At 40.1% G+C, this 138,998-nt stretch overlaps 2 protein-coding genes and 1 pseudogene across 9 annotated transcripts in view; 2 read left to right on the top strand and 1 right to left on the bottom strand.

The window, feature by feature from the left end:
- The first annotated feature begins 23,372 nt into the window (after window positions 1-23,372).
- On the top strand, window positions 23,373-104,458 carry TBC1D23 (TBC1 domain family member 23). Of its 5 annotated transcripts, none has more exons than XM_080654110.1 (19): window positions 23,373-23,595; window positions 62,266-62,377; window positions 64,189-64,294; window positions 65,663-65,867; window positions 70,466-70,589; window positions 74,539-74,663; window positions 74,751-74,797; window positions 76,055-76,158; window positions 77,781-77,903; window positions 79,274-79,366; window positions 81,533-81,703; window positions 83,877-83,919; window positions 85,387-85,496; window positions 91,030-91,169; window positions 92,726-92,770; window positions 96,534-96,622; window positions 99,384-99,519; window positions 101,814-102,008; window positions 102,797-104,458. In XM_080654110.1, exons 1-19 carry the CDS (start codon window positions 23,543-23,545, stop codon window positions 102,876-102,878), a joined length of 2,103 nt encoding a protein of 700 aa, XP_080510236.1. In that variant the 5' UTR covers window positions 23,373-23,542; the 3' UTR covers window positions 102,879-104,458. The 5 variants fall into 5 exon arrangements, 3 of the variants coding, with proteins under 3 accessions (XP_080510236.1, XP_080510237.1, XP_080510238.1); XM_080654112.1 differs by having other exon boundaries at window positions 23,514-23,595; window positions 70,466-70,603; XR_013959833.1 differs by lacking the exon at window positions 99,384-99,519 and having other exon boundaries at window positions 23,439-23,595; window positions 102,797-104,444.
- LOC308240854 (cytosolic iron-sulfur assembly component 2A-like) lies at window positions 42,699-43,095 on the bottom strand (annotated as a pseudogene). The gene has a single exon. The product of its transcript is annotated as a cytosolic iron-sulfur assembly component 2A-like (transcript).
- A 29,503-nt stretch (window positions 104,459-133,961) lies between the features above and the next one.
- Window positions 133,962-138,998, top strand: part of NIT2 (nitrilase family member 2) — a 24,341-nt gene continuing 19,304 nt past the window's right edge. For all 3 annotated transcript variants that reach the window (XR_013959889.1, XM_080655442.1, XM_080655443.1), the window contains exon 1: window positions 133,962-134,047. Coding sequence is in view for 2 of the 3 variants with exons in the window: in XM_080655442.1 (XP_080511568.1) it covers window positions 134,020-134,047 (28 nt within the window). In the remaining variant the exon portion in view is untranslated. The remainder of the gene's footprint in view (window positions 134,048-138,998) is intronic.

The raw sequence follows: 138,998 nt of genomic DNA, 5'->3' as shown, positions 1-138,998 counted from the left end.
ATGAATAGTCTCCACATCAGTGAGGAGTTGTAGTAACTAGAGTTTATTGGGTTCACTAAATCAGCCCCATTATTTAACCACTCAAAAAAGTTCTTCAGCCACAGACATCTTATGTCACTACATCACCAAATGGAACTCTAAGATGCTCTGAAGATAACTTGTTAGCACAAGGAATGCATTCTCCTGGGAACACACTGGAGCCTCCACATGGCCCTTAAGAAGACACTGACCTCTTTGAAACTAGGACTGAAAGATCAGGGGGCTGGGGGCGACTTCCAGTTGCACAGATTCTTCTGAACTCTGGTTCTCAAGAAAGATTAAATGAAGGACTCATCAAAAGACCCAAAATAGAATTTGTCACATACCGATCCTATGAGATAATGCATGATCTTGCAAAGGCATTAAGAAGAAGGAAGACAGATAATCTGGGCCTCTTTTAATGTGATTTATTGGCTTCTAGAGACTCAAAGACTGGAAAAATTCTCTTATGAGAATATTAAAATATATAGATTTAAACTGAAAATAATAGTTAAATCCTAGGATCAGGACTAGCACCAACATAAGGAAGAAGGAATTTCCAGCCTCCCAGCCTCCTTCCAGCCAACGCAGATGCCATCAGTCTCCCAGCCAGGGTAGAGACAGAGTCTATATTTCAAGATTTTCATCTTTGACCTTTCTGTCTAAAACATGAAGTAGCATTGTCAGGGGGTTTAGACAGCCTCTAGCTTCATGCAATCTTCTTTGGTTCACACCAGTGAGTTTCCCATACAGACTGAGGTCAATTCTTGACCTCTGGAGTCCTCCATATGTTATCCTCAAGGCAGCTGCCTTCTTCCTTATAAATTAGCTGTGCATTTTCTGGGATCAACCACATCCTTGGAAAACTGACTGCAGCTCATCCAAGAAACTTGGCTTCCACTCTGTGCTCTCCAGAGACAGCTGTGTGAAAGTTTCAGGAGCAATAACTCAGGAAGAAGGTCCACTGTGGTCAGGAGAGCCCCAAATTTGGATAAGATTTCACTTGAATATTCATTGGCTTGAGCAATTTGGCAAAGGAGGCAAGGACTGCTAATTCCATGGGGTCACGTATGCTCCCTGGAAAGATGAACTGACTCATGGAAAGGATCTTAGGATAAACCTAATGTCCTGGGGCCACTTTTATAAGAGTACATCCTCGAACACTCATTTCCCTTGTGCGTCTCTTGAATACTGTTATTTTCAAAGATTTCTCTGTCAGCTTTCCAAGTCACATCTTCTAGAAGAGCTGGTATATTGTTTGAAAAGTCTAGGGCCCTCAGTTCCAATGAAGTGGAGAAATACAGAGGATGAAATGAACAAAGTGTCTACTGGGCACAGCCTGAAGCCAATAGCACTCTGGGGACCAAGAGAATTAAGAGACATCAGCCCAATGGAGATGTTTAAACAGACTGGAGTTAGATGATATTAGCGATTACATACACAGATGGCAAATAATCCATGAAAAGAAGCTCAGCATCATATGTCATTAGGGAGTTGTAAGTTAAAACAACAATGAGATTCCACTGCCTACCTTTTAGAATAGCTAAAATCCAAACATTGGCAACACCAAATGCTGACAGTAAAAAATTTGGCAGGGAAGGAGGGATGAATAGGTAAAGCAGAGGAGATTTTTAGGGCATCTATGGGAACTTTCTGCTCAATTTTTCTGTAAATCTAAAACTTCTCTAAAAAATAATGCCTATTAATTTTCTTTTTTTTTTTTTAAGAGCTGCTGCTGAGGGCTGGTAATGGCTGTCTGAATAAAGACAGACCAGGCAGAAATTTACATCCTCTCGGCCATGTAGAGTGTTTGTGTGGTTGTTAAAGGGGAACCAAATGAAGTTTCTCAAAATGAGGTCCACGTGCCCAGCCAGTGTTGCTCAGTGGTTGAGCGTTGACCTATGAACCAGGAGGTCCCAGTTCGATTCCCAGTCTGGACACCTGACTGGGTTGTGGGTTCAATCCCCAGTAGGGGGCATGCAGGAGGCAGCTGATCAACGATTCTCATCATTGATGTTTGTCTCTCCCTCTCCCTTCCTCTCTGAAATCAATACAAATATATATATTTTTAAATGAGATCCAAGAACCACCTCCATCAAAACAACTGGGTTAACTGTCAAGTGCAGACTCCTGGCCCTAAGACAGATGAGTGAATCAAAGGCTTGTGTAGGGGGACTGGAAATCTGCATTTAGAACACTCCAATGACACTTGGACCAGTCTACTAAATTGTTGGTGTTCTATTTTATTTCTGCACATATGGAGAAATAGAGAAAATGTCCACCAAATTGTTATCAAATATATGTGACAAGCCCATGGAAAGGAAGGCTGGAGATGGCAAGCATGGGATGGACACACACACAGGTGAGGCTGATGAACAAGGGGCTTGATGCAGCTTCTGGGCCTGTGTCAATCAAATGACCCAGTGGGAGATAAGTCATGAGCTTTGAGTAGAAGCATCACTGGTGATTTCCAGAAGAAATGTGAAAGCATGCCCCCCCAAAATACCCAAAATAAAAACAAAAACCCAGAACAAAGAAACAAGAATATGAAAAGTGAGCATTTTCCCTCAGATGTGTTACATTCATATACAGGGTGTCCCAAAAAACATATACACACTTTCAATAGCTCATAGCTCAATTTTGAAAATGAAATGTATGTTAATAAACACTGCCTTTTATAATTATTCAAAGTGCACCCTGTGTTTGCCAGATTGTGGTTTTCTTTCTACTTAAATAAATTACTATAATTACAGCATGAGACTGAAGTAACAAAGTAAATGAAAATGCCAGAGAAGGGAGAATAAAATATCTTTATCATTTGTCCAGCATCCACTTTTACAGCAAACTAAAATCCTTTTATGTTTACATAATGCTTTGTTTGTTATTGCTATTTTAGCACTTACTGGTACAGCCAGATGTGTACTCATCTGGCTCCATCACTAGGCTGTGAACACTTTAAAGGCTCTTATTTACCTCTGGGTTCTCAATGTCAGGCACATAGAAGGCATTTTGTAAATATAGATTTTGTTAATTAACTAATTAAAACAGCACCTCCAGGTGGAGGCATACTTTCCATTGGAAGTTGGGTTATATAAATGAGAGTAACATCAAAACTCCATTGTTTGCACAAGTAAAGGGGAAGACTGAGGCAGTAAGCACGGTTAGCAGTCAGCACTTGCAAAAAGTAGGGAGGAAGATGACAATGGAGTATTCGAGTTCCCAGTGCCTGAGAATTTTTGTCAGATCACAGACTAGACCTACAGTTGCTTGGTCTGCCAGTTACCACCGCCTGTTAAGTATAGGCTTTCCCCTTCTCTTTCCAACATTTATTATAAAACAAACAAGCACTCTGGTAGAACTACTCAAAGTCAGATGGAGAGAAGTGAGGTATAAAAGGTTTGCATGAATTTTATTCTTAGTGTTTTCAGTTAGTAACTTTGCATAGAAAATCACATTTGCATTTCAAGTGAGTGTATTTTGTGTGTGTTAAATTTTCCTGGCCTGTGGAATACAGTTGAGTGCCTCCAGGTTTTACAAATGGGGAGGAATTAGCCTCTGTTGGCTATAGAACATAATTAGCACTTCTGAGAAACACTCAAGGAAAATTAGGAAAAATTAATTCATTTTGGTGCCTGGGCTTGCTTTCATTTGGACTAACAAAGGCTGCCCAGAGGCAGTAACGGTGGAGGAGAAGCTGTGAAGTGAAGTGGCATACGGAGTGTTAACTTTGAGTCCCTTTACATTAACTTTGGAACAAGACAAATAAACGAGTACAATAAAATCGGGAAACATCTCGCATTTGAAGGAGTGTTATGGTTTATGAAATGATTTTATGTATATTAAATCTCAACAGAGAAAATACTCAGGAGTAAGCACTGTAAACACACCTTTTTTTCCTTGTGTACTCATACATACACACCTACTATTTTGTCTTTTGTTACTACCACCTAACATTTTGTTGAACACACTCCCCCATGTTTCTGCATAATTGCTGTTTTTAAGGCCACATAGCATTCCTTTCTGTGGATGTAGTAATCTGGGCTCTTAATTGTAAGTGATGCTTACCCAACTTAAACTAGCTTAAGAAAATAGAGGCTTACTGGCTTGTGTGAGGGAGTGAGCATGGGTGGGAAAGATGCTAGGTATGACTGGATGCAGGGTTCAAAGGATGTTTTCAGGAATGTGCCAGCTAAGCCTCTGTCCTCTCTTCATCTTTTGCCTCTGCTTGTGTATTGACCTTACTTGGTTTTACTGCAGGAAGGCTTTCTCCATGTGGCTCACAATGCTAGGATTATATTTTTCCAGTCCTTCCCCATTGAAGCAAGATGAAGTCTTCCTAACTAATTCTACAGGAAAGATCCTAAGATAGGACGTTTATTAGCTCACCCCTAAACAACCACTGTGGGGCTTGGAGATGGGACAATCTGATTGGTCACCCTGGGTCTTGAGCCTACCCTTATGGTTAAGAAACATGCTAGGCAGGCAGAAATAGTACCTTTCACAGGCACTAAATCCTGGACTTTGAGATTGTTTCAGTATTTTGGTTGTGATTGATAACCTTAAGAACATTTTCAAGGATGTTATGCCTATAGGATTTTTTCTTTATGAAAAATTCTTTGGAGTGGAATTCCTGAATCCAAGAGCATCATACAGACATTCCTATGATTCTTGCTATATGTTGCCTTATTGTTTTACAAAAGAATTGTGCTGAAAATGTAGCTTATAAAAAATGAGATCACCCCCAGCCAGTGTGGCTCAGTGGTTGAGCGTTGACCCACGAACCAGGAGGTTACAGTTCAATTCCTGGTCAGGGCACATGCCTGGGTTTGGGGCTCAATCAACAATAGAAGTCATGAAGGAGACAGCCAATCAATGATTCCCTATCATAATTGATATTTCTATCCCTCTCCCTTTCTCTGAAATCAATAAAAACGTATTTTTTAAAACTTGAGATCCAATTAAAGTTTTAAAGCTGATTTATTAATTCAACAAATATATGCTTAGCTATGTGCCAGACATTATATCTATCCAGCATGTTACCAGTTAGTGAGTCAGCAGTGTCTAAGTCCAAACCCATGTGAGTGCTCTGCCTACGTCATAAGTAAGAAGAGTACATGTCAAGAGACATTAAGTTCTGTTTAGAAGTCATTGAGGATCCTTGTGAGTAAGCAAATGGTCTGGAAGTGGAGCTACCAATTATCACCTTTCCTAGCCATTTTCAGTCACCCAAATGACTCCTTTTCATTCAAAAACATTATTCAAATTAACTGCAGCAACACAAACCAAATTGTAATTTGAGGCATCATCCACATTTGTACTGATTTCAGAGAGGTAGGGAGAGGGAGAAACAAACATCAATAAGTTTCCTTATTTCCCTGAGCTCGGCTTTGCTCATCCCTGAAAAAGAATATCTGCCAAGTTCTCTCCTCGGGGCCACCAAGGGGATCAAAGGTGGAGAACGAAGGGACAAGGACACGAGGTGCTTTAAGAGTGATGACAGTGGCTTGGGAGAGCCAATGAGGTGAGTGTGATAGGAAATTTAAAAACTGACAAAATAAATTTGTTAAACTGTAAAGCATGATGTGAATGAAAGCTATTATGATCGGGAGAAGTGCTGCAATAGCAGCTCTTTTTTTTCCTCATAAAAATGTGACACAAGGTTATACTAGTATCTGTGGAATATAAAGCTAGGTTTTGAAATTCTGTCACCACTTTGCACAAAAACATAAGGAAAAAACATTTCTGAAAATGCTTCTTCCTTTAATTTCTTAGAAGCTCTTTGTTAGGTTATGACCATCTTATTGTGGATGGGATGGTGCCTTAATAAAAACAAATGGATGAATTCATGTAGTTGCTAACTTCCCTCTGGATTTGAGTTACATTAATGGGCAAGAATTTATCATGTAAGGCATGAATAACAGGCATGTGAATTGTGTTCAGGTTTTCCCACTGACTACACTCTTTCAGGGTCAGAGCCATAGATTTTATTTCCCCATGACTGAAGCAACCTTAGAGATCATTTAGTTCAATTCCCTCATTTTGCATTGCTTTAGCAGAAACTGTTAATATATGCATCCATTTGGTTAATATTCTCTATTTCAAAAAGATGTTTGTTTAATTCTCCTTGGCAACATTGTGGCTATTTTTAAAAGGTACATAAATAGGGGAACCGTTATAATTATTATGAAGCAATCCAAATTGTTCAGAAAAACATTTTCATGATGTAATCACAAGATTTAAAAATAGTTGGCATATACACTGAAATGTTCATAAAATGCTTTATAAATGAAGGCCTCATTAATCTCTAAACTGTGTTCACTATTGTTAGGTTCCATTGTAAGTGTTCAATTTTCAACATATGGTTCAAAGATTTGCATACTTTTAGGACCCACAAGCTGTCTAAAAGCTTCTTTCTGGTGCTCACCACATCATTTACACTATCAAGTAGTTTCAGTTTATTATAAGCCAGATTCTAGCAGAAAGGAAGATTAATTAAGAGTTTAATTATCATTTTCTGCTAAATGGCATTTGTTTAACTAGTGCTTTATAGTTTTGTCACCAATGTTAACATATGCTAATATTGGCTAATGTTATTCTGGTGGTAAGAAATTGAAGGCTATGGAATTCAAATGACTCCCAAATGATATCCAAACACAGTACTGTTCATTTATTAAAAAGTCATGGATGACCTCAAATCAAGGTCAAGAAACAATTATAATCAGAGGTTTGAAGAGGAAACAGAAAATTCAAGAACTAGCTAATTATCCTTCCTGTGATATTAGGTACATTCTTTAGAAGTAAATAAAGCAAGTGATGATTATAATTTCACCATTCTGATCAAAGTATGGAATGGAGGGTCATTTTCTTCTAGTTCAGACTTGATCATTACATTGTGAGATCTTGGGCAGCTGACATACAGACAGAGCCACGTGACCTAGCACGTGTACAGGCTTTGAAGTTGAATAGACTTGGGTTTGGGTCTTGTAATCGACCCTTCATTTGTCAGTTCTGTCGTTTACCTGCTCCCTCATCATCTGTGTGTCAGGCATTGCCTGGGAAGTGAAGCCACAAGGCTACAGAAATGAATCAGACGTGATATTTGCCCTAAAAGAATATATTTAGTGACAAGAGATAGGCAACTAATAAACCTATAAAATAGGATTAGTAAAACCTACAAAATAAGCGTGCTATGAAGACTCAGTGAGAGGATATATATAATATTATTATAAAAGTATATAAAATATGATATATAACATATAAAATACTTGACACTAGCCTACAATAGGCATATAACAAATTTAGTTCTTTTTCATTCAATATTTTTTTCAGTGCTAAGTTCATGGCAGTGTTCTGGGTATTGAATACAAGTCAGAGTAGTACAAGTCATAGCCCAGCCCTCAAGGGTTACCATATAAAAGTTGGAGGGAGAAAAGCAGAGGTGAGTTTCAAGTACATAGATGTCTCCAGCACAGGCAATGTGGGGTAAATGCCAATGGCCTCCCACAACCGAGATGCAGTGTAAGTGGACTAGGGAGACAATAAGAAGGGGATGAAAGGATGGCAAGCAAAGCCCCTTGATGAAGCTGGCTGTCCTGGAGTGCAGTTTTAACATGGATTTCTCCAATAAGGCTCATCACTCAAGTTTCTGAGGGAAGTAGACTGCGGGGTGACTCGGAGTTAGAAATCAGGCTTTCAGCACGGGAGTCAAAGGAGCCAGAGGAGCCAGAGAGGCAACATTAAAATGCCAGGCTCACGAGACCACGCTGGCAAACCTTGCTGGAAAGGCCAGGGAGAGCAGAAGGGTGCCTGTGAAGGTAGGAGAGTGAGAGAAGGAGAGGGGGTCATGGAGGGTGGGAGGGAGGGGAAGGGGACAGTGTCCCGGGTCAGAAGTTTGTGGTCTGAGAAAAGGAACCAAAAATCTTGAGGTACATTCTATACGCTCCAGCGGCAGCTCCAGGCAGAGTATAGGGGCCAGTTGTCGCAGACACAACCTGTGCCAGTCAGGGCCCCTTTTAAAGAAAGGACTTGCTAGCCTGTAAACATAGTTTCCTATACAATGTTTTAAACTTTGAGATGATTAAAAAGGAGAGGAATATGAAATCAGAAGTACCTAATGAGTGAAAGTGGCTGGTAAAATACAACAGGCATCCACAGACTCAAAAGCTCTTTTTGATAAAAGAGGCCCCAGCAGTCTTCCTGAAACCACATTATTCCCCAGCTGGTACCTGGCATGTCCTGGGTCTCTTAAGGGACACAGGAGGCCTGGCGGCCAACGCACTCCAACTGCTCCCCATTGGAGTTACATGAGTGCCACCTAGTGTCACTTGTTAAAGCTGAAGGGGGCCTGGAGAGACCTCACTGAGGAAAAAGGTCCTGAGAGCAGGGGTGACTTAGGCAGGGCCACCCAACCGTCTGATCCATGGCTGAGCCAGAACTAGAAATCCAGTGTCCTCACTCACAGTCTCCTCGCCTGGGGCAGGAGTCCTGGCAGCTCCTATGTGCCAGAGAATGAAGCCCAAACCTTCCAGGGCCTCGAGCTCCCTGTGCATTAACTCCTAAAATAACACTTGCTTGTTCTGCAAGTATCTGAGACACATGAGAATGGAGAACAGAACCTGAAAGTTAGTCTAGAGGCCATGCCATAGGCACCGAGTCTGCTCCAGTCCTCCAGGACCAGCTGCCCTCATCTCGCTGTGCAAGTGATCACACTGTTTCCGACAAGCAGGTGTGTGGTCCAGGTGACCGGCAGTAAGTCAGGGGGGTACCTCAGCTTTCTGCCTTCGGCCTCTCCCTCTTGAATGAAGCTGGTCTGCACCATCCTAGAGACCAGTGTCACTAGGACCTTTCAGGCTTTGGTTTCCAGAAGCTGTTGTTCTCCAGTTCTCCAAGTAGAGTTTCTGTTCCCGTGTTAATTTAGGCCAGTGGTTCGCAATGCTGCCTGAATGTTAGCATCGCCCAAGGAACTTTTAGAACCCCTGTGTTTGGGTCTGACCCTAGACCAGTGGAGTCAGCATCTGGTGGGGGGGTGGGGGTGGGAAGGGGAAGGGAGGGGAGTTCCCACATCATTTTTTTTTTAAGCTCTCTGAGTTATTCCAATGCTCAGAGGATTGAAAATCACAGTGATGGGCTGGGCTTACACTGAATAAAAGTAGAAGAGGTGAAAATAGGAAAGGTAGGTAAATAAAGTCATTCTCACCAGGGTCTGGAATAAAACTTGGTGTATACTAAAGTGCTCAATAAATAATTGGAAAAAGAACTTGTCCAATGGGAAATGGTAAGATGATTACCGAAGGAGTTCATAGTCTACTAATGACTTCGGAGTCTCTTAATGCCCTGCATAGGGAACATCTATGAAGAACCACAAATAAACCTAAAGGTAAGAGAAGCAGGTAGACGAGAAAATATAGATCAAAAAGAAATGTTTCAAAACATGAATACCATTAAGGTGTACATCACTCTCTGCTTTCCTTCTCCTTTCCCACTTTTAATTTCTTGCTTCCCCCATTCCAATCGCATGTAGTGCATCTAAAGACTGATGATAATCATCCTGCCGTATCCCGACAGGCTGCCCTACCACTTCCCTGAGGAAGTGGCAGTTGAACAAAGGTGTGGAGTAAGAGTAGGGAGACTATGTGCTGGGGTCTATGTGTGCTGGGGGCTCGGGGGCTTTTCAAGGCAGAGACAGCACGTGCAAAGGCCACGTGTTGAGACTTAGTCAAGGAACACAGAGAAGGCCAGTGTGAGGGGGAGAGGGAAGTGATGGGAGAGGGGACCACAATGTTCAGGAGGCCCAGACCAAGCAGGGCTGTGTCCTCTGGTTTCCACGTACATCCACATCACGTGACTGTTTCACACACTGAGATCATTGCCTGTTTTTCTGCCCTGCTTTGACCTGTGCTTACAAACTCATTTTTAATATCAGTTACTAAATGACTTCCTTAGGAAAATCTGCAAGTGTTTTTTCCTAAAATCCCAGATTTTTATCCCTATTATGCCAGCTAGGCAAAGCTGAAAATTTTTTAAGTAAAAAAACCTCTTGCCTGGCATGGCTCAGTTTTTGAGTCTCCATCTACGAACCAGGTCACAGTTCGATTCCAATCAGGGCATAGGCCCCAGTTGCAGGCTCAATCCCTAGTAGGGGGCATGCAGGAGGCAGCCAATCAATGATCCTCTCTCATCATTGATGCTTCTATCCTATCTCCCTTCTTCTCTGAAATCAATAATAATATATTAAATAAATAAATAATTTTCAGCTTTACTGAGCTGTAAATGACAAATAAAAGTAGAAGATATGGAAAATGTACATGGTGATGATGACTTGATAGAAATTGTGAAAGGATTCCTCCCATCTAGTTACTTAACATATCCTACAACTTGCTTATTTTACTTAAGTATATGATAGACATCTTTTGTGTCAGTCAGTATACATAGCTTTACCTCATTCTATTTTAGCAGGGACATGGTATTTCATTTTAACAATGTACCATTCAATGATGGACAATTAGGTTGACTCCATATATATTTTTTTACCTTTACAAGCCAAACAATATCAGTGAACATCCTTGTGTACACTCTTGCTCAGTTGTGCAAATCTACACTAATAAAAGAGAAATATGCAAATTGACTGTACCTCCATTACGCCTACAAGACACGCCCACCAGCCAATCAGGAGCGAGTATGCAAATTAACCCAACCAAGATGGCTGCGGCCATGGAGCAAGCAGGAGGCTTGGGTTTCCCCAGCAATGGAGGAAGCCAAGCTTCCTGGCCAGCCCAGGCCTCCGCTCAAGGCTACAATGTTTCAATTATAGAAGATAAATAAATCCCAACAAAAATGGCTGTGGCCACGGAGCGAGCAAGAGGCTTGGGTTTCCCTGGCGATGGAGGAAGCCAAGTTCCTGGCCTGCCCTGGCCTCCACTCAAGGCTACAAAGTTTCAATTATAGAAGATAAATAAATCCCACATACCAGGGCCTCTGCTTGGGTCACCAGGGAGCGTGGCCAGCCTGCAAACCACCACAGGCCCCTCGCCCAGGTCACCCCACGCCCCAAGGGAACCACCATCCTGATCCGGGACACCCTTCAGGGCAAACCAGCCAGACCCCACCCATGCACCAGGCCTTTATCCTATCTAATATAAGAGTAATATGCAAATTGACCATCACTCCAACACACAAGATGGCTGCCCCATGTGGACACAAGATGGCCACGACAGGATGGCCAGCAGGGGAGGGCAGTTGGGAGGGACCAGGTCTGCAAGAGCGGGCAGTTGTGGGTGATCAGACCAGCAGGGGAGGGCAGTTGGGAGGGACCAGGCCTGCAAGGGAGGGCAGTTGTGGGTGATCAAGTTTGCAGGGGAGGGCAGTTGGGGTGACCAGGCCAGCAGAGGAGGGAAGTTGGGGGTGACCGGGCCTGCAGGGAAGTGCAGTTGGGGGGGACCCAGGCATGCAGGGGAGGGCAGTTGGGGGTGATTAACCCTGTAGGGGAGGGCAATTAGGGGTAACCAGGCCGGCAGAGGAGGGAAGTTGGGGACAACCGGGCCTGCAGGGAAGGGCAGTTGGGGGGGACCCAGGCCTGCAGGGGAGAGCAGTTGGGGGTGACCAGTATTTGCAGTAATAATGTTATATGTATATACCGGGATCAGGCCTAAACAGGCAGTTGGACATCCCTCTCACAATCCAGGACTGCTGGCTCCCAACCATTGACTTGCCTGCCTGCCTGATTGCCCCTAGCTGCTTCTGCCTGCCAGCCTGATCACCCCCTAATCACTCCCCTGCCAACCTGGTAGATGCCTACTGCTCCGTTGCCGGCCCGATTGCCCCTAACTGCCCTCACCTGCAGGCCTGGTCCCCCCCAACTGCCCTCTCCTGCAGGCCTTGTCTCTCCCAACTGCTCTACTCTGCTGGCCCAGTCACCCCTAACTGCCCTCCCCTGCTGGCCTGACCACCCACAACATCCCTGCCTGCCAGCCATCTTGTGGGGCCATCTTGTGTCCACATGGGGGCAGCCATCTTGTGTGTTGGAGTGATGGTCAATTTGCATATTACTCTTTTATTAGATAGGATATTATCCATTCATTCATTTATTCATACAGCTATGTACCAAGTACTATGCCAGGCACTGGAAATGTAAAGACATATTAAGCTGGTCCCAAGGTTCCATGTCTAGTGAAGAAAATAAATATATAAACACATAATTAAAATAAAGTGTGACAAAATCAATAATTGTGGTATATTTAAGGGGAAGTGGTTGCAAAAGACAGAAATGAATAATTCTGCTTGAGAAAGGGAGTTACAGAGAAAATGCTGCTCAACCCATATGGCTAGGTGTAACCAGTTGACGGAAGTTAGCAGAATGTAACAAAACAGAGGAAATGAGCTTTAACAAAGGCATAAAGTCACAGAGCCTGTAAATGCAGAATGGCTGAAGTATACTGTATGTGAAAAGGGAAGAAGGGAAAGTACTTGAGATTATGAGAATATGATAAGGAATTTGAACGTTCCTTATAATGGATGGTGAGCAATTGAAAGATTTTAGGTCGATGTCCATTTTATAAATAGGCAGCAAGAGGCACAAACTCAAAAACCTGGAAGGACCAGGCAAATTGGGAGCTGTCTAAAGTGATGGGGAGTAGTGGAGGAGAAAAACTGAAAAGTATATAAAGACATTTAGGTTTTTAAAAAAAGACATTTAGATGATTAAAATCTACAACAAGCCCTAGCTGCTTTGGCTCAGTGGATAGAGCGTCAGCCTGCAGACTGGAGGGTCCTGGGTTCGATTCCAGTCGAGGGCACATCCTCAGGTTGCAGGCTCAATGCCCAGTAGGGGCATGCAGGAGGCAGCCGATCAATGATTCTCTCTCATCATTGATGTTTTTTTCTCTATCTCCCTCTCCCTTCCTCTCTGAAATCAATAAAAAATATATATATATTAAAAACTACAACAAAATTAATGTTGCTAAGAAAATAAATCCAGCCTGAGAGCTGCCAGTTTGAACCCCTGGTGTAGAGGGTTGGGGGACAGAGTGGAAGGAGGTGGCGACTAATTAAGGAACCCCTCCATGTAAAACAGGGGAGGGGAATGTCCAGGCGGGCCTTATAAGGCCCTCAAAATGATTTGGTCTGGCCCTGCCAAGACATTAGGGGTGAGTTAATTAAATGTTTGACCAAATATAGGAGGCTAATTTTTAAGTTGATAATTTTGTATGGACAAAATAAATATGTTATAAATATCCAAATGGCCTTTGGCAGAAAAAAAGGTTCCCCACCCCTGATGTAAAACATAATGAGCAAAAGTAAAAGAAAAGAGCAGGGGTAGAGAAGGACCAGACCTGGAAAACATTCAGGGAGGAAAGATCCATAGGCCCCGATGACCTGTGGGAAGGAAGAAGGAAAGAAGCTAGAATAATTCCCATGTGCCTGGCTTAGATGACTGGGTATCTGACTAAACTATTCACCTCTGTGGCAATGGTAGAGACTAGGAAGTAGACAGACATAATGAGTTTGGTTTTAGAATATTCGGTTAGGAGTATTTGTCAGTCATCCAGTGTAAGCTCCCAGTATGGCTAGATTTATAGATGCAAACTACAAGAGAAAGGCTAGGGTTGGAAAGACAGATATAGGAGTTGTTAGGTTATAGGTGGGAATTAACAACAGAGAAGTGGTTGACACTGTCCAGGGAAAAAAATGTGAACAGAATCATAAGAAGAAATTCTTTACCTAAAAATTGTAATGCTTTTGTATCTGTGGTCAATTTCATATTCATTATATCCTAAGAATTTTATTTAATTTTGTATTCTTCTTACATGAATTTAAAGTGTAGAAATGACAGTGATAATCTGTATAACTTAGCATGAGTATTAGAGAAACCAGCCTGTAAATAACATATATAGGAATTGTAACACATAATTTATTTTTTATACATATTGCTAAAAGTATATATCATCCAAAGTGTATATCATTCCATCCAATTACCTTAAATGAATCCTTGCTATTTTATGTGGCAAGACATATGCCTAAAAGGATAGATAAAAGTGTATGAGGTGATTGGAGACAGATAGTACATAAAGAATAGCACAGCCATTGTCTAAGGATACTGTTTACAGATTGTGTGTATGTGTGTGTGTGTGCATGTGCATGCGCATGTGTGCATGTGTGTGTACTCACAAAAGGCAAGAAGCTTTAAAAACTAAAGCTAGCAGACTGGTGAAGCCACTGTGGAGAACAGTATGGAGTTTCCTCAAAAAATTAAAAATGGAACTCCCATTTGACCCAGTAATCCCACTTCTAGGAATGTATTCCAAGAAAACAGAAACACCAATCAGAAAGGATATATGCACCCTCCTATGTTCATAGGAGCACAATTTACAATAGCTAAGATTTGGAAACAGCCTAAGTGCCCATCAGCAGATGAGTGGATTAAAAACAATAGTACATCTACACAATGGAATACTACGCTGCTGTAAAAAAGAAAGAACTCTTACCATTCGCAACTGCGTGGATGGACCTGGAGAGCATTATGCTAAGTGAAATAAGCCAGTCGGAGAAAGATAAATATTACATGATCTCACTCATTTGTGGAATACAATGAACAACATAAACTGATGAACAAAAACAGATCCAGAGACAGAGAAGCTTCGATCAAATGCTCAAACCTCAGAGGGAAAGTGGGGGGGGGGCGTGTATAAGAGATCAAACAAAGGACTTTTATGCATGCATATGTGCATAAACAATTGACACAGACAGTGAGGGCATGAGCTGGGGGGTGGGAGTGACCGGGGAAAGGTCAAGGGCGGGGGGCGGGGGAAGGAGATATGTAATATTTTAAACAATAAAGAATTTTAAAAAAGGAACTAAATCTAGTTCCAGCTAATATATTGTTTACTACCTCTATTTCCAACCAGCAGTGAGTCAAACCTAATAAGAGTCTTTTGTCTGGAACATTAGGGAACAAGTTTGGAATGAGGAAAGGGTGCATCAGGCTCCCACATTAAAGCACAAACATCCTAAACCAAGAATGAGTCCATCCCTATCCAAATGCTTCCTCTGGGTCCATATACATAATCTTTAAAAGGCAACTTCAATTAGCAAAGACAAACACCAGGAGGATAATGGGGAAACATTATAGCTTCCAGCTCCTTTTTATCATTGTTTGCTCAACACTTTAAATGGATTAAAAGCAGATGTTGAAACTGCTGCCAACTTTTCATTTGTCATCAGTGAATGGGAATTTGGTTTTGTTCATCATTAAATGTAAGGCTCCAGTAGCTTAAAGAGTCTTAGAATATAGGTCCTGAAAAAATTTTAAAGTAACAAATAACAAGTAACTTTGGTTAATTGGGAAAACACTTGTCCTTGTAAGATAACAACAAAAGTTCTTGATAAAGTTTAGAATTCTGAAACTCTCACAAGATATCTGAAGGAAAAAAAAATCAATATTTTGTTATTCCACAAGAACTTTTGGGCACCATCTATACTCTCAGCCCTGTGTTTGGCATAGTGGAGATTATAAAAAGAAGTTAAAAATGGGAGAAACCAAGATGGCAGCATAGGTAAACACCTGAACTTGCTGCCTCACACAACCACTTAAAAACTACAACTAGCCGAAACCGGTTTGGCTCAGTGGACAGAGCATCGGCCTGCGGACTGAAGGGTCCGGGGTTCGATTCCGGTCAAGGGCATGTACCTTGGTTGCGGGCACATCCCCAGTGGGAGATGTGCAGGAGGCAGCTGATCGATGTTTCTCTCTCATCGATGTTTCTGACTCTCTATCCCTCTCCCTTCCACTCTGTGAAATATCAATAAAATATATTTTAAGAAAAAAAAAAAAAAAACTACAACTAAATGACAAAACGGAAATCATCCAGAACCACAGGAAGGCTGGCTGAATGGAAATTCTACAAATAGAAGGAAAGAGAAAAGCATACTGAGACTCAGAGGAGGTGCAGAAGTAAAGTGCAGAGGTACAGAGGCACGCATGCAGAAAGGCTGGCAACTGAGGATGCGGTTGTCTTTTTCAATCAAGAGGGAGACACAAGCTCCTGATTGCTCTGAACTCCAGTTCTGGGCGAGACTCTGGGGACCCAGACTCATACGGGAGGGGTGGGGGGTGGGGACTGGACTGTCTGGCATTGGGCCAGAACACAAGGGTGGCTTTTTCTCACAGGTGCTTGCAGTGATTACCACGGGACACTGATACCCGGGGGCCTCTTAGGGCAGGGCTGAAGGTCAGCCATTACTGTTGGCTCTGCCCTGTTGATTCCCTGAGACCCCCACCCCACCCAATTTACAACCCCACCCCAGCTGTGCGCAGAGGCTTTTGCATATGAATGGCCTGGCCCTTTGCAATCTAAAATTACCTAGCAAACTGCAGCTGGGTCAGAGAGACCCAGAAGTTCCAAGGCTCCACAGCAGCTTGCATTGCTTCACAGCTGGGCTTCATCTGGGCACCTCCAAACCCCAAACAAAGAAGAGGAATCTGCAGATCTCTCCGTAGCTCCTGCTGGGTGGCCTCAGGCAGAGCTAAATTTGCACCCCTTGGAGATCCAAGAGCCAGTGTACCCGGTGGTCAGAGAGGGGCCATCCAGATTACAACTCCTCAGATCCATAAGGGACACACTCAGGGGGCAGACTCAGTGAGCACCAAAGTCCCAATGAAGCAAGTCCTGCCCCATAAGGGTGTCTCCAGCACAGAAGTTCTCCCATCGTAGACACAACTGATCCTCACAGCCAATTGGCCTGGAGGTCAATTCCTCCCAGGGATACCAACAACAATCAAAGCTTAACTACAATAAGACTGTGAACACAGCCCACAAAGGGGTGCACCAAGAGTGTCCACCTCAGGTAATTGGGGAGGCTGAGCCACTGGGCCCTATAGGACACCTAGCACACAATGCCACTCTATCAACACAGGGAAGCAGCCAAAATGCGGAGACAAAGAAACAGGTCACAAATGACAGAAATGGAGGAAAGCAAACAACTGGATATAGAGTTCAAAACCATGATTATAAGGTTTTCCAAGAATTTTCTAGAAACTGCCAGTAAATTTACTGAGTCACTTGAGGATATGAAAAAGGACCAACTAGAAATTAAGCATACACTGACTGAAATAAAGAATAATATACAGAGATTCAACAGCAGACTAGAGGATCGCAAGAATCAAGTCGAAGATATGAAATATGAAGAAGCAAAAAAACACCCAACCAGAAAAGCAAAAAGAAAAAAAGAATCGAAAAATATGAAGATACTGTAAGGAGTCTCTGGGACAACTTTAAGCATACCAACATCTGAATTATGGAGGTGCCAGAAGAAGAGAGAGAGCAAGATACTGAAAACCTATTTGAAGAAATAATGACCGAAAACTTCCCCCACCTGGTGAAAGAAATAGACTTACAAGTCCAGGAAGTGCACAGAACCCCAAACAAAAGGAATCCAAAGAGGACCACACCAAGACACATCATAATTAAAATGCCAAGAGCAAAAGACAAAGAGAGAATCTTAAAAGCAGCAATAGAAAAACAGTTAGTCACCTACAAGGAGCACCCATACTAATGTCAGCTGATTTCTCAACAGAAACTCTGCAGGCCAGACAGGAGTGGAAAGAAAGATTCAAAGTGATGAACAGCAAGAACCTACAGCCAAGATTACTCTACCCAGCAAAGCTATCATTCAGAATTGAAGGTCAGATAAAGAGCTTCACAGATAAGAAAAAGCTAACGGAGTTCATCACCGCCAAACCAGTATTATATGAAATGCTGAAGGGTATTCTGTAAGAAGAGGAAGAAGAAGAAAAAGGTAAAGATAAAAATTATGAACAACAAATACATATCTATCAACAAGTGAATCTAAAAATCAAGTGAATAAAAAAAGCTGATGAACAGAATAAACTGGTGAATATAATAGAATCAGGGGCATAGAAAGGGAGTGGACTGACAATTCTCATGGGGAAGGGGGTGTGGGAAGAGACTGGACAAAAATCGTACACCTATGGATGAGGACAGTAGGGGAGGGAGGGTAAGGGAAGAGGGTGGGGTGGGATCCGGGCGGAGGGGAGCTATGGGGGGGAAAAAGAGGAACAACTGTAATAATCTGAACAATAAAGACTTATAAAAAAAAGAAGAAATTAAAAATGGTTGCTGTTCTCGTAGTTAAAGAATGCAAGATGATGTATTACTTAGTGCCCAAACGACAGTCTTTCACAAGTTCAAAGGAGGTAAAACTTGAGCAGAGCTGGAATGATATGAGCAGGGAATCTCAGGGGCAAGTTTGACTGGTCAAAGAAGAATGTGCAGGATCTACTATCACCTTGAGAGGCAGCCAGCCCCTAAGGTGGTCCTCGGTGATTCTTGCCTTTATATCATTCCCTCCCATGTTGAATAGAGCTGACTTTTGTAACCAATAGGCTATTGTAGAAATGATGGAGTGTGACTTTTAGAAGTAGGTTCTACAAAATACTGTGGCTTCAATCTTGGTCTCCCTTGAACTCTAGGACAGTGATTTTTCAACCTTTTTTCATCCCATGGCACACATAAACTACTTACTAAAACTCTATGACACACCAAAAAATATGTATTTTTGCTGATGTGAAAAAATAGGTATAATTTTGATTAATTTACAAAAAATAATAATAGTAATTACCTACGATTTTTGCTCCAAAGTGACTTTTAAAAAGTCAGATGCCTATACTTGTATGTAAGGATTTCTGGTACCAAGAGTTAACCAATTAGATGCAACCTTGTTATGCAATGTGACCAATAAACTACTAATCTAGTATATGACCTATATATTTATGGTTCAGGACAGCAGATAGCTATCATTGTGATGGCTGTTGTAATTTTTTTAATTTGGCACTATAAGGGCAAAGAGGTCAGTGTCCCTGACAAAGTAGTCAGATATTGCTTGCTTTAAAAATTCTCGAGGCACATCGGTTGAAAATGGCTGCTCGAGGGGAAGCCAACTGCCATGTTAGGAGGACATTCAAGCAGCGCGTTGAAAGGCTCATTTGGAGAGGACAGTAGGCTCCTACCCACAGCCAACACCAACCTCTCAGGCATGTGAGTGAGCCACCAAGGGAGTGGATCCTCCAGCCCCAGAGAAGCCTTCGGATGATTGCACGACGGCAACCCTAGCCAATATTTTGACTGTAACCTCAAGGGACTCTGAGCCAGAACATCCAGCACACAGAAATTGTGAGATAATAAATGTTTATTGTTTTCAGACACTATGCCTTGGGGTAATTTTTAATGTAGCAACATATTAATACATTTTATTATGTCTTCATCTTCACCTAAGAATGCATAAAACTCAAGAAAAGATTGTTTGAATATGAGTAAAAGATAAAGAATTGTGATCCTTTTCTCTCTACTTTTCAAAGAAAGGCTATACTAATATTATTTAAAAAGTGAAATAAACACTACTACACTAACATAGCAATTGACCACACAGATGAGTTTGCAGGTTGACCACACGGATGAATGCACAGATCCATATGGTCACTACTGTTAGCATCACCTTATACAGCATGAGGCCTATGAAAAAAGAGATTCCAATTCCCTCTGCTCCAGAGGCATATAAAGAAATAAAAAAGCAGAAAGAGAGAGCTCCCAGTATTATTGATGAAATCTTCTTACATTAGGAGAAAAGAGTATGTAAGAAAATACAGAAAATGACATCATAATAAAATCTTCTCTAGCTCTTGAAAAGGGTTCTATTTTAAGCAGAAATCTACTATGAGAATTAAGCAAATTTTACTTATAATTCCAAGCTTATATTTTTTTGAAGCAGATAATAATCTAGGTAAATGGTAGGACTTTGAGTTTTGTTTTTATTTTTGTTGTTAATCTTCACCTGAGAATATTTTTCCATTGATTTTTAGAGAGAGTGGAGGGGAGAGGAAGAGACATAGAGAGAGAAACATCTATGCGAGAGAGAGAGAGACATCGATTGGTTGCCTCCTGCACACCCACCCTGACCAGCGTTGGGCATTGTGCCTGCAACTGAGGTATGTGCCCTTGACTGGAATTGAACACAGGACCCTTCAGTCCTCGGGCTGACTCTCTATCCACTGAGCCAAATTGGCAAGAGTGATTATATATATTCATATATATATCACAAAAATACTCAGAAAGTTACACCTATAAATTTTTGCCAAATTGGCAAGAGTGATTATATATATATATATATATATATATATATATATATATATCACAAAAATACTCAGAAAGTTACACCTATAAATTTTTGCAGCCAACTAGAAAATGTTCTGTAGGCATAGTGTGGTCCTTGTCATCTCCGGAAGTGAGGTGTGTTGGGAAAAATGTGGACAAACCTGACCCAGAGCAAGAGGAAGAACTTAGGATCAGAAAGCTCACCAACCAGGGGTTCTACACTAACTCAGTAGCCTGGAGATCAACAACCCAGTGTGGTGTTTGTCCCTCCAGAAGACAAGGCAAGGTGAGGGGAAAGTCTAGGTGCCTCTGATTTGGAGCAAGAGAAAGAGGAGAAAGGGCTTATGGGCAGAAGCCTCACCTACCACTGAGATCTGCAGTAACTCAACAGCCCGGATATCAATAAGCTAAACCCAAGCAAACGTGATAGAGTGAACCAGTGGAACCTGTTCAAAAAAGAGGAACCAAAGACATACCAAGTTCAAGGACTTGACCTAACAACCAGATTCCTAGAATTACCACTGGAGGAAGATAATGTCATTTTGGTGACTATCATTACCTCAGAGTGAATACTCAATAGAACATAGAACAGGGTAATGAGTAAAGAACAGATGCCATAAAAATTTCAGATAGTATTACTAAACACTTTCAACTGAAACCTTGTCCCCAAAGGATTATATATCAATATCTTATTGACTCTATCTAGTATGGACTACAGAATTTGTGGCTGACCTAGTGCAAAATGAAAAATTAGTAAGAATTTCAAGATGATAATCACAGAGCACTAAACCATGTGCAGGGCCCTTGTAAGCACGGGTTGCATGCCCATGAAGTTGACTCTGATCCTTTCTACAGAATGAAGAACTGCTTGATATATTCTTAATGGAATAATATATTTACCACACAGTGTGTAAAGCAGTCACTGATTTAATTATACTCAAAATGAATTGCATTTGAGGATTAGAATCACCTTAACCAATGAACACTGCCTGTTATGTCACCAACTTAATAGTTTTTAAAACCAACTTAGCCCTAGCCTGTTTGGCTCAGTGGATAGAGCATCATCATAGGCCTGTGAACTGAAGGGTTCCAGGTTCGATTCCGGGTCAGGGCACATGCTCAGGTTGTGGGCTTGACCCCCAGTAGGGGGCATGCAGGAAGCTGCCAGTCAATGATTCCCTCTCATCATTGAGGTTTCTATCTCTCTCTCTCCTTCTCCCTTCCTGTCTGAAATCAATTAAAAAAACAACAACATTATAATAATAACAATAATAAAAAAATAAAACCAACTTAGAAAACATTCTGAAAACCCACTGACAACAATGGAAGGGACCCAGTGGAGGTCCTGAATATTAGGATGGTAATTTGACCTAGATTCATGCCTTTTATTATTTTATTCTTTCTGATAGCTGGGATCTAAACCATCAGTAAAAGAAATTTCCCCATAGAAGAAGTGAACATCATGTAGATCCTGGATTTGAAAGTGGGTCCAATAACATGTAGCTCTGTATTATCCCCCTTAGGGAATAGAGTGAACATGTTTTTTATTGTAAATAAAATAGCTGTACTATGACTTGTGCTTATTTTAATCAAATAGTTTTTTAAATTATGAAATAGTTTAGAGACCAAAGTACAACTCTCTAAAGAACACTGAACAACCATGTAGCCACTTATGAGCTCTTAAGAAACAAAATATTAAAAATATAATGGAAGCCCTGGACAATTTGGCTCAGTGGATAGAGTGATGACCTGCGGACTGAAGGGTCCCGAGTTTGATTCCGGTCAAGGGCACATGTCCAGGTTGTAGGCTCGATTCCCAGTGGGAGGCATGCAGGAGGCGGCCGATAGATGATTCCTTCTCATTATTGATGTTTCTATTTCTATCTCTCTCTCCCTCTCCCTTCCTCTCTGAAATCAATCAATATATATATATGTATATAAAATGGAAGCAATTTCCTCCCCTTCCCCAAATATAACTACATTATATTATGCAGAACTTTCTGCTAACTCTGCCCAAACCCCTACACTAAGAGACTTGGCCAAACTCTAGCATAGGTTCTAGCAACATAAGGCAGTGTCCCTAGGATGACCCCAGCTCCTCATTGAACCCCAGCTCCCCATTAAAATGCCTGACTGAGAAAGTTCAAGCAGCCAGGAGAATTTACTGTTCCTTCTAGCCAACACCTGATGATAGGCTGCTGACCTCTCTTTCTTGGAGTATTTACCGGAAAGGGCTTACCATCGTGAGTATATATCTCTTCTAATTTAGAACTGTTCTTCCCAAAGACCTGAGGGCCATTCCTTTGAAATGTAATCATCAGGACAGAGAGGTCGTCCATCTCCCAGTCTCTGTGGGAGGGTAGAATCCTAACTTCGAGCATTGCCAGCTAGCTGACACAGCTGGCCCAGTCACAATTACACTGCAACCCTCTGGAGCTTTTCACTGCTCTGACTAAGGAGGCCCCCCCGCCTCCCCACCCCCCCCCCGCCTCCCCCCCCCTCCCGCCTCATTCTCCCTTTGAAGCCCGTAGCCACCTCTGCATAAATGTGAATGGAGCTCAGCTCTTTCCCCTAATCTGTCTGTACTGCTTTCACTAATGTCTGGCCGCGTTTGTCTCGGAGAACTGTCATTCCAATTTTTCTATATATCATGCCCCTGCAGTGTTTAAAAGTACGTATCTATTCATAAACAATATATTGTCTATTTCTAATGCCAAATATAAATGACATATTGCTATACTTATAAAGGTGAAAAACTAGAACGTATTTCCTTTACTGTTTAGCTTTTTAAAAATAAGACAACTTTTAAGTATTCGGACATAAAGTATATTTGTTCTTTTGGCCGCACTTCACAAATAGGGGTGGGTTTGTCTTTTCTTTACACCTCACTCTTTCTTCAAACCCAGTTTTTAAAGAAGGAAATTACTGAAACGTGGCTATTCTCAGCCTTCCTGTGGAATTCCCACCACCCCTGCTCCCTCCACACTTCGGACTCTATTCTGACTTGTGTGGGCCACGCCGAGACGGAATGAGGAGACGCCGAGGAGCGACGCGCACTAGGGGTTCCACACCGGACCTCACCCTCACCAAGCCCCGCCCACTTCGCCCCGCCGGGGCCCGCGGCATCCTGGGACCCGTAGTTTTTGGAAGGGAAGCAGCCTCCGCCAAGTCTCCTCCCCCAAAGCGGCCTTTGGCCCCGGACGTCGTGACGTTGCGCTCCTCCCGACCCTGGCCTCCTCCCTCTTTCTTTCCCTCTCCAGAATCTCAATCCCAGGCTTCCGAGCACCTTTTACGACACTGGATCTGAGTTGGTCTCGGCTCCGGGTCCACTTTTCGGCAAAGTGACGTGGACGTCAACAGCAATGGCGGAAGGAGAAGAGGTCCTGCCACTGCCACAGTCTAGCGACGGCCACTGGTGAGTGAAAGCCCGGGGCTGATTCTCACTGCTCTCCGGTCTCCCTTCTCACCGCCCTGCCTGTGTCGGAGGCACCGGTGGGCGCCGGCGTGGGACGCGAAGGCCGGTCCCCACCCTGTCCAGCGCCTGCCCCGCCCCCTCCGCCTGCCCGGTTGCCTCAGTCCCCCGATGCCGGAGGGGCTAAGGCCGGACTCGAGGGGAGAGGGGTGTCCGACGTCCAGGTGCTGGGCCTCCGTTCGGCCCTCCAGCTTCGTCCACCGGCTCCAGACGTGCTGGAGAGGGTGGCTCTGGGCTGGGTTTGGCCGGAGTCCCTGGCCAGGAGTTAGAATGGGCTGCTAGGGAGGGAAGTTCGCGGGTGCAGATCTGAGGCCCTAGAATGCCATCGGAAGGAATGACCGTCGCTACTTCTGCCTGCGGGTTCAGAGGTTGAGAGACACACCCAGGGAGGATCCCTCCGACATAGTTGAGATACTTTTTTTTTAAAAAAAACTTAGTTTCTTAGATTAATCTTAGTTTCCACCATTCGTATCCTTCACATAACTCATCTTTTTCCTTGCTCCCAGCTCGATCTTCACAGCTTTGGATGCGATGTGGGACATCGCTCTTGCTGCTCCCCAGCGTTTGCATGCTTACCTGATTTATACTCGGGTTGTGGGGAGGATCTCCAATAATTTTTTGCTAGACTTTAGTCACCCAGTGTTGTTAATCTTTGGGAAAGGCTCCTACTTTTGAAATAGTTGATCTTCATAATACAGTTTTAGGGTCATACAAAAAAATAGAACCTTGAGAGGTTTGTCGAATTTTTACAATTGATCTAAATGTATTGACCATATATATTTGATAATTTTACTTGTTCATCATGGTATATGCCTACAGCTCACTGGCATTGTTCATAAAAATAATACAGGACATTTGTACACATGGACTTTAATCCCCGAGAAAAATGGAAATCATTGCAAGGGATAGATAAAATAGTACATAAGAAATTCAGCTCTCAATTAGCAGACATCAAGCATTACCTCACTAGACTAAATGTTACCGTGTAGTTGGAAGCTGTGAGGATTAGGCAATTGTGGCATATTGTGTGCAAAGAGGTAAAGGGTAGTATTAGTCCAAGGTGTAGGAGGAAAATTTATGGTGACCTAGATGTAGTTTCTTTCCTTTTACTTATATTGGAGTTGGGGTTCTCTGACAGGTACACGCAGTAACAAGGTAAAATTGATCCAGTTATTTGGGAGAGTGAATAAAAGTGTTATGAGAGATCAGCAGGCAGAAACCACTTCCACTTGGAGTCATTGGGGAAAGCTTCATGGAAGCAGAGGTGCTTGAATAAGGCCTTAAAGAATGAGCAGGATTTAGATCAGTGCTGTCTAGTACAAGTATACTGTGAGCCACATATGTAATTTAAATGTTTCTAATAGCCATGTTAAAAACTAAAGAGAAACAGGTGAAATTAATTTTTAATTATTTTACTTAAACATATCCAAATTCTATTTTCACATGTAATCATTGTAAAAACAAACAAACCCACAAACACCCAAACAGTTGCACAATTTTACATCTTTCTGTACCAAGTCTTCAAAATCCAATGCATATTTTACACTTACTCTACATCTCAGGCTGGTGTACTCTAACCACATGTTAAATGTTAAATAGCCACACATGGCTAGTGATTAACATTGGATAATGCATTTAGATGAGCAAATGGAAACGGCCTCTGAATGGAGCATGAGCAAAGACATAGGCAAGAAAACTGATTTGTTTGGAGAGTAAAGACTAAAGCTTCATGAAGTTTGCTGTTTTGGAAGAATGAATTGAATCCTAAACTGGCTGTTAGCACCTGATTGAAGGCCAGGAGGGAAATGTTTCTAGAGTTAAGATGTCTTTGAGGAATTTTTGGTTAGGATTGTGAACATGTGTCTGGTTCACAGGGGCAAGGAACACGGAGTGAATGGTTGCTTGAGGTAGCATTTGTTCTCTACTAGGGTTGCTGCCTCTTTGTTGTGGCTTTTTATTTTTGCTCTTTTTTATTGTCATGAATGGAGGAACCCTGAAGTGTTCTGTGATTTCTGCTCTCCCTCCATTCTCCTAATATTTCTCCTTTTTCTCTACTGACTCCACTTACCAGTCCCCCTAGAAGTGAGTCTGAGTAGAGTCAGAAGAGACATTCAGATTTGGAGCACAGGGTTTGGTAAAGCCTTTGCTTTTAAGAGTGCTTGATGAATGAATGGGTTGTTATAGAATGGGGAGGCTTTGCATTTTTTGGTAACTTTTTCAGATGGAAATTTTTCTGAAGTGTGTTATACATCTCATCACCTAACCTAAATTCATCTTAGTGACTTGGGGTCATCCAGTTTACAAATGTAAGTATTTAGGAATAAAACTAGGTCCGTGTCCTCAAGGAATATGTGGTCTAGTTATAGGAATCACATTTAAGAAAATCAATTACTGTTACACTTCTGTAATAATAGTGAGAGCTTTAGGGCAGTTAGGGTAAATGGTTGCTGTTAAATGGCCTTATACAGAGATCCCATTTTGAGAATGCTTTTTATTAGTTTTCTCCCATTTTCTTTCTTTGTTGTTATTGCTATTTCTCAATTTGTTCCTAATCTGTGAACCTAGGTAGCTAAATGTGTTAAAATTGTGTATACCTTTGTAAAAAGGGCTCAGGATGGGGCCTGAAGCTTCTTAAAAGTACCAGACGTCACTTTTACTTATTTACTGGTTTTCAGATCATTGCTTCTCAAAATTTAAATGTGCATTGGGTTTACCTGGGGATCTTATTAAAATGTAGATTCTGATTTAATAGATTTGCTTGTGACCTGAGATTCTGTATTTCTGACTGACTGGCATCTGGGTGATGGCAGTTTGCTGGTTCATGGACCGATTCTACTTAGCAAGTTCTAGATAATGTGTATTTCAGAATGAGTTCATCACAGGAATCTATTCTCTATATTATATATGGTAAGTTATATTGTATCACCTAACATACTATAATTTATCTGATTACATGGTTTATCATTGTTCTTTCTTTCCATAGTGAACTCCTTCTCAAAGGCAGTGGCTGATAGCAGGTGGCTCAGTAAATGTTTGTTGTCTGAATGTATGCATGAATGAATGCACATTTTTGTAAAATCATGTGCAATAACATACCATGCTGCCATTTCATATAAATTTTCAGACTCCAGTGTTTTTGTGGGCTGTATAATTACTGGTATAATGCTCACTTTTTATGGTAAGCTAAGGTTATCAGAAACTGCCTCAGCTCTCAAACTTTCTGAAACTGTAGCCATGTAGTTATCTATACTAATAAAAGGGTAATATGCAGATTGGTCAGGACACCCTCACAGTAACAACCAAACAGCAGGCTGCGTGGGGTGACAAGGCTGGCAGGGGGGTTAGTGAGGGATGACCAAACAACTGAACAGCAGGCTGCGTGGGGTGACCAGGCTGGCAGGGGAGGCAGTGAGGGGTGACCAGGCTGGCGGGGGCGGGAGGGGGGAGTTGGCAGAAACCAGGTCAGCGGGGGGGGGGGGGGGAGGGGCTGTGAGGGGTGTGACTGGGCCAGCAGGGGGGGCATTTGGGGGTGACCAGGCCAGCAGGGGCAGTAGTTGGGGGCGACCAGGCCGACAGGGGGGAGCAGTAAGGGGTGACCAGGCCTGCTGACAGGGGCAGTGAGGGGTGACCAGGATGGCATGGGGGGCAGTTGGGGGTGACCAGGCTGGCAGGGGAGGGCAGTTAGGGGCAACCAGGCAGGCAGGCAGGTGAGAAGTTAGGAGCCAGCGGTCCCGGATTGTGAGAGGGATGTCTGACTGCCTAAACCGACAGTCAGACATCCCCCAAGGAGTCCTGGATTGCAGAGGGTGCAGGCTGGGCCAAGGGGACCCCCCCACCCATGCACGAATGTCATGCACCAGACCTCTAGTGTGGAGATATCCTTGTAAAACTGCTTATGGTTAGTTTGAAATGATCTACATTTAATTACTATAAACTACAGGTTTTTTTAAATAAAAAAATGCTAAATTATTACAGTTCAAACATTGGTAATTGCTCTTCATGGTATTGAAGTAATCAGCCTTGGATTTGAACATAAGGTCTCATTTTCTGGGCTTTCTCCTGAAATAATTCCTGAAGATCTAAAGTCATGATTAAAAAATCTTTTTTGTATAGACATTAATTGTATAACTGTTGGTATTCAGAGTTTCTTTTGCTTAGTTTAAAACATTTGTAAAACATTGACTTTAAAGTCATTTTAATTTATTGCTAAACTCATCTTAAATTATTGCTAAAATTTTCCTAAAATTGTAATAGTATCAGTTCCATAAAGAAGCTTCTGTTGTTAATTTAAGTTGTGAATAGGAATTGTTTAGGGGAATAACAGTGTCTTTTTCAAAGTTTTGTGCACTTGGTGAATAGTATTCTCAGTGCTTCCCATTTCGTAAGCATTGAAATATGAGAAGAGATTTAAAATGTCACTTGAGGAGTAGGTGATTGCAGTTTCAGACATGATATAATCAGTAAATAAATGCATTTAATATGAAAGAGAATGGAACCTGTTGTTTAAGAAGAATATTGACAGCTTGGGGTTCTGGGAAGACTGGATATCGCCTTAAAAAAATGAAGAGAACCCAGCCGGCATGGCTCAGTGGTTGAGCATCAACCTATGAACCAGGAGGTCACAGTTTGATTCCCGGTCAGGGTACATGCCCAGGTTGCAGGCTCGTTCCCCAGTGTCGGATGCGCAAGAGGCAGCCGATTGATGATTCTCTCTCATGTTGATATTCTCTCTCTCCCTCTCCCTTTCTCTCTGAAATCAATAAATACATATTTTTTAAAAATGAAGAGAAAATTAATCTAATTATCCTGAAATAGGGACTTAAAAAAAATTAAATTCTTTATTGTTTAATGAATTACATAAGTCTCCTTTTACCTCCATTGACCTCCCCCCCGGCCGCCTCCAACCTCCAGCACATGCCCTCCCCGTCTCCTCCCAATCCCCCGGCCCTGTCCATTGGTTATGTTCATAAGCATGCATACAAGTCCTTTGGTTGATCTCTTACCCCCTCACCCCCTGCCTTCCCTCATAGGTTGGACAGTCTATTCGATGCTTCTCTGTCTCTGGTTCTGTTTTTGTTCATCAGTTTATGTTGTTCATTATATTCCACAAATGAGTGAGATCATGTGATACTTATCTTTCTCTGACTGGCTTATTTCACTTAGCATAATGCTCTGCAGTTCCATCCATGCTGTTGCAAATGGTAAGAATTTCTTCTTTTTTTACAGCAGTGTGGTATTCCATTGTGTAGATATACCACAGTTTTTTAATCCACTCATCTGCTGATGGGCACTTGGGCTGTTTCCAAATCTTAGCTATTGTAAATCATGCTGCTATGAACATAGGGGTGCATATATCCTTTCTGATTGGTGTTTCTGTTTTCTTGGGATATATTCCTAGAAGTGGGATCACTGGGTCAAATGGGAATTGCTTTTCTAATTTTTTGAGGAAACGCCATACTGTTCTCCACAGTGGCTGCACCAGTCTGCATTCCCACCAGCAGTGCACGAGGGTTCCTTTTTCTCCGCATCCTCGCCAACACTTGTCGTTTGTTGATTTGTTGATGATAGCCATTCTGACAGGCGTGAGATGGTACCGCATTATTGTTTTGATTTGCATCTCTCAGATGATTAGTGACTTTGAGCATGTTTTCATATGTCTCTTGGCTTTCTGAATGTCCTCTTTTGAAAGGTGTCTATTTAGGTCCTTTGGCTATTTTTTGATTGCATTGTTTATCTTCCTTTTGTTAAGTTGTATGAGTTCCCTGTAAATGTTGGAGATTAAACCCTTTTCAGAGATAACATTGGCAAATATGTTCTCCCATGCAGTGGGCTTTCTTGTTGTTTTGTTGATGGTTTCTTTGCTGTGCAGAAGCTTTTCATTTTGATGTAGTCCCATTTGTTTATTTTCTCCTTAGTCTCCATTGCCCTAGGAGCTGTATCAGTAAAGATATTGCTACAACAAACGTCTGCTATTTTGTTGCCAATGGCTTCTTCTAAGATTTTTATGGTTTCCTGCCTTACGTGTAAGGCCTTTATCCATATTGAGTTTATTTTTGTGTATGAGGTAAGTTGGTGGTCTAGTTTCATTGTTTTGCATGTATCTTTCCAACTTTCCCAACAACTTTTATTGAAGAGACTGTTTTGACTCCATTGTATGCTTTTGCCTCCTTTGTCAAATATTAATTGGACATAGTGGTTTGGGTCGACTTCTGGGTTCTCTGTTCTGTTCTACTGGCCTATATGGCTGTTCTTATGCCAGTACCAGGCAGTTTTGAGAACAGTGGCTTTGTAATGTAACTTGATATCTGGTATTGTGATCCCTCCAACTTTGTTCTTCTTTCTCAGGATTGCTGCAGCTATTTGGGGTCTTTTTTTTTATCCCAGGTGAATTTTTGGAGCGTTTGTTCTAGGTCTGTGAAGTATGCCGTTGGTATTTTAATGGGGATTGCCTTGATTTTATAGTTTGCTTTGGATAGTATGGACATTTTAATGATGTTGATTCTACCAATCCATGAACACAGTATGTTCTTACATTTATTTATGTCTTCCTCTAAAATAGAGACATTTTGTATGGACATTTATATGATTACATTTTATATGATTGTATTTATATGAAATTTTAAAAATAGGTAAAACAAAAGTGTTGTGTTTAAGGATTCATGTTTAAGTGGTAAAATTAAGACGAGCAACTAGAAAAGGATTATCATGAAAGAACAGTAGCTACTACAGGGTGAGTAATGGGGCATGAAGGGAATTTCTAGGAGCTGGCAATATTTTACTTCATGACCTGTGTGATGGTTGAGTATTTGATTTGAATTGTATTTGTATTTTGGACTTTAATGTATGTGTGTTATACTTCAAAATTTTTAAATATTAAAAGCTATGTAGAAAATGGTCTAATTTTTATAAAATTAGTATACACATACATATATATTCTGAAAAATAATTTGAAATATTCCAAAATGTTAATAAAAGTGGTAATATTACACTCAACAACAAATATACAACCCAATTCAAAAATGGGCAAAGAACCCCTGAATAAATATTTCTCCAAAGAAGAATAAAAATGGCCAATAAGCACATGAATAGTCACTCAACATCACTAATCATTAGGAAACACCAATCAGAATCACAATGAGATACCACCTCACACTCATCAGGATAGCTATTATTTTTTAAAAATAACACAAAGTAATAATTGTTCACAAGTATGTGGAGGAATTGGAACCTTGTGCATGGATAGTGGGAACATGAAATGGTGAAGCCACTGTGGAAAACAGTATAGTGGTTCCTCAAAACAGTTCAACATAGAACTACCACATGATCAATCTATTTGACTCTGGGTATGTACACAAAAATTGAAAGTCTGAAATATGGGTTTTAAGTGACAACTGATTTTATAGATTACTAGAGGCCCGATGCACGAAATTTGTGAAAAGGGCTTGGCCCCTGCGGTGGCAGCAGCTGCCTCTGCCTCAGCCCCTGCGGCACCTCGGCTTAGTCTGGAAGGTCTTCCGGTCTAATTAGCATATTACGCTTTTTTTTTTTTTTTTTTTTTTTTTTTTTTCAAATATATTTTATTGATTTTTTACAGAGAGGAAGGGAGAGGGATAGAGAGTTAGAAACATCGATGAGAGAGAAACATCGATCAGCTGCCTCCTGCACACCTCCCACTGGGGATGTGCCCGCAACCAAGGTACATGCCCTTGACCGGAATCGAACCCGGGACCCTTCAGTCCGCAGGCCGACGCTCTACCCACTGAGCCAAACCGGTTTCGGCAGCATATTACGCTTTTATTGTTATAGATAAGCAGAGGGCAAACAGCTTAGAAATTTTATTTATTTATTTTTATACTATTTACATGAACGTTTGTATTGTAATTCAGGTTTTATTGTTTTTAGAGATAATTCCTAAATAATAATTTACCTCAAGGATTTAATTACTATGTTAACATTTATTTGTATTTAGAGCATAGAGTACAGGGGCTTTTCCTATCACAGTATAATGCCACAGTTCAGGTAATTCTGGAACACCGAGTTAAGTGTACTGCAGTGCTCATCTAGCTTTCTTTTTCTTTCCTTTTTTAAATATATTTTTATTAGAGGCCCGGTGCACGAAATTCGTGCATTCGGGGGGTTCCCTCAGCCCAGCCTGCGCTCTCTTGCATTCTGGGAGCCCTTGGGGTGATGTTCGACTAATGGCTTAGGCCCACGGCCAGTCGGACATCCTTAGTGCTGCTACGGAGGTGGGAGAGGCTCCCGCCACCACCACTGCGCTCACCAGCCATGAGCCCGGCTCAGGGCTTCTGGCTAAGCGGTGCTCCCCCTGGTAGTCAGTGTGCGTCATAGCGACCGGTTGTTCTGCTGTTCGGTCTATTTCCATATTAGCCTTTTATTATATAGGATTGATTTCAGAAAGGAAGGGAGAGGGAGAGAGAGATAGAAACATCAATGATGAGAGAGAATCATTGATTGGCTGCCTCCTGCATGCTCCCCACTGGGGATCAAGCCCGCCACCCAGGCATGTGTCCTTGACCAGAATCGAACCTGGGACCCTTCAGTCCTCAGGCTGACACTCTATCCACTGAGCCAAACCAGCGAGGGCTCAGCTGACTTTCTGAACAGAATTGATAAAATATGCTTGGCAAATCATTTCTGCTGTTTATGCTGAAAGTTGGATTCTATTTGGTATAAGCCCAAGACAATGCCTACTTCCCCCCGCCCCCACCCCCCCCCGCCATGTATCAAAAAGAAAAATGAAATTTAGCAAAGGATTCATTCATACTTCATTCAATAAACATTAACTAAGTACTGGTTATATTCAAGCTGCTAAGCAGTGTTTTATAATCATTTGAAACAAATTTAAAGCCAGAATTGTGTATTATTCTGCCTTGCTTGGGCAGTTCAATTTTTTTCATTGTTTTAGCCCTAGGAATGATACATGAATATCTTCTGAAGTTTTCTAAATACTGGTATTTTTAGAAATTACATTCTCTAGCAGAGTAGAATAGAATGACACAGTTTTAAAATGTAGCAATGTTTGAAGTGACTTATTTAGATTGTGAAAAATACAGATGGGAAACAAATCAGTCCCTCCTGTTAGGTTCATAAGAGCCAGTTGTTTCTTGTGCAGCTGCAAGGATAATAAGATAAAAGCCAATGAAAATAAAAGGTATATCCTCAAATTTAATGTATATCTGTTTTTAAGGTCTAGCCTTTTGACCTAGCTGATAAAATAATGTCTAATAAATCATTTGTTTTTAAATCTTCTTCCTTTTTCCTGTGAAGGTTAAAGGAGTTATTTTTTTTTTCTTATCCTTAAGCTGACATAGCATTTCATAGTTGGGTGGGAATGCTGTAGTGTGTGCTCTTACAAGCAGTTATATAAAACTGATTGCTTATGGTGGTATTCAATAATTTCAGCAAGAAGATATAATACTATTTGTATAGAACTTTATCCTTTATAATGCATATATATGCATATATATGTGTGTGTATACACACACATATCTATACTAATAAAAGGGTAATATGCTAATTAGACCGGACATCCATCCGGATGTCCTTCTGAACAAAGCCACAGTGGTGAGGGCCAAGGCAGAGGTGGTTAGGGGCGACCAGGCTGGCAGGGGAGGGCAGCTGGGGCGACCAGGCAGGCAGGCAAAGTGGTTAGAGGTGATCAGGCAGGTTGGCAGGTGAGTGGTTAGGAGCCAGTGGTCCTGGATTACGAGGGGGATGTCCAACTGCCGGTTTAGGCCCGATCCCAACCGGCAGTGTGACATCCCCCGAGGGGTCCCGGAATGGAGAGGGTACAGGCTGGGCTGAGGACCCTCCCCTCCCCCGTGCAAATTTTGTGCAACGGGCTTTTAATATGTGTGTGTGTGTGTGTGTGTGTGTGTGTGTGTGTGTGTGTGTGTGTATGATCTCATTTGGCTCCTTTAACAATTCTTTCAGAAAGGGAAGTTATGAATTATTGTTGTTGCCTTGTTAGAGATGAGAAGACAGGCTTAGGGTGATCAGATGACAAATCCTTCATGACTGATATGGTGGGATGTGATACAGAGGGTTATATACTATAGCTTTATACCTCTTCAGATTTAATAATGTGCTCACACATCCCTTGCCAAAAATCACTTAAAGAGACTAGTTATTTTACCATAAGATACTATTGTTACATATAGCATCTAGATAATATTGTCTAATTTATATTAATATTTAACTAAATGTATTTTATAATACATTATATATTAAACATGTAAATATAACAATAACGTTATACTGTATGTACATCATATACAAAAATAGAATTATAACTTATTTTGATTTACTTATTTATATACTGAGAACACAATAGTAAAATTAGAACGTATAAGCAATTAAATTGTGTTAATAACTTTATCAGCACAGTACTTTTTCTGTTTTTTTCTGTTGTTTTTATTCAGTGATGTTGGAGAATTAAGAAGTTCTTAAAATAACTTGTTTATGGTTATTTCCCCTTTAAAAAGTTTCCAGCCTTTTGAAATATAAAAGTGACACATAGAAGGATGTATTTATCTCATAGGTATGTAATTGAATACCAGAAAATCTTGAGCTTTATATCATAGATTTCATTTACATGTAGTCACTGATATGAAATAAATGAGATCCTCTTTTTCCAAATAAATTATCATTGATGATTGGAATTCAGGGAGAAAAATAAATCTATCATCTACTTCTTTGCCAAATTTTGATCTCTAATTGATAAAGTACCCTTTGAAAGAATTGTCCAGTTGTTGCAAAGTGTTGTCACCTTACTTGCAATAGTTGTTCCTTTATTTTCCAAAATGATGGTTTCAAGAAAAGGAGTATTTGGGGTATTGCTTGTCTCATTACATTTTGGATAAAGTGGAAATTTGTAATAGAAACATCGTGCTATTTTGTGTTGACTTTTGCTGTTTTCATTTTATTTTTTCTCTTAGGCAAAGGATACAGTCTGTTTTCAGCTTCCAAATAAAATACTGCTTTGGTGGTGGTGGTGGTACCCTGATGCATTACTTTTTGCATTAAAAGTGCTGCAAAGTCACCTCATGTGTATAGAAAGGAACATTGTGTTCAGAACTTTGTTTTAAGGAAGCATGTAAGATGAAAGAGGAAAGGATTTAGAGCACTCTCTAAAGATAACTTCTCCTTGGTAGAGAAGATATTCTTCTATTTTGTAAGCAAAGTCTTACAGTAAATGCATTGCAACATTACACATGTAGAAAAGTTATGAGTTTCTTCCTTTCTTTTTTTTTTTTTTTGCTTAGGAAGATGAGTTTTTTTTCTTAGCAGGGAAAAAAGTACCATTGGTGCAATTTGATCTACATGGACTATGGATAAAAAATAAGTCTATGAAGATTTACAGCATCTGTTCCATTTGTAATTAATTTTAGTAGTTCATAGAAAAACATTCTATGATCTCTATTTCCTTTGTCAATTGCAATGCTGAAATACTGTAGTTATCATGTTTGTTTGACTTATCAAGCCAAGAAGACTAGGATTAGCACCTTGTTTACTTAGCACAAGATCCTGGTTAAACTCAACTTCAGGAAAGGATTACATTAATTGAAAAGGGACTTTTCCATAACTGCTTTTGTGGCTCTAATCCTGATTCAGAATTCCACTAATTTCTTAAAAACTGATGAATAGGGTATTTTTTTTTCCTTTGGTATGCAAATATGCAAATTGTTAAAATGCTGTAACAGATATGTCTGATTCTGATCAAAATGCAGATAACTTCAAGATTCCTCAATGATCAAAGTGTGCTCCCACATGGTCATGGTCATTTCTGAATGTGCTATCATACTGTTGTTATTAGGAAGGTTTGAGATTGTTATTTTAAAACTAGAGGTCCGGTATATCTACACAATGGAATACTACCCTGCAGTAATAAAGAAGGAGTTCTTACCATTTGCAACAGCATGGATGGAACTGGAGAGCATTATGCTAAGTGAAATAAGCTAGTCAGGGAAAGATAAATACCACATGATCTCACTCATTTATGGAATATAATGAACAATAGAAACTGATGAACAAAAACAGATCCAGAGACAGAGAAACATCGATCGGACCATCAAATATCAGAGGGAAGGTAGGGGATGGTGGGGGTAAGAGGGAGAGATCAACCAAAGGACTTGTATGCATGCATATAAGCCTAACCAGTGGACACAGACGACAAGGGGGTGAGGGCATGAGTGGGATTGGGGGGGTAATGGAGGAATAAGGACACATATGTAACACCTTAATCAATAAAGAATTTTTTAAAAAAACTAGAGGCCCGGTGCACAAAATTCGTGCACTGGGGGGGGTGTCCCTCACCCAGCCTGCACCCTCTCCAATCTGGGACCCCTCAGGGGATGTCCCACTGCCGGTTTAAACCGGCAGTCAGACATCCCTCTCACAATCCGGGACTGCTGGCTCCTAACCGCTCACCTGCCTGCCTGCCTGATTGCCCCTAACTGCTTCTGCCTGCCAGCCTGAGCACCCCCTAACTGCTCCCCTACCAGCCCGATCGCCCCCAACTGCCCTCCCCTGCAGGCCTGATCTCACCCCCAACTGCCCTCCTGTACTGGCCAATTTGGTTCTGATTCGTCAGTTTCTATGCCAGTCAGCATCAAAAGTTCCACCTCCTAGGCAACCATTGGCTCCTCACAGTTGACCCAGATTTGGTTCTGATTGGTCAGTTTCTATGCCAGTCAGTGTCAAAAGCTCCACCTCCTAGGCAGCCATTGGCTCCTCACATTTCACCCAGATTTGGTTCTGATTGGTTGGTTTCTATGCCAGTCAGCATCTCTGGGCCTATCAACGGGGCTTGATTAGAAAGATGGGGATGGTCAGCAGCCCTGGTGGGGACCTGGAGAGAAATGGAGGCACAGCTGCTGGAGAGAAAGAGAGAGGCAAGTGCTGATCAACAGCTGCCACAGAGGCTATGGATCAGACCCTGCTTCTCTCTTCAGGCCTCTCTCCAGGCCTGATTTGCAGCCCTCTCAAGCAGTCAGTGCTGGGTCACCGTGCCTGCAGTCAGTGCTGGGTCACTGCGTCTGCAACCGCAGCAGTCAGTGCTGGGTCACCACGGCAACCCAGCGCTGACTGCAGGACTGACTTCCGGTTGGTTGAGCCTCCGGTCGTGAAGGACCCAGTGTTTTTATATATTAGGATAAGTTGCACAGTACATACATATTATGGTCGTTGAACTCTTATCTACTGTACAAATTAATCTGTAACAAAGTTGTCCTATTTCCATTTCTGCCAAATGTCACACAAAATATTTAGGAATGAATTAGAGAGTTTTCATGTGGTAGTAATTTGTAATCAGTGTGTTAACAATGGTAGCAACATAATTCCAGACAAAGCTTTGGTTCTGATGTCTCCTGATCTGGAAATTAAGAAATAACTAGAAATATGAGGGCACAAAGTAAGTCATTAAACCACAACTCAACATGTGCAACTTGCCACTGTTACTCACTTTTACAATTTGCTGGTGCTTACAACTAATTAGCTGATCATTTTCAAGTTTTAAATAATTGATCAGAAGTTTGTGCCTGAGTATAATTCTATATAATAAAAGCCCAGCAACTGAACGGTGGAATGACCAGAACAACCAGTTGACCAGTCGCTATGATGCACACTGGCCACCAGGGGGAAGACACTCAACGCAGGAGCTTCCTCCTGGTGGTCAGTGCACTCCCACAGTGGGAGTACCACTCTGCTGACCGGGATGAGCAGCGCTCCCACAGTTGGGCTGATCCCTGCAGGCCACACCTCCCACCAATGTACGAATCCCATGCACCGGGCCTCTAGCATGTGTGTGTGTGTGTTTGTGTGTGTGTGTATGCAGTCTTGTTTGTTATGGTTAATCTGTGCTTATTGTGGCTTAAACATTCTCAAAAAATATGAATGGATTACATCTCAGAAAGAGCTGCCCCCACCTCTGTTCGATGGGTTTTAGATAATTGAACTTGGGCCAAAACCTTGGAATAGTCAGTGAGAATGTCAAGTACATGAGAGCATGGATTTTTTGTTCACTGCTAGCACTATATAGTGCCTCACACATTGGCTAGCATGTAGTAGGTGCTCAGTACATATTTATTGATGGTTTGAATGAAAGAACACTTTTGTCAGGGAGGGAAAGAATTCAGAGCATGGGTTAAAGAGAAGTTTAGGAGAATTACTGGAAACTGAAGAAGTGTTTTAAGAAAAGAGGCTAATTTTGCAGAGTATGTAGGAGGATGAGGACTGAGAAAAATGGCTAAAATGATTTCTTGGGTACCATTTGTAGTAGAGCAGTGGAGAGTTTCAGTTAATGAGAGAATGAGTGGAGACCACTGTTTTAGGGAATTGAACTGTAAAGAGAAAGAGAAAGTTGACTTTTTTCTTTTAGAGCAATTTAAAAATCTTTTTATTTGTGTTTTCCCTTTGTTTAGGTAACAGAGAAATAAGATTTTAATACACATTTCCTTTTTTAATTTTTTAAAATTTATTGTTTAAGGTATTACAAATAGTACTTATGTCTCCTTTTTTTCCCCCCCAATGACCTCCCCCCGGCCTCTCCTACCCCCAGTTACTTGCCCTCAACCCGCCCCCCGCAGTGTCTTGTATCTATTGGTTGTGCTTATATGCATGCATAGAAGTCCTTCAGTTGATCTCTTATCCCCCCCACCCGAACCTTCCCCTACTTTCCCCCCGTAGTTTGACTGTCTGTTCGATGCTTTTTTGCCTCTATTTTTGTTCAACAGTTTGTAATGTTCTTTATTATCCATAAATGAGTGAGGTCATGTAGTATTTATCTTTCTCTGACTGGCTTATTTCACTTAGCATAATGCTCTCCAGTTCCATCCATGCAAACAGTAAGAAGTCCTCTTTTACAGCAGCGTAGTGTTCCATTGTGTAGATGTACCAGTTTTCTAATCCAGTCATCTGCTGATGGGCATTTAGGCTGTTTCCAAATCTTAGCTATTGTAAATTGTGCTGCTATGAACATAGGGGTGCATATATCCTTTCTGAGTATGTTTCTGTTTTCTTGGGATATATTCCTAGAAGTGGTATTACTGGGTCAAATGGGAGTTCCATTTTTAATTTTTTGAGGAAACGCCATACTGTTCTCCACAGTGGCTGCACCAGTCTGCATTCCCACCAGCAGTGCACGAGGGTTCCTTTTTCTCCACATACTCGCCAACACTTGTCATTTGTTGATTTGTTGATGATAGCCATTCTGACAGGTGTGAGCTGGTACTTCATTGTTGTTTTGATTTGCATCTCTCAGATGATTAGTGAGCATGTTTTCATACGTCTCTTGGCCTTCCTTATGTCCTCTTTAGAAAAGTATCTATTTAGGTTCGTTACCCATTTTTTATTGGGTTGTTTATCTTCCTTTTGTTAAGTTGTATGAGTTCCCTATAAATGTTGGAGATTAAACCCTTATTGGTGATAACATTGGCAAATATGTTCTCCCATGCAGTGGGCTTTCTTGTTGTTTTGTTGATGGTTTTTTTTTTGCTGTGCAGAAGCTTTTTATTTTGATATAGTCCCATTTGTTTATTTTCTCTTTAGTTTCCATTGCCCTAGGAACTGTATCGGTGAAGATAATTGCTTTGGCATTATGTTTGAGATTTTGCTGCCTGTGGATTCCTCTAATATTTTTATGGTTTCCCATCTTATGTTTTAAGTCCTTCATCCATTTTGAGTTCCTTTTTGTGTATGGGGTAAGTTGGTGGTCTAGTTTCATTTTTTTTTTTTTTGCATGTTATCTGTCCAATTTTCCCAACACCATTTATTGAAGAAACTGTCTTGTCTCCATTGTATGTTCTTGCCTCCTTTGTCAAATATTAATTGAGCATAGTGGTTTGGGTCAATTTCTGTGTTCTCTATTCCATTCCATTGATCTATATGTCTGTTCTTATGGCAGTACCAGGCTGTTTTGAGAACAGTGGCTTTGTAATACATCTTGATATCTGATATTGAGTTCCCTCCTACTTTGTTCTTCTTTCTCAGGATTGCTGTGGCTATTCAGGGTTTTTTTTTTTATTCCAGATGAATTTTTGGAGAGTTTGTTCTAGGTCTGTGAAATATGCCGTTGGTATTTTCATATGGAGTGCATTGAATCTATAGATTGCTTTGGGTAGTATGGAGATTTTAATGATGTGGATTCTCCCAATCCATGAACACGGTATATTCTTCCATCTGTTTGTCTTCCTCTATCTCTGTTTCTAGTGTCCTGTAGTTTTCCGAGTACAGGTTTTTTACCTCCTTAGTTAAGTTTATTCCTAGGTATCTTAATTTTTTTGGTGCAATGGTAAATGGGATTGCTTTTTTAGTCTCTCTTTCTGTAAGTTCACTACTGGTGTATAAAAATGCCATAGATTTCTTGGCATTAATTTTGTATCCTGCTACATTGATGAATTCATTTATTAAGTATAATAATTTTTTGATGGAGTCTTTAGGGTTTTCTATGTACAGTATCATGTCATTTGCAAATAATGACAGTTTCACGTTTTCTTTTCCAATTTGGATACCTTTATTTCTTCTTCTTGTCTAATTGCTATGGCTAGCACTTCCAGCACTATGTCGAACAGGAGTGGTGAAAGTGGACATCCCTGGCTTGTTCCTGTTCTTTGGTGAAATGGTTTTAGTTTTTGCCCATTGAGTACCAGTATGATGTTGGCTGTAGGTTTATCATATAAAGCTTTTATTATGTTGAGGTATGATCCCTTTATTCCCATTTTCCTGAGGGTTTTTATCAAGAAAGGGTGTTGGATTTTGTCAAATGCTTTTTCTGCATCAATTGAAATGACTATGTGATTTTTATCTCTCAATTTGTTTATGTGATGTATCACATTTATTGATTTACGGATATTGTACCATCCTTGCATCCCCGGGATAGATCCTTCTTGGTCATGGTGTATGATCTTTCTGATGTAATGCTGGATCTGATTTGCTAGAATTTTTTTGAGGATGTTGGCATCTATGTTCATGAGGGATATTGGCCTGTAATTCTCTTTCATTGTGTTGTCTTTATCTGGTTTTGGTATTAGGGTAATGCTGGCTTCACAGAATGAGCTTGGAAGTGTCCTTTACTCTTGAATTTTTTGGAATAGTCTGAGGAGGATAGGTTTTAGTTCTTCCTTTAATGTTTGGTAAAAGTCCCCTGTGAAGCCATCTGCCCCTGGGCTTTTGGTTGCTGGGAGCTTTTTGATGACTGCTTCAATTTCATCCATAGTTATCAGCCTATTGAGATTTTTAGATTCTTCCTGATTGAGTTTTGGAAGGTTGTATTTTTCTAGGAATATGTCCATTTCCTCTAGGTTGTCTTGTTTATTGGATTTGAGTTGGTCATAGTATTTTTTAACAATCCTTTGTATTTCTGTGGCGTCTGTTGTTATTTTGCCTCTTTCATTTCTGATTTTGTTTATTTGGGTCCTCTCTCTTTGCTTCTTGGTGGGCCTGGCTAGAGGTTCATCAATCTTGTTTATCCTTTCAAAGAACCAGCTCTTGGTTTCATTGATCTTTTGTATTTTCTGTTTGTTTGTTTGTTTGTTTTGGTTTTTTTGGGTCTCTATTTCATTTATTTCTGCTCTGATCTTTATTATCTCTTTCCTTCTGCTCACTCTGGGCTTTGCTTGTTGCTCTCTTTTTAATTCATTAAGTTGTAGAGTTAGATGCTTTATTACCTTTTTTTTCTTTTCTTTTCTTTTCTTTTTTTTTTTTTTTGAGGTAGGCCTGTAAAGCTATGAACTTCCCTTTCAGGTCTGCTTTCACTGTGTCCCATAAATTTTGGATTGTTGTGTTTTTATTGTCATTTGTTTCCAGAATGTTTTTAGTTTCTTCTTTGATCTCTTTGGTAACGCAATCATTGTTTAATAGCATGCTATTCAGCTTCCAAGTGTTTGAATTTTTTTATTGTTTTTATTGTACTTTATTTCTAATATTATGCCATTGTGGTCTGAGAAGATGCTTGATATGATTTCAATCTTCTTGAATTTGGAGAGACTTTGCCTGTGACCCAGTATGTGGTCTGTCTTTGAAAATGTCCCATGTGCACTTGAGAAGAACGTATATTCTGTGGCTTTGGGGTGAAATGTTCTGAAGATGTCAATTAAGTCCATCTGATCTAGTTAGTCGTTTAGGATTGTTGTTTCTTTGCTGATTTTTTTTTGTCTGGAGGATTTATCCAGTGATGTCAGTGGGATATTAAAGTCCCCTACTATGATTGTATTGTTGTCTATCTCTCCCTTGATATCTTCCAGGATTTTTTTATATATTTGGGTGCTCCTGCATTGGGTGCATATATTTTTACCAGGGTTATATCCTCTTGTTGTATCAATCCCTTTAGTATTATGAAATGGCCTTCCTTATCTCTTGTTATGGCCTTCACTTTGAGGTCTATTTTGTCAGATATAAGTATTTGCTACCCCAGCTTTATTTTTTTTTCCCATTTGCCTGAAAGATATTTTTCCATCCCTTCACTTTCATCTGCGTGAATCCCTTGTTCTGAGGTGGGTCTCTTGTAGACAGCATATAGATGGGTTATGTTTTCTTATCCATTCAGTCACTCGATGTCTTTTGATTGGAGCATTTAGTCTGTTTACATTTAAAGTTATTATTGGATAGGTACTTGTTTGTAGCCATTTTTATTTTGTGTGCCTGTGTTCCTTCTTCCCTATTTATTTATTTATTTTTATTTATTTTGTTTTTTACAGAATAATGAGTTAAATTGACTACATTTGGACACAGTAAATATTTGACATGAAAAGCAGTTGTATCAGAATAGGCATCAGAAAAAATAGCAACTTATCCTACATATAATAACTAGAAAATTTTTTCGGTCTGATCATTTAAATGTTACACATCCTGAGAATGTTATACAATGAACAAACTAGGTACTACTTTATCTTGCTTGGAAATCATCTATTTAAAAAAAATGCTTTGAGGTATAAATCACCTATGTATTAAACATGAGTGTTACATTTTACAAGGAGTTTAAACAAACATCAGACAAAGTTCTGTGGCTCTTAAAACAGTTATCAGTCAGGTTAAAGGACACACTGTTCCACCATTTCCTGTAAGTTGGGGTTCTCCATTGCAGCTGCCACTCGCTCTTTGTCATTTATCTGCTTGTTGATATCTTCCTCTGTTGAGTGGTTTCCTTCAGAAATGTAGATTTCCAACTGAAGTTTAAATGGTAAACACCGCTGAAGTAATAGTCCTCTTCATTTATCTCTTGAACCTCCACACAACTTTCCGTTACCACTTCCAGTTCTTCCATAGTATTGAGCTTCTCTGGGTCCCGGATAGTTCGAATCAAATCATAAACCTCTAGCACTTTCTCTTCCATGATCCGGGGCTGCTGGTCAGCTCCCCACTTAAGAGGCCCGAGAGCCACGGGATCCTACCCAGCGTCCAGGAGAGCAGCCCTGACACCCGCTTCATCCTCACGTTCTGCCATCCCTGGCAACTGTCCCACCTGAGCCACTGTCTTTCAGGGGCTGGCCTCGTGATTTATCAACTTGCTGTTCTCCAAACGGGCCAAGACCAGCCTAAAAGTGCCCAGGGGAGTAGGGAATCAATATTTGCCCTTTTGCAACTGGTTTATTTCACTTAGCATTTGTCTTCAGAATTTATCCATGTTGCATAGGATATGCAGGAATTTCCTTCCTCTTTAAAGCTGATTAATATTCCATTGTTTGTATATCCCACAATTTGTTTACCCATTATTCCTATGAATATTTGGGTTGTTTTTGGCTAGTGTGAATAATGCTGCTATGAACATGGATTTACAAATATCTGTTTGAGCCTTGCTTTTAGTGCTTTTGGTTATATATCTAGAAGTGAAATTGCTAGAATAAATGGTAATTCTATATTTAACTTTTTAAGGAACTGCTGAACTTTTCCACAGAGGCTGCACCATTTTACATTCCCACCAGCAATGCACAACCTCTCCACATCCTTGCCATTTTTTTTATGCTTGCCACCATAAAAGGTGTGAAGTATAATATTTCATGATTCATGTACAAGTGTTTGTGTGGATGTATGTTTTGAGTGTTCTTGGGTATCTACCTAGAAGTAGAGTGGCTGGGTCATACTGTAAGTTTATTTTTAACATTTTGAGGTTTTGTCAAACTGAATTCCAAAATGGCTGCACCGCTTGACATTCCTGTCAGCAGGGTATGAGGGTTCCAGTTTCTCCACATTAATACCAACACTTGTTGTTAAATCTTTTTTACATTAGCCATCATAGTTATAATAACCACTAGAGGCCCGGTGCATGAAATTCGTGAACGGGGGTGGGGGGGGGTGTCCCTCAGCCCAGCCTGAACCCTCTCCAATCTGTAACCCCTCGAGGGATGTCCAACTGCCCGTTTAGGCCCGATCTCTCTCTCGATCCCTAAATGGGCAGTCTGGCATCCCTCTCACAATCTAGGACTGCTGGCTCCCAACTGCTCACCTGCCTGTCTGCCTGATTGCACCTAACCGTTTCTGCCTGCCAGCCTAATCACCCCCTAACCAGTCCCCTGCCAGCCTGATTGACACCTAACTGCTCCCATGCCAGCCTGTTTGCCCCTAACTGCCCTCCCCTGCAGGCCTGGTCACCCCTAACTGCCCTCCCCTGCAGGCCTGGACCCCCCCCCTAACTGCCCTCCCTTGCAGGCCTGGTCCCTCCCAACTGCCCTCCCCTGCTGGCCATATTGTGGCGGCCATCTTTGACCACATGGGGGTGGCCATCTTGTGTGTTGGAGTGATGGTCAATTTGCATATTATCTCTTTATTATATAGGATTGCTTTTTAACATGATTGTAACTGAATCATTTTACTCATTCCCAGTTATTGCTTGGTGAAAGGGTATAAATGTTAAAGAGGAATTCATAAATATTATTTAAATATTCAAGCAGTATATACAAATATGGTACATATTATACTCATGTTGTACTGACTTATGCTCTGTAAGGAGTGAAAGTCTCATTTCTATCTCATTTTTCATAAGTAGCCACCTTTCACAATTTTGGGTTTTGTTCTAATGGATATCACCATAATTCTAAATTTTTATGTCTGTATTACTTAAGTAACTTTTAATGTTAAAATATATTTACTGAATAATTCTTGAGGGAATTTGTGCTGAGGGAATTTGTGCTAAGGATAAGTGGGAAAGGTTAATGCAAGGAAATTTTAGAAAGTACCTGAATACCAAGCGCTAGAGCAGTGGTTCTCAACCTTTCTAATGCCGCGACCCTTTAATACAGTTCCTCATGTTGTGGTGACCCCCAACCATAAAATTATTTTCGTTGCTACTTCATAACTGTAATTTTGCTACTGTTATGAATCGTAATGTAAGTATCTGTGTTTTCCGATGGTCTTAGGCTCTATAGCAGCGACCCACAGGTTGAGAACTGCTAACAGGGTCGCCTAAGACCATCGGAAAACACAGATACTTACATTACGATTCATAACAGTAGCAAAATTACAGTTATGAAGTAGCAACGAAAATAATTTTATGGTTGGGGGTCACCACAACATGAGGAACTGTATTAAAGGGTCGCGGCATTAGAAAGGTTGAGAACCACTGCTGTAGAGGAATAGCCAAATCAATTACTCAGCCATTAAAAATCCAAATTATAAAGAGTATTGAATGACTTGGAGAAATGTTCATAACTTTTTTTGAAAAATAAAGATAAGTGAATCCTACAGGATTTTATAAATTTATATAATTAGGATAATCCAGTTTTGTTTTATATATGTCTCTGTACACACACACACACACACATTTACACACATACATGTATATGAAGAAAAGTAATTCAGTGAGTGTGAATAGTAGTTCTTTCATGGTAGTGGAATTGTGGTTGGTTTTTAAATTTTTTTTTATACATTGTCCAATTTCTCTAAAATGATTAAATTACAATAACAAAAAGGTTAAGTTTGCCCTGGCGGGTTTGGTTGGAGCGTCGGTCCTTGGACCAAAGTTGTAGTGGGTTCGATTGCTGGTCAGGGGCACATACCTCAGTGGCAGGCTCAATCCTCGATTGGGGTGGTACAGGAGGCAGCCAATCAATGTGTCTCTCTCACATAGATTTTTTTCCCCCCTCTCTTTCCCCCCTCTCCTCTCTCTCTCTAAAAAAAAGTAATAAATGGAAAGGGTATCCTTGGATGAGGATTAAAAAATAATAGTAATGAAAGTTAGCTACCGTCCAGTAATATTAAGAGTAGTTGTTTTCATGGCTTCTGCTTATTGAAGAACTAGAGGCCTGGTGCACGAAATTTGTGCACTTGGGGGTGGAGTGGGGATCCCTCAGCCTGGCCTGTGCCCTCTTGCAGTCTGGGAGCCCTCGGGGGATGTCTGACTGCCAGCCTAGGCCCGGGAGCAGGCCTAAGCCGTCAGTTGGACATCCTTAGTGCTGCTGCAGAGGCGGGAGAGGCTCCCGCCACGCAGCTGTGCTTGCCAGCCGTGAGCCTGGCTTCTGTGGGAGCGCACTGACCACCAGGGAGCAGCTCCTGCGTTGAGCATCTGCCCCCTAGTGGTCAGTGCGCATCATAGCGACTGGTCATTTCACCATTTGGTCGATTTGCATATTAGGGTTTTATTATATAGGACTAGTGGCCCTATATAATAAAAGGTGCACGAAATTTGTGCACATTAAAAGGGGATTAATTAGAGGAAATAATTTAATGTTGCTATTTGCCCTTTCTCTACAATAGAAGTGTCAGAGATGAAAGAAAATTAGTAAAATGTATATGAAAACCTTCCTCCTGTCAGAGTCTGGAGCACACCATGGGACTCAGAGTCAAGTCCCTGCCCACCCACGTGCGCCTCAAAATTGAATGAGACCCAGACCCGGTGGTCCCCCCCTCCATTGGGCTAGATCCAGACCCGGCCAGTGCCACCCTTGTCAAGCCCCACTGGGCAGGGGTCGTAGCCTCAGGTCCCTTGCCGCCAGGATGTGGGCATGGCCTGAGGTCCCCCAGCCCAGACTGGGGTGGGGGGCATGCCTTGAGGTCCCTCATCAAGCCCTGCCAGGTGGGGGACATGGCCTGAGATCCCCTGTCAAGCCCCGCTGGGTGGGGGCCATGGCCTGAGGTCCCCCGTCAAGCCCCGCCAGGCAGGGGGGGGGGCGCGCAGCCTCTGGTCCCCTGGTCCGGCATCAGGAGGGGGGCACAGCCTCAGGTACCCTGTCAAGCGCCACCGGCAGGGGGATGCAGCCTCAGGTCCCCCATCAAGCCCCGCCGGGCAGGGGGCGAGGCCTGAGGTCCCCTGTCAAGCCCTGATTGGTGGGGGGCACGGCCTGAGGTCCCCGGCCTGGTGCTGAGGCAGGGGGAGCAGCCTGAGGTCCCCTAGCCCAGCACCAGGACGGGAAGCGCACATTGAGGTCCCCTGTCAAGCCCTGCCAGGTGTGAGGCGTGGCCTGACGTCCCCTGTCAAACCCTGCCGGGTGGGGGGCGTGGTCTGAAATCCCCTGTCAAGCCCCACAGGGGCAGGGGAGGGCGTAGCCTCAGGTCCCTGCTGATTGCTCGTTAAGGCTCCTTATGGGAACTTGACCTCAGCTGTGGGTGCAGCCATCTTTGTGACGGAGTGATGGTCAATTAGCATATTCCCTCTTTATTAGATAGGATTGTATGCCAAGTATTGCACTTGTGACTTGTGTTCAGAAATTTAAGCATAAACCACCTGTATAAGGTAGGCACTGTGTTTCTATTTATGTTACTTAAGATCGTATGATTATTGAGTTGGGCCAGTAATGGATCTCAGATCTGACTTTAAAGCTTGAATTCATGAACTTTTATGATATATTGAATAGAGTTTTTTTATTGTAAAGTGCATAAAAACTTAATCATTTTAAGTGTACAGTTCAGTATGTAAAATATATTCCCATTATGCAACCAATCTCCAGAACTCTTCTCATTTCATACAACTGAAACACTGTACCCATTAAATACCTCCTATTCACCTCCCTTCCTCCTCTCCTTCCTCTAGTCCCTGGCAACTTTCTGTCTCTATGCATTTGACTTTTCTAGGTACCTCATATAAGTGGAATTGTACAGTACTTCTCATTTGGGACTGCTCTATTTTACTTAGTATAATTTTCTCAAGATTCATCCATGTTGTAGCATGCGTCGTAATTTTCTTCCTTTCTAAGGCTAAATAATATTCCATTGTGTATATATATATATGCCACATTTTGTTTATCCATTGAAGGATATTTAAATGGCTTCCACCTTTGGTTATTCTGAATAATGTTGCTGTGAACATGGGTGTACAAATATCTGTTCGAGTTTCTGCTTTTACTTCTTTTAGGTATATATCCAGAAGTTGAATTGCTGGATCACATGTTGATTCTATTTTTTTAATTTTTTGAAGAATAGCCATATTGTTTTCTTTAGTGACTACACCATTTTCCTTTCCCACCAGCAGTGCACAGGGTTCCAGTCTCTTCACATCCTTACCAACACTCATTGTCTGTATGTTTTTTTTTTTTTTTCAATAGTAGGCATCCTAATGGGTGTGAAGTTTTATAGACTTGATTTTTAAATTTTTCTAGACCTTCTTAGGAAGAATAAATAATCCAATAAAATTTATGTATTATATACACACTTAACCAGTTGAACTATTGTTATGTATATTCAAACTTAAGAAATTCATAATAGCCAAAGTTGAAACAACTTAAATGTTTATTAGCTGATGAGTAGATAATTCAGATATAGTATATACATGCAGTAGATTATTATTTGACAATAAAAAGTAGGTACTAATACATGCTACAACATAGATAGGCCTTGAAAACATGCTAATAAGTAAAAGAAGCCAGACACTAAAATGTTCAGAGTCGCCCTAGCCAGTTTGGCTCAGTGGGTAGAGCGATGACCTGTGGACTGAAGGGTCCTGAGTTGGATTCCAGTCAAGGGCACATGCCCAGGTTGCAGGCCTAATCCCCAGTAGGGGGCATGCAGGAGGCAGCTGATCAATGATTCTCTTTCATCATTTATGTTTCTATCTCCCTTTCCCTCTCCATTCCTCTCTGAAATCAATAAAAAATAAAAATAAAATGTGCAGAATAAATAAATGTGTAGAGATGGAAAAAATCAGTGGTTGCCAGGGGCTGGCAGCAAGGTGGGGAGGAATGGAGAAGGATGATGTTGGGGTTTAAGTGCAGAAAGACATATGTAAAAAAGCTTTAGATGAACCAAGTCTTTATTTTCATCTGCGGTTTGGTGTGTGTACAAGAAAGTTTTCATAAATTTTGAAATTATAGGGAAAATGAGTTTTTATAACATCTTTAGGAAAAACAGAATTTAGAAAAAAGAGCTACACGTAGTTATTTTTTCCTAGTGGCCAGATTTCTGTAACTTTAAGTTTCAGGAACACAAAAATATAATCTAGTGGCTTTTAAAATCATAATTTTAATGTGTGGCTTATTCATAAAATAATTACAAAATTTCAAATTGAATTTAATCCTGGAAGCATTTAGAATGTATATTTATTTTGGTAATGCTTGAAAATTCCCTATCCTGCCCCCCTTCCACCCTTCCATAGGCTAGAAGTTACTCAACATTTGGTTGAGGAAGAAAAACCTAATTCAGATGCTAGCTTGAATATAAACCTTAAACTTACTTCATATAAGTTTATTCACAGTGTTTGCCTTGCTGTAATTCTAAAGCAACTTGGGTTACAATGCTTTTGCCACATCAGATGAGGAGAACTTCTGTTATGTTTTATTTAGGTTTTGAAAATATGTCATTTATAGATCACCAACAGTAACCTATAGTATTATACTAACACTAGAGGCCCTGGGCACAGATTTGTGCACCGGTGGGGTCCCTCGGCCTGGCCTACGGGGAATCAGTGGACCTCTGTACCGCCACAGCCCGGCCTTACCCACCAGCTCGTCAGGCTCCAGCCTGCTGTCCGCATTGATCCCACACAACACGAAGTAGTGTGTGAAGTGGCAGGCGGCTGGGGAGGAGCCTGAACCCGAGCCGGGCGCTGCACCGCTCCTGCTCATCCTGGCCCCACTGTGTCTGCCGCCACTGCCATTTGTTAGGCTCACTGCTGCTCTGCTGCTGTCTCCATGTGCCAATCCTAGGGTGATACCCAGGTGTACCCATGACAGCGCAGCTGCCACTCATCATCATGCGGCACCCGAGAAGGGGCCGGGGCTCACACCCAGTCAGTCCAGATGCCAGTCCCAATCCCGGTCCCGGTCTGGATGGGGGAGGGGAGCGCAGGGGGCGTGTCCATGGGAGAGGCTTGCGCTGCCACAGCTGTGCTTGCCAGCCATGAGCCCGGTGTCTGGCAACAGCGGTCAGCTGAGCGGTGCTCCCGCTGTGGGAGCACACTGACCACCAGGGGGAAGCTCCTGCGTTGAGCGTCTGCCCCCTGGTGGTCAGTACACATCATAGCTACCGGCTGGTCATCCAATCACTTAGGCCAGTGGTCCGCAAACTGCGGCTCACGAGTCACATTCAGCTTGCGAGCCGCGGTTTGCCGCTCTGTTGACTAATGAGTTTGCCGACCACTGGCTTAGGCTTTTATATAGATAAATAATTTCAATGTCACAGAGCCAGGAAGAGGTGCATTTTTGCTTTTTTACAATCCCAAAAACGTTGGATGTGCTTTGTCCTGAACCTTCTAAGCAAAGGAGACAATTGCTTACTTTTTATACTTACTAGAGTAAATGGACAAGGACTATACTTTTCTATTTCATTTAATAGCTGTATGAATGTCCCATACACTTTCACCAACTTTAGCTAGTTAGTAAGAAGCTGCCCAAATCAAAGAAGACTTAAAAACCACTGCCCACCCAATCATACCCCACCAGATGTGTGTTTTTCTTGTGAATATTAGGTATTGCTTGTTCAGAAGTGCTGTGGCTGGCCAGCAGACCCTGAGCGACAGATGAATGGATTACTCTGACACAACATTTGCTGTGAAAGAGAGGTCTAAAGGAAGGCCTGGCCAAAGGGACCAGGCAGCCTTAATTGCCTGCCTCGTTAGCCTTTATTGTATCAGAGTTTGAGATAAAGTTTATCTTTTAGATATAGTTAGCCGGATAAGTAATCTTGGGAGGACACATGTGTTTGTAGTGTCTTTTAAATAAGGACACCCAAAAGATTAAGCAATAAGGATTCCAGTAAACACTCAGGGGTCTGCATGTGCACAGACTTGTTTGGAAAGGTCAAGAAATAATTAGGGGCACCTCCTTCAGCACTCCTCTAAGTCAGAATTCCGATTAACAGGGCAGGCAGCCTTCCACATACTTCCCTTTTCTCAGAATGTCCTCCTTACAAACTTTCCAACCAAGTCTCATGTGCTCCCAAACACAAAAGTAGAAGAAAACTTGGTTTAGGGCAGTGGTCGGCAAACTCATTAGTCAACAGAGCCGCAGTTTGCCGACCACTGGATTAGGGAAAGGAAAATTCAATTTGAGAGCTCAATGCCATAGAGTTCCCATCTCTATGACAGAAACTTGATCTTTTTATGAATTGTTTAACTACTTACTTTCAGCTCTTTGATTGCTTTTACAAGCATATTTGTAATGTTGAAGTTCTGGTAACTGAACCTTCAAACACCTTGCTTAGAAGATAATGTTACTTTTTTTTTTTTTTCAAATTTTTATTAAGGTATTATATGTGTACATATCTTACCATTGCCCCCCCCCACCCCACTCCCATACATGCCCTCACCCCCCAATGTTTTGCATCTGTTGGTTACTCTTATATGCATGCATACAAGTCCTTCAGTTGATCTCTTATTTCCCCCACCTCTCCCTGACCTTACCGCTGTAATTAGACAGTCTGTTTGAGGCTTTACTGCCTCTGTACCTATCTTTTTGTTTATCAGTTTATAATGTTTTTCATTATCCCCAAATGTGTGAGATCATGTGGTATTTTTCTTTCATTGACTGGCTTATTTCACTTAGCATAATGTTCTCTAATTCCATCCAGGTGCCTACAAATGTTAGTAATTCCTTCTTTTTTATGGCAGCATAGTATTCCATTGTGTAGATGTACCATAGTTTTCTGATCAAGTCATCTGCTGACGGACACCTAGGCTGTTTCCAAATCTTAGCTATTGTAAATTGTGCTGCTATGAACATAGGGGTGCATATATCCTTTCTGATTGGTGTTTCTGGTTTCTTAGGATATATTCCTAGGAGTGGGATTACTGGGTCAAATGGGAGTTCCATTTTCAGTTTTTTGAGGAAACTCCATACTGTTCTCCACAGTGGCTGCACCAGTCTGCATTCCCACCAGCAGTGCACGAGAGTTCCTTTTTTTCCGCATCCTCGCCAACACTTGTCGTTTGTTGATTTGTTGATGATAGCCATTCTGACAGGTGTGAGATGGTATCGCATTGTCGTTTTGATTTGCATCTCTCAGATAATTAGTGACTTTGAGCATGTTTTCATGTGTCTCTTGGCCTTCCTTCTGCTTTCAAAAAGATTCTATTTAGGTCCGTTGCCCATTTTTTTATTGGATCATTTATCTTCCTTTTATTAAGTTGTATAAGCTGCCTGTAGATGTTGGAAATTAAACCTTTATCAGTGATACCATTTGTAAATATGTTCTCCCATACAGTGGGGTTTCTTGTTGTTTTGTTGATGGTTTCTTTTGCTGTGCAAAAGCTTTTTATTTTGATGTAGTCCCATTTGTTTATTTTCTCTTTGGCTTCCGTTGCCCTAGGGGCAGTATCACTGAAAAAGTTCTTTTGGCATATGTCTGAGATTTTGCTGCCTGTGGATTCCTCTAGTATTTTTATGGTTTCCCGTCTTATATTTAAGACCTGTATCCATTTTGAGTTTATTTTTGTGTATGGTGTAAGTTGGTGATCTAGTTTCATTTTTTTGCATGTATCTGTCCAATTTTCCCAACACCATTTATAGAAGAGACTGTCTTGACTCCATTGTATGCTCATGCCTCCTTTGTCAAATATTAATTGCGCATATTGGTTTGGGTCGATATCTGGATTCTCTATTCTATTCCATTGATCTATATGTCCGTTCTTGTGCCAGTACCAGGCTGTTTTGAGGACAGTGGCTTTGTAATACAGCTTGAAATCTGGTATTGAGATCCCTCCTACTTTATTCTTCTTTCTCAGGATTGCTGTGGCTATTCGGGGTCTTTTTTTATTCCAGATGAATTTTTGGAGAGTTCTTTCTAGGTCTGTGAAATATGCTGTTGGTATTTTAAGGGGGAGTGCATTGAATCTATAGATTGCTTTGGGTAGTATGGACTTTTTAATGATGTTGATTCTACCAATCCATGAACATGGTATGTTCTTCCATCTGTTTACATCTTCCTCTATCTCTTTTTTCAGTGTCCTGTAGTTTTCCACATATAGGTCTTTTACCTCCTTGGTTAGGTTTATTCCTAAGTATCTTAATTTTTTTGGTGCGATGGAAAATGGGATTGCTTTTTTAGTCTCTGTTTCTGTAAGTTCACTGTTGGTGTATAGAAATGCCATAGATTTCTTGGCATTAATTTTGTATCCTGCTACATTGCCAAATTCATTTATTAAGTCTGTTAGTTTTTTGATGGAGTCTTTCGGGGTTTTTATGTACAATATCATGTCATCCGCAAATAAGGACAGCTTTACTTCTTCTTTTCCAATTTGGATGCCTTTTATTTCTTCTTCTTGTCTAATTGCATTGGCTAATACTTCCAGTACTATGTCAAACAGGAGTGGTGAGAGTGGGCATCCTTGTCTTGTTCCTGTTCTTAGGGGAAATGGTTTTAGTTTTTGCCCATTGAGTATGATGTTAGCTGTGGGTTTATCATATATAGCTTTTATTATGTTGAGGTATGATCCTTCTATTCCCACCTTGCTGAGAGTTTTTATCAAGAAAGGGTGTTGGATTTTGTCAAATGCTTTTTCTGCATCAATTGATATGACTATATGATTTTTATCTTTCAATTTGTTTATGTGATGTATCACATTTATTGATTTTCGGATATTGTACCATCCTTGCATTCCTGGAATAAACCCTACTTGGTCATGGTGTATGATCTTTCTGATGTACTGCTGGATCCGATTTGCTAGAATTTTGTTGAGGATTTTGGCATGTATGTTCATGAGGGATATTGGCCTGTAATTCTCCTTCATTGTGTTGTCTTTATCTGGTTTTGGTATTAGGGTGATGCTGGCTTCATAGAAGGAGCTTGGAAGTGTTCCTTCCTCTTGAATTTTTTGGAATAGTCTGAGGAGGATAGGTTTTAGTTCTTCCTTGAATGTTTGGTAAAACTCTCCTGTGAAGCCGTCTGGCCCCGGGCTTTTGTTTGCCAGAAGCTCTTTGATGACTGCTTCAATTTCTTCCATAGTTACTGGCATATTGAGCTGTTTAGATTCTTCTTGATTGAGTTTTGGAAGGTTATATTTTTCTAGGAATATGTCCATTTCCTCCAGGTTGTCCAGTTTGTTGGAATAGAGTTGTTCATAGTATTTTTTAACAATCCTTTGTATTTCGGCGGGATCTGTTGTTATTTCACCTCTTTCATTTCTGATTTTGTTTATTTTCGTCCTCTCTTTGCTTCTTGGTGAGCCTGGCTAGAGGTTCATCAATCTTGTTTATCCTTTCAAAGAACCAGCTCTTGGTTTTGTTGATCTTTTGTATTGTTTCTTTGGTCTCTATGTCGTTTATCTCTGCTCTGATCTTTATTATTTCCTTCCTTCTGCTTACACTGGGCTTTTCTTGTTGCTCTTTTTCTAACTCTTTGAGTTGTTGGGTTAGGTAATTTATTACCATTGTTTCTTGTTTTTTGCAGTAGGCTTGTAGAGCTATGAACTTCCCTCTCAAGACTGCTTTCACTTTGTCCCATAGATTTTGGATTGTAGTGTTTTCATTGTCATTTGTTGCCATGATGTTTTTTATTTCTTCTTTGATCTCTCTGGTAACCCAGTCATGGTTTAATAGCATGCTGTTTAGCCTCCATGTGTTTGATATCTTTGGGTTGTTTTTATTGTAGTTGATTTCCAGTTTTATGCCACTGTGGTCTGAGAAGATGCTTGATATGATTTCTATTTTCTTGAATTTGAAGAGACTTTGCCTATGTCCCAACATATGGTCTATTTTTGAAAATGACCCATGTGCACTTGAGAAGAATGTATAGTCTGTGGCTTTGGGGTGAAATGTTCTGAAGATGTCAATTAATTCCATCTGGTCTAGTGAGTCATTTAGGATTGATGTTTCTTTGCTGATTTTTTGTTTAGAGGATTTGTCCAATGGTGATAGTGGGGTATTAAAGTCTCCTACTATGATTGTATTGCTGTCAATCTCTCCCTTGATATCCTCCAGGAGTTTTTTTATGTATTTGGGTGCTCCTGTATTGGGTGCATATATGTTTACCAGAGTTATTTCTTCTTGTTCGATTGCTCCCTTTAGTATTATGAAGTGGCCTTCCTTATCTCTTGTTATGTCCTTCAGTTTGAGATCTAATTTGTCAGATATAAGTATTGCTACCCCTGCTTTTTTTTCAGTTCCATTTGCCTGGAAAACCTTTTCCCATCCCTTCACCCTCAGTCTGTGTGCGTCTTTTTTTCTGAGGTGGGTTTCTTGTAGACAGCAGATATATGGGTCATGTTTTCTTATCCAATCCATTACCCTATGTCTTTTGATTGGGGCATTTAATCCGTTTACATTTAAAGTTATTATTGAGGCCGAAACCGGTTTGGCTCAGTGGATAGAGCGTCGGCCTGCGGACTCAAGGGTCCCAGGTTCGATTCCGGTCAAGGGCATGTACTGTGGTTGCGGGCACATCCCCAGTGGGGAGTGTGCAGGAGGCAGCTGATCGATGTTTCTCTCTCATCGATGTTTCTAGCTCTCTATCCCTCTCCCTTCCTCTCTGTAAAATATCAATAAAATATGTTTAAAAAATAAATAAATAAAGTTATTATTGATAGGTACTTATTTGTCGCCATTCCTAATCTTTACACCTGTGTTCCTTCTTCGCTTCCTATTTCTTTTTTTTACAGCAGACCCTTTAGCATTTCTTGCATTGCTGGTTTGGTGGTAATAAATTCCCTTAGTCCTTTTTTGTCTGTGAAGCTCCTGATTTCACCTTCAATTTTGATTGATAGCCTTGCTGGGTACAGTATTCTTGGATTCAGACCCTTCCTTTGCATGACTTTGTATATTTCATTCCATTCCCTTCTGGCCTGATGAGTTTCTGTTGAGAAATCAGTTGCTAGTCTGATGGGGGTTCCTTTGTATGTAACTTTCTGTCTCTCTCTTGCTGCTTTTAAGATTCTTACTTTGTCGTTGGTGTTTGCCAATTTAATTATAATGTGCCTTGGCGTCCGTCTTTTGGGGTTAATTTTGCTTGGGACTCTGTGAGCTTCTTGGATTTGTGTGGGTTTTTTCTTCTCTATATCAGGGAAATTTTCTGTCATTATTTCTTCAAAAAGGTTTTCTATTCCTTGCTCAGCTTCCTTTCCTTCTGGAACCCCTATTATGCGGATGTTGTTTTGTTTCGTGTTGTCTCAAAGTTCCCTTAGGCTCTCCTCCGGCCTTTTAATTTTTTTTTCTAGAAGTTGCTCTACTTGGGTATTTTTTCCCATCTTGTCTTCTAGCTCACTGATGCAGTCCTCAGCTTCTTCTAGTCTACTCTTGATGCTTTCTATTGAGTTCTTTACAGCAGTGATGTCATTTTTCATTTCTTCTTGGTTCTTCTTCATTTCCTCTTGGTTCTTGCTCATATTGTCGAATTTGTCTTCCATTCTTTTCAGCCACCTTATGACCATTTCTCTGAATTCTTTTTCTGGAAGGTTGCTTGCCTCCATTTCGTTTACTTCCTTTTCTGGTGATGCCTGCTTTTCTTTCATATGTGGGCTTTGTCTTTGTCTCCCCATGGTCTCTCTTCTCTGGGTGTCTGGTTATGTAGTTCTCTCTCTCCTGCGTTGATTGAAAGGCACAAAATACAGCAGTACCAGGTACAACACACAAGACACTGAACAGAAATGTATTCACGATATTAATAACCTCCTATAAAGGTGACCACCAGAGAAAGGCAAATTAGGGGATAGGAGAGAAAGAAGAAGAGGAAAAAGAAAGAAAGAAGAAGAAGAAAAAAGGAGTGTCAAAATGAAATTGGGAAAAGGGAAAAAAAGAAGAAAAAAAAAGTAAGAGAGACAAGTAAGAGACTAAGAGAGAAAGGGAAATAGATTATATATATTGGGGATAAAACTCCAATAGAACAATCACTTATCCCAGCAAATGCCAGCAACAAGTACCTGGGGATTAATACAAACTACAACACCAACTAATATTGAGTGCGGCAAGGGAAAACAGAAGCACTAAACAAACAAAAAAAATAAACAAAAGAAGAATAAGCAAAACAATCTCACAAAAAAGCATAAAAATTCGATATAATCTACATTCAAGCGAACCACAACAAAAGGACAGAGAGAAAAACAATTTTTGGATAGTTAAGACAGCGAAGAGAGAGCTGTGTATGGACTTGGAGCAGGGGATTGGAGATTGGATATATAAGTAGGGTGAAATTTTAACGGGGGTAAACAGAAAGAATAGGGAAAATCTAAAGCAGGAAAGGGGTAAGATAAACAGGACACCGAGAAGGGAAAAGTGAGGAAGAGAGTGATGGCATAAAGGTAGAGTTGAGATAGGGTAAAATGATGCTAAAGGAAAGACAAAAATAGAATGTAGAACATTAATCCCAAAACAAAATGAAGAGAAAATAAAATGACACTTAAAAAAAAAAGATAAAATAGCAGTAGTAATAATACGGATTGAAAATAAAAATGTAATAATTAAAAAGGTAAAATCAAGTGAGGAAAAAAGAAAAAAAATTAGTTTCTTGAGTAAAAGATGCAAAAAATGAAAATAAAAAAAATAAAAAAATAAAAAATAAAAATAAAATGTGGAGTAGTGAAGGTCATTCACTTCCTCTGTTGTTCTGTTTGGCACGCCTGTTTCTCAGTCCAGACAGTATTGCAGTTCCCTGCGTTCCAATGTTCTTCAGTGATGTAAGCCAGTCCTGATTTTGAGCAGGCGGTGTGTCTTAATTCGTATTCCTTTATTTTTGATTACACAAGAGTCGATTTGTGATTCAGCCCCTGGGTGGCAGTGTTTCTGGATTGACGTCCTGGTTTATCTATGGCCTCTCTAGGGAGTGTTAGAGCCTTCTTTCCCTGTGGCACTCACTACCGGATTGTGGGAGTGGGCTGCCTCAGAGCTGGCTCTCAGATGGTCACTCCCCGCTCCAATCCCCAGGTTCCAGAAAAACAACTTTCCCCTGTAGTCTCCCAGGGTGTCACCAACTGGGTGATCCTGTGTATTGGGCTTAGTAATCAGAAGCAAGAATTTCAAGAGGAAAAAGCCCAAGTGTGCGCACTCCGTGGCTGTGCGTAATTCTAGCACACCCCTGAAATTCTTAGGGTGTCCCTGCACTTCAGATCAAAATGCGTTGCTTTTTAGAGAGCCCTTCTGTTAGCAGCTCTGAGTACCCCCTTCCACATTCACAGATCACGCCAGCCCCAACAGCCACGGATTTTTCTAGGCACAGACTTCCCTGGTCCTCCAGCTCCCGCAAAACGCGCGTTCCTCTCTCCTGCTGGGACCAGAGACCTCACCTTATCCTAGGTGAAATCTGACCTTTCCGTGGTGGAGTGTAGAGCTCCTCTGAACCCGTGTGTTTGCGCCAATTGGGGAGCGTTGTTCTGGGGCTCACAGCTGTTCCGTGGGTGTCTGCCGCAGTTGTGTCGATAATGTTACTTTTAATTATTTAATTTGTGAGAAGTGCCTTTTAGTACTAAAGGTGGAGCATTTCCTGGTTTCTTGCTCATGATTGTACTGCTGGAGACTATGTTTGTGGTTCCCTGGGGGCAGCATCCAAGAATCCAACAGTGGTTGTATCACTAGAAATGTGCTTGCTTGTACATTATCCTATATAATAAAAGCCTAATATGCTAAGTGTCTGGTCATCCGGTCGTCCGTTCAGCCAATCAAAGCGTAATATGCTAATGATATGCTAAGGCCGCTCAACTGCTTGCTGTGATGTGCACTGACTACCAGGGGACAGACAGTTGACTGGTTGACCAATCGCTATGACATGCAATGACCACCAGGGGGCAGATGCTCCAACTGGTAGGTTAGCTTGCTGCTGGGGTCCAGCCGATCGGGACTGAGAGAGACTGGCCAGACATGCCCTGGAGCCCTCCCGTGGTCCCTCCCCAGCTGGCCAACCTCCTGTGTCCCTCCCTGGCCCCAATCGCACACCGGTGAGGTCCCTCGGCCTGGCCTGCCCCCGCTCTGCAATCCGGGACTCCTCGGGGGATGTCGGAGAGCCTGTTTCAGCCCGATCCCGCAGGCCAGGCCGAGGGACCCCACTGGTGCACAAATTTGTGCACTGGGCCTCTAGTTATGATATAAAAAGATGGTGAGGATTAGGCATTGTTGCCCCAAAATACTAACTTTTGTCTGAAATAATAAGGGATTTAGCAAAGTTTCTTCAAAAAAAACCTAAGGATTTTGCACTGAAAAATGGAAAAATTCTAGTTCTTCATTTATTCTGTAAAATAATTCCATCTCCATTAAATGGTGTTTCAGTTCATTTACACATTTGGTCATTAAAAATACAGTATTTATTCTAAGATTATATCAACTTTTCTTTATTCCATGGTTACAAATAATCCTTCAAATTCTAATAGCTTGTCTTATAAATTTTGGCTAGAATAGAATAAATAGATAAGCCCCAGTTTTTATCAACTACAGGTCTGAAGGGTTCCTCAGCAGTAGACTTGAAATCTCTTTCCCTCACTTTCCTGTCCATTGCTTGTGGTGAACATTGAGCAAAAGAATAAAATGTACCTGTGTGGTTACTAGTTATGTTTTTCTTCATATGAATTTACTAGAGGCCCAGTGCATGAAAATTCATGCACTGGAGGGGGCATCCCTCATCCCAGCCTGTCCGCTCTCACAGTCCGGGAGCCCTAGGGGCAGGCGGCGACCCAGCGATCAGGGAATGGTGACACCCCATCACACCTCTGCTGCTGCCACTGCTGGCAGCACAAGCCTTGGCCAGCCCTGGTTACCTGAGCCTTGGGCAGCTGGGCAGCCGCCATCCAAGGCTTGCCTGCGCCTTGGGCCAGCCCTGAGGGGCTGAGGGGACTGGGGGACTCCGGAGGCAGGCGCGCCGGTGGGACTGAGGGGACTGGGTGTCGCCATCTTGTGGCTGTGGGCGCCGCCACCTTTGAGGGCATGGCAGTCAATTAGCATATTCCCTCCTTATTGGCTATGGGTGCTGCCATCTTTGAGGGTGGGGCAGTCAATTAACATATTCCCTTGTTGGCTGTGGGTGCCGCTATCTTTGAGGGCGGGGCATCAATTAGCATATTTCATCCTTATTGGCTGTGGGCGCCACCATCTTTGCGACAGCGTCAATTAGAATATTCCCTCTTTATTAGGTAGGGTAGTACCTTTGTTAAGAAACCTTTCCAGTTTGCTGCTTTTCCATTGGATATGATCCCAAGTGATTATATTTTTATTTATTACTAGTGGCCCGGTGCATGAAATTTGTGCACATTAAAAGGGGATTAATTAGAGGAAATAATTTAATATTGCTATTTGCCCTTTCTCTATAATAGAAGTGTCAGAGATGAAAGAAAATTAGTAAAATGTATATGAAAACCTTCCTCCTGTCAGAGTCTGGGGCGCACCATGAGACCCAGAGTCAAGTCCCCGCCCACCCACATGCGCCTCAAAATCACATGAGACCCCGACCTGGCTGCCACCCTCCCCCATTGGGCTAGATCCAGACCTGGCCAGTGCCACCCTTTTCAAGCCCCACCAGGCAGGGGACGTAGCCTCAGGTCCCTTGCCGCCAGGAGGGGGGGCGCATGGCCTGAGGTCCCCCAGCCCAGACCGGCGTGGGGGGCATGCCTTGAGGTCCCTCGTCAAGCCCTGCCAGGTGGGGGGACATGGCCTGAGATCCCCTGGGAAGCCCTGCTGGGTGGGGGTCATGGCCTGAGGACCCCCGTCAAGCTCCGCCAGGCGGGGGGGTGCAGCCTCATGTCCTCCAGCCCAGCACTGGGAGGGGGGCACAGCCTCAGGTACCCCATCAAGCCCCCCTGGGCAGGGCCGCAGCCTGAGTTCCCCCGACCCAGCACTGTGGTTGCACCTTGTGGTCCCCTGTCAAGCCCTGCCAGGCAGGGGGGCACAGCCTTAGGTCCTCTGGCCCAGTGCTGGGGCGGGGGCCATGGCCTGAGGTCCCCTGTCAAGCCCCACGGGGGTGAGGGAACGGCATAGCCTCATGTCCCTGCTGATTGCTCATTAAGGCTCCTGTGGGAACGTGGCCACAGCTGTGGGTGCAGCTATCTTTGTGATGGGGTGATGGTCAATTAGCATATTCCCACCTTATTAAATAGGATTTTTTTTACCTTGAGAGGGCAACACTTTAGGAAATTTATACATTTAAATAGGTATTTCTGGAATCCTATTAATAGGAAAGATTTACATCACTTTATTGAGAGAATGTGGAATGGGAATAATTTATTTTCCTCAAAATGACAAAATTCTGATTCTAGTGGGACGCTCTGCCTTTTAAGCTGCTTTAGAAGTTGTCTAGCTGAGTTACAGATTTTTTTTTTTCCAGATTTCTTATGTATTGTATACTAAAATTATAAATAATGACTGAAACTTCAGTTTTAGAGAATTCTGAAGAAATTGGTTACTTTAAGTAGTTATTTCCTGGCTAAAAAAACAATTCATACCTTTGTGAAGTTTTAAAAATTATTATTTTAATCATATACAAATGAAAAGAAAATGTATTTCATACTTTCTTTTAAACATAATAGACTGAACATAACTGCTTGTTGATTTACTTGATAACTTACTTGATGTGGTATTATTTTGCTTTTAATACAGTGGTGCCATTAGAGCCTTTGTTGCTCCTCTAACATTTATTGAATATTCACTGTAAGCCGGGTACTGCTCTAGTCATATATCTATATAGTTATGTACTATCTCTTCTCATTCTGCAGTGCTTTGAATTCCTAACTGAATTTGTTTATCCTCCTTGCCATTACCTAGCATAGTGTTAAGAGTATACATTCTTTCAAAATTTGAATCCTGGTTCAAGTATTTACCAGACATGTGACCACAAGCGATATAACTCATCTTTGCCTCAGTTTTTGTATCTTTAAACTGGGGCCTATAATGTAACCTACTTCATGGGGTTATTGTGAAAATTAAATAAAAACAAAAAACACATATGAAATGTTCAGAACAGTGCCTGGCACACAGTTAGTGCTATATAAATTATTAGTCATTACTACCATGAATACTGCTACCACTGTGACTTCTCAGTGCTGTCAATCAGCTTGCCCTTTCTTCTCTTTTTAAATTTCTTTAATCTTAGAAAACAGGTAACTAAGCTTGTTAGAATTAAATGCAAATTAAGAGTAAATTTAGTGTATGAAGCCTGAGATTTCCTTCCGAGAAAACAAAATGCTGTGTGTTTGCCTTGGTATTGATTGCACTTTGGCTGCTGAGAACGTTTTTATCTTGGGTGCAGCCTTAACAGGCCATGCTTATAAATGAATCTGGAATAAAAAAAAATAAGAATTAAAATATCTCTTAATAAGTATGACTTGCTTTTTAGGGAAAAAGATCTTGAAGAAGCTCTGGAAGCAGGAGGTTGTGATCTTGAAACTTTGAGAAATATAATTCAAGGGAGACCACTACCTGCTGATCTCAGGACCAAAGTTTGGAAGGTAAATGGAAACTAAATTAATAAAATGTAATCACTAAAGAATAATATTTGAGAATTTTTATTTTTAATTGTCTTAGTTGCAGAAGACTATTATCCCATTGGCATGTCACATGTAGAAAATTTATCACACAGGGTAACTTACTAAAATCTCTGTTTCTGTAATGTTCAGCATATTTAACTAGAGGCCTGGTGCACGAAATTTGTGCACTGTGGGTGTGTTCCTCAGCCCAGCCTGCACCCTCTCCAATCTGGGACCCCTTGGGGGATGTCCAACTGCCAGTTTAGGCCCGCCAACTGCCCTCACCTGCTGGCCTGATCGCCCCCAACTGCCATCCCCTGCTGGCCTGGTCGTCCCCAACTGCCCTCCCCTACCAGCTTGATCTCGCCCCCAACTGCCCTCCCCTGCCAGCCTGATGGCCCCCAACTGCCCTCCCCTGCCAGCCTGATTGCCCCCAACTGCCCTCCCCTGCAGGCCCGGTTGCCCCCAGCTGCCCCCCTCTGCCAGCCCGGTCGCCCCCAGCTGACCTCCCCTGCTGGCCTGTTCTCCCCTAACTGCCCTCCCCTGCTGGCCTGATGGCCTACAACTGCCCTCCCCTGCTGGCCATCTTGTGGCGGCCATCTTGTGATGATGTGAGGGCGAGACGCCAACTAGGCTTTTATTAGTATAGATAATTTAGGTTTTGAAAGGCAATGTTTTCTTTATTAAGATGTTATTAAGGATAAGATAAAAATTACCTGTTATCTACCACCTGTATGTAAAACACAATAATGTCTTGGTGTATATTTTTTTACTTTTTTCCTCTTTGCACATATATATGTAAAATAAATGGAATTACAACTGTACATAGAATTCTGAATGTTTTAGCACAGAAATTTAAAACTCAAAATTTGAGACACTTGTATAATGAGCCTCCTCTTAGCTTTAACTGTTATCAATATTTGGCCAATCTTGTTTGACTAATACCCCAATCCTTTCCTCCCCACACTGGATTATTTTGAAACAAATCATTGGCCCAGCTGGCTTGGCTCAGTGGTTAAGTGTTGACCTATGAACCAGGAGGTCACTGATTCCAAGTCAGGGCACATGACTGGGTTGTGGGGTCATTCCCCAGTTTGGGGTGTGCAGAAGGCAGGCAATCAATGATTCTCTCTCATCATTGATGTTTCTCTCTCTCTCCCTCTCCTTTCCTCTCTGAAATCAATAAAAATTTATAAAACACACACACACACACACACACACACACAAAACAAATCCTTGATGGCACACTAAAATACTTTAGTATGAAAGTCTAAAAGACAAAGAGTTAAAATAACCGTAATATCATTAAACTTGAAAAACCAGTAATTTCTTAACGTGTATGTCCTCCCATAGCTGGAGGGAAAAGGCAGCTCTCTTTTTTATAAGAGCACTAATTCCATTCATGAGGGCTCCACCCTCATGATCTAATCACCTCCCAAAGGCCCCACCACCAAATACCATCACATCAGGATTTCAATATCCATGGGTGACATAAACATTCATGCTATATGGCATTGATGATATTTGTTTAAAATAAATTTACATATGTAATTATGTAAATATTTTATGTAATTTCTTCTATTCACTGTATTGACATGGAGCAGTACAATTTAATTTAGGAGGAATATGAGTAAGGTTTCAGCATTTGGTGAAGTGTAGATACATTACTTTGTAATCTTTGAAATATTCATTATTATTCCTAAATTCAGGCCTTTCCATTGTTACAGCATCTTTCCAAGGATGGAAGATAACATATGAAGCTAGTTGCTTTTTTTTTTTTTTTTTTCTTTCAGATTGCTCTAAATGTTGCAGGAAAAGGAGATAGTTTGGCATCATGGGATGGTATTTTAGACCTGCCAGAACAGAATACTATTCACAGAGATTGTCTAGAGTTTATTGGTAAGTTTAATAATTGTTTTCAAACAGTAAAAATTTTTGGAAATAATAATTTTGGGGTAGCAGAATCATTCTTTATGATCTTGTTATAATTTGGGATATTTCAAATTTTAAAGAGCTAGTAAATAGCTTTAAATTTTTTAATTTGAACTTCTTATGAAATAAAGTCTAATATTTTAAGAGAGCCAATTTTTAGTATTCTTTTATTGTTTTCAATTCTTCAAGTATCTTTGTAATTTTGATGCAGCCTTAAATTTTTTGTATAATTAATTCTATCTAATAAAAGAGTAATATGCAAATTGACCATCACTCCAACACACAAGATGGCTGCCCCCATGTGGTCAAAGATGGCCGCCCCCATGTGGACACAAGATGGCTGCCACAAGATGACCAGCAGAGGAGGGCAGTTGCGGGGGACCCAGGCCTGCAGGGGAGAGCAGTTGGGGAGGACCAGGCCTGCAGGGGAGGGCAGTTAGGGGGGACCAGGCCTGCAGGGAAGGGCAGTTAGGGTGACCAGGCCTGCAGGGGAGGGCAGTTAGGGGCAATCAGGCTGGAAGTGGTTAGGGGCAATCAGGAAGGCAGGCAGGTGAGCAGTTGGGAGCCAGCAGTCCTGGATTGTGAGAGGGATGTCCGACTGCCCTATCAGGATCGGGCCTAAATGGGCAGTCGGACATCCCTCGAGGGGTCCCAGATTGGAGAGGGTGCAGGCTGGGCTGAGGGACACACACCCCTGTGCACGAATTTCGTGCACCGGGCTTCTAGTATTTATATAATTGTATATAGTCCTAAATTAAAGGAGGCTGTGTTCCAAAAGTTTATCTATAAATCATAGGTCATGATCTACTATAGAAAAACATTTTAGTTAAATTATTAAGTGGGCTTTTGTTTACTAACCACATAGGAAACATTGCTGGTGTGGGCAAAGGAAATTGAATTTGGAGGTAGAGAATGAATCATTTTCCCTGCCCTTGGCAAGGCTGTAGGTAGCTGCCCATCATGGGGTAGATGATAATCTCTTGTTTAGAAAACAGTTTTTGCTTTCCAAGAATATGTGTTATGACTCTTTCCTGCTCTTCTACTTCAGATGGTCCATTCTTGTTTGATCTATATATAGGTCAAATATTATTAAGTTAGTAAATATTGAACTGCTAGTAAATACTGAATAAGTATAAGGAAAGATGTGCTTTCACATAGTGTTGTCATGCTCTAAATCAGTGGTTGCCAAACTTTCTGACCCCACAGACCACCTGGCGACCGCTGCTCTAAATGCACTAATATAATATTTGTTATATATTTGTAAATAAGTGTTATGTCCAATAACTGAGCTTCTAACAGGGCCTTGGTAACCTTATTTTGACATTTATTTTCTAGACCAGCTTTCAGTGCCAGAAGAGAAGGCAGCAGAATTACTTTTGGATATTGAATCTGTAATTACCTTTTATTGTAAATCACGTAACATTAAATATAGCACGTCCCTTAGCTGGATACATCTACTCAAACCACTGGTGCATCTTCAACTGCCACGCAGCGATTTATACAACTGCTTTTATGCTATCATGAATAAGTACATCCCCAGGTAAAATGTGATTTAAGTACTTATTTTAAAAATGAATAAAGGTCTAGTTTGCTTGAGTTAAAGTTGTTAGATATATTTTGGTGGTGAAGTAAAAGGATTAAATAATTGTGACAGTTGTTTGAATCATAATTGTTATTTAACTTAGTGATTATAAAAAAATTTTAAGGATTCTTTAGTTAAGAATTTATGCTTCTAGAGTATATATATGTAGCATAACTCTTCATCCTTTTTCAGTGGTATCCCTATTTTAATTTCTTAATCTATAACATCAAAATAACATTATAGTGTCTAAGTGAGAAGTAAAATTTTTGGAGTGCTACTGTAAGAGGTGTTGGGGTTACAGCTTGAGTCATAGTCCTAGAAATAGAGGCATTGAACAAGTAATCAGAATTGTGCTGAGTGTGAGGAAGGTGAAGTAGAGAACACTATGGGCATGTATAATGAGGGTGGCCTAACCTGCCCTGAGGATTAGGAATGGCTTCCCTGGGCAGGTGATACTTAAACTGAAACTAGACAGATATGTAGGGATGAGTGGTGGAGGCTGCACTTATGAGGCCAGAGAGAATTCTAGGAGTAGCCAGTGCTATGGATCAGGTAGTGAGGATTTTAGATCCAAAAGGAACTTTCATCATAACCTAGAGCAGTGGTTTGGCTGTACACTGGACCCTGGATACAAATTGGAATCATTGGGGGCACTCTTAAAAATCCCCATGCCTGATTGCATACCCTACTAATTAAATAACATCTCTGAGGCCAGCACACAGGCATTAGTTTTTGTTAAGACCTTCTCAGTTGATTACAGTGTGCAACCAAGGTACAGAACTGCTCTTTTGGAGCTTCATAGTTAAATGACTACCATTTTTTACTACTGTCTATGTGATAACACACTATATTAGGTTTGGGTGCTTTGTGTATGTTCTCATTTAAGCAGTGACCACTCTAAGGTAGGTAGGTAGGTAGGTATCTCTGATTTGCAACTACAGAAACTGAGGCAAAGAAAGAGAGAGATTAAGTGATTTTTCCAGGATTACACTCCTGGAGTGTGATTGAATCAGGAGTTGAACCTAAGTTTAAATGAGCACCCGTGCTTTACTAAAATGGTTCTCCACACTGCTTATTAATATCAACTGAAGTCAGTCTCTCTCTCTCTTTGCTAATAGCCTTATTAAAATACCATTCACATATCATAAAATTCATCCTTTTTGTATGTACAGTTCATTGGTTTTTAGTACAGACAGTGTTATGTAACCATAACCACAATCATTTGTAGAACATTTTCGTCACGCCTAAAGGAAATTTTGTAACCCATTAGTAGCCAGCTCTCCATTTCCTCCCAACACTGTCAGCCCTAGACAACCACTAATCTACTTTGTCTCTAAAGATTTGCCTATTCTGGACATTTTACATAAATGAATCATAATATATAGTCTTTTGTGATTATCTTCTTTCACTTAGTATAATGTTTTAAAGATTTACCCATATTGTAGCATATATTATTTTGTTGTTGCTGAGGACTCGTTCATTGTATGCATATAACACATTTATTCATTCAGCAGTTGATGGACATTTGGATTTCACTTTTTGGCTATTATGAATAGGGCTGCTATGAACATTTGTGTACAAGTTTTTGTGTGGACATGTAATTTCATTTTTCTTGGATATTGTACCTTTGAGTGGAATTGCTGGATCATTTGATAACTCTGTGTTTAACCTTTTGAGGAATTGCCAGACTTTTCCACAATAATTGCATTATTTGCATTCCCATTAGCAATGAATGAACATCCCAGTTTCTCCACATCCTCATCATTTGTTTTCTTTATTATAGCCATACTAATGAGTATGAAGTGGTATCTCAGTATGGTTTTGATTTGCATTTCCCTTACAAGATGTTGAACATCTTTTCATGTGCTTAGTGGCCATTTATATATCTTCTTTGGATACTGTCTGTTCAGCCCAAGAACTTTTAAACATGCTGGTACTTGAAGTTTCAAACATAAGTAGACTAGTTAGAACCTAGGCATGGATATATTTTAAAAATTTGGGTGATTCTAATATACACCAGGGTGGAGAACCTCTGTACTACCTTGAAGCCATAGTGCTCCATGTAAGGAAAACAGACTTAGAGATGCCAAGACACAGGGCTAAAGTCAAGGTAGAGCCAAGACTGGAATTCATATTTTGGGAAATATTCTGTTATACAAGGTCTCGCAACTACTTATACTTTAGTACCTCTCAGCATAACAGAGCTAGTATAGCAAGGGGCACAATGTTCAGCTTTCTCTAGGGAATGGTGGTGGTGGTGGCTAGTCCTAGAGGGAGGGGTTTTATGATGAACTGTGTGACACACTGTCTGTCAGGTGTCTCCAGTTACTGTTTTTATGAGTTCTACATGTATCACAGTACTTCAGCCAAAGTCAGTGTTAATGTCCTTGGATAGAACATAGCTCCACAAAATGGTGCTAGAAGAGCTCCATTATGATAAATCTTTTTATTACAGATTCAGATAAAACATGGGAAGAATTCTATCAAGCACAGTGCCTTGCAATACAGAGTAACTTTGCAGTACACAGATATTAAATGAGTAGGCTGACTGCCTGAGATGTCCCACTTTACTGAAGATGAGACCACAAACTAGGCACTTGTTCCTACAGTCTATGCTCCTGCTCAGTTTATAAGCCTTGCACTTATAATTCGGGAAAGTATTTAGACTAAGGAGGAGGTAATCCTACCAATATGAATCCAGTTCTGTCTCTGGCACCTGAATTACCAAACCAGGGCCTTTTCTACAAACTTCCCTGTCAAACTGCAGTATCAAAAAATGGCAGCTAGACGGGCATACCAAATCTTGGTATAAACCTCAGATCTTGGATTTGTAGAAATTATTTTTCCTTCTTGCTTGAATAGCATTTTAAAACATATGTAATGTACAGAATAGTATTGAGTGTAAACTGTAATTAAAAATTAAAAATAGGTTAAAACAAACAAAAGTAGCTACTTTGCCACAACTAAACCTTAGTTTTCTCAACTGTACAACAGGGGAAATAATAGTGTTTATTTTATAGGGTTGCTTTTAAAGATAAACATATATAATGCTTTTATGTTAAAACTCTGACATTCAGCCCTAGCCGGCTTGGTTCAGTGGATAAAGCGTCAGCCTGTGGACTGAAGGGTCGCGGGTTTGATTCCAGTCAAGGGCACATGTCTGGGTTGCGGGCTCGGTCCCCAATAGGGGGCGTGCAGGACGCAGCCAATCAGTGATCCTCTCTCATCATTGATGTTTCTCTCTCCCTCTACCTTCCTCTCTGAAATCAATAAAAATATATTAAAAGAAAGAAAAAAGAGTGATGATCAAGCCAACAGTAGATGATGGCTGAAAATTTTAGAAAAAAAACAAAACTGTGACATTCATTTCATTCACTTTTTTGCGTGAAGCCTTTTACCTTGATGTCTTTACAGTATGCTTTATTATTTTTTTGTTGTTGTTAATCCTCACCTGTGGATATTTTTTCCATTGATTTTTAGAGAGAGTGAAAGAGAGGGAGGGAGAGGTCAAGAGACAGAAAGAGAGAGAGGGAAACATTGATGTGAGAAAGAGACACATTGTTTGGTTGCCTCCCACATGCACCCTGACCCGGGGTCAAACCCTACACCAGGTAGGTGCCCTGGACCTGGAATCAAACCCAAAACATTCAGTGCACATTTCGACGCTCTAATCACTGTGCAACACAGGCCGGGGAGTACAGTTTGCTTTTTTAAAGACTGTACCGCTACCAAAATACCACTTGTTAAAATATCAAATTACATTTATGGAAGGGTAGTATGGCATAATAGCTTAATGCCCAGTTTCTGTGTACAAGTCTTAGCTCCATCACTTCTTAGATACATAACCTTGGGTGAGCTACTTGACCACAACTAAGCCTTAGTTTTCTCAGTTGTACAACAGGGGAAATAATAGTGTCTATTCTATAAGTTTGGTTTTATAGATAAACTGAGCTAACTTTTTAAAAGTGCCTATTACAGTGTCTGGCACATGGTATCTCCTTGGACACAAGGCAAGAAGTCCTTCTGGAATTCACTCCAAGCACTTAATAACCAGACTACTGCAGCAGCTTGTAAGGCTCTTTCTTCTAAGTGTGTCTATTCTGAAATGTTCATCTGGCCATTTTGGACTTGTACCTTTGCTGAAGGGCATTCCTAATTATGTACATTAACCTGAAGCCTTCTTAGGAGTTTACTCTTATTTGGCAGGAAAAAATGGGGCTGGATTTTTTCAGAACTCTCCAGGTCTCCTTTTGGGATTCAAAAAATACCCTAAGTGGTCCTGCTTGTTTTCATGGTCCTGTAGTCCTTTTGTTAGAGCGCTGCCCAGGTTCACCTGGAGAGAATCTCCCTAGAGTTGGCTGTAGACCTGTTGCTTCTACAACTTTCTGTCTAGTCAGGTCCATTAACTGTTAGCAAGAGAGCTCTGCCTGATTTATTAGGCTGGTATTCAGGTGTTCTGAGGGTAGGGAGGAGGTGGATATTACAAGAGCATTGGTTACTGATGTGATCATTTCTGACTTATTAATGCAAGAAACTTTTTTTCTTTTGTCTTCTAGGGATTGTTCCCTGAAGGGGAGACCCTTTCATCTTTTCCGATTACTCATCCAATACCATGAGCCTGAGCTTTGTTCTTTTCTTGATACAAAGAAAATTACTCCAGACTCCTATGCACTCAACTGGGTAATAAAGTGAAAGTAGGAACACTTAATGAAAAATAGACTTTTATGAAACTATAATTAGATATTTTTCCCCCAAGGAAGAAAAAGAAAAGTACTAAATTATCCACCATTAAACCAAAGGAGTAAAATTATTGGCACTTCATAAATAGCTTGTTTTGCTCCTCACTTAAGTTAGTCAGTTTAGATTAATACAAACTTTAGCCTTTTGTTTTACAAAATATGTGACGTATTTATGTACACATCTCTCTATATAAAAGCTTAAGCAAACATTATGACCGAACGACCAGTCACTATGATGCACACTGACCACCAGGGGGCAGATGCTCAATGCAGGAGCTGCCCCCTAGTGGTCAGTGCGCTCCCACAGCCAGCCTCCCCTGGCTGGCCAACCTCCCGCAGTCCCTTCCCCCCAGCCAGCTGGCCCCAATCGCCTGATCGGGCTGGGACAGGGAACTGGATGTGGGTGGCGGCAGACTTGGCCCCTTTCCCAGGGGGGCCAAGGGCCAGCTCTCTCCTCAGGGCTGGTGGCCAACCTCCCGCTCTCTGTCTCCCACCCTGTCCAGCAGGCCCTGATCAACCCGCTGCCCGCCCACCACAGTGGTGGCCCAGTGGTGAGGGAAGGAAGAGGGTGGGGAGGCGGGGAACCACACAGTGATGACGTCGGCCTCTGGTGTCCATTACTTCCGTGCCCAGCCCGGCGACCGTTGCCTCCTCTCCCGGTCCTACAGGGGGCCTTCGGGCCCCGATCGGCCGGTCCTGATCGCTGGCCAGGCCTAGGGACCCCACCTGTACATGAATTTCGTGCACTGGGCCTCTAGTATATAAATATATGTATGTAATCTATGATAAATATTAGTTCACTTTAAAACTTGGATTAAATTGATGATTTATATTAGAAGTGATATTCAGTCATGAAAATAAGATCAAATGACTAATATAAAAGAATATAATGTACATCTCAGTGCTCTGACATTCTATATTTGTATGTTGAGTGGAAAGTTTGTTATTCTAAGTCAGTGTTCTCAAATCTTTTGGTCTTGGGACCACTTATACACAACATTTATTGAGGTTTCATTGTTTATATGGATTGTGTTCATTAGAAATTAAAACTAAGAAGTTTTAGGTATTTACTTATTTAGATGTAATGACAAATCCCTTACATGTTAACATAAATAGCCTACTTTTAAAATAAAAAAAAAAACTATTATTTTCCAGAAGAAAATTAGTGAGAATAGTGGCATTGGCATTGTTTTATATTTTTGCAAATCTCATTAATTTTTAGTAGATTCTCATATCTGCTTCTGGATTCAGTCTCTGATGATACTACACATCATGTAGCCTTCGGAACATTCTGTTGTTTATTTGTGAGAGCATGAGTATGAAAAAGGCAAATAAAGTCTAAGTATTATTTCACGTCATTGACTCCCCTGTAAATATTCTTCGCGACTTCAGGGCTCCTCAGGCTATACTTGGAGAACTGCTCTTCTAGGTTTAATTTAAAATATTTTTTAAAAAATGATTGGGTGCTGGAAGAATATATATTCAAAAATTAAACATTCCTTGCTCATGTCTTATCTAATTTCAGGAAATTCCATTTCAATCACTTATTAACTGTGTGATTTAAGACAGCCTCTTGGCTTCAATTTTTTCATCTGTAAAATGGGAATAATAATAGTATCTATCTCAGAGGGTAAAAGGGTGAGTTAACAATCAGAAAATGCTGCCGAAACCGGTTTGGCTCAGTGGATAGAGCGTCGGCCTGCGGACTGAAAGGTCCCAGGTTCGATTCCGGTCAAGGGCATGTACCTTGGTTGCTGGCACGTCCCCAGTAGGGGGTGTGCAGGAGGCAGCTGATCGATGTTTCTCTCTCATCGATGTTTCTAACTCTCTATTCCTCTCCCTTCCTCTCTGTAAAAAAATCAATAAAATATATTTTAAAAAAAAAACAATCAGAAAATGCTAAGTAGAGATTCTAACTGGTTTCAACTCTGGCCTAATAAATCTGAAACTGCAGCAGCCCCCTATTCTTTAGTTCCCTCTTGGCTATAATCTTGTCACTCTGAGTTAAAATAATAAAATACCTATAAAATTACAGTTTCTCTGAAATTCATATTTGCCATTAACTCCTTATTTGTGTTGAAATAAGGAACTTTTTTTTTTTTTTTTTTTTTTTTTTAGCATTCTAATACTTAATGGAGGTTTCTCTGGTCACACCATGCCTAGGAAATGCCATTTCTGTTACCAGAACTCAGAATTAGTACTCAGTGCTGGTAGCAGATTTTAACTAAGTACTGAAAACTGGTTTCTCTTCATTCAGTACCCCAAATAGTTCATTCTTGCTATGAGTATATTTATAGAATGGAGTCTTTTTTTTTTTTTTTTTTTTTTTAATCTTTTTTGTTAATCCTCACCCAAGGATATGTTTCCATTGATTTTTAGGGAGAGTGGAAGAGATAGGGAAAGACAGAGAGAAACATTGATGTGAGAGAAACACATCGATTGGTTGTCTCCAGCACGAGCCCTGACCAGGGCCTGGGCCAGGAGGAGCCTGCAACCGAGATACCTGCCCTTGACTGGAATCGAACCCTGGACCCTTTGGTCCGCAGGCCGACACTCTATCCACTGAGCCAAACCAGCTGGAGTGGAGCTTTTCTTTTTTAACCTGAGATGAAACAAAACTAATTCTTAAACCCTGAGAACCCATAGTTATAAGCAGTGCAGTGTTAGCTTTAGTTTAGTTAAGCAAGTTTAATGATGACCATATTGCTGTTCTGTTTGTATTTGCATCTTCTGATCTATTTTTAAGAGTAATTTTTTAAACAACAAAAAACATCAGTAGTATTATGTACTTTAAAAGTTTTGTGGTGAAGTGTAATGGCAGTATGTGGGCTGTGGCATCTCAGGTCTTTAGTTTGAATATCACCACTAACTGCTATTAGTAGCTCTGTGAACTTGGGAATGTTATTTAATACAAGTCTGTTTCCTCACCTATAAAATGGGGAGAAAAATGTCTTCTTTGAAGGCCTGTTGTGAGAATATTTGAAATAAAGATATATTTTAAATAAAAATATTTAATACTGTGACAGTAGCTTAGTGTCTGGAACAACATATATGTGTCTGGCACTAAATGTATGTATTCCCATTAGCTGCCTTTAGCCATAAGAAATGTTTTAAACTTAAGTTTCTACATGAAATTGTTTTTGTATCTAATGAAAATGGAAAGTATCATTGAATTTGTGCAATTTAAAACACAGTTGTACTCTAGAGAAACTTATACATTAACATTTTTTTATTTGGAAACAAAAACCATAGGGTTTTGAAACCTATTGAGGGGTATAAATGTCTCATACATTTCAAATGACATTCAAGTAAGCTTTGGGAGCAATTCACATTTATATTGTCATTAAATACTTTTAGGTGCTTTTCAGTTACTGTGTTTGATTCTCACAATTACCTTGTATTAGTAAATTAGGTACTGTAATAATTATGCTAGTTATCCTTAGAGAGCTAGGTGGTAATTGTTAGTTATTAGGCTATGGTAAATATATGGTACTTTAGAAAGTCTAGGTCAGTGGTTGGCAAACTCATTAGTCAACAGAGCGGCAAACCGCGGCGGCTCGCGAGCCGCAGTTTGCCGACCACTGGTCTAGGTTAATTATCTCTCCTCACAACAATGTAAGAAGGTGGGTAGTAGTATTTTTATTTTTTAACAGAAGTAGAAATGGAAGCTTTAAAGTTTTTTTCATGCCCTAAGTCAGAGAGCTAGTACATGGCTCCTCTGTGCTTTGAATCCACATGTTATGCCTTTGGATTCTGAATAATAAAAGTACGCATTAATTTTCAGGTGCTGATAACTTGATTTAGAGTTACTTATGCATTTGGTTTAATACTTTTAAAAGAACAAGTCATTTCTAATGGCTTATGTTCATCATTTCATTTCCTGATTACAGCTTGGAAGCCTTTTTGCATGTTACTGTTCCATTGAAGTCACAGAGGCGTTATGGGATGGATATCTACAACAAGCAGATCCATTTTTTATTTATTTTTTAATGTTAATAATCCTTGTTAATGCAAAGTAAGTATCAAGTTGTTTAGATTTTTCTCTTCTCTGTTCTCAGGGTAGTCTGTTGATATTTAACTCATTTGACTCTTTTTTTTACAGAGAAGTTATTTTAGCACAGGAGACTGACAGCAAAGAAGAAGTTATCCGTAAGTAGTATTTAATGTAGATAATTTCATGTCACTTAGTTTTATTTATTTATTTTTATTTTTAATTTAAATTCTTTATTGTATTACATGAGTCTCCTTTTTCCCCTATTGACCTCTCCCCGCTCCCAGCCCCCAGCACATGCCCTCGCCCCCCTACTGTCTGTGTCCATTGGTTATGCTCATATACATGCATACAAGTCCTTTGGTTGCTCTCTTACCCCCACAACCTCCGCTTTCCCTCATAGGTTGGACAGTCTGTTTGATGCTTCTGTGTCTCTGGTTCTATTTTTGTTCATCAGTTTATGTTGTTCATTATATTCCACAAATGAGTGAGATCATGTGATATTTATCTTTCTCAGACTGGCTTATTTCGCTTAGTATCACTTAGTTTTATTAAACTCAGTTTCCTCATCTATAAATTTAGGGGATTAGTCTAGAAGAGCTCTAAGGTTCTAGTCAACTCTTCCTTACTCTTCAAGTACAAATGTTAGACTATTTTCCCTAGTTTTGCTATCCTCATTCATTCATTCATGTTTTTTCATTCCTTTCCATATACTATTTCTTTGGTTTCCTTGTTCAAATAAAATGCCTTGTCCTCCCCTCCTCTCCCTCTCTTCCTCCTTCTCTTTTTCTCCCTCCTTTCCTCTCTTCCTGTCTCCCCCTCTCTCTTCCCTTCTCTCCTGCCCCCTCCCCTTCCAGCCCCCTTCCTTCTTCCTCAGTTTACCTTTCAATACTCTGCTTTCATGGTATCTTCATTGTGAAACCTTGGTTCTCCTTTTGGGTTCTTCCCACTCTAACCCAACAGATTTGTTATTTTCTTCTCTACATTGCCTAGCACTTTGTGCTATCTATATTACAGTGTTTATCTTGTTAACATTTTAAAGATTTTTTTTAACATTCTCACACAAGACAAAGTTCCTTAAGTCAGGAATTATTTCTTAGTCATTTTTATTTTCAGATACCCTGGCACTTACGAGGTGTTTGTTAAATAAATAAATTACAGTATTCTAATCAAGGCTAATGAATTTTACTTGATTGCCTGTCACCATCATTCACTAACAGAATTGTATTAACAGTTTCAGCTCCTTTGGAGAAATCCACTTCTCCCCAAACAGTTTTAAAGGCATCACTGTTGAGATTCCATTTATATAATTTTTATTATGTTGAGCACATTCCAGCTTTGATACATAAATAATACTTGTAATATTCTTCACAAAGAATTTTTTAAATGTTGTTTTCTCTATACTCCTATTTCAGAGTTCTTGGAAAAAACTCCATCCAGTTTGAATCTAGAAGATATAGACGACCTTTTCTCTCTGGCTCAGTATTATTGCAGTAAAACACCAGCTTCATTTAGAAAGGTACAAAACAGGAAATGACAAACTATTCACTATTTCACATTTTGCACATTCTTTTATTGTTTACATTATCCATTTTAGTTAAATAACTCGAGGTTGGTTTTCTTTTCTGTCTTTTTATGTGTTACAATTTTGTGTGATTGTCTACTATAAATACTCTCCCTAGTGGAGAAACACACAGATTAAAAAAGATAGTATACAGATGTGCTACAAATGATCTCACCCCTACTCTGATTATTAGTTATTTCTGATCATTAGAATATTGACTATATTTCTTAAATTAGTGCTCTCTTTTAAAAATTGTATTACAAAAATCTGATGGGGCACGTATAATTATTCCTTCTTTATCTGGAGTTCAACTTTACACTTTACTGATGCAGAGCTGTCTTGTAAGCAAAAAAGGATCACTTAGCCCTAACTGGTTTGGCTCAGTGGATAGAGCGTCGGCCTTCAGACTCAAGGGTCCCAGGTTCGATTCTGGTCAAGGGCATGTACCTTGGTTGCGGGCACATCCCCAGTAGGGAGTGTGCAGGAGGCAGCTGATCGATGTTTCTCTCTCATCGATGTTTCTAGCTCTCTATCCCTCTCCCTTCCTCTCTGTAAAAAATCAATAAAATATGTTTAAAACAAATAAAAAAAAAGATCACTTAGCCCTATAGAGACCTAGAATCTTTCTCAGACCAGACGAGTGCTTTCAAGAGAAAGGACACCAGATTAGAAGCATAAGTGGTATGAGCTCCTAGAAAGTAAAACTCCAGGAAGCAAAAGCTAATAGTGGAGGAGGCAGAGAAGTACTTTAACAACTAGTATGGCACACAGGTTTGTCTGTGACCTCAGGTGCCAATGAGAGCATTAATTGCCTTTTTTTTTTTTTCTAACGCATTGTACCATAATAATTGCTAGTTGGTAGTTATCATGTCACTGAAACATCAAGATGAGGTTAAGTTATGTTCGGTATAGCATGTTTCAGAAGGCAGTTAAGGGAAACCTTTTAAGAACATTTTCCTTGAAACTAATTAAAAAAAGAGATTTGTTTTGTTTCTAGGGACTAATTTCAGCTATTTTAATAATTGCCTCATGTAAATCTCCTCAGTTCTCAAAAATGTTGTGTAAGTCAGATTATGGGATAGTGATTTAGGATGCAGGATGAAAAGAAGTTTTATACTTTTTCATTCTCTTAAGAGGAATAGCTTTTATTCAGACATAGTAAATGATCTGCACTAGCATTGGCTAATTAGAGCAGACTGTACTGTATAATAAGTGTCTTACATAATTTATGCAATTCATTTATGCCATATTTTTGTTTTTATTATATCAAAATATGAAAAGTTGTGAGTAACCAATTTTAAAATTTAGTATTCAGCTATAGGCGATAGTATGGAAAATAACTTTAAAGAATGTGTTATTTCATTTCTTTCATTTTGTGTGAACTCTAACAGGGACTTATCTCTTTGTAGCTTTTAGCTTATAAGATTTGAGATGATATATTAAGTTTTAAAAATTACATGACTCAAGGATGTTATATAATTATTTTACCTCTTACCCTGGTATATTAAGAGTATTTTAGAAAGTAATTTTTATTTTGTTTTTTCTTTATAGTATTTTTAAATTTTCTCTTCAAACAGGATAATCACCATCTATTTGGTAGTACTTTGTTGGGAATTAAGGATGATGAGGCAGATCTGAGTCAGGCTCTTTGTCTGGCCATCTCGGTCTCAGAGATCCTTCAAGCAAATCAGCTGCAGGGGGTAAGTAAAGAAAGCCCTGTCAGAGGTCTGTCCCTTTTATTTTTTATTTTTATTATTATTTTGTTGTTGTTGTTAATACTCACCTGAGGATATTTTTCCATTGATTTTTCGGGAAAGTGTGAGAGGGAAAGACGGAGAGAAACCTCCATGTGAGAGAAACACATCGATTGGTTGCCTCCTACACGAGCCCAGATCAAAGCCTGGGCCAGGGAAGAGCCCGCAACCAAGGTACGTGCCCTTGACCGGAATTGAACCCGGGACCCTTTGGTCTGCAGGTCGATGCTCTATCCACTGAGCCAAACCAGCTAGGGCAAGACTGTCCCCTTTAAATATAAGGAACCTGTATTTCCTCCCTGTTTGATGATTTCCCAAAATTAATCTACTACAAAAATGTGGCTATTTTGCTTTCTTTGATGATTAATATGCTAAATCTTCTGTCCAGATGGTCATTTTTAAACTGCCAGTATTGGTGTTATTTTAATTGTCAACAACTGATTATTTTTACACCAATTTTTGTAAACTGTTAAACCTTTTTCATTTTAGCAAAGCAACTGAATGGTGTATAAAGTACTCAACAGAGTTAATTTAGCATTTAACAGTTAAAGTCTGGGTTGTTACACAACTAATTAAATTACAAAGTTAAATGCCATAAAGCATCTAACAAAGGAGACTTGAGGAACTATTACTAGTATTGCAACATTTACCCATGCAAATGTGTATTCGGAATGTGGGATGTATTTCCAAAGAGGAAAGAGGAATAGACATGGAAAAATGCCTTTGACAGTAGATCTTTTTAAAACAAGTAATTCACATATTTTTCTTATTAGAACTATTATAAAAAAAAAACAAATGAAAATATGTAATATAGTTTAATGAGACCCATATGAACTTCCTCAGTTCAAATTGCAATTGTAATACCTCCCCTTACCCACCAAAAACATTTAGTTCTTATGTGAATTGAATTGTTGATAAGTTTGTGGATTTATTTGCAGAAACAGGAATTGTATCTAGATCTGTATTTGTAACTATATGGTTTTTAAAAAATTGTTTAACATGATACACATTTAAACAATTAAATTCCAATATATTATAATTAGTTTTATAATTCAAACTGACATTTTCCTGCTACATATTTTAAGACTTTCTGGTCAAGAACAGTATATACAAAATGTTTTACTGTTTAAAATTAATATAATTTTTTAGGATCTCTAGGTAATTTTCTTCTGTCTGTATTGATTGGGTTATCCTGATCTATGTGAGATCATTTTTTTTATAAACCTGTTCCCCCTCCTTTGGTTAATTATTAGTATTGTCTAAAATATAACTCTTATGGCAAATTCCAGTACATCAAAAAATTGTTTCTTTCTTAGGAAGGAGTCCGGTTCTTTGTGGTGGATTGCCGTCCTGCAGAACAGTATAATGCTGGACATTTATCAACTGCTTTCCACTTAGATTCAGATCTGGTTAGTATAAATGCTTATTAATTTCTTTTAATTAACAGAAGAAATCTTTTTTTCTTTAGCTTATAAATATATATGTATCTAATTTAGGGATGTTTTTCTTTCTGCTTAAGGAGGGAGTCTCTGTCCTTATGATAAAAGTTGCTCTTGGGTTGCCTTTTCACTCGGGACACCCTTTTGGCATTCTAAAGGATAGATGAAAACATTGTTTACTCTGGCTTACTATTGCTTACCATTGTTATGTCAGTAAATTCTAAACTTCTGACTACAAGCTACCTGATATAGCACTTAGCATAGTGCCTTGCACCTAGTAAGTACTCTGTAAATATTAGCTATTTTATAATTGGGTAATTATTTTAAAAGTTTTTATCATAAGCCTTTTTTTCCATCATGAATACTTATGTATATAATAAACTAATACGTAATAGGGGTAGTATCTGGCATATAGGTGTTAAGTTGTTAAAATTTCTGTCCTCTGGTCACTTTAATTGAAGAAGTAGATGAGGTAAATAGTTAAATATTGTCAGAGATTCTTAGAGTAGTTGGTAGACTTGGGACTGATGTCATTTAAGCTGTTGACAGGGTTATTAGAGCCTCGGGGATAGGGAAGATGGAAAGAGCAGTTAACACTTGTGCTGATGGTGCAGTCTGCCCTCTTCCCAGCGTGTCTGAAAAAATAGATGCTAAGGCTGAAAAAGCATGTAGAAGGGCCTAGGTGGTGTTGAGAGGAAACTCCTGGAAAATGAAGGGAAAACCCAGAGAGTTTGGGGCGCTGTAGGTGAAGAAGGCAATCCTAGCTTGTTTGCATCCTGAAAGTGAACTCTGTGCCTTTCTCTTCCTTGATTAGAGCAGAAAGACTTAGATTTAGATGGTTTTAAAATTTACTCAAGTGATTCACGAATACGTGAATTAAAAATAAAATTTAGAGAATCTCCAGAGTTAACTATTAACAGCGTGCTTAATCTTCCAGACCTGTAATACGTATTTACCTATTTCTTGTTCGCTTTTTCCACTTGGTTTTTCACTTGGCAGTTCATTTGTTTTTTCACTTAACAGTTTCTTAGAGATCTTTCCACTTAAGTACATTCTTTTTAATGGCTGTATTTGGTCCATAGTAAAGATATACCATAATTTATTGTTTGATTGATATACATTTTGGTTGTTTTCAGTTTTCTTATAATAATCAGTGCAGTTAACATCTTGTACACATTGTGAACTCGTGCAAATATTTCTGTAAAATAGATTCCTCAAAGTAGAGTTGTTGGGTTGCGAGGTGTGGATGAGTAAAATATTAAAAGAGACGACTGCCATATTGCCCTTTAAAAAGGCTGAACCTTTATACTTTACAACCGTACATGAGAATAATTGTTTTCTACATTCAGCATTAGTGGACATCACCAATTATTTTTTACTTTCTAAGAATGATGGATGAAAAACAGTGGTAATTACTAGTAATGTTAAGCATCCTTTTGCAAGTTTGTGGTTTATTTAATTATTTAGCAAATTGCTTCTATGGTTTGTCCATTTTTCTATTGGATTTTCACTGTGCTTTTTTTAATGTGCACTAGTATAGTAGTTTCAAAAAAATGTGTAGTTATTAGCATACTTATTTCCTTGAGAGTGAGAAATTTTTTCATTCCTTTCTCTCTAGTACCTAGAGTAGTGCTGATAAAAAAAGGTTTGCTGCTATTTCTGACTGTCCTCTAAGAAATACATGGCTTGCCGTGTAAGTGGAAATAAAAAATATAGCTTGTTTTCGACGTATTACTTTTAGTCGTGAACCATTCCACTCAGTGTTAAACTTTTCATGTCATGACACCTAAAGAACACTGCAACTTATTGTTTAAGAAACAAACAGTAACCACACATTAGTTTTTCTAGTAGGATGTTTATTTTGTATAATGGTATATCTGTACCATGGACCACTGTACAGCTAGTTTAATGTTTCAGTAAATTTTCAACTTTTGTTTTCATATATTATAGGTACATTTACACATATTTCTTTTTTCTTATCCCAGGGATTTTATTTATAAGAACCTTTTCTTTTTTTGTTGTTGTTTTCATGGTGGCTATTTAAATGTTTTTTTTTCCTAGAAAACTATTTCAGGTTTTGCAGATGTTTGTGAAACACAGGATGGGCATGTTTTTAAATTTTTTTAAATTGTCTAGATGCTCCAGAATCCATCCGAGTTTGCACAGTCAGTAAAGTCCTTGCTGGAAGCACAGAAGCAGTCCATTGAGTCTGGCTCCATCGCTGGTGGGGAACACCTCTGTTTCATGGGCAGTGGCAGAGAGGAAGAAGACATGTATATGAACATGGTCCTAGCACACTTCTTACAGGTATGCTGACAGATTATTTCAATTTTGCTTTGTTATTGCTATCACCTTTAAGAAATTCTCATAGGCATTTTTGTGCTGTTATCTACATTGTCAAATTTATCTGTATGTTTTCTTTTTTTTTTTTTTTCTTAAATATATTTTATTGGTATTTCACAGAGAGGGAGAGGCATAGAGAGTTAGAAACATCGATGAGAGAGAAACATCGATCAGCTGCCTCCTGCACACCTCCTACTGGGGATGTGCCCGCAACCAAGGTACATGCCCTTGACCGGAATCGAACCCGGGACCCTTCAGTCTGCAGGCCGATGCTCTATCCACTGAGCCAAACCGGTTTCGGCTGTATGTTTTCTTTTTTTAAAAAAAATATATTTTTATTGATTTCAGAGAGAAAGGGAGAGGGTGAGAGAGCTAGAAATATCAGTGATGAGAGAGAATAATTGATTGGCTGACTCCTGCATGCCCCTTACTGGGGATTGAGCCCGCAACTCGGGCATATGCCCTGACTGGGAATCAAACCATGACCTCCTGGTTCATAGGTCGACACTCAACCATTGAGCCACGCCAGCTGGGCTGTATTTTTATTTTTACAGCTTGTATATTTTGTGTCTTGCCAAGAAAGGTCTTTCCCCAGAGTTTTCATGCATGCTTATCAGATTTCTGGTTTTGTTTAAGTTGTGAACTGTCTGGAATGGTTTTCTGTATAAAAAGTAGGTAGGAAACAAAAACAAAAGAATTTTTTTTTCCAGGTAGCTAACCAGGTGTGTTATCAATTTGAAATACCACCATTTTAATATATTGAATTCTTCTATGCATTAGCATCTGTTTCTGGATTATTCCATTGCATTGATCTTTATCTTTATTCATGTCCTAAGACTATTTATAGTAGCTGTGTAATTCATTTTAATATATTCACTATTTTTAGCCACCTCTTTTTGTGTGTTTGAATATAAATTATCTTCAGCGTAACTAATCTGTATTTGTGACTTTATGTAATCTGTTCCCCTCCCTTCTCTACAAAGCCGTACTCAGTTATGGCTTTCTTTATAAAAATAGTTGTTTACTAGGTATTCTTTGGTACTTTATACATTGAAAGTTCTCTTTGTGTAACCCTGAACTGTGGAATCAGGAAGACAGTGGTATGGTGTTGCACAAGCCACTCAATTTGGGTCCTTTCTATTCATGTTGTATTTTACTGGGAATCAGGTTTGAGAATATTATTGTAGAGGACAGAATCCTTGAAAGACAAAATAAGAGAAGTAATGAGGTATTTGGGGAGAGACTATAAGATAACTTTGTACTTTTTTAAAGAAAAGATTTTAGAAACTTATACAGAATAACAAATAGGGACTCAAACTCATTTTACTTATAAATTTAATTGGCCTATTCTAAAAATGCTCTGGTATAAAATGCATATTGTGAGGGCTGTCAGATCGCCAAAATTTGGAATATTGTGAACTCTATTTTTATAATTCAAGTTCTTGATGTGGTTTAGAAATCCCCCCCCCCCAATTTTTATCATGGATAATTTCAAACAAATCTAGAAGTGCAGAGAATTGAACCCTATAAACTCTTTATACAGATATAATCATATTATCATTATTAGACTTTATTATAAAAAATAACCTCTAGTGCTCAGGTTTCCCTGAATTTCCCAATATCCAAAACAAGACATTGCACTTGGATGATAACTTTTTAAGTCTTTTTAAATTTATAGATTTATAAGTTCTCTTTCAAAATATTTTTTCTTGCATGTATTTGTTGGGGGAGAAATAGTTTGTAAAATGGTAACATTCTGTCATTTTTTTTTCATTCTGAATATTTGCTTATATATTTCCTTTTTATAAAGGACACAATATTTTGGAAATTAAAAAACAACAACACTCTAATTATATCCAAAAATACAACTTAACTGTTTTTCATTTGACCTTTATTGCACTATTGGAACTATAATACAAATAAAATTACAGTCTTGTTAGAGCCATGAAGTTGTTCCTTTCTTCCCACCCAAGTACCAGACCTTACAACACACAAGGCAAATGTATTTACCTCTCTGTGCCGAAGTCCATAATGTTAGCATATAACCTTATATTACATTTGTCAATATTTACAGAATTATCAGAAGTTTTAATTATATTGCATTTTGGAATAATTTACATTTTTTATTCCATTACAGAAAAACAAAGAATATGTGAGCATTGCCAGTGGAGGATTTATGGGTAAGATTTTCATTTATTAATCCCTTTGCCTCCACTTTTCAGTGGAAATTATATTAATCAGAGCTGATTTGTAGTAACTTAAGTCAGTTAATGGGTATTTTCTCTCTTCAGTCATTCAGTATTTTCAGAAAAGACAAAGCCAGCAGAACATAGATAATAGACAAATATAATAGGAAATTGATAAATATTTAATGAAAGACTCTAAATAGATATGTTAAAATGCCTGAATAACTGCCCACATGACTTGCCTCTACAGAGGAGAAGTAGATAGGATCTAGGAAAGGAGTAGGAGGAATTCTTTTCACTGTATCTGTATACCCTTCCTACTCTTGCTTTTTATATTTGTTTTGTTTTCATTTTATTTTTTAACTACTTGAAGGTATTAACTGCTAGAAAAATGTTGGCTCAATGGAATAAAACAAATAAGCTGATGTTTTCAAATCTGCAGACTAATATCTGGTAATCCAGGTTAGTAAAATAATTGACAAAATCTCTGCAGGCAAATATTTGAGAATTTATGAAGAATTAGGTCAGAATAATAACATTTAGAATTTTCATTTTTTACAAGAGATGTTATTTAAGGGGACAGACTTGCAACTAGTAATAAGTCCTGCAGTACTAATGTACAGTATAGTGAGTATAGGCAATGATACTGTATTGTGATCATCAAACTTGCAAAGAGACTAGATCTTCATTATTCCCACCACGAAAAAGAAATGATAACTACGTTATCTTATGTCATAACTTAGAATTTTCGGTCAATTAGTACCTGTTTCCTCTTGATCTTTATGACATTAGCAAGGATCATGATTACCTCCCATATATCGTGGCCTGATAATTATCTTTGAGGCTCATACATAGAGTGATCTACGGAAGGGATTATTTTAATAAAGTGTTAAGCAAGTATTGGCCTTAAGGTATGAATTATTTATTTTCCAAGAAAAACCTCTCTTTCCATAGCAGTTAATGCCTGGACTGCTATTTTTATTATGGCAAAGATTAATTGATATCTCCTTATGATAAAACAAAAGTCACCATAGGTTTTCTTTCTTTTTTTTTAATTATTCAATATTATTTTGTATTTGTTTCAGGTATAACAATAAGTTTTCTATTAATCTTCTACTTCATAAGAAAATGTTGCTGAAAGCATCTTTTAATAATTGAAAGATTACCTTCCAAAAAGGAAAATATCAAGCCTATATATACAGTTATTGTCACCCTTAGGATCAGTTAAGAAAAGCAATATGCATACAGAGGGCATTAGAAGGAAGGAGAAGAGGAAGGGAAGGCTTTCTGTGGCTTGGAGTCCTTTGCTCCTTTTCAGAGGTGCAGAAAGAAATACCTGTGATTATGTCTGTGGATCCTTTTTCATTCAGCTATGACATGTTTATTATACTTCTCTGGTAATGGATCTTTCCTAAAGGGGTTGATTTGATGGGTTTTGTTTTTCTTCTCATTTATTTTAAGCATTGCAGCAGCACTTAGCAGACATTAATGTGGATGGACCAGAAAATGGATATGGCCATTGGATTGCTAGTACCTCAGGCTCAAGGAGCAGTATCAGTTCTTCTGTTGATGTAAGTGTATGTGTCAGATATGTCACCACATTAAGATGAATGTCCAGAAAAGGTGATTTTAACTCGTAAACCCCACCATAACAGAAATAGAGTCAAAATTTTCAAACACATACAATGAAGAGTGATGTTATTGTGAAGTTAATGAGATGATGGAGCAGGTCTGCACAGTTAAACTAGCCTAAAGTGCAGGAGGTCTACCTGCTGAATTCACATTTCTCCCTGTCCCACTGCAGTTTGGTATCACCTAGTGACAGTTTTCTGCTCCAGCTGAAATATTCTGAGTTCTGTGTTGAGCTGACAGTCTCAAGTGAGCTTATTCTAGGAATCTCCCAATCAGTTTGGGCCAAGATAATACTGAGGCCAGTCGTCCCATTTTCTGCATACCATGTCTACTCCCTACAACAGACATAGATTTAGTCCACCCATATTTGAGAATGGGTCATACAGGGGAAGACTGGAACCCATTGCCAGTCCCATAATATTTAAATTTTAGTTCTTGAGATGTACATTACTGCAGGATTTTACTATATTGGGTAAATTTATTTTTCTCTTCTACTTTGGAAATATTTAGACAATAAGTCTTTTACACTTTTTCAGAAATTCAGTTAAGTCAAATTAGATGTTATGAAATCACTAGAGGCCCGGTGCACAGATTCATGCACCGGTGGGGTCCCTCGGCCTGGCCTGCGTCCTCTCACAATCCGGAATTCCTCAGGGGATGTCGGATAGCCACTTTTGGCCCAATCCCCACAGGCCTGATCCAGACAGGAGGGAGCCTGATCCTGTGGGTTGAGTGCATATCATAGTGACAGGTCATTTGGTCACTTAGGCTTTTATATATATAGATATTCTTAACAAGTAGTAGTCCTCACCTACCTAAGATTATTCTTTAAAACAGAAATAAATAGAAAACTGCAGTATAGAGTCATTGTTACTAGCTTCGACGTACAGGTATGACATGCTAAGGTGTTCAAGGTTTATCTCTACAACTTACTTTCTTCATGATCTTCAGTAAGATCTTTCCAGCCCTGGTTTCTTCATCTGTACAATACAGATGGTAATAACAGAACTTTCCTCATAAGGATGACGTGAGGATTAAATATGCAAGTGAATGTAAGGTATAGTAGTTATTATAAAATTATAACTCATTAGATGTATTAATTGAGGCTTATCTTCAGCTCTGTAAGTCAAAGCAAATTATTGTGAAATTATCAGTGGTAAGGATCCTCTAAGAATTAAGTTTTAAAATTGATTCTCTAGGTATCTAAGCGTTCTTCATATGAGATCACCATTTATTTAATAAACATTTGCCATTTTCTTTTTTTCTTAATGTTCACCCAAGGACATGCTTTTGTTTTATTATTGATTTTAGAGAGACAGAAAGAGAGAGGGAGAGAGAGAAACATTGATATGAGAATGAAAACAGATCAGTTGCCTCCTACACACACACCAACTCAGGGTCAAACCCACAACCAGGGCATGTGTCCCGACCATGAATTGGATTCATGGGTGCACAGAATGACGCTCCAGCCAGCTGAGCCACACTGGCCAGGGCCATTTTCATTTTTAATTAGGTAGTATTCCATTATATGGACATATAATTTATTCAGTTAGTCCCTTATTGAATATTTACATTGCTTCTAGTCTTTTTGTTATAAATACTACCACCATTAATTTATATGGTAATATATTTGCATATATTATGATTATTTGGTCCTAGAAGTGGAATAACTTGATCAAAAGATTACTTACCAATATCTTCAGAAATCTGCATTATTATCATGTTACTCTCCAAAAAATATTATTCTGATTTATATTCTCAATCACAGCATCAGGTTTTCTGTTGAAGTTTTTACCTTCAGATTTGAAAAACACTGATTGAGGCTGGTAAAGAAATAGTTGTAAAGATGTGTTATATTCAGGAGTACCAAAGAATTTCCCAGTCAGTGTACTTTGGTTTTGAATTTGGGTATAAAAATAAGAAACATGTTTGTGTGTGTGTGTGTTTATGTGTGTTATATAGTTAATGACTTATTTCTCATAAAAATGAAAGTGATATCCACTTATTGTAGCACCATATATAAATGTGAAAAGTATAAAAACAAATCACCTATGACCCTATCCGAGATAACTGCTACTTATGTTTTTAAAATATTTTCTTCAGATCTTTTTTTTTTTTAATATATTTTATTGATATTTTACAGAGAGGAAGGGAGAGGGATAGAGAGTTAGAAACATCGATGAGAGAGAAACATCGATCAGCTGCCTCCTGCACACCTCCTACTGGGGATGTGCCCGCAACCAAGGTACATGCCCTTGACCGGAATCAAACCTGGGACCTTTCAGTCCACAGGCTGACGCTCTATCCACTGAGCCAAACCGGTTTCGGCCAGATCTTTTTTAATGCATGTGTATTTTAGTATTTTATTTTAAAAGTAATGATCAGATTATACACATAATTTCACTAAATATATGAGTATTTTCTAACATTTTGAAATGCTTTTATTTTTAAGCATGGGTTTTTATTGTTGTTGTTTTTCTATTATAGGAAAGGTGAGTGACATAAATACTATACTAACCTGAGCTGTCAATCTCTCTCCACATTGCTCTCACATGCAGTTGGAGATCCCATGGCTGCAGCCAGCCGCAGCCCTTGAAAACATGCTGTAAATCATGGCTTTTTAGATCTGTATAATTTTCCATCAAATAGTACCTAAATCCTAGGCCACTTTCTGATTATTTCCTTCCCATAAATTCTGAAGAGGATTGGTACACTTGAAACTTGGACACCTATCACCAACTTGCCTTCTAGAGTATATGGAAGCAATTCTATGAAATAATTTAAGAATTATACTCACACCTATCACATTAGGTACGCCAGGATAACCTAATTCTTGAGAAATTAGAGGCCTAAGGGAAAATGTTTTAAAAAGCAAAATTTTACAACGAATAAGTTGTTTAAAAGTTTAGCTACATGAACTGATATGCTCATTACAGGCACCTCCCTCATTTTATTGCACTTTACTTAATTGCACTCTGCAGATTATTACTTTATTTTACAAATTGAAAGATTGTAGCCACCTTGCATCAAACAAATCGACTGGCATTTTCAAACAGCATTTGCTCACTTCATGTATCTCTGATATATTTTGTTCTCACAATATTTCAAAATCTTTCATTATTATATTTGTTATGGTTATCTGTGATTAGTGTGATCTTTGATGCTGTTATTGTTCATCATTTTGGGCTGCCATGAACTGTGCCTGTATAAGACTGCAAACTTAATAAAATGTGTGTGTGTCCTGACCGGTTTGGCTCAGTGGATAGAGCGTCGGCCTGCGGACTGAAGGGTCCCAGGTTCGATTCTGGTCAAGGACATGTACCTTTGTTGCGGGCACATCCCCAGTAGGGGGTGTGCAAGAGGCAGCTGATCGATGTTTCTCTCTCATCGATGTTTCTAACTCTCTATCCCTCTCCCTTCCTCTCTGTAAGAAAATCAATAAAATATATTTTTTAAAAAATGTGTGTGTTCTGACTGTTACACCTATTGAGTCATTCCCCCATCTTTCTCTCTCTTTTCTGGCCTCTATTCTCTGATACAGCAATATTGAAATTAGGCCAATTGATACCCTACAGTGGTCTCTAAATGTTCCAAGTGAAAGGAAGAGTCACAGGTCTCTCACTTTAAATCAAAAGCTAGAAATGATTAAGCTTATTGAGGAAGGCATGTTGAAAGCCAGGATAGACCAAAAGCTAGATTCTTATGCCAAATAGCCAAGTTGTGGTGCAAATAGCAAGAGAATACGAAGTAAAAGTGAAGCCTGAAGATGCCACTGTATTACTGCAGTCTCATTTCATGAATGGGGAATTGCTTCTATGGATGAGCAGAGAAAGTGGTTTGTTGAGATGGAATCTACTCTGGGTGAAAATGCTCTGAAGATTGTTGAGATGACAACAGAGGATTTAGGATAATATATAAACTTAAATATAATACTAGGGACCCAGTGCACGAATTCGTGCACCTTGAAAGAAACTGTGGGCCTCGAGGCTGTGGTGGGCACAGGGGCGGGTCTTGGCCCATCCTCCGTGCCCCCGCCCAGCCCCTCCCACTACGGTCCCCAGCCCTCTGTCTGCTGGCAGCCCTGCTCCTGCCGCCGCCCCCACGTGCTGACGGCACGGAGTGATTGGGGCCGGAGCCAGCAGTGGGTGCAAGTGGGGCTGGAGCCATCAGCAGGTGCGAGCGCCAGGCAGGACCACGATTCGCAGGAGCAAAGAATTTTCAGTAACCACCAGAGGCTCGCCCTGATGACAGCAACTGGCACCCTGCCTTGGTCTGGTGCCCCCGCTCACCTGCTCCATCATCCCACAGTGGCCACCACCCACCATGTTCCACGCTCTGCCACCTGCTGCCGAAGCCCGCCATGTTCCACACATGACCCCTGGTGATGAGCGCACATCATAGCAACCAGTTTGGTTGTTCCGCAGTTTGTTCTATTTGCATATTAGCCTTTTATTATATAGGATTTATTAATTTATGGTTTATATATACTAATAGTTATAAACCAGCGCCAGGGTTTGAGAGGACTTACTCCAATTTTGAAAAAATTTCTACTGTAGGTAAAATGCTTTCAAATAGCATTGCATGCTACAGAGAAATAGTTCGTGAAAGGAAGAGTCAATTGATGTGGCAAACTTCATTACTATCTTATTTTAAGAAATTTCGTCACCCCTACCTTTAGCAACTACCACCCTGAGCAGCCATCAGCATCAAAGCAAGACTGGCAACAAAAAGATTACAACTCACTGAAGGCTCAGGTGATGGTTAGCATGTTTTAGCAGTTAAATGTCTTTTAAAGAATGTACATTGTTTTTTAGACATAATGCTATTGCCCACTTAATAGACAACAGCATTTTATAGAGTAATCTGAATTAAGAAAAGCTGAAAAACTTGATTACTTGTTGAGTAAGGAAGGTAACTTCACACATTTATATGTGCAATATATGTTCTCATTTTTTGTTTCTACCTTTCATTCCTAAAATGGTTTCACCTAGTGTATTAGTATGCTAGGGCTGCCATATCAAATTGATTGTGTGACTTAAACAACAGAAATTTTTTTTCCTCAAAGTTTTGGAAGCTAGAGATTCAGGATCAAAGGGTTGATTTCTCCTGAGGCAGGTTTGATTTCTCCTGAGGCCACCCTCTGGCTTGCAGATGCCACCTTCTTGCTCTGTCCGCACATGGCCTTTTTCTTTGTGGTTCACCCCTGGTGTCTCCCCCTCTTCCTTAAGGACACCAGTCATGTTGGATTAGGGCCCACTCATAAGATCTCATTTAAACTTCATTACCTCTTTAAAGACAATATCGCCATATACAGTCACTTTCTGAAGTGCATTGAGAGTTAGGACTTAAACATAGGAATTTAGGGGAGGGAGAGGGACACAATTCAGTCCATGACATTTAGATAACCTTTAGCAGTAGTGTGTCTGCTAATCGTTTGGAGAGAAGTTCTTTAGTAATTTTTTTTTTTTTCAGGGTGAATCTTCTAATGGCTTAAATGATAGAGGAATGAAATCACTAGTAAATAAAATGACTATTGCTTTGAAGACAAAATCCGTTAATGTCAGGGAAAAAGTTATCAGTTTTATTGAGAATACATCAGCTCCTGTGGATCGGTGAGTTGCTTATACAGTATAACTTTATGATGAGTAATTAAAACTAAAGGAAAGTATCTTAAAGTAAATATTAGTTGACTCGAATGTGTTCTAGAAAAGGATCATAAAGTACATTTTTTAAGTATATGGTTTCAGTTTTCATTATAATTATAAGATGTTCTTTATTGCTGTAAAATTTGTCTACAGATTGCTGTTTTTTCTCTCCTGCTGCTCAGAATAAGGTGCAAGTAATGATTCTGTCCCTTCATGCTATTTATTAAAAATATATTCAAATGCCGCCGAAACCGGTTTGGCTCAGTGGATAGAGCGTCGGCCTGTGGACTGAAGGGTCCCAGGTTCGATTCCGGTCAAGGGCACGTACCTTGGTTGCGGGCACATCCCCGGTAGGGGGTGTGCAGGAGGCAGCTGATCGATGTTTCTCTCTCATCGATGTTTCTAACTCTCTATCCCTCTCCCTTCCTCTCTGTAAAAAATCAATAAAATATATTAAAATATATATATATATATTCAAATGCCATTTTATGTTTTACACTTCATATGGTAGCTGCTTCCCACATGGCAAATGTATGAGAATCAACTACCAAATGCAGTAATCTCTGCAGGAACCTCTTCCTCTGCTTTTGGAATTTCAAACCTAGAAAATTTGGTCATGCTAAATAAAGCAGAAATACATTTTCTGAAGTTCAGTAGTTCAGATCTTCGTAGAATTTTGTTCACAGAATATAAGGGACCCTTAGCTTCCCATGACTTACAAATGAAGGACATAGCCAACAAATAATAAGCAAGTTTATCTATTATATTGTTTCTTACTGGAATTGTGAATGCACAAAATATGTATTTTTATCCACACATTGATCTTTCTTATTCCTAGAGTTCAAAGCTAACCTAATTATTCAGTGCAAAATTTGTTTCTAAGCAAGCTTGATCTTGGTAGTATGTTAAAGTATTTAATTTCACTCATGTCTTACTTGCAGTATCCTAGGAAAGTTGAAATATTTGACATTAAGAACTGAATATCAGGAATTTACTATTTGTCACTTTTTTTAAGTATAGTACATATACATACAAAAATACATTTTTTCCCATTCAGTAAATAGTAAAGAAGAGAATAGGTTGTTTTCACTAATCCAAAAAATTGTATCTTGTCTAAAATGGTCAACTGATAAAAAATGTTAAAGTGTTTTACCACAAAATATTTTTTTCATTAAATTATATATCTGCTCTCAAAAGCCTTTAACATTTTTACTTTCAATTAGTGCATTTTGAATTATAGTACTACTATTACTACATTTTATAGCCTGAACATTAAATATTTTTATTTTAAAATTCATTAATTTTATTTTAAAATGAACTAGTGGTAACTTTAAATGAAAAGACTTTGTTAAGGAGTCACTTGAGACAGGCTTTTAAAAATTTTTCTTTGTACTTTGGATGATTAAAACATTTTCTTTATAATGTACACTCTGGGTTAGAAAAACTGATTGTTCTATATTTTTGTTTTAAAACTTGTGGTTTTATAATCATTTTATTCTGTCCTCTGCCTCAATTTGCTGTAGAATGTCTTTCAATCTTCCTTGGCCAGACAGAACATGTACAGAGCGGTAAGCCAATGAGTAGAGCAGCTTTGTTGGGCATCCTTTCCTTTAGCATGCTTCATGCTGTCTATAACCCTCATGCAGTCTTGGCTTAAATTTCATGTAGCTGTTTCAAATGCTAAACTTTTCTCATTCTGCTTTTAGGAGTACATGTGATGCTGATACCTTTTTGGTTTTTGCTTTGATCATTAAAATTTTTTTTTCTTGCATGCTTCCTTGTATCTCCCATTCCTCAGATGAAAATCAAGTGCATTTGAATCCAAGAACTTCATAAAGCTGCAGCTTTTATTCTGAGACAGAGGAAGGTGAAACAAAGAAAATAAGTAGTTTCAGAGTTGACAGGGTATTTAGCTTTGGAGATCATTTACTTCTGTGTCCTGCCCTAACAGTAGAGAAAATTATAGTACCTGGAAAAAAAAGCACAATTCATGGTTCAAAATTTTGGATAATTCATGTTCATTATGTCATCTGTAATAATAAAAGCGTAATATGCAAATCAACTGAACAGCGAAACAACCGTCCGGACAACCTTCCGCATGAAGCCGGGGCTGCAAAGGCCTACTCTTGCACGAATTTCATGCATAGGGCCTCTAGTTTTATAATATTTTAGATTTTTCGTAATAAAATGTATGTATTTAGGTTCGTGAGTTAACATATAAATTGGTTCCAAAGAACTGCAGTTCTAGAGTCCCGCCTTTGGTTTTCATTGAAAGAAATTGTCATGGTGGACATGTTAATGTCTTACCCATCTCTTCTCTCATTGAGATGGGCAGTTTGTCATTAGATTCCATAAATTTGAAAGGATCTTCAATTAGGATGAAAAAAAGAACTTTACTTACTTAATACTTGTATATGGCTTTATAGTTTTTATACTCCTAGAATTTTTCTGCAATTTAATTTAGAATATCAATTCTAGCAATACCTATGAACATTTTAAAAGAAAATCTTGTCATACTTTGGATGTAAGTTAAGCTTTAGAATAATGGACTTGACTTTTTCTTGGATCATTTCAATATTTCCAGTGACTAAAAGTATCATTTTTAAAAACAATAGTTTACTCTCAACTTATTGATAAAGAGTTTTTATTTGCTATGACTGTTCATATACAGAACCCATTACAAGGGCTTCTATTATAATTTTATCTAAGACTATTTTAAAGGAAATTGCATCTTTAAAATTATAATGTTTGTGAATCATCATGCTATTTTCTCTTATTATACAACCATTGAATTAGTCTGATTTTATTTAACTCCCAAGTTTTCTCCCAGATTCTTAATTTTTAAAAATTTTAAATTACCTTCTCTGGCCCAAAGGCAGATATACCTATTTTGAAAGTAAAATTTAGTGAAATGTTAGAATGAAATGTTAGCTCTTTCTGAGCTCAGCAAATTAAGTGAAAACCTTGACAAACTATTTTGTAGATGTTTCTGTTATCATATTCTAAGAAAGAATAAATATACTGCTTTTAAAAAAAAGTTCATCCATTGCATTTCATCAATTTTTAGCCATTCTTTTAAGAACCATCTCGGTAATCTTTAGCAATCTTTTTATAAAAACTCCATTGTATTTTTTTTTCTATTTGTCTCTTCAGATACTTGGTTTCTGATTCAAGCATTCACTATAAACATTACTTTCTATGTTGTAGCAGGCAGTTTAATTATGCTTTAATATCAGTAGGGAAGCAGTAATTTAAATCTCATATAATTTTATAATCTAGACTAGACTAGAGGCCCAGTGCATGGGATTCGTGCACTGGTTGGGGGCATGGCCTGCAGGGATTGGCCCACTGTGGGAGCACTGCTCATCCTGGTCAGCCGAGGGGCTGTGGACCCACCCTCTGAGTGGCTGCTCCCGCTGCAAGAGCAGCTGCTCATCCCAATCAGCCGAACGGCGCTCCCACTGTAGGAGTGCACTGACCACCAGGGGGCACCTCCTGCGTTGAGCATCTGCCCCCTGGTGGTCACTGCGCGTCATAGTGCCTGGTCGACCGGTCATTCTGGTCATTCCACTGTTCAGTCGCTGGGCTTTTATTAGATAGGATGGCACTAAAGTATTCTTAGGTAAAGCTGTATTATCTTTGCCTTTTGTAAGAAAGCTGAATCTGAGTTTCATAGGTTTTTGAATTTTTATCTAACGAGAATAGTTTGGTAATTTACAGGATAATTTTACATTAGATTTATTTTAACATAAACTCAAAATTATTTTATTATTTTAATGTAATCAAAATGTAAGCTATGTAGTGATTAACCTAACTTATAATTCCCAAAGAATGTCTGGTTATACACTCAACTCAAATTGATTTTCTTTTGAAGAATGTTGTTTTGAAGAAGTAAAGATTTAAGTAAGTCCTTCAACAAAATTAGGTTGCGATAAGATTTTTATTGATGAAATATATTAGAAAAGTATTTAAAATAGATGTTTGATATCTTGTGGAGAAATTGAATTCTAAGGCTAAGTAAAGATAGTGTAACTTGATTTTTTCCCCACTTTGGACTCTCTTCATACTTTATTCTACAAATAATAAAATGCTTATTCCCCAGAAACATACAGTATTCTGTTGAAATACTTTAATTTTACTTCTTGGTTCATTTGAGATTATCTGCAAAGTAATGAGGTTAATTTTTTATATTAAAAAAGAGGTCATACTTTTGGCAGAACTAACCAATTTTGAGTTTACATGTTGTTTAGGCTTCTTTCATTTGAAGAAGAAAGGCAGATCCATTTTCATGGCTTACTTACATTTATGTATAAGAAGTAGAATCTTAGTTTCTATTAAAATTAAAGTAACAATAATAAAAAATGGGAGGAAAAACCTTAAGACACTTGCACACCCCTATGAGAACTTTAAGCACTCCTGGAATTTGGTTGTTTGGTTCCATAATCTATATTATCTACCAAACATGTATGTTGCACTTGCTATATACCAGGCATTGTTCTGAGAGCTTTACAAAATATGTAAAGCGTGGCTCAGTGGTTGAGTGTCGACCTATGAACCAGGAGGACACGTTTGGATTCCTGGTCAGGGCACATTCCTGAGTTGCCGGCTCAATCCCCAGTGTGGGGCGTTCAGAAGGCAGCTGATCAGTGATTCTCATCATTCATGTTTCTATCTCTCTCTCTTTCTCTCTTCCTCTCTGATATCAGTATATACTAGTATACACACACACACACACACACACATATGACATTAAGTGGTTTAATTCTTAAAACCATGAAGGGTAGATGTTATCATTTTTACAGATGAGGAAACAGAATCACAGAGAGGTTTAGTAACTTCTCTAAGGCCACACAGATCTAAGCATTGTTTTTTTATCTTCACCCGAGGACATGCTTAGAGAGAGGGAGGGGGAGAGAAAGAAATATCGATGTGAGAGAAAACATCAATTAGTTGCCTTACGTAAGTGCCACAACCCAGGTATGTGTCCTGACTGGGAATTGAGCCAGCAACCTTTCGGTGCATAGGACGATGCTCAGCCAACTGAGCCACTCTGGCTGGGCTAAGCCTTGGTTTTAATATGAATATTAAAATTGCTTTAAATTTAATATTTACAGATTTGAAAACATTCAGCCACCAAGTTCTTTTGCCACTTTTGCTAACCTATTTCCTTATCTTGTTTCAATTTCCTTAACATAGCTATCCTAAAACTGGGTTGTACGTAGGCAAAGAACATTTACATTTGTTTGAATAGTCAAATGATACTTGGTTAAAATCTTCAATAACTTCTTATGTGATGTTTCCCCACCCCTCTTTAAAATTCTTTGAATATAGGCATGTGAGCAGCAGTGACAGAGTGGGCAAGCCTTACCGTGGTGTGAAACCTGTGTTCAGCATTGGGGATGAAGAAGAGTATGACACAGGTGTAGTACTACACTTAGTTATAGACTTCTTTCCTCAGGCACCAGGAGTGATTATAAAGATTATTTTGGGAGTAGCAAACAACTGCTTAAAAAAAAAAAAAAAAAAGACAGTATCCAGCCGGCATGGTTCAGTGGTTCAATTCCTGGTCAGGGCCCACGTCCAGGTTGGGGGCTCTATCCCCTGTTTGGGGTGTGCAGAAGGCAGCCGATCAATGATTGTCTCTCATCATTGATGTTTCTATCTCTCTACCTCTCCTTTCCACTCTGAAATCAATAACAATATATTAAAAAAGAAAAAAAGACACAGCGAGATTCTGTAGAGGAGATTAAAGACTGTTTTTTCTATTAAGAGTTAGTCTAAAACATCTGAAGTTCTGCCTATTAGAAATCCAATGTGAAATGTTGCGTAGCCAGTTGATATAGGAACCTTTAATCGAGGAGACGAGTCTAAGTTGGTGATAATTTCAAAATCATCAGTGTTCAAATAGTATTTAAATCCATGGGATTGAATTTAAAACCCCTGATGCACCCACCTAGGAGATTGAGAGTTGTGGGACCAAAGTTCAGGGAATTCCAAAACAGACATCTGAAGAACCTTTTGAAACTAGAGGCATTATTTTAAAGGGCCACAAGATGGGGATATTGTGTAAGGGAAATTTGTCATCTGTGTGGTTGTCTTTCTTTATATTTTTAAAAAGAATTTATTACTTTGATTCATAATCCCACTGCCAGATTATCCTGGTTGAGTAATCATAATTAATATTAATATGTGTATTAAGTTGGAAAAAATAAAACAGTACATAAACGTACAAAATATGAAAAAATTTCCATACCTCACCTTGCCTTTTCCACTTAGTAATACATGTTGCATATTTTCCATCTCAGCCCTTATACCTCCTCATTTATTTTTCTATCATGTGAACATACCATAATTTATTTATTCAATCTTCCACTGACATTTTAATTTTTATTTCTGTTTCAAATGACAAACGGATGTTTTTATACATATATGAACATGAACTTTTGCAAGTACATCCAGATGGTAAACTCTTAGCAGTAAGATTGCTAGGTTATAGGGAATCACATTTGACATTTTAATCCATATTACAAAATCACCTTCCAGAAAACTTGCATTGCAGTAAATGTAATTTTCTACCTCCTATTTCTAATTTGTTTCTTTTGCTCCTTTTCCCCCCACCCTCTCTGTTGCCATCATCCTGTTATGTATCTTTCCCTGAATATCTCAACTCCTTCCATTAACAAATGAATGAATAAACTATGGTTTGTTTACATAAATCATATACACACATATTTACACTATGGAAAACTACACAGTAATGAAAATGAGAAAACGAACTATGTGTATCAACATGGATAAATTTTATAATGTTGGGAGTGGGGTAGCCATTACAGAAGAATACAATTGAATAGTCTACTTATATAAATTTTACTTAAAATACAAAATACTACTCTATATTATTTAGGGATATTTATATGTAGTTAAAGAATAACTGTATGCAAATATAGTTAAAGTATGGAACTGGTAACACTAAATTCAGATAATCACTATTTCTTAGGAAGGAAGAGGAGTGTGACTGGGGAAGAGGAATGTAGCTATATGAGATTTCCTTTTTTCATTATATCTTTACTAGAGGCCTGGTGCATGGATTCGTGCACCAGTGGGGTCCCTTGGCATGACCTGCACCCTCTTGCAACCAGGGACCCCTTGGGGGATGTCAGACTGCCGGTTTCGGCCCAATCCCCGCAGGCCAGGCCGACGGACCCCACTGGTGCATGAATCTGTAGTATGCATATAAGATCTTTGGTTAATCTCTTCACCCCCTCCCCGCTTCCTTCTGAGATTCATCAGTCTGTTTCATGTTTCCATGCCTGTGCATTGAGCGTCTGCCCCCTGGTGGTCAGTGCGCATCATAGCTACCGGTCGAACAGTCACTTAGGCTTTTATAGATATAAATATTTTGAAATACTTCTTAAAAAGCAAAGGGAAGAACATTTATAATTATTAATCCCAGGGACTGTAATTTCTCTTTCTTAAATGAGAAGAACAAAATAATTATAATGTTTTCTATTTCTCTCATGAAAAAAATGTAGATTTTTACTTATCTATCCCAGGATGGATTTGTTGTTGTTTTCCTTAAAAATCTGGAGTCAGCAAGAGAAAAAGAACTCTGCTGTACTTGCCCTCAAAATAGGTATTCATTGTTGGAAAATTCAGCCATCTCCGTACAGACTAGTCAGATTTCATAGATATGCTATCTAAATAAAAATGTTAAAATTTCTTAGTTTAATCTTTTAAACGTGCATTCTCAGTATTTTCACCTGACTTTTTCTTATCATATAGAACAATTTTTCATAACATTATTTTTGTGTTAGTATTTGTGGCATAAGGAAATATAGTAGCAACATTAGAATTAAGTCCTAGCTGGTTTGGCTCAGTGGGTAGAGCATCGGCCAGCATACTGAAGGGTCCCGAGTTCAATTACGGCCAAGGGCACATGCCCAGGTTGTGGGCTCGATCCCCAGTAGGGGGCATGCAGGAGGCAGCCGATCAATGATCCTCTCTCATCATTGATGTTTCCATCTTTCTCTCCCTCTCTCTTCCTCTCTGAAATAAATAATAATAAAATAATTGGTTGGTGTGTTTTTTCAAAGTACTACTGAAATTGTTTTTCAAGCTGTTAAGAAATGTATCATTTTTGAAATTGGTAATGCCCACTTTAACACTTTAAATTCTTTATAGATGAAATTGACAGTTCTTCCATGTCAGATGATGATAGAAAAGAGGTTGTAAATATTCAGACTTGGATAAACAAGCCAGACATCAAGCATCATTTTCCTTGTAAAGAAGTGAAAGAAAATGGACACATGTTTCCTAGGTACTTGTAAAAATGTCTTCTTCAGAAGTACAATTGAATTTAGGGAATTTAATAATATAAAACCAAACTACAAAAGAAATTTTATTTATCCAAATACAATAAGATATAATTTCCCTCTGATAATATACGTCTCGATTTTTAGAAAGATTTTTAATGTAATTTTTTATTTTGAAAAATTTAAACAAGAAACGTTGAAGAAACAGTACATTGAACCACCTTTATAAACCTCTCGTAGATTTACCAGCTTCTAACTTCTTTTCACACTATCCCATCTCTAGTTGAGTGTGTATATACATACACATATACTACATATGTATATATGAATTTCCTTTTTATCAAGCCATTCAGAATCAGCTTAGATATAACACTTAACCCTAAACACTTCAGCATAAATCTCCCAAGAAAATCTCATAACTCAAATAGTGTTATCACCTTTAAAATCATAAAAATTAACATGATTCAACATTCAGACCATATACTTAAATTTTTCAGAGTGCCCCCAAAGTATCTTTTATAGTCTTTGTTTGTACTTCCTGATCTGGGATCCAGTCAGGGTTCACACACTGTTATTTGCCTGTTATATCTATTTAGTCTCACCCAAAGTACTACACTCCACAACCATTTCTTCATTATTAATGAATCCTGTGAGTCTAGGCCTATTTGTTCGGCTGAATGTCCCACAGTCTAGACTTTTCTGGTATTTTTCTTATTGTATTACCTAAAAGTGTATGAGTATTATCACTATATTAAAGCTGAGACACAAGGTGGGGGGTGAGACACAAGGTGGGGGGTGTTAATAATCCTGTGCACATTTTGTCTTTAGGATACAGTTATAGAATATTATAAAATACGTAAGGCAGCCCAACTATTGCTTAGTGGTCTTTAATATTGGGCATATGCTATGGTATGTTGAATGAGAATACTTTGTGAATATAGACAATACTGTTAAAAGTATGGAAGGTAGTATATTTTACATACCATATAGAATAGATTCTAAAAATCGATTATTTTAAATCTATTACTTTAATTGTATTGTACTTTTTATAAAATACTAGAGACCCAGTGCACGAATTCATGCACGGGTGGGACCCCTTGGTCTGGCCAGCGATCGGGACCATCTTGCCCAGTTCAGATTGGGGAGATCAGGGCCGGCTGGTCAGGGGAGGGACTGCAGGAGGTTGGCTGGCTGCGGGAGGTTGGCTGTGGGACCTCATTGACCACCAGGGGGCAGCTCCTGCATTGAGCATCTACCCCCTGGTGGACAGTGCGCGTCATAGCAACCAGTCATTAGGTCATTCAGTCGTTTAGGCTTTTATATATATAGCTTATACCTGTGTTCTTAGACAGTCAAAGGTTTATCTGTTAATAAGACATAAGGGAAAAATTAAAAGCTTTTATTAGGTAGCTTATCTATAATAAAAGCATAATATGCTAATTAGACCCAACAGCCGAACAACCTTCCGGAGGAAGCCAGGGCTGCGAGGGCTGAGGCCAGCTGCCACGGCTGCGAGGGCCGAGGCAAGCTGCCGCAGCTTCAAGGGCTGAGCCCCTTGCACATATTTCGTGCATCAGGCCTCTAGTCCTATATAATAAAGAGCTAATATGCTAATTAGACCAAACAGCAGAACAGCCATCTAGGCGACCTTCTGGATGAAGCCGGGGCTGCAAGGACCGAGGCAGCCAGGGCTGTAAGGGCCGAGCCCCTTGAACAAATTTTGTGCATCAGGCCTCTAGTCCTATATAATAAAAGCCTAATATGCTAAGTGTCTGATCGTCCATTCAACCAATCAAAGCGTAATATGCTAATGGTATGCTAAGGCTGCTCAACTGCTATGATGTGCACTGACCACCAGGGGACAGATGCTCCAACTCGTAGGTTAGCTTGCTGCTTTGGTCTGGCCGATTGGGACTGAGTGAGATGGGCCGGACATGCCCTGGAGCCCTCTCATGGTCCCTCCCCAGCTGACCAATCTCCCGCATCTCTCCTGGCCCCGATCATGCTCCAGTGGGGTCCCTTGGCCTGGCCTGCACCCTCTTGCAATCCGGGACCCCTCGGGGGATGTTGGAGATCCCGTTTTGGCCCTATCCCGCAGGCCAGGACGAGGGACCCCACAGATGCACACATTTGTGCACTGGGCCTCTAGTTTGTTTATAATGAGCCTTTGTATTTTTAACTTGAAAGTAATTTCATCTAGAGTTGAACATTTTTTATAATTGGGGCTACTGAAGTAATAGCTATTTTAAATGACATTTTAAAAACATTCTTTTTGTTTTTTAATGCTTTTTCTCTCAAGTCATCTGTTGGTTACTGCAACACATATGTACTGTCTAAGGGAGATTCTTTCACGGAAAGGATTGGCTTATATACAGTCTCGACAAGCACTAAATTCTGTGGTTAAAATTACATCCAAAAAGAAACATCCTGACCTAATTACCTTCAAGTATGGAAACAGCAGTGCTTCAGGAATAGAAATCCTGGCAATTGAAAGGTAAGATTTTCTTAGGATGATATTGTCTAAATTATTGAATTAGTTCATTATTAAACATGGTTTGTTTCTCTATTTAGGGGAAGAGGTGGTGGAATAGGATATTTGAACCACTTTCGTTAATATTCTTTGCTATCTTTTTCTTCCAAATTCTTAGTCATCTGTGTTTTAGCCATCAGCCCATGATTTTAGTAAGTACCATAACTAATTAAACTTTTTAACAGAAGGGTCTTTAAGAATAACCTGTACCGGTGTTGCACTAAATGCTGGTTTGCAATCAAATAAGTTTTTTCAGAATATAAGTCAATGCTTTTATTTTCTTTCATCAAATTCTTATTTTTTTTAAATGTCAGTGAACTAAGCAGTGTACTGAATGGTGTAGTTTGCAATCTGGTATAAGCTCCTCCTTGAACCAGTGACAAATAGTTCATGGACTGGCACAGGGCCATATACCACATTGATCTTGAAGCTAAACCATATTTAATCTTATAAATAAAAATGTGAAGCCAAGAGGGATTAAATGACTTTCACATCTTCACACCTACCTTCTAACTCTTGATCTGCAGTTCATTCCACCTTGCTGTACACTATGAAAAATCACCTTGCTTTTGCATTTAGATTTTCTTTGAAACATGCTTTTGAGTATATGTTAATATAAGTTCTGGGGAGTACATAGGAGGACATTTCTGCTGGCTTTGTAAGTCAGGGAAAGCTTCCCATTGGAGGTGACATCGAAACAGAGTCCTGAAGAAAAAGCACTGTATTAATATGTATATATTTTCCCCCCACAGGTATTTGATTCCAAATGCAGGAGATGCTACCAAAGCCATAAAACAACAGATCATGAAAGTGTTGGATGCTTTGGAAAGTTAATATAAAAGAAAAGTATTACAAAAGAAATTAAGGCAACCAAGAGAAACATGGACATTTTCCTGACTGAGTGCTAACTGGAGACCTTTCATTTGCTCATGGGGATATTTGAAAAGTTTAAATTATTATAATTAATCTCTGGACAGTTAATTTTTAAAATTTTTCCTTTTGCATTTTTGGCTTTGTAAAATGATTAATTATAAAAGTCAGTTATTAAGTGACTTTGAAGTAACTGACCCTGTGCCCTTATGAACTAAGGGAACAGAATGCAGTTCTGTTTTGAAGAGCTGTTTTAAGGGAACATGCATCACTTTCAGATTTAAAAACAATACACATATATATATATTTGCAATGTCTTCACTGAAAACTAGAGATAGAATTAGTTGAAGAGAGCCTGTTAATTGCTAACTTGGTTTTACCCACTGAGCAATATCAGTAACTAAAAAATATTACATAGCTTAATAATTAGCTTGCCGTTTCTATTCTTAAAAAGAGTGTTATCTTTTTAATGAAATGGATAAAGATTCCAGCCAACTCAGAAATTCAGTCCAGATAGTGAAATGTTGAAACATCAGTTTCCAAACATCTTTGCACCATTAGCTAATAATTTGAACACGAGTGCTTCAGATACTAAACTTCATCCTAATGGTTTCAATGGAGCAGTTAAAAGCAATATATATAAGTAGGTAGGCATGTTAAGATTACAATTAACATTTTGAGGACAGAATTATATCTGTACAAATGTCATTGGTCTTTATTACAAATGCAATATTTGATTTAGGGTATTTAAGACAGGTGTTGAGCACACACGGATTTATCCTCAGTGAGATTATGGTCTGTGACCACAAATATCCACTTAAATAAAAGCCAAATAATCAGAGAGCTGTATAAACTATAGTTGTTTTTATCATCACTTTCTGAAATTTCTCCTTTGGTTTTTGTCTTGTCTTATAAAAATTCCAGTGGTTTGAAACTATTTTTTTTTCTCTTAATATGACAAAACTGTAAAGTGATCTGCTTTATTTCACAGCTTCCTCAACTTAACTTATTGAGAGATTCATATTAGACATGTTAGGTAAGAGAAATCCAAGAACACATTTGAGGACGTGGAATAACTTCTTGTAAAATCTGTTTGGAAAGTAGCAAATCCTTACAATCTTCCATGTTTTAAAGTGTAATGGATTATCTCTAAGGGGTTGATAGGAGAAATATTTAGACATATCCTGTTTTCAGATAGTAATTTTAACTTCATGGAAATCAAGTGAATAAAAGGCAGCATAGGTCATGGTATTTTGATATTTTATGCTAATTAAATAAAAACAGTTTACTTGAGTGGTTGAAGACATTTGCATGAAATTGCTCCTGGTGCAATAATTGATATTTATAACTCTCTCCACAACTGTTATATTGCATTTTTTCCTTTTCTTGGCACCCCCTTTAGAAATGTCCTGAAGTCTCATCCCCCCACTCCCCATTTCAGCTATGGGACTTTTTACATAATATTAATGTAAAGGTGTTTGTGTTAATGTTTATAAATTACAGTTGTAAATAAACCAATACAGTTTACGCAAAACTTTCTTCTTAATGACAGTCTCTCTCTTTTTCTTCCCTCCCCCATTTGTCAATCTTTATAGATACCAAAAAATTAGAAAATTGAGGGCTATTCTTTCAGTGGAATTTAAAGGTTTAGATTTCAGATTTAAAAGTACAGTAAACCCTCGATTTTATGGAACTCAATTTAACGGACTTCGGATTTTATTTATTTACTAGAGGCCCAATGCATGGATCTGTGCACCGGTGGGGTCCCTCAACCTGGCCTGCACCCTCTCACAATCCGGGACCCCTCGGGGGATGTCGGACTGCTGGTTTCAGCCTATTCCTGAAACAGCAGGCGGCTGGGGAGGAGCCCAAGGCTGGGCGCCACACTGCTCCTGCTCATTCCAGCCCCACTGCGCTTGCCACCGCTGCTGCCTGCTCAGTAGCGCTGCAGCAGAGGTGGGAGAGGCTTACGCCACCGCAGCTGCACTTGCCAGCCATGAGCCGGGCATCTGGCACCCATTGGTCAGCTGAGCAGCTCTCACGCTGTGGGAGTGCACTGACCACCAGGGGCAGCTCCTGCATTGAGTGTCTGCCCCTGATGGTCGGGCGTGTCATAGCAACTGGTTGGTTGGTCACTTCAGCTTTTATATATATAGATATATATAGATTTATTTTTTTGTTAATCCTCATCTGAGGATATTTTTCCTTTTGATTTTTTAGGGGGAGTGGAAGAGAGAGGGAAAGACAGAAACATTGATGTGAGAGAAACACATTGATTGGTTGCCTCCTGCACATGCCCTGACCAGGGGAGGAGCCTGCAACCAAGGTACGTGCCCTTGAGCAGATTCAAACCTGGGACCTTTGGTCCGCAGGTCGATGCTCTATCCACTGAGCCAAACCGTCTAGGGCTGGACTTCAGATTTTAATGGACAAAATTTCTGGTACATATGTCATGTGAAAATTAACACCCTGTTAATTTTAAAATGCTTTTAACCAATATTATAATTAAATTAACAGCTTATTTTTTTTGTTATTCACTTATTTTTTAAAAATTTTAGCGAATAGGCCATATGCTGGAAAAAAAACTAGTAATTTCTCCAACATAAATAAATATTGCATATCTACAACTATAGTCTACATATTTAAATCCAAGAGTTACCATTCATAAACAGTGCTCAGGGAGTGTTAGCACATGATCACACCTCAAGGAGCCTTAATTGGTTCTGTTGTCTGTGGTGTCGCTCCACAGCAGTTTTAGCACACATTACGCCACGCCCCAGCAGTGTGCATTTGTTTACTCTCGGTGACTGGTGAATGCACTCATTTACTAGGCCTAATCAGTATAAATTTAAAATTATAGTGATACATATAGAAAACTTACCTGAAATTAAACTTTTCATACATAATTACACAAACATGTCTACGTAAGTAAAAACAGACTAATATTTCAATTTTCTAGCATACTTATTTGGAAAACCTACTTTATTATATAACGGACTTTCTGCTTTAATGGACACCCTCTCCCCCAAATTAGTCTGTTACATTGAGGTTTTGCTATTTCTGTTCATCTAGATGGGAACGGGGGAAGAGATAATTTAATACTAATGACATTAAATTCCACATGTAGTAAATTGAACTTCAGCTTGTTATCACCACAGTTACTAGTCATGAATATGAAATGAAAATACAGTTCACTGATTTAGGCACTTATATAGTTCATTCTTCCTTCATTGGCTCACTTAACTGCAGAATGAATTCACTCTGGGATATTCAACTCAGGGACACTCAGGATTGCAGAGGCTGCAACGTTATGAGGTATTATTTTCTGTATTTTCCTGTTGAGAAAATCAAGTTCAAAGAAATTGAGTGAGTGAAAAGGGATAGTTATTCACCTTTAACCCACTTCCTGGGAATTACAATTGCTTATTAAGGTATGACTTGAATTCTATATATACATTTGATGCCACTTGTCCATAATTAATAAAATATGTTTTCTAGTAGGGATGATAAATTTGTACTGATATACTTTACCATTTTTGCAACTGGTATGTTTCACACAGAACCTTTAACTCCTTAGCACAGTGGTCGGCAAACTCATTAGTCAACAGAGCCATATATCAACAGTACAGCGATTGAAATTGCTTTTGAGAGCTAAATTTTTTAAACTTAAACTTCTTCTAACGCCACTTCTTCAAAATAGACTCACCCAGGCGATGGTATTTTGTGGAAGAGCCACACTCAAGGGGCCAAAGAGCTGCATGTGGCTCACGAGCAGCAGTTTGCCGACCACGGCCTTAGCATATTCTAACATACTAACCTAAAAAGCCATAGATTGGCAGTTGTGTTTTTTTTTTATTTTTAATTTAATAAATCTTTATTCAGATTATTACAATTGTTCCTCTTTTTTTCCCCCCATAGCTCCCCTCCACCAGGTTCCTACCCCACCCTCTGCCCTTACCTCCCCCGCACTGTCCTCATCCATAGGTGTGCGCTTTTTGTCCAGTCTCTTCCCGCACCCCCCACTCCCCTTTTCCCCCAAGAATTGTCAGTCCACTCCCTTTCTATGCCCCTGGTTCTATTATATTCACCAGTTAATACTGTTCATCAGATTTTTTATTACCTTGGTTTTTAGATTCACTTGTTGATAGATATGTATTTGTTGTTCATAATTTTTATCTTTATCTTTTTTTTCTTCTTCCTCTTCTTAAAGAATACCATTCAGCATTTCATATAATTCTGGTTTGGTGGTGATGAACTCCTTTAGCTTTTTCTTATCTGTGAAGCTCTTTATCTGCCCTTCAATTCTGAATGCTAGCTTTGCTGGGTAGAGTAATCTGGGTTGTAGGTTCTTGCTATTCATCACTTTGAATATTTCTTGCCACTCCGGTCTGGCCTGCATAGTTTCTGTTGAGAAATCAGCTGACAATCGTATGGGTGCTCCCTTGTAGGTAACTAACTGTTTTTCTCTTGCTGCTTTTAATATTCTCTGTCTTTTGCTCTTGGCATTTTAATTATGATGTGTCTTGGTGTGGTCCTCTTTGGATTCCTTTTGTTTGGGGTTCTGTGCACTTCCTGGACTTGTAAGTCTATTTCTTTCACCAGGTGGGGGAAGTTTTCAGTCATTATTTCTTCAAATATGTTTTCAGTATCTTGCTCTCTCTCTTCTTCTGGCACCCCCATAATTCTGATGTTGGTACGCTTGAAGTTGTCCCAGAGGCTTCTTACACCATCTTCAACTTTTTGGATTCTTTTTTTCTTTTTGCTTTTCCGGTTGAGTGTTTTTGCTTCTTTGTATTTCAAATCTTTGACTTGATTCTTGCAGTCCTCTAGTCTGCTTTTAGGTCTCTGTATGATATTTTTTATTTTAGTCAGTGTATGCTTAATTTCTAGTTGATCCTTTTTCATATCCTCGAGGGTCTCATTAAATTTATCAGCCTTTTCTAGAAAATTCTTGAAAAACCTTATAACCGTGGTTTTGAACTCTATATCCAGTCATTTACTTTCCTCCATTTCCTTCATTTGTGACCTGCCTCTTTGTCTCTGCATTTTGGCTGCTTACCTGAGTTGATGGAGTGGCTTTGTGTGCTAGGTGTCCTATAGGGCCCAGTGGCTCAACCTCCCCAGTTACCTGAGGTGAACACTCTTGGTGGGCCCCTTTGTGGGCTGTGTGTGCAGTCTTGTTGTAGTTAAGCCTAGATTGTTGTTAGTATCACTGGGGGGAGTTGACCTCCAGGCCAATTGGCTGTGAGAATCAGTTGTGTCTCCGCTGGGAGAGCTTCTGTGCTCAGCTTAGATGGGGTGGAGTCTCAGGGTGGAGCAGACAGCCTTGGTTTCCCATCAGCCCCATCAGCCCCGTCCTACGAGGCCCCTGTCTCAGTGTCCCGCGGCAGTGGCTGCGCGCACCTCTGAGAGAAGGCTGCCCTCGAATTTCGCCTGCTGCCAGACAGTCCACTTTCTCCCCGAATGAGTCTGGGTACCCAAAGTCTCACCCGGAACTGGATTTCAGTGCAGTCGGGAGGTTTTTCACTCCCGAACAAGAAAGCTAGCCGTATGCTTGCTGCCCGCCCTTTCCACGCACGGGTCTCCGCACCTCTGTCCTCCACAGCTCCTCTGGGTCTCAGTGTCCTTTTATCTTTCCTTCTAGTTGTAGAATTTCCACTCAGCCAGCTTTCCGGTGGTTCTGGACGATGTCTGCTCTGTCTTCCAGTTGCAGTTTTGAAATTGTTGTGCGAGGCAGCAGTTTAGGTGTTTACCTGTGCCACCATCTTGGTTTCCTCATCGTGTTGTTTTTTTTTAAATTGACAGTTTGACTTGGGGGAAACCCAACTCCATACGTTGAATGTGCGATGAAAGTAATAGCTCATTTTCACCATTAACATCTTTTTTGGGGTGATGGGGATGTTTGTTTTCATTTTTTAGTTTTATATTTCAATAACAGTTTACATTCAGTATTTTGTATTAGTTTCAGGTATATAGCACAGTGATTAGACAATCATGCTGAACTTTAAAAATATAACATCTTTATTGAAATACAATTCACATACCATAAAATTCAACTTTTTAAAAGTCTGCAATTCAGTGGCTTTTAATGTTTTCACAGAGTTGTGCAACCATTACCACTGTTTAATTCCAGAACATTTTATAACACCAAAAAGAAATCCCATACACATCCCATTTACCCCCTCCAATCCTTGGCAACTACTAATTTACTTTCATTCTCTCTGGATTTGCATATTCAGGACATTTCATGATAGAAGGGAATTATACAAGTGGCTTTTGAGTTTGGCTTCTTTCACTTAGCATGTTTTAAAGTTTCATTGATGGTATAGCATAAACCACAATTTCATTTGTATGGCTGAATATTCCATTATATGGATATTATCACATTTATTTATGTATTCATTACTTGATGGGCATTTGGTTTGACTCTACTTTTTGACTATTATAAGTAACTAGAGGCCCAATGCACAAAATTCATGCAAGGGGCTCGGCCCCCACCTGCCACGGTGGCCACCTTGGCCCTTGCAGCTCCAGCTTTGTCTGGAAGGACGTCTAGTCTAATTAGCATATTATGCTTTTATTATTATAGATGTTGCTTTGAACGTTCGTGTATGACTTTTTATGCTGACATGTATTCAGTTCTTTTAGATAGCTTCCTTGGAGTGGAATTACTCTGTCACATGTCAGTTCTACACTTCAACTTATGAGGAACTCCTGTTTTCCAGAGGAGCTTTACCATTGACCACATGTGAGTGCTGTAATTTCTCTACTTCCTCACCAACACTGTTTTTGTCCATCTTTTTTATTATAGCAACCTAGGATGTGAAGTGGTATCTGTGGTTTCCATGTGCATTTTCCTAAAGACTAATGTTGAGTATCTTTTCATGGGCTTACTAGCCATTTGTATATCTTTGGAGAAACTGTAAATTCAGATTCCTTGCCCATTTTTTAATTGTTTTGTCTTTTTCTTGTTGAGTAGTAAGAGTTCTTTACATATTCTCAATACGAGTGTCTTATCAGATATATGATTTGCTAACATTTTCTCCTATTCTGTGGGTTGTCTTTTCACATTCTTGATGGTGTCCTCTGAACCATAAAAATTTTTAGGTTTGTTGATGTTCAGCTTATTAATTTTTTTTATTTTATTACTTGGTGCTTTTGATGACATATCTAAGCCACCAGTTGCCTAATTAAAAGTAATGAAGGTTTACTCCTATTTGTTCTTCTAAGAGTTTTATAGTTTTAATTTTTTCAATTAGATCACATTCATTTTTTACTTAGTTTTTGTATACGATGTGAGGTAGGGTCCAGCTTCATTCTTTTGCATGTGGATATAAAGTCATCCCAGCCATTCTCTGTTGAACATTGAATAGCCTTTTTGGAAATCAGTTGACATAACTGTGGGGTTTTATTTCTGTACTCATTTCTATTCCATTGGTCTATAAATCTGTTCTTATGCCAGGACCACACTGTGTTGATCACATAGCTCTGTACTAACTGAAATTGAGAAGTATAGCCCTCCAACTTTGATCCTTTCCAAGGTATTTTCTGAATTTCCTGTCTCAGTCCTTTGAATTTCCATATGAATTTTTAGATTAGTTTATCAGTTTCTGCAGTAAAAGTAGCTAGGATTTTGATGGGGATTGTATTGAATCTGTAAATCAGTTTGGAGAGTATTGCCATCTTAATACTATTTATTGCCTTCCAGTTTATGAACATAGGATGTCTTTCAATTAATTGGTTTGGGTCTTTAATTTATTTCAATTATGTTTTGTAGTTTTTCAGTGTGTAATTCTTATAATTTTATTAAAACATTCCTAAGTGTTTTATTCCTTTTGCCACTATTATAAATTGAATTGTTTTCTTAATTTCATTTTCAGATTGTTAATTGCTAGTGTAGAGAAATATAATTGATTTTTTTGTGTGTGTAGCTTGTATCCTCCAACATTTAAGTTTTTATTAGTTTTCACAGGTTTTTTTTATGTGGATTCATTAAGATTTTTTACATCCAGGATCCTATTATCTAAGAACAGAGATAGTTTTACTTTTTAAAAAAATTTTTTTGAAATATATTTTTATTGATTTCAGAGAGGAAGAGAGAGATAGAAACATCAATGATGAGAGAGAATCATTGATTAAGCTGCAACCTGGGCATGAGCCCTTGATCAGAATTGAACCTGGGACCCTTCAGTCTGCAGGCCACACTCTACCAGGCGTCCTCAAACTACGGCCCGCGGGCCACATGCGGCCCGCTGAGGACATTTATCCGGCCCGCCGGGTGCCGCTGCCTGTCCTGCTTAGCAGCTGACTCGTCCCGGGCCCGCAGTGTGCATAGGAATTTGTTCATAGTTTTTTTTTTTTTTTTAAACTATAGTCCGGCCCTCCAACGGTCTGAGGGACAGTGAACTGGCCCCCTGTTTAAAAAGTTTGAGGACCCCTGCGCCAAACCAGCTAGGGCACGTCTTTCTTTCCAATGCCTTTTATTTCTTTTTCTTACACAATCACCCTGGCTAAAACTTCCAGTACAACACTGAATAGAAGTAGCGAGAGAAGATCTTTCTTTCTCTTTCTCTCTCTCTCTCTCATCCCATCTACATTGCAAGATACATGTTCAACATACAGAAGAGGGCCCTATCCTCGTATCTTTAACCCTAATTGCCTTCTACAACCCCATCTCCATATTGCCACCACATTGGTGGTTATGGCTTCAACATACAAATTTTAGGGGGGGTAGCATAAACATTTCCTATAACAATGTTTTTATCATTGAAGGGTCTTGGATTTTGTCAAACATTTTTGTTGTTATTGCATCTATTGAGATGGTCTTACGGTTTTTCTCCTTTATCAATAAGGTTTATTACATTGATTGGTTTTCATATGTTAAACCAACCTTCTACTTCTGGGATAAATCCTGGTTGGTCACAGTATATAATCCTTTTTGTGTATTGCTGGGATATTTTGCTGATACTGTATTGAGGATCTTTACATCTGTGTTCATAAGGGTTATTGGTTGTTAGTTTTCTTGTGATGTCTTTGGTTCTGGTAGATGGGTATTACAGGCCTCACAGAATGAGTTGGGAAATGTTCCCTCTCCTTTTTTTTTTTTTAAGGCCTTATGAAGGAACTTAGTTCATGATTTTAAAATATACACTTTGTAGACTAGGAACAGAAGGGAACTTCATTAGCCTGTAAAGAGTGTCACCAGAAAACCTACAGTTAACAACAGGCATTATTATGCTTTCCCTCAAAGACTGGTAACAATGATGTCTATTTTCTTTCTTTTTTAAATAATATATTTTTGTTGATTTCAGAGAAGAAGGGAGAGGGGGAGAGAGATTCTAAAATCAATGATGAGAGAGAATCATTGATCGGCTGCCTCCTGCATGCCCCCACACTGGGGATCGAGCTTGCAACCTGGAGATGTGCCCTCTGGAATCGAACCCAGGACCCTTCAGTCTGCAGGCTGACACTCTATCCACTGAGCCACACCTGCTAGGGCAATGATGTCTATTTTCATTCTTACTCTTCAGCATTGTCCTAGAAGTCCTATAGTGCAATAGGCAAGGTAAAGAAAAGACATACAGATTAGAAAGGAAGAAATAAATTGTCCTTGTTCACAGATAACTTTACCGTCTGAATGATTTTAGTAAGATTACAAGCTACATGTTCAACATACAGAAGTAATCCATATATCTATACTAGAGGACCGGTGCATGAAATTCATGCATGGGGGGAGGTGTTCCTCAGCCCGGCCTGCACCCTCTTCAATCTGGGACCCCTCAGGGGATGTCCGACTGTCTCTTGCAATCCGGGACCACTGGCTCCTAACTACTCGCCTGCCTGCCTGATTGCCCCTCACCCCTCTGCCTGCCTGCCTGATCGCCCATAACCACCTCTGCCTGATCGCCCCTAGCCACCTCTGCCTTGCCCTGCACCCAGGACCCAGGATTCCCTCCTCCAGCCAGTTGCAGGCACCTGGGACCCGGGCTTCCCTCCCTCTGGCCAGCCGCAGGCACCCAGGACCTGGGCCGGCTTTGCCCAGGCCGGCCACAGCCGCAGGGGATCGTGGGCGGGTGGCTTTGCCCAGGCCGCAGCCGCAGGCACCCGGGACCATGGGGCAGGCAGTGTGGCTTGTCCCTCTCCCGGGCTGCAGCCTGGCTGGTCCCCATTCTTCTCTCGCAAGCTCATTTGTGCTTGGCTGGTCCCTATTCCTCTCTCCCCAGTGTTGAGTGTCTGAGCCATTTTGGCGTGACAGCATGAGGGTGTGACGGTGTGAGGGCGTGAGGGCGTGATGACCATTTGCATATTAGCTCTTTATTATATAGGATTAGCAGTGAACAATTGGAAACCAGAAGCTTTTAAAAAAAATACCATCTACAACCTTGCCACTCTTAGCATGGCAGGCAGCACATGTCTCATAAAAACACTGTTAGTAGTTCAAAACATGAAATATCTATGTATAAATCTAACAAAACATGCTGGATCTGTATACGGAATACTACAAAATGCTTGTGGAAGAAATTGAAGACCTAAGTAAATGGAGAACATACTTTGTTCATGCACTGGGATAGCATGTCAGTTCTCCCCAGTTGAACCATAGATGTAATTTAATTCCAATCAAAATCCCAGCAAGAGCCCTACCCAGTTTCAGTGGATAGAGTGTTGGCCTGTGGACCAGAAGTTCCCAGATTCGATTCCATTCAAAGGCACATACCTTGGTTGCAGGCTCCTCCCTGGCCCGGGCCCTGGTGGGGACTCATACAGGAGGCAACTTCTCTGTCTCTCATTCTCTCTTCTACTCTCTCTAAAAGTCAATGGGGAAAAATCCTTGGGTGAAGATTAACAAAATCCCAGCAAGATTTTTTTTTTTTCAATATAGACAAGCTGATTCTAAAATTCACATGGAAAGGCAAAGGAATAAAACAGCCAAAACAATTTTGAAAAGTTAAAAGAGGACTCACACTATCCAATTTTATTATTTACTGTAAAGCTTCAGTAATCAAGACACATGTTGGTGAAAAGGAGAAACTTATCGATGCACAAAACACATAGTTCAGAAATAGGCCTACAAAAATGGTGGGGGGTTTTTTGGCAAAGCTTCGAAGGCAATTCATTTGAGAAAGGATAGTCATTTTAACATGTGGTGTTGAAGAATTGGATTTCCATTTACAGAGAAACAAATTTCAGCCTGTATTTCATACCTTAAACAAAAGTTAACTCAAAATGGACTAACTGTAAAATTTAAACTAATAGATGAATGTGAGAAAATTTTCACGACCGTGGGTTGGACCAAGATTTTGTAGATAATATAAAAAGTATAATCTATTAAATTTTATTTTATTATTATTCTTTTCTAATCCTCACCCGAGGATATTTTTCCATTGATTTTTAGGGAGAGTGTAAGAGAGAAGGAAAGACAAAGAGAAACATCAATGTGAGAGAAACACATCGATTGGTTGCCTCTTGCATGCACGCCAACCAGGGCCTGGGCTGGGGAGGATCCTGCAACCAAGGTATGTGCCCTTGACCAGAATCAAACCCAGGACCCTTTGGTCCACAGGCTGATGCTCTACCTGCTGAGCCAAACCAACTAGGGCATCCATTAAATTTTAAAAGTAAATTTGACTATCAAAATTAAAACATTTTGGTTCTAGCTAACTTTACTCAGTGGTTAGAGCATTGGCCCTCAGATTGAAGGGTTACAGGTTTGGTTCTGGTCAAGGGCATGTACCTCAGTTGCAGGCTTGATCCCCACCCTGGTCGGGGTGCATGCAGGAGGCAACAAATTGATATGTCTCTCTCACAATAATTATTTTTTCTCTCCCTTTCATTCTCTCTAAAAATTAATTAAAAAGAAAATCCTTGGTGAGGATTAACAAAAAAATCCAAAACATTTTGTTCTGCAAAAGGCTGTCAATAGAATAGAAGGACAAGCTATGTACTGGAAAAAAAATACTTGCAAAATTTATCCAACAAAGGATTTATGCGAAGAATATATTAAGACTTTCAAAACTCAACAATAAGAAAACAGCCCAATTAAAAAATGGGCAAAAGATTTGAACAAGTTCTTCAAAATACATGTGTGGATGGCATGTATGTTCATAAAAATATTCAACATTATTAGTTATGGGGAAAATGCAAGTCAAAACCACAACAATACCACTACACACCTAATTAGAGTAGCTGAAATTGAAAAAAAAAAAAACTGACAATACCAAGTGCTAGTGAGGTTTGGAGCAACTAGAACATTTATACATTGCTCGTGGGAATGCAAAATGGTACAGCCGCTCTAGACAAGTTTGGCAGTTTCTTATAAAGGTAAACATACATTTATCATATAACCCAGGAATCTCATTCCTAGGTATTTATCCAAGAGAAATGAAAACATGTTCACACAAAAACTTGAAGCCTTATAAATGCTCAAAGCTGGGAACAACCCAAATGTTCTTCAGTAGGTTAACAGATAAATAGATGAGTACATCCATCCAGTGTAATGATGCTTAGCAATGAAAAGGAATAACTATTGATAGACATAACTAACATGGATGAATCTCAAAGGCAGAATGCCATGTGAAAAAAGCACTCTCAAAATACATACTGTATGATTATATTACATTCTGGAAAAGGAACAATAGGGACAGAACTGATCAGTGGTTGCCAGAGGAGAGGGAAGGGTTTGATTATCAAGGGCAGAACAAGTGAATTTGCAGGGTGCTGGAACTGTTCTGTATCCTGATTGTGGTGGTGGTGGTTATACAAAACTATAATGTATAACCACTACATCAAAAAGGCAGGAAATGAAAAATTTAAAAATTATTAGCTCATAGGTTAATTCAATAGTTTCTATTTGCAAAATGCAACATTTATGAATGTTTTCTTATTTTTCACATTGCTTTCAACTAACTTTGAAGAGGCAAAGTACTTTAGATAACTGAATTTTTATGAGTGTGAAGTATCTATCACTGTCTCTTAGTGCTTACATCAGTGTCTGAGCTGTCATGATCGTCATCCTTTATTTACTGAAAAATGAACTAAAACAATAAGGGGGGTTGCAAACTGGTTGCTTAAAGTTGAATATGAAATTTTGTGTGGCCCACCTAATTTTTGATATGTGAACTAAGTGACAGCATTTAAAAATTTGGGGATTTGGAGAACAAAGATGGTGGTGTAGGTAAACAAAGGTACTCACCATTTCCCACAACCACATCAAAATTACAACTAAAATACAGAACAACCATTGAGAACCACCTAAAAGCTGGCTGAATGGAAGTCCTACAACTAGAGAAGCAAAGAAGAAGAAAGTACATCGAGACTGGTAGGAGGGGCAGAGGCACAGAACAGGCCGGTCCAACACCCATGTGCTGCATGTTTTTTAATTGGGAGGGAGATAGTCCCTGCAGAGTTCCCCCGCCCCCATGAGAAGCAAGGGGTCCCAGCCCCACACCAACCCCCAGTCCAGGGGTCCAGAGCTGGGAAGAGAAGTCCCCATAACTACAGGCTGTAAAAACCAGTGGGGATTGGGGCTGAGTGACGCAGAGGCTGCTGTAGTCCCAGGAGTCCCTCTTAAAGGGCCATTGCATGAACTTACATGGTCTCGCTTCCTCTGAGCTCCAGCATTGAGCGGCAGCTTGGGGGATCCAGGGACATATGGGTAGCAACTGGACTGTCTGACATCAGGGCAGGATCTCAGTAGCAGCTTTCTCCCAGACAGGGGTGCTTGCAGGGCTCATTGCTCCTTTTCTGGGACCTCTACCATCACAGAGCTGACTGGCACTATATCTGAGTCTCCATCAGCCTGGCCCACACTGTTGGCTCCATCTTGGTGATTCTGTGAGACCCTGCCCCATCCAATTTGCAGCCCCATCCAAGCTGTTTGCAGTGGATTTTCCATGTCAATGGCCTGTCCTGGCTCAGGCTCAGACTTTGCTAAAATCTCTAAAACAAGCAGCAGCTGGAGTTGGTGTGCCCCACACCTATCAATAAAAAGCCCAAGACCTACCCTAGCACCAAGCTGCCTTACTTCACAGCTGGGCCTCGCCTGGGCACTTCCTAGCCCAGTGGTCGGCAAACTGTGGCTCACGAGCCGCCGTTTGCCGCTCTGTTGACTGAGTTTGCCAACCACTGCCCTAGCCCAATACAAGTAGCAGCCATCTGCAGATCTCTCTGTAGTTCTAACAGCAATCAAGGATCAACTAGAACAAGACTGTGCACACAGCCTACACAGGGGCACACCTAGAGTACCCAGCTCAGTGACTGGGGTGACTGAGCCACTGGGCCCTACAGGACACTTACTACACAAGGCCACACTACCAATTCTAGAAGACATAGCAGCTCTACCTAATACATAGAAACAAACATGGGAAAGCAGCCAAAATGCGGAGACAAAGAAACATGTTACAAATCACAGAAATGGAAGCAAGCAAACTACTGGATACAGAGTTCAAACCAATGTTTATAAGGCTACTCAAGGACCTTCATGAGAGTTTCAATGGACTTAATGAAAGCCTTAAGGAAATTCATGAGAGTGTCAAGGGACTTAGTGAGTCTTTTTAAAAAATTCTTTATTGTATAAAGTATTATATGTAGTATTATATGTGTCTCCTTTTAACCCCATTGACCACTCACGGGCCACCCCCAACCCCCAGCATATTCCCTCACCGCCCTAGTGTCTGTGTCCATTGGTTATGCTTATATGCATGCATACAAGTATTTTGGTTGATCTCTTACCACCACCCCCCTCCCCTGCCTTCCCTCTGAAGCTTGACAGTTTATTCCATGCTTCTCTGTCTCTGGATCTATTTTAGTTCATCAGTTTATGTTGTTCATTATATTCCACAAATGAGTGAGATCATGTGATATTTATCTTTCTCTGACTGGCTTATTTTGCTTAGCATAATGCTCTCCATGTCCATCCACGCTATTGCAATTGGTAAGAGTTCTTTCTTTTTTAGAGCAATGTAGTATTCCATTATGTAGATACTAGAGGCCTGGTGCATGAAATTTGTGCACGGGGGCGGGGGGGGGGGTGTCCCTCAGCCCAGCCTGCACCCTCTCCAATCTGGGACCCCTTAAGGGATGTCCGACTGCCCGTTTAGGCCTGATCCTGGTGGGATCGGGCCTAAACGGGCAGTCGGACATCCTTCTCACAATCCAGGACTGCTGGCTCCCAACTGCTTGCCTGCCTGCCTGCCTGAATGCCCCTAACCGCTTCTGCCTGCCAGCCTGACCAGTCCCCTGCCAGCCTGATTGATGCCTAACTGCTCCCCTGCCAGCCTGTTTGCCCCTAACTGCCCTCCCCTGCAGGCCTGGTCACCCCTAACTGCCCTCCCCTGCAGGCCTGGTGCCCCCCAACTCTCCCCTGCAGGCCTGGGTCCCCCCCCCCACAACTGCCCTTCCCTGCAGGCCCAGTCACCCCCAACATCCCTTCTCTACCAGCCTGGTCACCCCTAACTGCCCTCCCCTGCAGGCTTGATCGCCCCCAACTGCACTCCCTTGCAGGCCTGGTCCCTCCCAACTGCCCTCCCCTGCTGGCCATCCTGTGGTGGCCATCTGGTGTCCACATGGGGGCATCCATCTTTGACCACATGGGGGAAGCCATCTTGTGTGTTGGAGTGATGGTCAATCTGCATATTACTCTTTTATTAGATAGGATAGAGGCCTGGTGCATGGGTGGGGGCCAACTGGTTTGCCCTGAAGGATGTCCCGGATCAGGGTGGGGGTTCCCTTGGGGCATGGGGTGGCCTGGACGAGGAGCCTGTGGTGGTTTGCAGGCTGGCCACGCCCCCCCCCCCCCCCCCCCCCGGTGACCCAAGCGGAGGCCCTGTTATCTGGGATTTATTTATCTTCTACAATTGAAACTTTGTAGCCTTAAGTGGAGGCCAAGGCAGGCCAGGGCTTCAGAAGCTTGGCTTCCTCCATTGCCGGGGGGCAACCCTAGCCTCCTGCTCTCTCCAGATCCATGGCTGCTGCCATTTTTGTTGGGATTTATTTATCTTCTATTATTGAAACTTTGTAGCCTGGAGTACAGGCCTGGGCTGGCCAGGGTGTGCAGAAAGCTTGGCTTCCTCCATCGCCAGGGAAACCGAAGCCTCCCTCCTGCTCTCTCTGTGGCCGCAGCCATCTTGGTTGGGTTAATTTCCATACTCGCTCTTGATTGGCTGGTGGGCGTGGCTTGTGGCTGTAGCAGAGTGATGGTTAACTTGCATATTACTCTTTTATTAGATAGGATACCACCGTTTTTTAATCCACTCATCTGCTGATGGGCACTTAGGCTGTTTCCAAATCTTAGCTATTGTAAATTGTGCTGTTGTGAATATAGGGGTGCATATGTCCTTTCTGATTGGTGTTTCTGATTTCTTGGGATATATTCCTAGAAGTGGGATTACTGGGTCAAATTGGAATTCCTTGTTTTTAATTTTTTTTTGAGGAAAATCCATACTCTTTTCTACAATGGCTGCACCAGTCTACATTCCCATAAGCAGTTTTCTCCACATCCTCGCCAGTACTTGTCACTTGTTGATAGCCATTTTGACAGGTGTGAAGTGATGCCTGCATTGCTCAGATGATTAGTGACTTTGAGCATGTTTTCATGTCTCTTGGCCTTCTGTACGTCCTCTTTTGAAAAGTGCCTATTTGGGTCTTTTGCCCATTTTTTTATTGGATTTTTTTAAACTTCTTTTTGTTAAGATGTATGAGTTTCCTATAAATTTTGGAGATTAAGCCCTTATCGGAGATAACATTGGCAAATACTCTATGTTCTCCCATGCAGTGGGCTTTATTGTTGTTCTCATGATGGTTTCTTTGCTGTGCAGAAGCTTTTTATTTTGATGTAGTCCCATTTGTTTATTTTCTCATTAGTTTCCATTACCCTAGGAGCTGTATCATTAAAGATGTTGCTATGACATATGTCTGATATTTTGCTGCCTATAGAGTCTTCTAAAATTTTTATGGTTTCCTGTCTTACATTTAAGTCCTTTATCCATTTTGAGTTTATTTTTGTATATGGTGTAGGTTGGTGGGCTAGTTTCATTGTTTTGCATGTATCTTCCAATTTTTCCAACACCATTTATTGAAGAGACTGTCTTGACTCCATTGTATGCTCTTGCCTCCTTTGTCAAATACTAATTGAGCGTAATACTATGAGCATCCCTGTCTTGTTCCTGTTCTTAGAGGAAATGGTTTTAGTTTTTGTCCATTGAGTTTGATGTTGGCTGTAGGTTTGTCATATAAGGCTTTTATTATGTTGAGATATGATCCTTCTATTTCCACCTTGTTGAGAGTTTTTATCAAGAAAGGGTAATGGGCCAAAACCGGTTTGGCTCAGTGGATAGAGCGTCGGCCTGCGGACTGAAAGGTCCCAGGTTCGATTCCGGTCAAGGGCATGTAACTTGGTTGCGGGCACATCCCCAGTAGGAGGTGTGCAGGAGGCAGCTGATCGATGTTTCTCTCTCATCGATGTTTCTGACTATCTATCCCTCTTCCTTCCTCTCTGTAAAAAAATCAATAAAATATATTTTTAAAAAAAGGGTAATGGATTTTGTCAAATGCTTTTTCAGCATCAATTGATGTAATTATGTGATTTTTATCTCTCAATTTGTTTATGTGTTGTATCATGTTTATTAATTTGTGAATGTTGTACCATTCTTGCATACCCGGAATAATTCCAACTGGGTCATGGTGTATGATTTTTCTGATGTAATGCTGGATCCGATTTGCTGGGAATTTGTTAAGGATTTTAGCATCTATGTTCAGGAGGGTTATTGGTCTGTAATTCTCTTTCTTTGTGGTGTTTTTATCTGGTTTTGGGATTAGGGAAATGCTGGCTTCATAGAATGAGCTTGGTGGTGTTCCTTCCTCTTGAATTTTTTGAAATAATCTAAGGAGGATAGGTTTTAGTTATTTGAATGTTTGGTAAAACTCCCCTGTGAAGCCATCTGGCCCTGGGCTTTTGTTCACTGAAAGTCTTTTTTACTACTGCTTCAATTTCCTCCATAGTTATTGGGCTATTCAGATTATATTATTCTTCCTGATTGAGTTTTGGAAGGCCATATTTTTCTAGGAATATGTCCATAGTATTTTTCTTTTACAATCCTTTGTATTTCTGTGGGTCTGTTGTTATTTTGCCTCTTTCACTTCTGATCTTATTTATTTGGGTCCTCTCTCTTTGCTTCTTGGTGAGCCTGGCTAGAGATTCATCAATCTTCTTTATCCTTTCAAAGAGCCAGCTCTTGGTTTCATTGATCTTTTCATTGTTTTTTTGTTTGTTTGTTTGTTTTTTGTCTCTATGTCACTTATTTCCACCCTGATCTTTATTATTTCCTTCCTTCTGCTCAATATGTGTTTTTCTTGTTGCTCTCTAATTCCTTAAACTGTAGAGTTAGATAATATATTATCAGTTTTTCTTGTTTTTTTGAGGTAGGCCTGTAATGCTATGAACTTCCCTCTCAGAACTGCTTTCATTGTGTCCCATAGATTTTGGATTGTTGTTTTCATTGTGATTTGTTTCTAGGATGGTTTTTATTTCTTCTTTGATCTCTTTGGTAATGCAGCCATTGTTTAATAACATGCTATTTAGCCTCCAACTGTTTGAATTTTTTTCGTTGTTTTTATTGTAGTTGATTTCTAATATTATGTCATTGTGGTCTGAGAAGATCCTTGATATGATTTCAATCTTCTTGTATTTGAAGGGACTCTGCCTGTATCCCAGTATGAGGCCTAGCTTTGAAAATGTCCTGTGTGCACTTGAGAAGAAAATATATTTTGTAGCTTTGGGATAAAAAGTTCTGAAGATGTCGATTAAGTCTATCTGATCTAGCGAGTAATTTATGATTGCTGTTCCTTTGCTTATTTTTTGTCTAGAGGATTTATCCATTGTTGTCATTGGGGTATTAAAGTCTCCTACTATGATTGTATTGCTGTCTATCTCTCTCTTGATATCTCCCAGAAGTTTTTTTTTTTTTTTTTAATGTATTTGGATGCTCCTGCATTGGGTGCATGTATGTTTACGAGAGTTATATACATTTGTATTGATCCCTTTAGTATTATGAAGCGGCCCTCCTTATCTCTTGTTATGGCCTTCACTCTGAGGTCTATTTTGTCAGATATAACTATTGCTACCCCAGCTTTTTTTTTCTTTTTATTTCCACTTGCCTGAAAAATATTTTTTTATTCCTTCACTTTCTGACTATGTGAGTCCCTTGTTCTGAGGTGGGTCTCTTGTAGACAGCATATATATGGGTCATGTTTTCTTATGCACTCAGGCACTCTATGTCTTGATTGGAGCATCTAGTCCATTTACGCTTAAGGTTATTATTGATAGGTACTTTTTTTGTAGCCATTTTTATTCTTTATGCCTGTGTTTCTTCTTCCCTCTTTATTTTTTCTTTTTACAACAGTCCCTTTAGCCTTTCTTGCATTGTTGGCCTGGTGGTAATAAAAGCCCTGAGCCTTTTTTTGTCTGTGAAGCTCCTGATTTCCCCTTCAATTTTGAATGATAGCCTTGCTGGATAGAGTATTCCTGGATTCAGTCCCTTGCTTTGCATCTTTTTGTGTATGTCATTCCATTCCTTTCTGGCCTGATGTGTTTCTGTTGAGAAATCATTTGATAATGTAATGGGAGATCCTTTGTAGGTAACTCTCTGTCTCTGTTTTTCAGCCTTTAAGATTCTCTCTTTGTCCTGAACATTTGCTGTTGTAATTACTATGTTTCTTTGTGTGGGTCTTTTTGGGTCCATGTTGTTTGGGACTCTGTGCTTGTGTGACTTTTTTCTTCCCCAAATTAGGGAAGTTTTCTGTCATTATTTCTTCAAATAGGTTTTCTAATCCTTGATCCCTTTGTTGTCCTTTTCGCATCCCTATTATATGTATGTTACCTCATTTCATGTTGTCCCAAAGCTCTCTTGGGCTCTCTTCCTGTTTTCTAATATTTTTCTCCAATTGCTGTTCAGATTGGGTATGCTTTTCTGCCCTATCTTCTAACTGACTAATTCGGTCCTCCACTTCTTATATTCTACTGTTGAAACCTTCCATCGTGTTTTTATTGTAGCTATATTCTTGATTTCCTCTTGATTCTTATATAAGTTGTTGATTTTCTCATCCATCTTATTTATGAACTGTATGACCATTTATCTTCTTTTTCTGACATACTGCATACCTCTGTTTCATTTAATTCCTTTTCTGGTGATTCCTTCTTTACTTTCCTTTGGGGGTTGTTTCTTTGTCTCCCCATTTTTGCTATCACTGAAGGGTCCAGGCACCAAGTTACTTGGTGTGTGGCTGAAGTGGAGGCCTTGGCAGCAGGGTCACATACCGATAGTTACCAGAGAGTCCAGGTGCTGTGACGGAGGGGGCCTGTGTTTGTGGTAGCAAGTTGGCGGGAGCATCATGCACCCCTAGACTCATGAGAAAGCCCAGGAGCCAGGATGCGTGGGTCTCGGGGCCAAAGCAGTGGGCAGGGGAGCGGAGTGCACTCGGAACTCATAGGAGCCTGTAGCCACGGTGGCTGGAGTTCCAGTGTCCGTGGGTCTGCAGCTGTGGTGGCAGTTATTTGGCCAGAGTGGCTGTAGGGTCCCAGGTGGTGTCTGAGGCCAGTCTCCTTAGTGAAACTTTCAGGGATCTCAGTGAGAAAGTCAAAGACATGAAAAAAGGGCCAGTCAGAAATTAAGCATACACTAACTGAAATATAGAATAATTTACAGGCCCCTAGCTGGTTGGGCTCAGTGGACAGAGTTTCAACCTGAGAACTGAAGGATCTGGGTTCGATTCCAGTAAACGGCACATGCCCAGGTTGCGGGATCGATCCCCAGTAGGGGGCGTGCAGGAGGCAGCTGATCAATAATTCTCTCTCATCACTGATGTTCCTCTCTCTCTCTCCCTCTTCCTTCCTTTCTAAAATCAATAAAAATATATTTTAAAAAAGAGAATAATTTACAGGGATTCAATAGTAGAATAGATTCTGAGAATCAAATCATTGATTTGGAATATGAGGAAGCAAAAAATACCCAATCAGGAGAGCAAAAAGAAAAAAAAAGAATCCAAAAATATGAAAATAGTGTAAGGAGCCTCTGGGACAATTTCAAACATACCAACATTTGCATTATGGGGGTGCCAGAAGGAAAAGAGAGAGCAAGATATTGAAAACGTATTTGAAGAAATAGTGACAGGAAACTTCCCCTAACTGGTGAAAGAAATAGACTTACAAGTCCAGGAAGCACAGAGAGTGCCAAATAAGAGGAACCAAAGAGGACCACACCAAGACACATCATAATTAAAATGCCAAGGGTTAAAGAAAGAGAATCTTAAAACAGTAAGAAAAAAGCAGTTACCTACCTACAAGGGAGGACCCATATGACTGTCAGCTGATTTCTCAACAGAAACTTCTCAGGCCAGAAGGGAGTGGCAAGAAATATTCAAGGTGATGAATAGCAAGGACCTACAACAAAGATTGCTCTACCCAGCAAAGCTATCATTTAGAATTGAAGGTCAGATAAAGTGCTTCACAGACAAATTAAAAGCTAAAGGAGTACATCACCCCCAAATCAATATTACATGAAATTTTGAAGGCTATTTTTTAAGAAGAGGAAGAAGAAGAAAAAAATGATAAAAAATATGAACAATAAAATGGCAATAAATACGTATCTATCAACAATTGAATCTAAAAGCAAAATAAGTGAACAAGGAACCTAATGAACAAAATAAACTTATGAATAAAATAGAGTCAGTGGCAGGGAATGGAACAGGCTGACAAACTTCAGAGAGAAGGCAGGGTTGAGGGAATGGGAAGAGATTAATCAAAGATCTTATATGCATTACCTATGGACACAGATATTAAGGTGGTGAAGGCCTGGGGCAGGGTGGGAACCAGGTGGAGGGGTACAATGGGGGAAAGGAGGGAGACATTTGTAATACTTTTAACAATAAAGATTTTAAAATTTAAAAATAAAATAAAAATCTTTAGATTTTGCATTGTTTGGATGTTTGAGTTCTAATGAGTAACATTTATGGAGTTGTTACTCTGTGCCAAGTAATGTCCAAGCCCTTATAATGTTTTGTGAAATCCTCACAACAATCATGTTTTGTGAGCTGTTATCTTCATTTTCTGGAGAAATAAAGGCACAAAGAGCATAAGTGACTTCTAAGATCATAGAGCAAATAAGTGTTATAAGCCCTAGACGGTTTGGCTCAGTGGATAAAGAGTTGGCCTGCGGACAGAAGGTGTTCTGGTTTTTATTCTGGTCAAGGGCATATGCCTGGGTTTTGGGCTCAATATCCATTAGGGGGCATGCAGGAGGCAGCCAATCAAGATTCTCTCTCATCATTGATGTTTCTATTTCTCTTTCCTTCTCTGAAATCAATAAAAAAATATATTTTTAAAAAATACTATTTAAAACCAGACAATCTAATGCCAGAGTTCATGCTCATAACTTCTACACTATGCCCAATCTCTTTGCTGCATGCTGGCCTGGAAACAGCAGGCCAGAGCTAGTGGCCTTTTTCAGTTCACTGCTCATTTTTGTCTCTCCAAGTCACCAGCTTCAATCCATAAGTACCTTTCTAGACCATGTAGGAATATTAAGTTGCTATTCCTACAGTAGATAACTTAAAGTCATATGGCCTTTCACTAATGGAGCTGAGTTTTGAACTCAGATATTGTGCTTGTAGACAACTGCATTAGAAATTTAGAAATAATTATACCTATGTGTGTATGATAGGTATACATATACACACATCTGATAATTTCCAAGTTTTAGCCTTTGTTTCTTGTAGTATCATACCCTCTCCTTCTAGGATTTCCTCCACTCTTAGTTTCTGCTCTGACTCTGGTGCAGGTGATTCCAATTCTTTCTCCTGATTTCAGCCTTTCATCTCTGACTGCTAATTAGTCTTTTGCATTATCTACCTCTCCCCCCCAAAATTGAACTTGTGTTCCCCCAGGCTAAATTCCCTAATACTATGAAGAAGTGATTGGAGGATAATATGCTGATGGAAAGGAGGCCAGTTATGAGTTTCCTAGAGCAGTTTTCCCCAATGGAGGAAGGCCTAGCCATGGAATGTAATTGTGGGAACAAAAAAGGAAGCCCCAAAAAGGTATTCTTCAGGAGAGTAAGAAAGGCCTCTCCCTAACCAAATGTGGATAAAAGACTTGAAACACATAGAAGTGACTTGGGTTTGGGGGTGGGGGGGAGTTGGGGAGCAGGGAGAATTGAAAAATGTTATAAATGATGGTGCCTATGAGTAAAAGAGGAAATCTGGGATGAGAAGCTCTTTTAGATGATTAATGTTGTTTCACACAGTTGAGTGTGAAATGATGTCAAGATGTAAACAGAGATGGCTAACAGGCAGCTGGAGATGCTGGAGTAAAAATAGAAATCTGACCAATACTAGCCCAGAAATGGTCATTAAAGCTATAATGGTTGTTATCAGATTGTTAGCTGGGCTTTAGAAAGCCATTCAGTTTGGTAGTTCTTTTCTTTGGCTACGTTTTACATGTCAGGTGAAAGGGAACATGGAAACAAAGGCAGAGCTATGGTTGAAGGGGCAGGGATTGGAGTGGTGGCAAGGAAGGCTACACAAACTCAGTCCTCCAGCCTCTCCTTCTCTCCTCAATCCTTGTATGTCACAGATGATGAAAAGGTCCCAAGAGTTAGGTGATTTGCTCTAGGTATTAATCTCAAATTAGTGGCAGAGGCAGAACTGGAACCCTTTGACTAGCTGTTTCTTCTGCCCACGAAGTTCTTATGCAAAGCTCAAAAACATAGTTTTCATTTTTATTACCTTTCCCTTCTTTAGAAATGACTCTTATGCAACTCAGCAGTTCCCTTGCATGTAATAATAGGGAACAGGGCACCCAAAAGCTCTTGGTGTTGAATGCCCTCTCATTAAAGATCTTCCTGTTCTGCTACAAAGCCTGGTGTAGATAGTCTGTGAGAGCTACACAACTCCCATAATTGCTATGTACACCCACTTTTTATTATGAAAGTTTTAAAATTTAAAGCTTTTATGAAATCTTAAAATAGTACCATAAACAGCTATATATCCTCCTCCTAGATTTAATAATTAACATTTTGCTATATTTGCTTTATATCTACACAAAAATATATATTTTCTTTTATACTGACCATTCTCAAGTCAGTCAGACATCTGACTCTTCATCCCTAAATATTTCATGTGTCTCCTCAGAGAAAGACATTGTCTGGCATATTTACAATACCATTATCACACAAATTAATTAAAGCATCAAATGACCAGTTCATATTTAAATGTCTCTAATTGTGCCAAAAAATTTTTACCGTCTTCTCTTAAAAACTAGGGTCCATTTCAATATAATCTAAACAATTACAGAACACTTAAATGAATACCAAGGATGATGATGAACCCTCCAGATCTTTCTTCAGAACCACACCACCCAGATCTCCTCTTTATGGTTCTCTATGCCAGAGTTATCTTTCCTCTACCAGAGCCCATATTGCTCATGCTGGGTGAATCCAGCCATCATATCATCATGATACTCAAGCAACTCCCCAGGAGGAACAGAAATGTCCTTCTCATGGTCAACACCAGGACATGACAATGCAGCCTGTCTCTGCATGAGGAGCAGCAGCCTTGCGAGCAGCCCATTCCCGTCTGAGGAGCAGTAGCCATGCAAGAAGCCCACCCCCATACGAGGAGCAGCATACCCTCGAGCATCCCGCCCCCATATGAGGAGCAGCAACTATGTGAGCAGCCCACCCCTGTCCAAGGGGCAGCAGCTGCATGAGCAGCAGCTTCACAAGCTACCCACCCCCGTTCGATGAGCAGCAGCCGCACGCAGCCCACCCCATCTGAGAAGCAGCAGCCGCACAGAGGCTTCCCCCATCTGAGCAGCCTGCCCCTGTCCAAGGAGCAGCAGCCGTGTGAGCAGCCCACCCCCGCCAGATGGAGGAGCCACCACTGCTGCAAGAAGCCACACAAGCAGTGCACACTAGAAGAGACACCGCCAACTGAGGAGCAGCTGCTGCCATGACTGCCCAAGAAGAGGCTGCTGCCCGAATAGCTGCCGCCGCCTGAGGAACAGCCCCCGCACTACTTGACACCTAGATCCTTTGGTGAGAGCAAAAATGGGGAGACAAAGAAACCCCCAAAGAAGGAATCACCAGAAAAGGAACAAAGTGAAATGGGGGCATGCAATATGTCAGAAAAAGAATTCGGGATAAGGGTCATACAGTTCATAAACCGGGTGGATGAAAAAATCAACAACTTATGTAAGAATCAAAAGGAAATAAAGAGTGATATAGCTACAGTAAAAAACACTATGGAAGTTCAACAGTATATTAGGAGAAGCGGAGGACCGAATTAGCAAATTAGAAGACAGGGAAGCAAAACACACCCAAACTGAACTACAACTGGAGAAAAAAATTAAAAGACAGGAGAGCCTACGGGAACTTCGGGACAATATGAAGTGAAGCCACATACAAATAATAGGGGTACCAGAACGCCAGAAAGAGGAACAAGGGTTAGAAAACCTATTTGAAGAAATAATGTCAGAAAAATTCCCAGTTTGGGGGAAGAAAAAGGTCACACAAGCACAGAGTCCCAAACAAAATGAACCCAAAAAGACCCACACCAAGACACATCATAATTACGATGGCAAATGTTCAGGACAAAGAGAGAATCTTAAAGGCTATAAGAGAGAGACAGAAAGTTACATACAAGGGTTCTCCCATTAGGTTATCAAATGATTTCTCAACAGAAACACATCAGGCCAGAAAGGAATGAAAGGAAGTTTACAGTGTGATGCAAAGCAAGGGACTGAATCCAAAAATACTCTATCCAGTAAGGCAATCATTCAAAATTGAAGGGGAAATCAGGAGCTTCACAGACAAAAAATGGCTAAGGGAGTTTATCACCACCAAGCCAGCAAAGCAAGAAATGCTAAAGGGACTGGTGTCAAAAGAAGAAATGAAAAGGGAAGAAGGAACACGGGCACAAAAAATAAAAATGGCTACAAACAAGTATCTATCAATAATAACTTTAAATGTAAATGGACTAAATGCCCCAATCAAAAGACATCGAGTGGCTGAATGTATAAGAAAACATGATCCATATATATGCCATCTACAAGAATCCCACTCAGAAAAAGGGACTCATACAGACTGAAAGTGAAGGGATGGAAAAATATCTTCCAGGCAAATGAAAATGAAAAAAAAAGCTGGGGTAGCAATACTTATATCTGACAAAATAGACCTCAAAGTGAAGGCCATAAGAGGGATAAGGAAGGCCACTTCATAATACTAAAGGGATCAATACAACAGAAGGATATAACCCTGGTAAACATATATGCATCCAATGCAGCAGTACCCAAATACATAAAAAACTCCTGGAAGATATCAAGGGAGAGACTGACAACAATACAATCACAGTAGGTGACTTTAATACCCCACTGACATCTCTGGATAAATCCTCTAGACCAGTGGTCAGAAAACTGCGGCTCACGAGCCACATGTGGCTCGTGAGCCGCGGTTTGCTGCTCTGTTGACTAATGAGTTTGCCGACCACTGGGATAGGGGCTTAATCACAAGGAACAACAACAGCCTGTAATTATTGGAATCAAGAGTCTAGTCAGTGGTTGGCAAACTCATTAGTCAACAGAGTGGCAAACTGTGGCTTGCGAGCCACATGTGGTTCGCGAGCCGCAATTTGCCGACCACTGCTCTAGACAAAAAATCAGCAAAGAAACAGCAATCCTAAATGACTCATTAGATAAGATGGAATTAATTGACATCTTCAGAACATTTCACCCCAAAGCTACAGAATATATGTTCTTCTCAAGTACACATGGGACATTATCAAAGATAGAGCACAAATTGGGTCACTGGCAAAGTCCCTTTAAATTCAAGAGATTGAAATCATATCAAGTATCCTCTCAGACCACAATGGCATAATATTAGAAATAAAGTACAATAAAAACAATCCAAAAAAATTCAAACACTTGGAGCTGAATAGCAAGCTATTAAACAATGATTGGGTTACCAAAGAGATCAAAGAAGAAATTAAAAACATCCTAGAAACAAATGACAATGAAAACACAACAATCCAAAATCTATGGGACATAATGAAAGCAGTCTTGAGAGGGAAGTTCATAGCATTACAGGCCTACCTCAAAAAACAAGAAAAACTAATAATAAATTATCTAACTCTACAACTTAAAGAATTAGAAAGAGAGCAACAAGAAAAACACATATTGAACAGAAGGACGGAAATAATAAAGATCACAGTGGAAATAAATGACATAGAGACCAAAAAAAATAAAAAACAAAGAAACAAATAAAAAACAAAACAAAAGATCAATGAAACCAAGAGCTGGTTCTTTGAAAGGAAAAACAAGATTGATGAACCTCTAGCCAGGCTCACCAAGAAGCAAAGAGAGAGGACCGAAATAAACAAAATCGGAAACGAAAGAGGTGAAATAACAACAGACGCCACAGAAATATAAAGGATTGTTAAAAAATACTATGACCAACTCGAATCCAATAAACAAGACAACGTAGAGGAAATGGACATATTCCTAAAAAAAATACAACCTTCCAAAAATCAATCAGGAAGAATCTAAAAATCTCAATAGGCTGATAACTATGGATGAAATCGAAGCAGTCAACAAAAGCTCCCAGCAAACAAAAGCCCAGGGGCAGATGGCTTCACAGGGGACTTTTACCAAACATTAAAGGAAGAACTAAAACCTATCCTCCTCAGACTATTCCAAAAAATTCAAGAGGAAGGAACACTTCCAAGCTCCTTCTATGAAGCCAGCATCACCCTAATACCAAAACCAGATGAAGACAACACAATGAAAGAGAATTACAGGTCAATATCCCTCATGAATGTAGATGCCAAAATCCTCCACAAAATTCTAGCAAATCGGATCCAGCAGTACATCAGAAAGATCATACACCATGACCAAGTAGGATTTATCCCAGGAATGCAAGGATGGTACAATATCTGCAAATCAATAAACGTGATACATCACATAAACAAATTGAGAGATAAAAATCACATAGTCATATCAATTGATGCAGAAAAAGCATTTGACAAAATCCAACACCCTTTCTTGATAAAAACTCTCAACAAGGTGGGAATAGAAGGATCATACCTCAACATAATAAAAGCTATATATGATAAACCCACAGCTAACATCATACTCAATGGGCAAAAACTAAAACCATTTCGCCTAAGAACAGGAACAAGACAGGGATGCCCACTGTCACCACTCCTGTTCAACATATTACTGGAAGTATTAGCCATTGCAATTAGACAAGAAGAAGAAATAAAAGGCATCCAAATTGGAAAAGAAGAAGTAAAGCTGTCCTTATTTGCAGATGACATGATATTGTACATAAAAAACCCGAAAGACTCCATCAAAAAACTACTAGACTTAATAAATGAATTCGGCAATGTAGCAGGATACAAAATTAATGCCAATAAATCTATGCCATTTCTATACACCAATAGTGAACTTACAGAAAGAGAGACTAAAAAAGCAATCCCATTTACCATCGCACCAAAAAAATTAAGATACCTAGGAATAAACTTAACCAAGGAGGTAAAAGACCTATATGAGGAAAAGTACAGGACACTGAAAAAAGAGAGGAAGATGTAAACAGATGGAAGAACATACCATGTTCATGGATTGGTAGAATCAACATCATTAAAAAGTCCATACTACCCAAAGCAATCTATAGATTCAATGCACTCCCCATTAAAATACCAACGGCATATTTCAAAGACCTAGAAAGAACTCTCCAAAAATTCATCTGGAATAAAAAAAGACCCCGAATAGCCATAGCAATCCTGAGAAAGAAGAATAAAGTAGGAGGGATCTCAATACCAGATTTCAAGCTGTATTACAAAGCCACTGTCCTCAAAACAGCCTGGTACTGGCACAAGAACAGACATATATATCAATGGAATAGAATAGAGAATCCAGATATCAACCCAAACCACTATGCGCAATTAATATTTGACAAAGGAGGCATGAACATACAATGGAGTCAAGACAGTCTCTTCAATAAATGGTGTTGGGAAAATTGGACAGATACATGCAAAAAAAATGAAACTAGGTTACCAACTTACACCATACACAAAAATAAACTCAAAATAGATACAGGACTTAAACATAAGACGGGAAACCATAAAAATACTAGAGGAATCCACAGGCAGCAAAATCTCAGACATACGCCGAAAGAACTTTTTCACTGATATTGCCCCTAGGGCAATGGAAGCCAAAGAGAAAATAAACAAATGGGACTACATCAAAATAAAAAGCTTTTGCACAGCAAAAGAAACCATCAACAAAACAACAAGAAACCCCACTGTATGGGAGAACATATTTGCAAATATTATCACTGATAAAGGTTTAATCTCCAACATCTACAGGCAGCTTATACAACTTAATAAAAGGAAGATAAATGATCCAATAAAAAAAATGGGCAATGGACCTAAATAGAATCTTTTCGAAAGAAGACAGAAGGAAGGCCAAGAGACACATGAAAACATGCTCAAAGTCAGTAATTATCCGAGAGATGCAAATCAAAACGACAATGAGGTACCATCTCACACCTGTCAGAATGGCTATCATCAACAAATCAACAAACGACAAGTGTTGGTGAGGATTCGGAGAAAAAGGAACCCTCATGCACTGCTGGTGGGAATGCAGACTGGTGCAGCCACTGTGGAGAACAGTATGGAGTTTCCTCAAAAAACTAAAAATGGAACTCCCATTTGACCCAGTGATCCCACTTCTAGGAATATATCCCAAGAAACTAGAAACACCAATCAGAAAGGATATATGCACCCCTATGTTCATAGCAGCACAATTCACCATAGCTAAGATTTGGAAACAGCCTAAGTGCCCAGCAGCAGATGAGTGGATTAGAAAAATGTGGTACATCTACACAATGGAATACTACGCTGCCGTAAAAAAAGGAGCTCTTACCATTTGCAACAGCATGGATGGACCTGGAGAGCATTATGTTAAGCGAAATAAGTCAGTTGGTGTAAGATAAATATCACATGATCTCACTCATTTGTGGAATATAATGAACATAAACTGATGAACAAAAATAGATCCATAGTCAGAGAAGCATCAATCAGACTGTCAAACTTCAGAGGGAAGGCAGGGGAGGGTGGAGGTAAGGAGGGGAGATCAACCAAAGGAATTGTGTGCATGCATATAAGCATAACCAATGGACACAGACACCAGTGGGGTGAGGGCATGAGTGGGGGGGTGAGGGCATGAGTGGGGGGGTGAGGGGGGCAATGGGGGATATAGTAATACCTTAATCCAGTGGTCGGCAAACTCAGTCAACAGAGCGGCAAACCACTGCCTTAATCAATAAAGAAAATCAAAATTAAACAAAAAAACACTTGATGCACTTAAAATAATAGCAAATTTTTATTTGTTTAACGTTTTTGATCTCCAAACTTGACAAAAGCACAAACAAAACACAAAAATCAAAAAGCAATCCCGACTAGTAAGTATAAATGGGAAAATTCTAAAACAACATTCCCAAACAGATTTCAGTACATTAGAGGACTGAACTGTTGAGGATATTGAGTTTGAACCTTCAGTTGATCTCTTTCCCTCCCTCATTAGGTAACAGCCCTAGCATGAGGTCCCACTACCGCCTGAGTGCCTCCCCCAACCTGGACAAGTTCCCCCCCGGTTACCGCGACTCGTTCAAATAGCTCCAGGCAATCAGCACGTGGCCGTTCCCCTAGTCACAGAGCTAATCCCACCAGCAACAGATTCAGTCCTCTGGCTGAGAGTCGGAGAGGCCGGTTGTTAAACATTTATCAGATGATTTAGGTCGCCTGGCTTTGTCCCTTTGCCTCGCGGGGGATTCCTTTTTTCAGGACTGTGTTGTAATCAGCCATTTCTGGTTGGCCCGTTGGCGCAAACAGCGAGTGACGGACAGGAGTTGCAGGAGTACAGCAAGAAGCCCCGCCCAGTGCAGTGGGCGGAGTGGGGCGGGACCTCGGGCGCTAGCACCGCCCCTTCCGGCGCGGCTTTGCCCCCGCCCCTCACGGCACTGCCTGGGTCTGTCCTGAGACTGCAGTTCCAGCTGCTTCGCGCATGGTGTTTCCCGGGAGAGCCATGGCCAGTAAGTCACGCGGCTTCGGGTCCGGGTCCGGCGCCGGCGAGGGCTTCCCCGCACCGTCCGTGACCTTCCCTGACCCGGTGTCCGCGGAGCGAGGGGGGCGGGGCGGCGGAGCGCGGGCCGGCGCACTCCCGGGGTCCTGGCTTCTAGGGGCGCGGGCGGGGCGAGGCGGGGCGGCGGCGGTGGACCCGCGCCTGCTCCCCACGGGCTCCTCCTGCGCCCCGCGAGGCCGTGCCTGCAGGTGGGTCCCTGAGCCGCCTGCGCGGGAGGGCGGGCGGTCCTGTAAGATGCAGGTCGCGCCCCTTCAGAGAACCTTTCCAGGGACGCCCTCTGCAGTTGTGACAACTATGGCATCTCTGGTGTGAGCCTCTGCCTGTGGAATTCCTAGAGACTCTGAGGCTTTGCTCCAGGGGCGGGACTACAAGCAGATTGCTCTCACCTCTTCACCTGAGACTGATTTTTGAACTTGAGTTTTGCGAAGGCCTGAGCCCGGTCACGTGAAACTGAAGCACCTGTTGTCTTCGATTTGGGCTGTGTGATAGGACTGGATCATGTGCTCCACGTTGCACCCGCCCCCCCTCCTGAGCCAAAAATTGGGCAAGTAGTTTCTGCATCTGGACATTGAGCTTAGGGGTTGGGTATCATATGTTAGTTCCACAGCCGCATCCTGGGTCGGCCCCAGGGTTGAGTTTGCCCCAGGCCTGTGCCAGATTTCTTTACACGAGGCAGTGCGGTGCTCTGGACTCAGAACCTGGAGACCTGGAGTCTTACAGTCATTTATATACAGTCGTGGCTCAGTCAGTAGCTTCCCATGTCAACGAGTCATCTAATGTCTCTGGACCTCAGTTCCATAACCTGTAAAATGGACACAAGTGCCACTACGTGGGAGACTTGGGAGGCCCCCGTGAGATGCTAAGGTGTGGAAAATTTGTGGAAGCGCTCTTTGTTTTTTATTTCAACCTGGAGTGCAAGTTGGTGGCTGAACGATTGTTCAGGATCGTCATATGGGAGACCTTTCACACACCTCCCTCTGGATGTGACTGAATCGTTGGAGAGGCAGGCATGACAAAGGCTGATGGACTTGAGAGAGGTGGTTCTTAGTGGTGGCTGTCTGACTTCCTTGAGGAGTTTTTTCAAATCATATGACAACCCCCCTCCCCCCAAAAAAACACCAAACAAACAAGGTGCCCATCTTGCTTTACTGTTCCAGATTTGGGCTTGGATTGTTACTCTGCCTTTGTTCACTGACTGTGCAACTTTTCCCTCTGCAAGCTTCTTGTTTCCTTATTTACAAAGTGTTTTATGTTCCCATGTTGGTGTTTGCACTTATTATGTGTATTTTTTCCCCTGGGTAAGTCCTTCATTGTTAGACTACGATGACTGTTAGGGCAGCCAGGGACTTACAAAATCATTGTATTTTACAGCTGAGGTAACTACTGTGTTTCCCCGAAAATAAGACAGTGTCTTATATTAATTTTGCCCCCAAAGACACGCTAGGTCTTATTTTCAGGGGATGTCTTATTTTTCCATGAAGAAGAATACGGTACACATTTATTGTTAAATGAAAATAAAGGAAATTTATTACCTGTATACGGTATGGTAGTACGGTAGTTGTCAACACAAACCAGACAAACTGTGAATCCTACAGTATCAAGAATTTACTCATTTATTCAATGACAATCATGTCATCATCTTCTGGAACATCATCATAACAATCCAATTCCTGAATTTCCTGGTGAATTTCTTGTGACTCCATTTCTTTCAGAATCAGTGGACCAAATCTCTCATGTTTAGCAATAGCACTGTCTTTAAATGAGGACGTCTTGTCAAGGTAGTCTGCTCGCAATGCATTTGCAATGCAACTGTCAGTGATTTTCTCCCATGAATTCTTCACCCAAGTCACAACTTGCAGTTTAGGTTTCACAAAGTTTCCACGCTGATTTCTCTCCATTCTATTTTCAATGTAGTCATTAATTTCCATGTGCAAATTGTCTTTGAATGGCTTGTTTATTGCAATATCAAGAGTCTGGAGATAGGCCGTCATTCCTGCGGGAATCATCATCTGATCTATTTTTCTTTCGTGAAGAAATGTCTTCATGTCTTTAGTGCGGTGAGTGCTGGCTGCATCCCAGACTAGCAGACCTCTTTGGCTCCCTCGCATAACAAGCGGCAGCATTAAATCGACCCACTTCCTTATAACTGCTTGTGTGGCCCAGGCTTTTTCAGTTTCAAAAATAAAAACGCCCAAAACATGTTCAATCTTTTCCTTCTTGCCCTTAGAAATGATTAAAGGTGGGATTTTAGTGCCATCCAGACGAATTGCCAAAATACAGGAAACACGTGCACTTTCGTAAGCAGTGGAGGGAATGTACGCTAAGGAGGCACCCCGCTGTTCAATTGTTGTTTGAGATGACTGGCCCATAAACACTGCAGTTTCATCCATAGCAATCATGTTGGAAAGATTGTATTTAGAGAAGTCAGCATCATCAATAAAGGACTTGAATGCAAGTGCTCGCTTAATAACTTGAGTATCTTCCAACCTAAACCATGTTGTAGATCTTCTTAAAGACAGTTCACTTCGCTGAAGGAAATTTTCCAGCCAGTGTTGTGATGCTTTGAAGTCTTCGGGGGCTATGTCAAACTGTGGTGCCATTGCAAGGGCAAATTCTTGAATCTGAGCCCTATTCACAACCAAAGCCTTTGCTCTCCTGTCAACAACCCATTCACAGATCAGGTCTTCCAGCTCAGAAAATAATGGTTGCCGACCTGATCCACACTTGCGCTTTTTAGCATTTCCCTTGTCCACTTGTTCAATGAGGTTACCATACTCTGCTCGCCATTTTCGGACCAATCGGATACTCAACATCTTCTCTTTGCAGAAAGCAGTAAGATTTTGGTCCCAAGAGTCTTCCACGATTCCTTTCTTGTACTCCACGGAGTAGCTTTTTCTTTTTGCGCTCATTTCTACCGTAGGGGTAAAAAAAAAGGAATTGGGGTATCAAGGTGGGGGGAGGGGGATCACTCAAAATGACACAGGGGGGATCAGAGGGGGGAATCAAAATGGCACAGGAGAATCAGAGGGGGGATTACCATTTTAGTAACCCCTTTTGATCCTCCTGTGTCATTTTGATTGTCCCCTCTGATCCTCCTGTGTCATTTTGATTGTCCCCTCTGATCCTCCTGTGTCATTTTGATTGCCCCCTCTGATCCTCTGTGTCATTTTAAGTGATCCCCCTCCCCCCACCCCTGTGCCACTGAACACCTTCACCAGACATCCCCCCTACCCCTTTATCAGACATTTACCCCCTGGGGCCTGCCTGGGGACTGTCACTGGGCTTGCTGGGGCCTGGATCTGGGCTGGAGCAGGGTCTGCCACTGACTGAGAACCTTCAGTCATCATGAAGGCGGCCACGAGCATCAGGTAGTGTCACCAGAGACAGACCAGCACTCACCTCCTTCGCCGCGTCCCGTCCGCTCTAATCCTCCTGTTCTTCTACACGCATCTGCGAAAGTCTCCTCCTCTCTCCCACCCCGCGACCAGTTTACAGTAAATTAATTTTCATTCTGAGACAGAGCCTGGGGGCCTTATTTTTGGGGGGGATGCCTTATATTTCACTCAGAAGGAAACATGTAAGTAGGTCTTATTTTCAGAGGATGTTTTATTTTCGGGGAAACACGGTAGTACTCCCCAATGGTGAATTGCCCTGCTGCAATCCCCTCTGTGGAGTGGGCGATTTGCAAAATGCAAGCAATCCCAAGCCTGATTCAGGAGCTGCCTCTTTGAGTAGGATGGGGGAGAGGGAAGCCAGTAATAGCTGTGTGAACTTCACACACCGCCCCCCCCATCCCTCCTCTGAAGCAGAGACAAAGCCCAGCTTCTGAGTTACAGTGGAGACCTGTAGTGGGGTGGTGTGATGTTTTGGTAATGTTCACAACATATTTGTTTGTCCCAAAGTAATCCCAGCTTTTGTTTCCTATTTTAGTTTCCTTTGTTTTCATCCAGATTCTGAAACTGTTCAACAAGCTGCATTCAGGGTTAAATTGAGCTCTTCTCACTTTATAAACCAAGGAATGCAACGTCTGCATTTTCCTTTCAGGGTTAACCATGAGCCAGACAGTCCTTCATCAAAGCCCAGGTCTGTCAGCCCTGCCTCTTCTGAGGACATTTGCACAGGTTCAGGAGACACCCAGAGTGAGCGCTCTCTTTGGGTGGGGTTTTCACACTGTAGAGCAGGGGTGGGTAGGGAAGCTAGGGCAGGGCATTACTGCTAATTCCTGAACTAGCAGCCTCACCTCAGACCATAGGACACAGAAACCACACCAGTCACTTGAACAGGGACAGTTTTATATAAAGAATTATTAACCAGTAAAAGGTGATTAAGAGCTGAAAGAGAACTCTAAAGAATATAGGAAAACAAATGTAGGGTGTAGCTACCACCTCACGGAAGGAATAAGCCAGACCTCCTTGCCCTAAGGCTGACCACAGATCTGTTGGAAGGGCTGGCCACATAATTTGTGGGGTCCAGTCTCCAATAAAGATGTGGAGCCTTGTTAAGATAGCAGGAAAAAGTGCTGTCAGCTTTTCCTTCTGAAGTGTCTCAACATCTCATGGTGGTTTTTATTTGCTACTTAATGTCGCAGTCCTCTTCCACACTAATAAAAGAGAAAGCTGCAAATTGGCTGTACCTTCGTGACACCCACCAGCCAATCAGGAGTGAGTATGCAAATTAACCAAAGATGGTGGGTTAATTTGCATACACAGGCACCGAGCAGCTGGGGTGGGACGCTTGCGTTGTTGCCATGTTGATGACGCAGGCGTTCCGCACCACCCCAGCTGCACGGGGCCTCTGGGCAGTGTGGGAAGGAGGAAAGGCTGGCTCCAGGGCTGGAGCAAAAGCGGTGCCAGCAGCCAGGGGAAGGAAGGCCCATTCTTACATGAATCTTCGTGCATCAG

The sequence above is a fragment of the Plecotus auritus genome, assembly GCF_963455305.1.
Source record: "Plecotus auritus genome assembly, chromosome: 2".
Classification (NCBI taxonomy): domain Eukaryota; kingdom Metazoa; phylum Chordata; class Mammalia; order Chiroptera; family Vespertilionidae; genus Plecotus; species Plecotus auritus.
The sequence above is the reverse complement of the archived record's forward strand: the minus strand, read 5'-3'. Positions and strand labels throughout refer to the sequence as shown.

Excerpts from the sequence above, each read along its gene's own strand:
- TBC1D23 (XM_080654110.1), top strand. The coding sequence starts at position 23,543 with ATGGCGGAAGGAGAAGAGGTCCTGCCACTGCCACAGTCTAGCGACGGC. Across the intron at positions 70,590-74,538 it reads ACTCCTATGCACTCAACTGG|CTTGGAAGCCTTTTTGCATG; the intron begins GTAATAAAGTGA and ends TCCTGATTACAG. Across the intron at positions 79,367-81,532 it reads TCCACTTAGATTCAGATCTG|ATGCTCCAGAATCCATCCGA; the intron begins GTTAGTATAAAT and ends TAAATTGTCTAG.